The sequence below is a fragment of the Rhinichthys klamathensis genome, unplaced genomic scaffold, assembly GCF_029890125.1.
Source record: "Rhinichthys klamathensis goyatoka isolate OS25496 unplaced genomic scaffold, OSU_Roscu_1.1 h1tg000192l_1, whole genome shotgun sequence".
NCBI lineage: Eukaryota > Metazoa > Chordata > Actinopteri > Cypriniformes > Leuciscidae > Rhinichthys > Rhinichthys klamathensis.
The window spans coordinates 4833909-4978087 of record NW_026606718.1 but is presented as its reverse complement, the minus strand read 5'-3'; the positions used below and the strand labels follow the sequence as shown (position 1 = coordinate 4978087).

The following is a 144179-nucleotide window of genomic DNA, read 5'->3' as shown; positions in this document are numbered from 1 at the left end:
TCACTGTCTTAGTGCCTTCTCCCCATTGTTTATCATACTCGTTTACTGTAATTCCAATGAATGCATGTGTGTGTAATAGGTAATAAACATGAGTGGACACATGACAGAGAGGTAAGACAAAGTACAAGCTACTAGTTGCACATGCTCACCCAGATCATCCTTATCCAGCGGGATCTCCTGCATTACAGAGGGCATCACGAAGGAAAATGTCTTCCGGTTAAAGTAATACAGGGTGTAGCCCACAAACATGGCCAGGAATATAGTAGCGCGGTAGTAGCCATATCCACTCTTCGCCATGGTTGGCACAACTTTAAAAAATGATAAGGAAGGAAACGTAAGGGTCTTCTTCTTCAGCTCGACACAGTTACCAGGAGCATCTGAGGGCTATGAACTCACGAGTGTGGATCTGTGGAACATGAAGAGCTGGTGAGGTCCGGGGAAAGAGCTGTAATCAATGGCAGGGTTAATGGTCAACCTGGCAGAGATCTTTGGAGTGTTCTCCGGCAAACAACTGTGTCATGGGACGAACTGTTACGTACTCTACTGAACTAAAACGTTTCCTTTGCAGCAGGTCTACTGTAGCCAATATTTTTTCTATTATTTCTGCTTTGTTGTTGTCTTAAACTTGTTGTGAAGAGGGCGTTTTTGAAGATCCCCTAATCTGAGGAGTTTAATGATTGACGCGGGGGTCTGTATGTGACAGTTTATAGGTTTGACTCTTGGCGGCGTGTGTTGTGTAAGATTGCACTATGGTTGTGAATGCTCTTTAGGGGTCAAGCACCAAATGTGCACCACCAACAGCACAGCGTTGTCTAATTAGTCTAGAAATATGTTTTTCTTGCTGAATTAAATGTATTCCTTGCTTTGAATCTGAGTAGATTTTAAAACACTTCCCTGCTGAGAAAAAAAAAAAAAAAAGGTAAAACCAGCCAAACCCAGACAACAACATAGTGCGTGTACCGAACTATGTTGCAGTCTGAGAAGTTGCCTGGTCAAAGCTGGTTTAGCAGACTGGTTTTAGCCTCTTCTTTAGATGATCAGGAAGGTCTTAGCTTGTCAGGCTAATCCAGCTAAAACCAGGTCAGACCGCTAAAGACCTTATGCGCCAGAGAAACAAGCGCGCAGCCATCTTTAGAATATTGTCTTTGAACTTCTGTTTTTGCGGTCGCTCTGTATATTTCTATGGCATCGCTGTCGAGGAGTAATTAGGTGGTGAAGTGAATTTACTTATTGTAGATTTAACGAAAGTTATCACGAGCATTGTAATGTTTAAAGCAGATGTCATAACAAATGTCAGTAGACCGGAAAGATTTTAAAATGGGCAGTTCATTCATAAATATGTTAGATCGCTGTGGAAATACAAACAGGAAGACAGCAGGGCTACATACGGTCTATAGGTGTGGTCACATTAGCAACATTTCGGTTAAATTTCGCAGCATATGTAGCGATGCACAGGTCACAGAAGTCGCTTTCAAACGAAGCAGCTTTCTGTTGGTCAATGCAGCGAATTTGCATTATTGACTGCATTTTAAAAGCTTACGCCACACCATTCGCATCATAGGCCAACCGTTTGCATCACTCAGTTTTGCACGTAACGCGTTAAAGTTCCCGTGAAATTAAAATTGAAGTTTTTTGGCTTTTAGTGTGAATATGTTAGCCTTAGGCTACTGTTATTTATAAGCTAGTGAGCTCCAAAACAATGACAGAATTTGCATTTACGCATTCAATACTTAGTCTCTCACTTCCGCCAATATGGATCAATGGTTTTGATGACATCACTCTGCACTTCAGCTTCTCATCAGATTTTCTGTCCAATCAAATGCTCTCTAGAATCTAAAGCGTCCCGCCCCCTACATTATAAATAGACACTGAAACTAAAATCAGTCACTTGTTCACATATTTAAAATGTTCTACTTGGTGAATGGCACATAGTGCATTATATTGTGATATTTCAGCTGCATCCTAATTCGCTACAGTAGCAACTACATTTGGTTTGAAACTTGATTTGTGACTGTTGTCACTGTCATGTGACCTATGGGATCAGTTGCATCACTTCACTGCCTTTCACAACTCCTCTCCCGTGGTCTCATGGGATAGTAAAGTGTCCATCAAATGCACACTTCAATATATCACGGAAGTATAGTAGGTCATCCGGTTACTTTTCACCTACTGTTTTATGAATTTGAAATATAGTATCTCACTAAGCATATTCAGATGCAGGGAATGTGAATGCACCAACATTGCCTGTCCGACATTTTGAATTTTGCCATATTTTACCATATCAACACATAACCTAGCAACATGTGCTGAGGCTAAACGTATAACCAAATTGCAATACGTTTTGATTATTTTTGCTTAACACTCTCTGTCTGCATTTATAATAATTTAAAAGTAAAAAATTATAGCCTACCAATTTTTCCAAATTTGTATTTTAATGAAAACCTAGGGTTTTTTCTTTCTTTTTTTTTTTTCTTTTTTTTGGAACTCCTGATATAACATCCTGACACTATCTCTTTTTTTCTTTCTTTTTTTTTGCAACAGCGCCACGTATCGGTCAAACGTTATAAGCAATGTAAAATCATAGGGACTGTATGTTCAATCAAATGTAGCATATATCCTATTTATGGCCACATTGCTGCTTGCAGAAATGCTTTGTGTTTAACATATGCAGACCTGACTGTAATACTACATACGGGTATTTTTCTTCCTACTAATAGTTAAAAGTTGGGAGATGCTGCTGCTCAGTGCGTCGTGAGCTGGTGTGAGACTGCAGCTCGCAAACGTGACAACACGACCAATACAACAATCATCCACTAGCTAACCTGCAATAAACAACAATGTCGTTTCTGTGAGTTAAGAGGTTAGTAGAAGGGTAATGTTGAAAAAAATCTGATAACTGATAGTCATGAAAACAATAACATGCCTACTTCCGTGAACAAGAGGTTGCCTTTCGGATGTCTGTTCCAGCAAGCAAACACTTTTCATTAACCCTTTATCCACGACCAAACCATGTCGATCCGACACACGGTCCTTAAATGTTCATGTTTTTTCTTATAGTCAGACATTAGTGGATTTCGTCTAAATGCTGTAAATGTAAATTCCTGAAATACCGGTCAAACTAGCCTAATTCAGTCCATTGCTTCCACCTATCGGACGAGTTAGAGTAACAACTCAAATGAAGGCTTATAAAATCATATTGTTCAAATGTTCTTCAGTGTTTTTATTACACGAAAATGTGGATTTACACAAACTGTTTACTGCTGGGCAAGGAGGGATAAATGCAAATATTGAAATTACAATTACAGAATTATGCATTTGTTTTTACAAGCTACATAGTGTCATTCAAAATGATACATTAAATGATCAGTGATATGAAATTGTAAACAAAACGTGATGTACACTACCAAAAGAATGAAGTGAAAGAAAGAAATACTTTTAACAGCAAGAATGCGTTCAATTAATCAAAAGTGACAGTACTAGAAGACATTTATAATGTTACAAAAGATTTTGGTAACACTTCGTTTTGATGGTCCACTTTAAAAATTACAAGTAACTTTGCAACTACATGTCAACTTACTCTCATTAGAGTATTAGTAGACCGTCTGCTTAATATCTGCTCACACTTTATTTTGATGCTCCTCAACAGAAATTCTATGAATAAGTAACTTTGCAACTACATGTCAACTTATTCTACTAACCCTAACAGTCTACTACACTAAGTTAATGATGAGAGCTAGTTGACATGTAGTTGCAAAGTTACTTTTAGAACTTTCCATTTATCAAAGAATTCTGAAAATAAAAATTCCACAAAAATAGTAAGTAGCACAACTGTTTACAACATTAATATAAGAAATGCATGACTTGTCATAGTCCCAGCCTGTGTTCGCCTTGTGTGGACTTTTATGTTATTTCCGGTTCTGCACCATGTTTTGTAGTCCTCTGTAGTTTTTCTTGTTGATTAGTTCTTTGATTGTTCCCAGATGTGTCTTGTTTGCCAATCACCCCTCGTATTAAACCCCAGTGTTTCTTGTACTCCTTGTCAAGGCTTGTCCTGTTGGATGTTATGTTTGGTGCACTCATTCGTTTCCCTGTGTTGGATTTGTTATTATGTTTATTTTATTATTACGCTCACTGCATTTGGATCCAACTCTCCTTTGTTTTTGACCTCACACTATGTAACAGCACTTAATCAACACATTAGAATGATTATTTTCGAAGGAGCATGTGACACTGAAGACTGGAGTAATGATGCTTAAAATTCAGCTTTTCCATCACAGAAATACAGTACATTTTAATATATATTTAAATAAAAAAGGTTATTTAAAATTGTAATAATATTTGACTGTTTTACTATACTTGTTGCTTGGTATGTAAAGAGACAATCCCTCTGAATCCCCCAAAATCTTGGCACAATGGTGAAGATTCATATGTAACCTCTTGCAAAGTATGAGACCTCAAACCTCTTGCCCAGATCTTTATCCATAGACACTACCATGTGTGGTAGTAATAAAGGCAGGGCAATAAAGCACAATATATGAAGTGTACATAAGCGGGAAGATGGCAAGGATGGTCATGTTTACCGTTTGCTACTCAGCACAGCATTTTCTGCAGCAGCTTCTGAATCTAAATCTGGTTTTGGATCAATAGCTTTTAAGAATGGTATGCTAAATATTCTGATATAGGTAATAAACATTAAATTTGAAGTTTGGATTGTTCTCTGGAGGTATAATGCAATTGAAGACCTGCTGGTTTTGTCATCTTTTTACATTTTATTTCTCGATATTAATGGCTCAGTCAGATCATTCTGGTAGGAGCAGGACAGACTGTGGCTGCATTTGGTCTCATATCAACATAGACTTCGTCCGAATATTTCTGTTATGGTTTGTGATTGTTTTCTACACCTTGTTTGGGGCTGCTGTCTTCTCGGCCCTCGAGAGACCTTCAGAACTGGAGGCACATTGCAAATGGAACAGACAGCTGGCTGAATTTGTTCGGGATCACCGGGTTCCTCTGGAGGACTTGCGCGAGCTCCTGGGACACTATGAGGGGGCCATTGCCGCCGGGATTCAAATGGAACCACGAACACCCCGGTGGGATTTCTCAGGAGCTTTTTACTTTGTGGCAACTGTAGTCAGCACTATTGGTATGTGTGCTCGAGTGAACCATGACACCATATCTATCTATCTATCTATCTATCTATCTATCTATCTATCTATCTATCTATCTATCTATCTATCTATCTATCTATCTATCTATCTATCTATCTATCTGTCTATCTGTCTATCTGTCTGTCTGTCTGTCTATCTGTCGTCCGTCTGTCTATCTGTCTATCTATCTATCTATCTATCTATCTATCTATCTATCTATCTATCTATCTATCTATCTATCTATCTATCTATCTATCTATCTATCTATCTATCTATCTGTAGACTGTCTGTCTTTCTTTTTCTTTCTATCTATCTGTCTGTAGACTGTCTGTCTTTCTTTTTCTATCTGTCTATCTATCTGTCTGTCTGTAGACTGTCTTTCTTTGCTATCTATATATGTATTTGTCTGTAGACTGTTTGTCTTTCTTTTTCTATCTATCTATATCTATCTGTCTATATGTCTCTGTCTGTCTGTCTGTAGACTGTATATCTATCTGACTGTCTGTCTGTCTGTCTATATCTATCTGTCTGTCTTTCTTTTTCTATCTATCTATCTGTCTGTCTGTAGTAGACTCTGTCTTTCTTTTTCTTTCTATCTATCTATCTATCTGTCTGTCTGTCTGTAGTAGACTCTGTCTTTCTTTTTCTTTCTATCTATATCTGTCTGTAGACTGTCTGTTTTTCTTTTTCTATCTGTCTCTATCTGTCTGTCTGTAGACTGTCTTTCTTCTGCTATCTATATATGTATTTGTCTGTAGACTGTCTCTTTCTTTTTCTATCTATCTATCTATCTATCTATCTATCTATCTGTCTGTCTGTCTGTCTATTTGTCTGTAGACTGTATATCTATCTATCTATCTATCTATCTAATTGTCTGTAGACTGTATATCTATCTATCTATCTATCTATCTATCTATCTATCTATCTATCTATCTATCTATCTATCTATCATCTATCCATCTATCTATCTATCTATCTATCTATCTATCTATCTATCTATCTATCTATCTATCTATCTATCTATCTATCTATCTATCTATCTATCTATCTATCTATCTATCTATCTATCTATCTATCTATCTATCTATCTATCTAATAAAAATTGTAATTAAAACATCTGTGTGAATTTGGTATTTAGCCACTAACATAATTATCTTTATTGACATAAAGTCTATTTATAACCTGAATAACCTTTTTACTCCATACATCTGTCCCTATATTTGAAGAAGCTTACTAATATTTCTCCCACTTTACAGACTCCATGTAGTAATTAGCTTCGGAAGAAACAGCATGTTCACACACTTCAAGGTAGAATGGCTGTTTACACGTGATAACCATCTTCAACATCTAGTTTTATCAGCCTCTGAGCTTATCTTTCAGAAGTAAAATAGCAAGAAAGTCAATTTCCTGATTCAAATCCCCAGGGCTCAGATTATAATAGCTTTGTAATCATGGATACACGCAAGCATATCTTAAAATGTCCAATGTAAAGTGTAGTCTGTCAATATACAAAATGAAATGCGTACATACACGTCATTTTGCTTGCATAACGCAACAAAAGATTACCTCAAGATTATGGAACGATACTCAAGGCTGATGGAAATCTTGTTTTTGTTGTGGTAGAACTATAATTTCACTTTCTTGTAATTCCACTATGTCAAAATTAATTGTTTATAGGCTATCATTCTGCTTTTTAGATTGAATTCAGGAACAGCATATATCCATTCTACTCTCAGCATTTCTACTCATAGTATGGCAGAAATAAAAGTATGTATTCACTTGTGTGTCCATATCAGGTTTTGGGATGGCAGCACCCGCTACCCTCAATGGAAAAATCTTCCTGATCTTCTATGGGCTGATAGGCTGCGCAACCACCATCCTATTCTTCAACCTCTTTCTGGAACGCATGATAACGCTGATTACATTCCTCACACGCAGATGTCGAAAGCAAAAACAAAGGACAAAGCTGAGTAAAAAACACATTGTCCCACATTTAAACACACAACCAGAAAAAGGAGACGGCCAAGAGGACTGTAAACCTTCGGTTTACTATGTAACCCTCATTTTGGCAACAGTTACACTTCTGGTGAACTGCGGAGCATCGGGCCTGTACTCGACTATGGAGGATTGGAGCTACCCAGAGTCTATGTACTTCTGCTTTGTGGCTTTTAGCACAATGGGTTTCGGGGACATGGTGAGCGGACAGAAGGCCCATTATGAAGCACGTTGGGTCTACCAGATAGCCAACTCTTTAATGATCATCCTTGGTGTGAGCTGCACCTACTCTCTTTTCAGCGTGACCGCCATCATCATCAAGCAGATGTTGAACTGGGTTTTGTCTAAGCTGTTCAGTCTGCATTACTGTGGGTCTCAGGGCTGCTGCTCCGTCGCCGGTCTGAAAGTCAAAGAACTGGCCGATCAGCAGATCCAGAACACAAGCAACCATCCTGGCATCTGCCATGTGGTCAAGGCCTCTCACCCTTCCAAGAGCAAGTGTAAGTGTGCCAGCACTGCAGTAGAAACTGTGTGCCAGAGCCTGGACACAGCGAACAGCAGCCCAACCTTTGAACACCAAATCAGAGATCTGGAAAAACTGCCAAAGTATGATGGAGAGAAGGAAGTTTTCAGTCCTGTCAGCAAGAACTGTCACGGTTAGGATATGAGAACACTGTCAAATCATCAGCAGCAAGAGAAAATGCAACAAAAAAAACCCTGGTAATTAAAGTAAAAAGAATGGAGAAATACGGTAAAAACCTGTAAATGTTTTTTCATTACTATGTGAAAATGTGATTTTCATTTAACAGGGTAATGCATTTAATTTGTAAGTATGTGAATTACCTTTTAACTTAGGGTAAACCTCTATATTGTATATTTAATATGTGTACTTTTACAGTAAAAATATTATTCCACAGTACATGAAAAGACATTCTGAAAATAAAAAATTGAATAAAATCTCCAAAATTGTGACGGGAATCGTCACATGATTAGTTGTTGTAAAAATAGCAATACTTAGGGCGCGTTTACACGGCAACGATGTACTAAAACGGAAAAGTTTTTCCTTTGCGTACAAGCGACAACGTTGTCAAACCAATCCCGGGTCACTCGGATCCGCGAAAACGATTAAAACCACTGTATTCTGCTGCCAGACCAGTAGGTGGCGATGTCACTTTGTAAAGAAACACTATGTTCTTGTAGACCGCGTTAGTTGTGTTCTTCTGTCTTCCGGTTTGTATTTCCACAGCATGAAGGTAAGATCTTACTTATTTATGAATTAACCACTCGTTTTAAAAACTTCCCAGTCTACTTCAAACATTACAATGCTCATGATAAGTAAATCCACTTCACAAGCTAATTACTCTTCGACGGCAATGCCATAGAAATATATACGAAACTACCGCAAAAACAGAAATTCTAACACAAATTCTAAAGATGGCTGCACAATTGAACACGTAATATGCATCCTCGTGTCGTGATGTCACCGTTTTCTCGAATTTGCAGTCTTGTAGTTTACACAGAGATGATAACCGTATCATTTGTAAAAGTTTGCATTTTCATGCCCCCAAAATGCCGTTGTTGTGTAAATGAACGGCCAAAATGCATAAAAAGTTTTCTGTTTTTAGTTGAAAACGTTGTCTTGTAAACGGCCCCTAGAACTTTACAGTAAGGTTCTGTTAGTTAACATGAAACGACAATGAACTTGTAAAGCATTTATGAGTCTCAGTTAATGTTAATTTGAACTTTTACTAATAGCTACATTATTAAAATAAAAAGTTAATATTTTTTAAAGCTGCAGTAAATCATTGGAGTAAATCGCGCTGATTAAATCTAACAATCACTTACCATATCACGCCAAACCGTGCAAATTATTCTTTGTTCTCAAATTGTTAATGTTCAACATCAGCATTGCGTGACTACATTTAATGGCCTTCCGATATTTATCCTTGTTTTCGCATGGTCCGGTTGCAGTCTCTTTTTTTCTGTAGCCACTCCGAAGTCTTTTGCATTTTACAGCGGGTGAATCTCTAGTTGTCACTGGTGACTGTCGTTTAAACCTTTCTGGATTCGCCATCAAATTGATAAGTTTAATTATATCAAGTGCTGTGAGAAAAGGCTATAAATCTCCACCTCCAGCATCCTCACACGCAATATAGTCTACTAGCCGAGACTCCTTCTTTATGTGTACAGATGTGACGTAATGACTCAATATAGCCCACTAGCCGAGACTCCTTCTTTATGTTTACAGATGTGACGTAATGACTCAATATAGCCTACTAGCCGAGACTCCTTCTTTATGTGTACAGATGTGACGTAATGACTCAATATAGCCTACTAGCCGAGACTCCTTCTTTATGTTTACAGATGTGACGTAATGACTCAATATAGCCTACTAGCCGAGACTCCTTCTTTATGTGTACAGATGTGACGTAATGACTCAATATAGCCTACTAGCCGAGACTCTTCTTTATGTGTACAGATGTGACGTAATGACTCAATATAGCCTACTAGCCGAGACTCTTCTTTATGTGTACAGATGTGACGTAATGACTCAATATAGCCTACTAGCCGAGACTCCTTCTTTATGTGTACAGATGTGACGTAATGACTCAATATAGCCTACTAGCCGAGACTCTTCTTTATGTGTACAGATGTGAAGTAATGACTCAATATAGCCTACTAGCCGAGACTCTTCTTTATGTGTACAGATGTGACGTAATGACTCAATATAGCCCACTAGCCGAGACTCTTCTTTATGTGTACAGATGTGACGTAATGACTCAATATAGCCTACTAGCCGAGACTCCTTCTTTATGTGTACAGATGTGACGTAATGACTCAATATAGCCTAGCCGAGACTCTTCTTTATGTGTACAGATGTGACGTAATGACTCAATATAGCCTAGCCGAGACTCTTCTTTATGTGTACAGATGTGACGTAATGACTCAATATAGCCTAGCCGAGACTCTTCTTTATGTGTACAGATGTGACGTAATGACTCAATATAGCCTACTAGCCGAGACTCTTCTTTATGTGTACAGATGTGACGTAATGACTCAATATAGCCTAGCCGAGACTCTTCTTTATGTGTACAGATGTGACGTAATGACTCAATATAGCCTACTAGCCGAGACTCCTTCTTTATGTGTACAGATGTGACGTAATGACTCAATATAGCCTACTAGCCGAGACTCTTCTTTATGTGTACAGATGTGACGTAATGACTCAATATAGCCCACTAGCCGAGACTCTTCTTTATGTGTACAGATGTGACGTAATGACTCAATATAGCCTACTAGCCGAGACTCTTCTTTATGTGTACAGATGTGACGTAATGACTCAATATAGCCTACTAGCCGAGACTCTTCTTTATGTGTACAGATGTGACGTAATGACTCAATATAGCCTACTAGCCGAGACTCCTTCTTTATGTGTACAGATGTGACGTAATGACGCAATATAGCCTACTAGCCGAGACTCTTCTTTATGTGTACAGATGTGACGTAATGACTCAATATAGCCTACTAGCCGAGACTCCTTCTTTATGTGTACAGATGTGACGTAATGACTCAATATAGCCTACTAGCCGAGACTCTTCTTTATGTGTACAGATGTGACGTAATGACTCAATATAGCCTACTAGCCGAGACTCTTCTTTATGTGTACAGATGTGACGTAATGACTCAATATAGCCTACTAGCCGAGACTCTTCTTTATGTGTACAGATGTGACGTAATGACTCAATATAGCCTACTAGCCGAGACTCTTCTTTATGTGTACAGATGTGACGTAATGACTCAATATAGCCTACTAGCCGAGACTCTTCTTTATGTGTACAGATGTGACGTAATGACTCAATATAGCCTACTAGCCGAGACTCCTTCTTTATGTGTACAGATGTGACGTAATGACGCAATATAGCCTACTAGCCGAGACTCTTCTTTATGTGTACAGATGTGACGTAATGACTCAATATAGCCTACTAGCCGAGACTCCTTCTTTATGTGTACAGATGTGACGTAATGACTCAATATAGCCTACTAGCCGAGACTCTTCTTTATGTGTACAGATGTGACGTAATGACTCAATATAGCCTACTAGCCGAGACTCTTCTTTATGTGTACAGATGTGACGTAATGACTCAATATAGCCTACTAGCCGAGACTCCTTCTTTATGTGTACAGATGTGACGTAATGACTCAATATAGCTTATACTAGCCGAGACTCCTTCTTTATGTGTACAGATGTGACGTAATGACGCAATATAGCCTACTAGCCGAGACTCCTTCTTTATGTGTACAGATGTGACGTAATGACTCAATATAGCCTACTAGCCGAGACTCCTTCTTTATGTGTACAGATGTGACGTAATGACTCAATATAGCTTATACTAGCCGAGACTCCTTCTTTATGTGTACAGATGTGACGTAATGACGCAATATAGCCTACTAGCCGAGACTCCTTCTTTATGTGTACAGATGTGACGTAATGACTCAATATAGCCTAGCCGAGACTCTTCTTTATGTGTACAGATGTGACGTAATGACTCAATATAGCTTATACTAGCCGAGACTCCTTCTTTATGTGTACAGATGTGACGTAATGACGCAATATAGCCTACTAGCCGAGACTCCTTCTTTATGTGTACAGATGTGACGTAATGACTCAATATAGCCTACTAGCCGAGACTCCTTCTTTATGTGTACAGATGTGACGTAATGACTCAATATAGCCTACTAGCCGAGACTCTTCTTTATGTGTACAGATGTGACGTAATGACGCAATATAGCCTACTAGCCGAGACTCTTCTTTATGTGTACAGATGTGACGTAATGACTCAATATAGCCTACTAGCCGAGACTCCTTCTTTATGTGTACAGATGTGACGTAATGACGCAATATAGCCTACTAGCCGAGACTCTTCTTTATGTGTACAGATGTGACGTAATGACTCAATATAGCCTACTAGCCGAGACTCCTTCTTTATGTGTACAGATGTGACGTAATGACTCAATATAGCCTACTAGCCGAGACTCTTCTTTATGTGTACAGATGTGACGTAATGACTCAATATAGCCTACTAGCCGAGACTCCTTCTTTATGTGTACAGATGTGACGTAATGATGCAAAGACATGCTCGAATTTCCAGTGGAAATCCACCAGTACCACTGGAATTAAAAACATTATTACAAGCTTACCGCTTTGAATCGAGCTAAGGCAAGCAGATAGTTTTGAACACTGGCTGGTTATGTATTTGCTCAAAAATCTATTTTGTATATTTTTTAACCCAAAAAAGCTATGGACTGCAGCTTTAATGAACCTGAGTTAACCTGAACTTATTTGTGGATTGAATATAATTATGTACAGTTATTGGATTGCAAATAATAAGATTGCATGTATTTCAGTTCTGTCATGACAACTCCCTGAGTGTTCGGCATGGTAATGGATATAACAATGTTGATATGTTTGGTCTAGGCAGAATAGATGCTACACTGCTGCTGCCAGTAGTTATTTCTGCTGCTGCTTCAGAGCAAATACGAGACTTGCTACTGCTAATAAACACACGACACACTGCTGTGAGCAAGTAAGATGCTGCCGCTGTACAATAAAGCATACATGAATTACCAGTAGCAGATCTATACAGGTGGAGCTGGGGAAGGTGGAGGGTTTCTGAAAGCTCGCTGCAAACTGCTACAGCAAACGCTAACCAAGTATTTGAAGGTTGAGCAGCGAGCTCATTGGCTACTGATATAGCAGGAACCAATCAGCTGTGCCCTACAGAGAATGATGTGATGTGATTGCAAGCAGATAGTGATAAGGACTTATCAGACTGTGTCATAGTTTCATGACACAATTTTGTATTTTAGAAAAAGTAAATCGATTACAAGTCCACAACCAAACTCCCAGTGTTAAATTAACACTGCCAGTGTTTATATAATTCGTGTGAAATAAAATGTCAAAATTATGATCTAATAAATGAAATTGACATTTTAAGTCATGATTATGAGATTAAATGAAAAATTATGAGATAAAGTCGAAATTATGACTGTCATAATTTCGATTTAGTAGCCTATGTCATGATTTTAATGGCTATTTGTAATAATTATGGCTTTTTAAGTAATAACTTTTAGACATTCATCTCACTACAATTCTTCAACTGCAATCAGATACAATGACAATGTATGTCTGTGGGTGGCATCGATTCATCCTCACACTCATAGCCTGTGACGTGTGGCAAGCCGTTTTTACTTTTATTCATTCTCAAGATATGAGTTATTGATATCAACAATTTTCACTAGTTAAAGGGCACCTATTATGCCCCTTTTCACAAGATATAAAATTCTCTGATGTCCTCAGGGTGTGTATGTGAAGTTTTAGCTCAAATTACCCAACATATTTTTTACAGCATGTTTAAATTGTCACTTTTTGGGGCTCAGAAAAACATGCCGGTTTAGTGTGTATCCCTTTAAATGCAAATTAGCTGCTGCTGCTGGCCAAGAGCAAAGAGTATAGAAGTAATTCTATACTCTTTGAGTAAATTAAGACTGCTATGTTCATTCTTACATCCAACAACAAAACACCTCAATCGCTTAGCAGACATTCTTGTCTACAGCTGCTCTGGCGTTGAAACAATGGCGGACTGTGTTTAGCTCACTCAGGGCGGGGCTATGCTAATACAGCAGTGTCACTCAACAGTCGTGGGAGGGGCTTGTGCAAAAAAAAAAGTATGTCACACTGCCCCGAATCTGAGAACGGCTTGTTCTGAGACAATGCTTATGATTTATGGGGATTTTTAAAAAAGCACTGGGTGGATTTTTAGCATTATAGGGTGGTTGTGTACACACACTGCCAACACATTTATGTTCAAACACCATGTAAAAGTGAATTTTGCATAATAGGTGCCCTTTAAAATGGCAATTTTTGAAATCAGGAATTCCATTTCCATTTGTTATTTCGGTAACACTTTACAATAAGGTTTCATTAGTTAACATTAGTTAATGTGTTAACTAACATAAACTAACCATGAATAATACATTTGTTACTGTATTTGTTCATCTTTGTTAATGTTAGTTAATAAAAATAAAGCTGCTCATTGTTTGTTCATGTTAGTTCACACAGCATTAACTAATGTTAACAAGATTTTAATAAAATATTAGTAAATGTTGAAATTAACATGCACAAAGATTAATAAATGCTGTATAAGTGCATTTCATTATTAGTTCATGTTAACTAATGTAGTTTACTAATGTTAACTGAACCTTATTGTACAGTGTTACCGTTATTTATGATATCTGAAATGTATTTTTACTAGTAGCAATTCATTTGTTTATATCAAGAGCAAACAGACATTTGCCCAAGTAACCACGTAATTATTGATATAAAAAATTATGGGTTTTTTTATTTTATTTTTTTACTAGAATTGAATTTCTGATAGCCTATGTGAAATTGGAATTTCAACTGGTAAGAAAATTTCAATTGAAGAAATTCAATTGTTGATATCGAGAATTGATTTCTTACTAGTTGAAATTCCAATCAAGAATTCGTATTTCTGCAAGTGATGATGTCATTGTTGATATCAAGAGTAAACATTTTTACTAGTGGAAAGTAATTCCTGATATGAAAAATTGCCATTGTTACTAATAGAAATCTAATTCCTGATATCAAGAAATAACATTTTAACTAGTGAAAATGTAATGGTTGATATCATATCACATTCATATCCTGGGAATGGAAAAAAAAAAAAGTCTAAACGGCTTGCCATAGTGATGTGTGCAGAAATAAGATGAGCTGGCGCGGAAGGATACAGTATGAATGAGGCCAGAGCGCAGCGGCAGCGCATTACTACACCTCTATCCGGCGGTGGGTCAGTCACTCGCTCACTCACAGGAACAGGTCCTGCGTTAATACGGCAACATATCAAACACAACCAGCTCTCTGCAGTTGATTTTACACACATTTACCGGACGGACATTGCTTAACGATGGTGAGTTCAGCCTGACGTTTATGTCGTTTCTTTTTTCCTGCTAACGGTTTAGCCACTTTAGCATCCTGTCAGAGTTTGACAGCTAATTATGGTTTTACTAATAATTTCGCGTTGTCTTTACCAATATAAAACGTATTAAGAGTGTTTTAGCTTTACCGAATGTGTAGCTATGATATTTTTTATTTAAACAAACTGCTAATTAGCCAGTTAGTGCTATCCAACAGATGAACATGTGATCTATATTATACGAAAAACATATACCAATCAATATGAATTAGGCCAAAAGAGATTTTGGAAAGGGATAAATGAATAAATTAGTTCCGTTGCGTTTTAGCGCGTTCCCGCTGCTGCTCTCGCGCCAGCTGAAGTCTGTCAATCACATGCGCACCAGTTTCTGTATTATGTGTCTTGCATATTCTTTAACACAAACTTGCTGTTTTTGTCACATTGGACTCTAGTTGTTGCGAATGCATATGTGAAATGCAATGCACAGCATGCACGGTGTCTGTCCACAGCATTGACAGTTTAGTGTGTGTTAGATGCATTACTATTGCGGGTTTAGTATGTAAAGCATCATGCGTGATGAATAAACGCAGTGCTTCTGCTCATCTCGGTGTGTGTGAACAGTGACTGGCTGCTAATTTTACATGGGCTGAGCTCATTGCCTTTAACAGAAGGATAAGTGTGGGCGTGGTGGTGTAAAAATAACCATAAGCAAAAGCATATGCGCTCAAGTTCCTCATTTCTGGAATAATCTGAATCGGTCTTAGCTTGTTTTGCCTCCATATATTTGCATTGCATGCACGTTCACGAAGTTTGCAAACGTCCTGCGGATATGAGGCTGTTGCATTTGCATGGGCCAAAGTTGCAACATGTAGGGTAGCTGTTGCACACTGGTTGGTCAAAACAACAACAACCAAAAAAACTGCAGTTTAGCATCTTGCAGCCCCAAATGATCATAGCTGTGTAAGGCATAAATATGAATGGAGTGGGCAGTGAGGTTGCATATTGCAGCAGGCTGAACTGCAGTGAAGGATCCTGGTTGTCCCCCTCCCCCTTTCCCCCTGCATTGAACCAAATCATAGCTGGTGCAGCAACACGCTGACACTAAATCTGCAGTGCAGACCAATGGCGGACTTAACCAATAACCGAGGTAAGCAGCCGCTTGGGGCCCCAGGGAATCAGGGGGCCCAAACAAATACTCTGAAGCCTATAAATAATATATCATTATTTTTATATATATATATTATTGTATATTCAAGATGTCATCATTAAAGTTTTAACTTTAGTATTAGGCCTACATCTTCGTGAACAAGGGGATTAGTAGACCGTTCCAGTGGTACTGCATATGCGCGAATTTCCCTGGGAATTTTTAAAATTGTTGCCCATGCCCCATTGACGTACAAATTTGCTGCTCTGACCCCGCCACCCCCATCCAAAATTCGGCGATCTAACCCACTCCCTCACCGGAGAAAATGGCTTTGGGCTAGTTAGCATAAGGAGTTTTAAAGTCGTCATCTGATTTAATTCTACAGGATTTCCGGGAGACGTGTGTGTGTGTGTAGCGTTCTTTAACGAACCGCCTGGGAAAGAAAGCCGTAATGACGCCAAATCTCCTAATGTAAGATGAATGCCGTTGTATAATTTACAGCTGTGACAATAACGCTTATCAGGACAGGACGAACGAACAAACTGTTATTGGTTGCTTTATATGTCGGTCAGACATATAAGACTTGGGTGGTCTTTGTCCAACGAAATCTGCTACGGAGTTCAGACCTTTTCCCCGTCAATCTGAAGGTCTGGCTACGCGAGACTAGCTCTGTGTCTGTCCGGTGTTTTGATTAGAAAGCAGGATTGTCATTCATTAACACTTGCCTGTGTGCTGTTTTTTGTGTTGTGTTTGTCCCACGGAAATCCTGTATAATTAAACCAATCAGATGACGACTTTGAAACTCTTAAAGAGTTTCTAATTTTCTGTCCCTTATGCATCAGATGCTCAGGCCATCCTTAAAAATATTTTGGTTTGCAGTAACAGCAAAAAAAAAAAAAAAAAGGGTCGGTAGGTAGGTCTATATTTTTTTTTTTCAAAATTCAATGAAAAAAAAAAGGAAAATTTTGGTCATGGTGATTACATCGGGATGAATTTAAACAAATTTGCATATCGTGACGCCACTGACAGTGTCTTCAACCCATGCCTTTGGGCGCACCATTGCGAATCTCATTCTGATACAGGTTATAGACAACAAACAATTTGAAATCTTTGTCAAAAAACATGTTTATTGCATTAATTCCAGCTGCATTCATTTGGGGAAAAAGAGTGGATTTTCAGAGGGAAACAAATAAATTAAAATGACTAATCTCACCAGCGCCGCGCCAACCAATAAAACAGCGCATTTGGCACTATTCGTTTAAATTGGACCCATAAACATCTGCTATTATTAACGGAAATCAGTGAGGTCAAATGGCTAGGCGCATTGTAGAAACTATATTAAGTAGTCCTGACATATTATGGAATGGTCGATTTTCTTTAGTGTAATTTAGTACATTTCGGTATGGGATGTGCTGTTTTATTGGTCAGCGCGGCGCTGGTGAGATTAGGTCGCGCAAGCAAACAGTTCCTCCCTGCGCTGTCGAGTCTGTCGCGCTCGCGCGTCTCGGCCCATTGAGCCGCACAGATTACATGTCAGCGCTGCGCGAACTCTGTAACACCGCGCCGTTTCGTCCCACTTTCGGTGTGTTTGGCTTCCCATACTTATGTGTGTTTGTCAGAGCCTGCCGTTGCTGTGTGACGCGCGTTCGCGGCGGCCATATCGTGACTAGCTGGACGCGCTCCGAGAAAAGGCCGTTAACATCTATTCCCTATTTGACCATTAAAAATTTCGAATAATGAGCGCCTAAATGTAGGCTCATGCAGACGTATTTCACAAGCAGCCGCGCCGCAGCCATTACCGAGCGCGAACCATTGACCGTGAATGAAATGAAGCGAACGCACAGACCATAGTGTGACATGCGTAAACCAATGGTGTAAACCTAATCATCATATAGATGACGCCACGGGTTTTTATTTAAAAGAAAGAACGTAGCCTATGCTTGCTATAATATAATTGATATTTTATTGCATTTGTATTAGTTGTTTGAAGAGTAAAAAAAAATCAAGTTTGCAATAAACTTAATGCAAGTTTACAACCGGCAAGTCGGTCGGACTAAAAGGGAAAAAAAATAAAAAATTGGGTCGGTCCTAAATTGACAGGGTCGGTCGGGTTACGGCAAACAAGAATATTTTTAAGGATGGCCTCAGTCAACAGTCCGTGGACGTGACTTCTAAGGCTGAGAAAACTAGGAAAGGGACCTTTTAATTAGTTGGTCAGGGCTCAACGATAAGGACTGCCCCAGGACAATTGACGGACATCACTGACCCAATCAAGCCAGTGCTGCATTGCCACGAAAGTTTATCATTTGCATGTGTTTTTAAGCCTTGCCAGTTTAAAAATTCAAGCGCAAGAAGATGCGAAAAAGTTCAATTTGGTACTTGTGCACTGTGTGAGCATTTTTGTGCATGCACACATCCTGAACACGTGCCACTTCTCAGACAGCGCCTGAATACTTAATCGAATTCTCTTTCACGTCGTCTTGCGCTTGAATGGACAAATTCACATTAAATTATGTGAAAATGCCCGTCTTGCCGAGTATCCTAGTAAACAGTCAGTTATGGCTTAAGTGAGCGTAAACCGTCGAGAAAGAAAACTCATCCGTAACACAATATTCGATCTGGACATTAGCTCTTAAAGTGACAGCAGCGTAAAAATCCTGCTGCTGTCTATGTTTTTAATGTTTTTAACAACAAAGGACAGAGAAAAAAAATCACTCGCTTCTCTTGACTGAATTACTGCTAAATATAATATCTAGATTTAATTTATACAGTGAAGACTATGCAGTTTTATTTTACATTTAATTACTTTATTCAATTTCTATAGGCTACCTGAAAACTACTGTTAGATGGTCGCCGTGATTTTGCCAAGAAAGACATGTTCCTGGATCAACATTCCTGTTGAAAAACATAATCCTAACCCTATCCCACCACTAAACCTAACCCTACCTATAACCTATCCCTAAAATCAGAGGGAAATGATAGGTGAAAAAGAATTGTGTAGAAGCACCTAAGCCTTGTTATAAGCTTAAACTTGATACTAACTGTAAACCCGTCGTTCAAATCTGATTGGTTGATTGGAATGTTGTTCCAGGATCAACAAGGATGTTGATCTAGGCACATATTCTACTTGGTGAAATCACATTCACTGCTGTTACTGTTAGACCTAACTGAAAATCCTGAAAAGTACTGATTATTTAATTTGTTCTTTTGTATTTATTAATGCTATTGCTATTATTTGTTCTTATTTTATTAATGCCTGTTTACTTATCTCTAATAATATTTGAGATTTATATTAGTTAAGGCCAGTTGTTTTTGCTTTTGGAATCAAAATTGGAATGTAGAATTGAGAAATGTCACTGGTATCTAAAATTTGGTTTCATAACCTTTAATTTACATAATTATTATTTACATATTTATTACTTTTTTGTGGGGGGCCAGTGGAAATTTTGCCAGGGCAAGCAAAAATAAAAAAAATATTTGGCGTTAAGCATTGTGTTAATGATTACAGATTACATTACATTAAGATTTTGGCATATGGTTAATTTACAGTTGTAGAAAAATGGTTGAGTGTTGTGAGAAAGAGAGAGCAAAATAAGGGTTACAAAGGTAAAATAACTTGTGCGGAGTTGGTGTGTTGGGGACCCATGCCTGGAATTGCTTAGGGCCCCAAAATCACTAAGTCCACCCATTGCACACGCGCGCACACACACACGCTCTTGCTCATCAAATTGGAAAGCAACTCGGAGAGGACTCTTGTTGCATGACAAACATTTGTCCCATCATGCTCCACTTAATTTGCTGCAGTCATTGAAATGCAGTAACGGGCCTGAGAAGCGTTGCGCAGAATATGTTAGCCGGCAGCAACAGAGACGGCAGCCCACCTGCATCCAAACTAGGCATTTAACCATTCGTGTAGCTGGTCCTGGAGGACATGTCCACCCGAGGTCTGATACGGGCTGCGTCAGAAAGCTGAGGTTTGAGATTTAACAGGTCTCGTTGTGAGAACTAACCTATGCCACTCCCTCACCATACACGCGTCAAAGTAGCCGGAGAAACTTTTCTCTCATCATTTCATTATTTACTCGCCCACCCATAGTGTCGTTCTAATGCAGTATTCCCTTCGTTCCTTTTTGGACCACAAAAGGAGAAATTTAAAAATATCATTCATATAGTGACCAGCATCAAGCTTTTAAAAAAGATGCAGAAGTATCACAGAATGATCCCATGCAAGACATTTGATGAATTGATAGATGAATAAACACAGAAATTAAAACATGCTCATGATTGAAGAGGTGTGTTCAAATCATTGCATATGAATTGTTTAAATTTTTTTATACTTAATAGATCCAGGACAAAAAAGTTATCATCGTGTCAGTAACCCCTATGGCTATTTGAGAACTATAAAGCACCATTTCCACTAACAATTTGACAACGGCACGTTGAGCTTTGCATAGGAAGCTCATACGCATCATGTTCAGAAAAGTCTAGTTCCTCTTCTGCTTTTACAGTACAAAATTTGATTAGAGCTTGTGTGCTCTTGTTATTGGGGTAACCATTTTTATCAGCTGTTTTCTCATCTCACAAATGGTAAGCCAAATGTATTCAAGCTAAAGTCAATGCCTCATATGTGGATGAGTCAGACCCGTGTCCGCTGTATTCTCATAGATCATTTTACACCCTGTCCATTTTAAGCTCCAAGCTTTATGAATCACCCGTCTTTGAATACAAGGCATGGCACTTCTCACAAAAGTCACAGCTGAATCACGGCGAGTGAAGCACGTGCCCAGATGAATCCTCTCGTCTTTAATAATTGAATAATGAACTCTGTGTCAGAGAGAAGCGCAATCATTTTAAGTGTGTCGCATTCATGACCCCCTAAGTGGCACTGTCTAATTATAACTTCCGTGGATATTTTTAAAAGAGTATTATTATGCACGTCCTTCATTATACTCATTTAGTCAGAGGTGTGTGTGTGCACTGCAAAACTGGAGCTTGTCTTGTAGTGATGTGACACTGAGCTGATTGACTTTCTCTTTCTCTTCCTCTCTTTTCTAATGCAGGCAGATCAGCTGACCGAGGAACAGATTGCTGGTGAGTGAACTCTGACAGTCATCTTCAAAATGGTCACTAAGGCCACTGATGCCCCTCAAGTCAAAATTTGAATGCGATGGGCTCGTAAACACGACTAAAGAAGTGGGAATGTCTTATTACACAACATCATCGGTACGCACCGATAGCAGAAGACAATCACGTGCCTATAGAAGCTTATATTGCAAAAGATTGTGCTGATAAATGGGATTATAAATATAACTCTGACCTGAAGAACATGTTAAGACGGTGTCCCACTAGCCTACTCCAAGCAACTTGATTAAGAATGGAAGAGGGATGACAGACTAATTCACTGCCCTTGATTTTTCTTGAGATTCATTTTCAAGTAATATCAGCTGAACAAACATTTAGTGCAGTTATTTTCGACTAGGGGGTCGCAAGATGGCTTAAAATTAGTTTAAAAAGACAAAGCAAATAATAAATGAGCAAAATTATATAAATTGGCTAAACCGACATGCTGTTTGTTATTTCAATTAATTCCCTTTGCAACGTAATTTTTATTTCAAACCAGGGTTTCCACGGACTTCCACTGGATATGTGAGGGGAATTTTAAAAGCACTATTTCTAGACCTGAAAAAAAGTCATGGAAATGACTAAGATGTTAAGTCATGAGAATTTCTGTAATTAATATGTATAATTTTCATAAGTTGTCGAGCTCTGAAATATGTTAGGTATAAATTGCCAAGAAGTTGCTATTTGCGAGTAAAAAATAAAAACGTCTCCCGAAACAACTGGGAAAATCATGTAAATTTACTAGTCATAAAAAGTAAGACAAGAACCACGAAGAACATGGAGTTCTTGAAACTTATGGAATTATTTTATTTAATAATTTGAATATATTGGTTTATGTAGTTTTTGTTAATAATAAAAAAGGTTGTCAATACATTAGAAATATCCTGTCCTTCGAAACCACTGGTCTAGTGGGATGCTGACCTTACAGTGGGTGCACAGAATAGACTCTGCACTCCTCTAATGTTCATATGTCTAATAGTGTGTAATTTGCGCGGCTTTAAAGTAGGGCTGCAACAAACGATTATTTTGATAATCGATTAATCTAACGATTATTAGAACGATTAATCGACTAATCATCGATTATTTCGCAAACTAATCAGTAAGTTTGGAACGATTATTCAGCTTTTCCAAGTAGTTAAAACATTGAGTTATACATATTCTAACTATAATATAAAAAAAGAAAATCACTTCAGCTTTTGAAATAGTTGTTTTAATGAACTTTGAGCCAACTAAACAGGTCATTCTCTTTAAGTTTTCAGATTTCGGTCCAACTCAAATCACTCACAAATGCTCTCTAAGCATTGTTTAATAGGCCCACTGCTTTTCTTAGAACTGAAACAGAAAAAGGGACATTTACTTCAGGACACAAAGAATGGTAAAATATGAATCTGCAAACAATTATTATAATTATAAAATTACAATCTTTTTTTACATGACAATTGAGCTGACAGAGACGTTCTCATTCACCTTTTAATTTATAGTATGATAAAGTAACTGTCATGATATTCTTCCTATGTCATAGGAAGGATATAACATCTCGTTTTGTAAGTCTTCATGATTATTGAACAAAATACAGGCAAATGATAAGACTATAATAATACCTAATGTATACTAATAGTGTTACAATAATAAAAACAGCCCTGACTCCTAAGCTCGATCAAGCTTTATTCTATACAAAATAAGTCATCACATTACTGTAATTATATTACTATTGATAATATTATTACTATTATTAGTAGTATTGCATTCTCTAATAAAGAGAGATTTACCGCTGGTTAGTAGGCTAAGCTCCAGCTGGAGAACACTCACTTCTCACCGGCTCCTCTTTTGCCGGGATGTTTCCTCTTGTACTCCAACATGCATTGTGCTCCCGTGAAAATTGCACACGACAGCATTCTTGATTTGAAGTTTTGTGAAACTTTCCCAAACCTAAACCTTGCTAGTTCGGATTCGTTTGCACTGTCATAATTCGCGCTGTTTTCTCTTCTACCGCAATAGCATTTGTAAGGGCTGCACTACACTCTAGCGCTACAGCGCCGTAGCGGTCAAATCGCGGGATTGCAGGCCCTTACATTAGGTCACGTGAGATCAAACGACTACTCGACAACAAAGATATTTGTCGACAAATTTTTATTGTCGACATTGTCGACAACGTCGACTAATCGTTGCAGCCCTACTTTAAAGCTGTAACTGTGCAAAAGTTGTAAGCTGTAACTATGAGGATAAGTGGTAAATGATGTTCTGATTGACACTTGACCATGCTACTTTCACTCTTTGCAGTATACTGTTGGTAGAATGCAAATTTTCTTTATGCAAGGAGTGCCAAGATGACCTACTTGCCAAAGTGTGCAAAGAGGGTTAGACTTCAAAAATAAAGCTCCTTTGTCATTGCAGTGTACATGTACTGTACTTACCATGTATGTAATTCAAAACAGAGTTCAAGGAGGCGTTCTCACTCTTCGACAAAGATGGCGATGGCACCATTACCACCAAAGAGTTGGGCACAGTCATGCGCTCATTGGGTCAGAACCCCACTGAGGCTGAGCTCCAGGATATGATCAACGAGGTCGACGCTGATGGTGAGACCAGGAACACGTTTGTAACGTTCCACTGTCCCGCTGTTCTTTCTGTTTGATACGATAAGTGCCTTATGTTAGTCCATTAAAGTTATGTGGCTTCTTATGTAGCAGATGCTTTTCATCTACATAAAGTTACAATACAATACCCTCCCAGATCAAGGGTGTCCAATCCGGCTCCTGGAGGGGCCACAATCCTGCAGAGTTCACCTCCAATCCTAATCAAACTCACCTGAACCAGGGATTATTAGAAACTTCCAGGCCAGTGTGTTGGAGATACACTCTGCAAGGATGTTGGACCTCCAGGAGCAGGATTGAACACCCCTGTCCTAGATCAAGCAGGTGTTAGGTGTTTTTCTCATGAGGGAAGAGTAGCATTGACAAGGATCGTCATGTGAGTACAAGGCTGCGTTTAATGTCAGTTTTAGGCTTACACTCGCAAACTTCCCCAAGTGCTTCCCCTTTGAGGACTTTACAATGCCATTTTGAAGTTCCGAATCGATCGAGGTAGACTCAACGATTATGTCATCTTGCCATTCTAGCCCTAGTTTAGAAGATGTCAGGCTTCTAGAACAGGCACTTCTTTGGAAGATCTCAACATAAGCTTGCCAAAGTTTGCAAAGTTCATGGCATCGAAACTTTGAAAAGATATTGAAGAGTATAGGGCTTGGGCGCCGCGTTGCATTCTGGGACGTGGCGGCCATGTTGACAGCTTCGCGAATGTAAACATACAGCAAGTCGAACGAGGAGAAGCAGCAGAGTTGGGAGAAAGAAAAGAAAAAAAGATGTTAAAATCCCTAAAAGGATGTGGAATTTACCGGGATACGTTAAATAGGGAAGCCAGGGACCGGTATGTGCGGCACTTTTAACGGTTTGGATCCATGTGAAATTTCCAACAAACAGTGGGAGCACAGTAACTTAATCCGGACAAAGGTAAACTGCGGTCCACCTAGCTGCTAGTTTAGTAACAGTTAGTGCTAACAACCATTCACACATGTAACATACTTTTAACTATGTGTTTCAAAGTGTAGTTAGTAGTTGTTTTAAGCAAAACTTAAGTTAGTAAGCAAAACGATGCTTAGGGCAAAGGGGTAGCAACAGGACAACAGTACAGAGACTGACAGGTCCGATGGAAGGGCTAACGTTAATGTTACATAAGAGTATTATAATACGGGATATTTTACAGGAAAATACTCAAACGGGAAGACAGCGGGAAAACAGCTCAAATAAGTGAGAAACCCGGAAAAAACGGGAGGGTTGACAGCTAACGTATCTAACTACAGTTTTGAAACGCATAGTTAAAAGTACATGTGTGAATGGTTGTTAGCAGTAACGGTTACTAAACTAGCAGCTAGGTGGAGCGCATCTTAAAGTTACCTTTGTCCGGATTACTGTGTTCCCACTGTTTGACGACTTTTTGTTGGAAATTTCATAAAAGTGACTTCCGTTAAAAGTGCCGATTTTGTTGGCTTCCCTGGTTTCCCTATTTAACGTATCCCGGTAAATTCCACATCCTTTTAGGGATTTTAACATCTTTTTTTCTTTAATTTCTCCCAACTCTGCTGCTTCTCCTTGTTCACTTGCTGTATGTTTGCATTCACGAAGCTGTCGGCATGGCGGCCACGCCAAGTAATGACGTCACGACGCCCAAGCCCTATTGCCTGAAGCAGATGCACTGGTGCAAGGATATGAAGATAATTGTTTGTTTTTCTTTTCGTTTAATCTTGTGGTAAATGGCAACAACATGGTACTGTCTGTCCACAGGCAACGGAACTATAGACTTCCCAGAGTTCCTAACCATGATGGCGAGGAAAATGAAGGACACGGACAGTGAAGAGGAAATCCGAGAAGCTTTCAGAGTCTTTGACAAGGTATGGAAATGTCACCATTAACAGCGGCTGCCATGAAGTTGAAACCAGATTAAAGCACTGAACCGATTCATGAATAGTAATCATCAAGAATCTTAATGAATGTACAAGGTGGATACTTTCGAGCACAAGAACGTGCCATTGTTATGCAGCATCAGGTTTAAGCATACAAGGCTTTCCTAAAAACGACAAGTCGACCAATCATCCAGGAAAACTGTGTAAGCTGCTAGTGTATGAAGTGTTACGCAAGGACTGTGCAGGTGTGTTTCCAGACAGTGGGTTAGATTATTCACCATGTGGGCTCAGGCTGCTTCAGGCCATGCTTCAAACGGCTTCAGTTGCATTTGGGGTCTCTTGATTGCTTCACCTCTTGCTTTGAACTAGGGATGGACATTTTGTAGTCGGATACTTAAACACAAAATCAAATAAAGTCAATTAAAAAACCCTAAATGAAATCACATTTTTATCATTTTAATGTGTCCTTATTCAGAAAAACAAGTGATGAAAGTTGACTTCTTAAGACTCAGATATACTTAGAGCAAAATTAAAGAACAAATGGGTGTGATGTATTTTCGAACAAGATTTCAGCAAATAAATGTTTGTTTCGGTGGTTGGAAAACTGTTCGTTTGCACAATTCCTGCAAAAATTTGCACCGGCTGTAAACCACCTTTGAACTGCCTTTGGTCCGTGACCATTGCAGAATAGGTGGGTGTGGTCTGAGGCTTCGCTCCACCTTCTTTGACATGGAAATCTTTTCAGGTTCATTTGTTCACTCAGTCCAGAGGTGTCCAATCCTGCTTCTGGAGGGCCACTGTCCTGCAGAGTTCAGCACAAACCATAACTAAACACCTGACCCAGCTAATCAAGGTCTTACTAAGCATACTAGAAACTTCGAGGCAGGTGTGTTGAGGCTGCTTGGGAGCTGAGCTCTACAGGTCAGTGGCCCTCCAGGAACGAGTTTGGACACCCCTGGGCCGCTCTGAGGCCTTGTCCTCACTAATACGTTTTTGTTTGAAAACGCATCTTTCACTCTCCGCTTTGGTCTTCCGTCCACACTGAGATGGCGTTTTATGAACGAAAACGAAGCTTTTTGAAAACGCTTTCCAAAGTGGATAAATTTGAAAACGGCGTTTTAGCGTTGCAGTGTGGACCATGAAAACAGAGGTACTTGAAAACGATGAGGCACGTTTAGTCATGTGACGCATAATGTGCCGATAGACATTCATGTTTATACCAGTATTGTGCCCGTTATGTGCTATTCACTTTCACACAGTTTGGTAAAATGTTAATTTGCACATTCTTTACATCACAGTCCTGCAAAGATGAACGAAAATGTATTCGCATTTGCTATCCTGCGACAAAATATGAGAGCAGTGACTGAGTGCGGCCTGGACGCGTATCAGTGAATGGGGAGATATTTCGCTAAATAAAATGATCCTGGCAGAAGAATTGCGTGACAACTTTATTATGTCTTCTTCCGCATATCATCTCAGTGAGCTTTTATGAGGGTTTAGGCATGCGCAGTAAGGTGAATTTAGCGTTTTCCGACATTTTTGTGTGGACGAGAAACTTTTGGAAAACTCTTTTACTCAACTCAAATGTATCTGGATTAATGTAGACGTAGCCGGTAACCTACACGCATGTAAATAATTAAAGCGCATAATAAATATATATGTGCTTTATATGCTATAGTATGGTTTTTAAATGGTTTTAATATATCGTGCAGCCTTAGAAAACGTGTGATAATGCGGTTCATGGATTCTCGTCCGTGGAATGCTCCGCTTACGGTATTTTGCCGGTTACTCTACATGGGTAAATTGCAATTGAGGATTTGTTTTAAATCGGGTACTTGAATTTAATTGAGGAATCGTGACAGCCCTAATTTATAGTACACCACAAAAGGACCTGATGTGTGATGAGGCATAATATTCTCTTCTCAGGATGGAAACGGCTACATCAGTGCAGCCGAGCTCCGTCACGTCATGACCAATCTGGGCGAGAAGTTGACCGACGAGGAAGTGGACGAGATGATACGAGAGGCGGATATCGATGGAGACGGTCAAGTCAACTATGAAGGTGAGCAGCTGTGCCCCAATCAATCAGGAACATTTTATTGCGTAACCAGGATGACATTTATACAAACTTTATTTATTTAGATGGAGGTCGTTCATGTTCACTGTTGTGCGAATTCATTTTTTAATTAGTTTTCCAGGGAAAGTGTTTTGTCTTGCATTCATTCTTTACACCTGCATTGAACGTTCAACACATAACTTCTAGAATGTGATGGTGTAATGTAATTCAGTGACAGTACATGGGTGATATATCTAACAATAGGAAGGACTTGTACCTGATAAAGTCTTGCATTCCAATTAATATTGCTATTTTGAATGCTTAACCTTCAAGTGCATTTTACATTTATATATCCACTTTCATTTAAAGGTTTAGGGTCAGTTAATTTGTTTGAAAGAAATTAATCATTTTATTCAGCAAGGACTGAAAGACACAAATCATTTGTTTATGTCTTCACTTTTTTTTACAAATTCATCAAAGAATCCTGAAAAATGTTTCAGGTATTTACTAAAATATTAAGCAGGACATCTGCTTTTAACATTGATCATAAATGTGTTTGAGGAGCAAATCAGCATATTATGATTTCTGAAGGATCATGTGACACTGAAGACTGGAATAATGATGCTAAAAATTCAGCTTTGCATCACAGGAATAAATTACATTTTAAAATATGTTCACATTATAAAACGGCTATTTTAAATTATAATAATATTTCACAATATTATTGTTTTTATTGTATTTTTGACCAAATAAATGCAGCCTTGGTGAGCAGAAGAAACTTCTATCAAAAACATTTAAAACATCTTACTGACCCTGAAACTTTTGTTGTGTGTGTATATATTTATTTAAAAAGGTTATATATATATATATATATACTTTTATTTTTTAATCGTGTATATATTTTTCTTCACCAAGTGATTACAGAAACTTGAAAATGAACTTTCAAATAAAAAAGCAACATAGAAAATGTTTGGCCAAAATGTTTTGCTAAAACCATGTACCAGCACATATTATTTCATAATAGAAAGAAAAATCCTGTCAGTGTCAGGAATCATTAGATTCCTATTATCTGTTTTTCTGTCTCTTTTCACAGAGTTTGTCCAGATGATGACTGCAAAGTGAAGGATTGTCTTATCCTGTATCTCTCTTTCTCTCTTACATTGCTTGTCCTACTAAGATCACTCTGTCTTTAAAAAGAAAAAAAATCTAAAGTTTACTTCAGAGAGTATTAGAATGTCAAATTCTGTGATCTCTTACCAAAAAAAAAAAAAAAAACTAAATTCAGAAGCAATTTGAATTGTCCCAGCAGAAGTGAATGGACCAAGCATAACTGCATGAGCCCTTTTGGAGCAAACGTCTCCAGACCTGACAAAAATTTCGAGGACAGAACGTCTCTTTAGTCGCACACGAGTTGAAGTCCATGCCTAGTACGGCAGCATTTAAAATGCAGAGAACATCTCCTTTCATGAGTGTTCTTTCATCGCTCCAAAATAGAGTAAATAAATATATAACAAAAAACTATAATAATAATGCTAAAACATTGTGGTAATTAGTCCAGGGTCACAGTGCTGCCTTCAATACAAACTGAGCGGAAACTTTTGCGTGTGACCCCTGTGGTGAAGTCATGCTGCTTACGTGTATTGCCTTCTCCTTTTAAAGACTCGGAACGGAACGAAAACTGGATGTTTATGAAGACGTCCACATTGTAAAAACCCGACGTCATACTCATACTCTGCGGTTTAATGGCGCCGTACGACTTGAAGAGTGTCTTTATGGGCTGTAAGGCATGTACTTGGTTGACAGTGGTTATCGTCAGCTGGTTTAAACCTTTTTTAATGTGGGTTTTGTCTCTGAAGACTTCAAACTTTGTGGGAGCGTGGACATGTAAAGTATGTACAACAGAACGACGCAAATAGCATAACTGTAAAAATATAGTTCCATAGATAATCATAATGCTATCAGTGCTATTATGCTTTATAAATGTACCGTTCTGCGATATTAACGTCTGGTAAACTTTGCATTGCATATTGTTATTCTAGTTAGGTCTGTGACTTTTGTTTGATTCATGGTCTTGAAATGTGCCATATTACTCGTAAGCCTCAACTTTCTTGCAAGAGATCTTGTAGTCAACTATGTATGTTATCAATCTGTGAATATACACACACAAATATCTATATATATTTGCACTTTGGTGTAGATTATACATTCAACCACAGAAGAAGAACCTGCTGCTGCTTTCTCCTGCTCTCGTGGGTTTCACACCTCTTGTTGTCAAGTGCTCCAAATTTCATTTGCGCTCTGCTTGCGAGACGACGGATAAAGGTGGAACTGTCGAACGGGAGTTATTTTGAGGGGTGGATAGACGATGTATTGAGTTATGTTGCTTGTAAGACTATGATTACTATGAAGGGCTTGCTATTGGTCTCATAATTGTGTTTTTGTTTTTTTTTCTTGCCAAAACATATTACTCCTGTGGAAGAGCTTTACATAGCATATCTTACTCTATTCTGGACTTGAGTTTCATGTTGGCTGGGTTAGAAAATGAGCGACAGGACGGGGAATACTCAACATGTGAAATCTGTATGGATAATATGTGAAATATGTATCTGTGTTTTACAATAAAAAAATAAAATGTATATGTTTATGCATACACTTCTGTGTTCGATGTTCTTGTTGTCATATGCAACTGTGACTTGTTAGGTTTTGTCATTAGCTCCAAGCTAATCCGCTCACTCACCCGAGAGGTCTCCTCCAGTCAAATCTGGCCTATATTTGGGTTAACTCTGAGGATTGTGCTGGATGGAGCTGTAAATAATCTGGGGTTAAATTGGGACACATCTCCTTTTCCCGTTTGCATAAGATGTGCGACGCTAAATGACTTGCCCTTTTAATGATGTGCTTGTTCTGCTGCCATGTTCACTCAGGGCATCTCAGAAGGACCTCATTTGCACTTAGGCTAAATTAAAATATTTCATTGTTAAATCTATGAGTTTTTGACAGCTTGCTTCATAAAGTGTGGAACAAGTCTTGCATATCATATCAAAAGCAGTTGAATCTTTAATATGACATGAGGCCTTGTGGATATTGGTGTGAATCACTAGATTAGTGGGATTTTTATTTGTATTTAATGAAATTCTATTTATTTATTTAGAAGAATAACCAAGATTCCCACGGCCATGGAAAACCTTGATAGTACTGAGGTAGCCTAAAAGTGGGATTTCTAGCCCTGAAAAAATCATGTACGTCAGTAAAATCGTATAACTCAATCCATGGGTATTTTTATAACGAATACTATTTAAGCCAAGCTATAAATATAGAGTAGATTTTGTGAGCAATAAATATATGTTTATAAAAACTTTATCAACTGGAAGAGTCATGATGTAAATTCATTGGTTACAATGAGCGGGAGCTCTGAACATTCAACTGCTAAATGTTCTGGAATACTCGAATTTGATTTTTAAATAATAATCTTGATTTACATTTTTAGTTTAGTGCGTGTAATGGACTGTTGGGAGTCAAAAAACCACTCGCTGCACTAGATGTGATTGGGAGTGAAATACACAAGCTGGACAGAGGATGGCGCCGTTGTTTCGCATTTCTCTCCGTGAACAAACATTTACTTGATAATTTATAAGAGATAATAACATTGAACTAATCTCCCAGAATGAAAAAGAAATATTTTTATATTATATCTTTTTTTTTCTTTCATCTTAACTCTTAATTAAAAATTCAGAACTTCAGAAGGGTAAAGAATGAAAGAAACCTATCAGATCTGCATTTTTCCTGCCTTTTGTCCTCCTGAGTCCTGATTGCTAAACTTAGTCACGAGTCACGACATCACTATAATGGCTTATACTTGGGGTTTAATGCTTGTTCAAATCTTTACCATAAGTATTAAACTTTAGGAGTGTGAAAATAATTAATTATTAGCCTACTCGGCCTTTTCACGAGTCATATATGTTTAAAGGGTTAGTTCACCCCAAAATGAAAATTCTGTCAGTAATGACTGACCCTCGTGTTGTTCCAACCCCGTAAGACTTTCGTTCATCTTCGGGACACAAATGAAGATATTTTTTATTAAATCTGAGAGCTGGATCACTCCTCCATAGGCCTCTTAAGGGATAGAAACTGGCCGGCCCAAAAGTTATGAAAGACATCGTTAAAATAGTCCGAGTGATTACAGTGGCTCAATCAAGTTTATCAAGCGACGAATACTTTTTGTGCGCAAAAAAATAACGACTTTATTCAACTATTCATTTCCTTCTCTGTGGGCCGTAAACTAAGCAAAGCTTCTGTGTTGCACGTCACACGTATAGGCTCACTATTGGCCGACGCTGGTCATGACTCATGTGTGTGATGCGTGTGACGTACAATAGAAGCTTTGCATAGTTTCACTACGTGAAATCTCGAGGCCCACAGAGAAGGAAATGAATAGTTGAATAAAGTCGTTATTTTTGTTTGTTTTTTTTGCGCACAAAAAGTATTCTCGTCGCTTGATAAACTTAAGATTGAGCCACTGTAGTCACTCGGACTATTTTAACGATGTCTTTAATAACTTTTCTGGGCCGGCCAGTTTCGATCCCTTAAGAAGCCTATGAGTGATCCAGCTCTCAGATTTAATCAAAAATATCTTAATTTGTGTTCCGAAGATGAACGAAAGTCTTACAGGGTTGGAACAACATGAAAACATTTTTATTTTGGGGTGAACTAACCTAGATTACCTCAAGTATAACAGTTAGATATTTGTATAGGCCTATTTCCAGATATGACGCAGCACGGTGTAGGTATGGTATATAACTGTTATCTTTAGTATACACATGGTTTTAATGTATCCTGTTATACAGTTGTGAAATCGCATAGCTATGTCTGGCAGATAATACATTACTTGAGCAACATTAGCTAGAAAATTGCAGTTAATGAGAAATGCTTGTTCATCATTCCCGGGTGTAATGGAAAAATAGCGGCGACGACTGTGATGTTAATCTAAAGCACTCCCACTCTGACCTGTGGAAAAAGTTTATGTGATCCACACAGTGTTGAAGCTGACGTGTATTTATTGATCCATTGGCAAATGGAGGTGAAAACCGTCTGGTTTCTTTCATCCTCCCTGTACAGTTCCCCTCCCCTGATATCACACTGTGTGTAATATTGATTGTAAACTGAGGAGTGGTTTTGGTGGCCATATGATGCTCATATTTACTCGCTCGTATACGTCCAGAGACAGTGTCCAACCTCAACCCTTTTCTCACATTTATACTGCTATACACTTACCTAAAGGATTATTAGGAACACCATACTAATACTGTGTTTGACCCCCTTTCGCCGTCAGAACTGCCTTAATTCTACGTGGCATTGATTCAACAAGGTGCTGAAAGCATTCTTTAGAAATGTTGGCCCATATTGATAGGATAGCATCTTGCAGTTGATGGAGATTTGTGGGATGCACATCCAGGGCACGAAGCTCCCGTTCCACCACATCCCAAAGATGCTCTATTGGGCTGAGATCTGGTGACTGTGGGGGCCATTTTAGTACAGTGAACTCATTGTCATGTTCAAGAAACCATTTTGAAATGATTCGAGCTTTGTGACATGGTGCATTATCCTGCTGGAAGTAGCCATCAGAGGATGGGTACATGGTGGCCATAAAGGGGTGGCCATAAAGGGATGGACATGGTCAGAAACAATGCTCAGGTCGGCCGTGGCATTTAAACGATGCCCAATTGACCGTTCGCAAAAGCCACGCCCCCTAGTTATTGTTGCTACGCCCGTCAAACAAATGGTCAAACACGACCAGCGCCACAGATTGCCATGACGGGAAGATGTGGGTCAGTGACCTTTTTTGGAGCAATACCTCCGCGATATCCTCCAGATCGAGGCAAAAGGGGTTACAGTATGCAGTGGAGGGATGTATTCAAAATATAAAAATACGCAATGAAGGAGACACGATTACTATCGAGGCTAATAATGCTCTCAAGCTCTCAAACCGGTCTCAAGCGAAATCTGAGAAACCCCATGACCTGTAGCAGCTACCTCAAATGCAACCAGCACAGCCTTGAAGAAGACTCTATAAGCTGTTTCAGTGGCTAATTGTTTGGAGTAAGAAATATATAACTCGCGCTGCATATTTAGTAATTTTGCCTCAGATACAGGATTATTCATTCGCTTTAACAAGCTGGTTGGTCATTACCACGGCAACCGCTTGCGTGTCATGCTGAATGCGATTTTCGTGTTTAAAAAGTAACTATACATGATAGACGGAAAGATGCAGATAACCATACATTATTTCTATTCGTTACGATATTGATATGAACTGATGTTGTCAAGTAAGCTTCATGCATTCCCCGTTGCGAACGTGCACTCCTCTAACGTTAGTCTAAACTGTAACGTTAGTCTACAGGTGCTGCCTGCACTGCTAGTGACTGCTGCTCATTTCCCCCCGAAAATATCATGTTAACAACAACACTTTAGAAAACGTACTTTGTGGATCCTCTTGATCTGCTTTCTCCATGTTTCTTTGACTAATCTCATTGTCTCAGTCTCACGCACGCTGCACGCGAGTTAACCATGTTCGACACATTTAACTGGGAGTGGGGCCGTCCACACTGTTTTATCCATTGTAGGCACCGCTCACGTTGTGTTTTCGGCTTTGGAAACGGAAAGAACACAACTCCTCCAGACAATCTCTCGGGGTATCTAGTGTCCGATTTACAAACGCCGTGGGCGCACCGCTTCACCATCTTGCTTGGAGTCAATGTTTGACGGACCTGCTCACATAGTAACGGTTGCTATGATGTGTGATTGGACAATAGCCGTTTTGCGGGAGGGGCTTGCGAACAGTCAATTGGCACTAAGGGGTCTAAAGTGTGCCAAGAAAACATCCCCCACACCATTACACCACCACCACCACCAGCCTGCACAGTGGTAACAAGGCATGATGGATCCATGTTCTCATTCTGTTTACGCCAAATTCTGACTCTACCATCTGAATGTCTCAACAGAAATCAAGACTCATCAGACCAGGCAACATTTTTCCAGTCTTCAACTGTCCACTTTTGGTGAGCTCTTGCAAATTGTAGCCTCTTTTTCCTATTAGTAGTGGAGATAAGTGGTACCCGGTGGGGTCTTCTGTAGCCCATCCGCCTCAAGGTTGTGCGTGTTGTGGCTTCACAAATGCTTTGCTGCATACCTCGGTTGTAACGAGTGGTTATTTCAGTCAAAGTTGCTCTTCTATCAGCTTGAATCAGTCGGCCCATTCTCCTCTGACCTCTAGCATCAACAAGGCATTTTCGCCCACAGGACTGCCGTGAAAATCCCAGTAACTGAGCGGATTGTGAAATACTCAGACCGGCCCGTCTGGCACCAACAACCATGCCACGCTCAAAATTGCTTAAAACACCCTACTTTCCCATTCTGACATTCAGTTTGGAGTTCAGGAGATTGTCTTGACCAGGACCACACCCCTAAATGCATTGAAGCAACTGCCATGTGATTGGTTGATTAGATAATTGCATTGATGAGAAATTGAACAGGTGTTCCTAATAATCCTTTAGGTGAGTGTAAGGCTGTGGTATTGTTCTTAAAAATGTAGACACTTGACAAATTAGCTTTGAGCATGGCTCATCCAATCAGGATTTGGAGTAGAAATAATTTGTTTTATATTATAGTATAAATGAACGCTAACCTCACTGATGCTCCCATTCAACACTTCTCTTTTCAGAATAGGTTAACAAAACCAACCAAGACATGTCATCTGACCTGGACCAATCGTTTACTATTGGAAATAATTAGTTGACCTTTCATAGATTTCAAATACTGTACACAGATGCGCTTGTAAATACCAGCTGCTGTCATTGGTGTTGAAATGTTAACAGAGTTTGATTCATGACTCTATAAAGGCCAAACATCTGGTGTGTGGCTGACGTGTCTCACTTCCAATCAAACGGTTATCATAAATCCCCATTTGACGTTGGACTCATCTTTCCTTTCTTCTGTGGAACAGTGAAAAAAGCGTTGTGAAACACAATCAAAAGAAGACAAACAAGAAAGATGCAATTTTGAAAATAAAATCTGGTATGAATAAAATGATTAAGAATATGAAACCGATTCTCAAGAACATTTGGCTCATTTTCATACATTTCAGCATCGGGATCAGTGGTTTTCACATCTTTATTCAGAAAAACTGCTATACTTGTGCTGAATAAATGAAATGAAAATAATAATGTAATATAACAATAATACAAAATCATTACATTAAACTATTATTACAATCTAAAGGCTTTGGCAATGTGGGAAATGTGGGCATTTAGGAGCAGGACACATGACATAAAGAATTCGGGTCAACAAGGAGTCAAAATGATTCTATAATACAAATTCCTGGTCTTTTTGTTAATGATTCGCTTGAATTGTGCAATTTTCCCTTCCTCTTTATTCCCACACTAATCTGACATGATTTTTTATACTTTGAAGGATGGTTGCAGTTGTATTCGCATTACACTCCTGGGCTGCAATTCCCAGAATCATCATGAACAGGGCCGTCACTAGCGAACAGTGGTGACGTTTCTAGGGACCCCCGACCTTAGAGGGGCCCTGCGATTTCAACCGAGGGTTACCCACAACAAACACACACACACACACCGGGATTTTACCCAAGGGGGAACCCATCTCGCATATATCCTGCCTTGATGGCAGATGCTCTTTACACTAATTCCGCCCACCATTATCTGATTGAAATAAATTACAAACGAAATCCTGCTGACAACAAATGAAGTGGCGTGGGTAGTAAGGCGGGGTGGCGTCAGCTTTTTGACACGACCGACCCGAGATCGAAAACACCTTTTTACCAAACTTCTCCTTTCCCAAACTTCTTTTCCCATCACATATCAGATCAAGTGTATGTGTAAGTGCTCTGTGAAGTACGTCAAAGGTTTCTATTTACAGCATGTTTTCGCAGCATTTAGCTTTGTTTCCAATCACAGACATATCTGTTGAGTGTGTGCCAATCAGATGTTCCATTTAGTCAGAATCCACTCAAAACGCCGGAACTTTAGTTTGGCATGAGTGCTACACAGCTTTACTGATTATAACAGGAGTTAGTTGGCTAGAGTTTTAGAATTGTGTATAATTTTGTTCTTGAGGTTGTAAGGGGTTACTAAGTGACTATAATGCCAAATGCAGTGTGATTTAATACGACAGCTTTCAAGCCAGCTGTAAATGTGAACGCATCTTTCACAAAGATCAATAAATCACTGATCCATAATAAAACTGCAATCATCACATGCTTTGATTAGTATTCCAAAAGCACACTTCCTATAATGTGTCTCTCATTAAGTGTAATCGGATGTGTTTTCTGCTGCCAAGAGTCACTTGTCTGAATCTTTCAGGTGTAAGGACATGAACATTACTGCATTTAAAATGTGTAGCATTGTCAGGTTTGCCCTGAAACTTCAGTTCTTGATTACATAGTGTTATATTTCTTAACTTAATTTCCATTAACTAATTCATTGCTTGTTTAATTGCTAGCACTTAATGACACCCGAGCTGCTTCTTCAAACTAATGAGCCTTAACGACAGGCCGTCGTAGCCTGTCCATTCATTACTTTATTACAGAGAGGGACTGTAAATGCAGGACAGGAGCCCATATCTGTCTCACTTTATACACCCACTGAAGCATTGCAGCATTTCAATAGCCAAGACCAATAGCACAGAGCAAACATACATTAGCTCTCATAAACACACAATGATGCTCGTTCCACCATTATATATGTGTATATATATACTATTATCTTCTCAATGCATGTTACTGGTGTTATTGTGAACAATCCTTCTGTGCATATACTTAATTACTTAATCTGTTCATATACAATACCTAATCACTATGGGATAATAGGCTTTATGCACAGCTTCACTACTTCCTGAACTTCAGCCAGCCCTTTGTTTCCTGTCTGTCATTATTGGACAAACTGATTAATCCAGGTGTGCCTGATTATTGTTACTGAGGCCAGGCACACCTGAATTAATCAGTTTGTCCAATAATGACAGACAGGAAACAAAGGGCTGGCTGAAGTTCAGGAAGTAGTGAAGCTGTGGCATAAAGCCAATTTGGTCTTCCTGTGATATGACTCACTTAAAGGGATACTCCACTTTTTTTTGGAAATAGGCTCATTTTACAACTCCCCCAGAGTTAAACTGTTGAGTTTTACCGTTTTTGAATCCATTCAGCCGATCTCCGGTTCTGGCGGTACCACTTTTAGCATAGCTTAGCATACACCATTAAAGTGGACAAGACCATTAGCATTTCTCAAAAAAAATGGCCAAAGAGTTTCGATATTATTCCTATTTAAAACTTGAATCTTCTGTAGTTACATCGTGCACTAAGACCGACGGAAAATGTAAAGTTGCGATTTTTTCTAGGCTGACATGGCTAGGAACTATACTCTCATTCCTGCGTAATAATCAAGAAACTTTACTGCCGTACCATGAGAGCAGCAGGCGTAATGATATGACGCAGCACCTAAAAATAGTTCCGTTGTGTTGACGGAAGGTAGCCTATTTACAGGCGCTGCGTCATATCATTACTACTCTTTTTTTATTTATTTTGAGAAATGCTAATGGTCTTGTCCACTTCAATGATGTATGCTAAGCTATGCTAAAAGTGGTACCACCAGAACCGGAGATCGGCTGAATGGATTCAAAAACGGTAAAACTCAGCAGTTTAACTGGGGGAGTTGTAAAATGAGCCTATGGTCCAGTCATAGATCATTGTCTATTGTCAATAACGAAGCACTGGTCCCACAGAAGTCACTTTCTAACCAAACAGCTTTCAACATGGCGAATCTGTGCGACCAAATTAAACCTGGTGTGGAAATCTTTTGCCCTCACACCTTATGGCGTTTGTGAAGCCATGCCACAGTTAAGCCAATTCTGGTATTCCCATTTTCCACAGTCCAATCAAAAACGATGGATAAAATCAAGGCAACATAAGTTTTTTATTGTTCGATACGCCATTTCACTTAATATGTCAGTTTCATGTCAACTTTAAATTACCTTAAATATGTATTGCACAAAGTAGTTTGAACAACTGGATGAAAGTAAATGAATGGAAGTAGTTTGAACTGTATGATAACATTATGCTTTTGTCCTATATCCATTTTGTTCTCATCTATTACATTTTTTTTTTCATAAAAAATCATATCTTCAATATCTTTGCCTTGCTATTTGAAAAATTTTAGGCCAATAATGTAAGATCAGGTTTGGTTTTATTTTGACATTTCAATATTTTTCAGCATTATTCTTGTGATATGAAAACAAAAAAGTGCTTGTATTAGAGGTCATGTATCATTTCTTTATAAACCTCAAAAATGTGCACCAATCTATGTATTTTTTTATTTTTTTATATAAAATGTTATAATGATTATCCCAATAACAGCCTGAAGAAACCGACAAAGACAAATGTTTGTTTGGACAGGGTGTTGTGTTCTTTACTAAGTGTCCATTGTTTCTAGCTTGAGTCAACACTGCATGAACAAACCCAATGTGCACGAAGCAGAATCGACTGTACAACACTGTGCAAAGAAACATAAATACACAAAACATCACATCATTACAGAGCATCAGATTCACATCATGCATGCCAGACACTGCACGCTTTTAGCGAACGTTAGACGTGAATTTACACAGCCACTATACACAGTGGCGGTTCTAGCCCATTTCAACTGGGGGGGCCAAGCTGGGGCCAGTTGTACTGTTAGAGGGGCCAGTTACATTTAGACCTTATTGTTGTCATATCATTTTCTGCACTGCTGCAGGCATTAACAGGCATAATACCGTGTTTATAATCATTCAACAATGTATTTGCATTTCCATTATATTTTTACATTTGCATTACATATTCAGTATTAGTCACAGTAACTGTAATAGACATGATGTCCTTCTTTCTCTTCATTTTGAGAACTATAGAGCAAAAGCAATGGGGACCAAGAAGCTAATTCATTTACTGAAAATAACTGACTTGATATGTCTAACCGTTTACAGGGTTCCTGCACACTTTTTAAAGTCAAATTTAAGGCTTTTTAAGACCTAAAGAAATCAAAATTAATACCGTACATTAGGGGTGTGCAATATTGACAAAAATATATTTCAATATTTTCAACATTTTGTTAATAATTAGATAATATTTTACTGATTGTGTTTTTGTGCTGGTGCCATGGCTGGTTTAGGCCTGTTGTTGACAGCTGACTCACGAAGATATTAATATTTTTCATATTCTATGCAGTGGTCCGTTCACAGCAGTGACAGCAATACATTTTTTAATTAAGGGGCAATATTTGCCACCTTAAATTGATTTCCAGGGGCATTTTCACCTATGGACATTTTTTCTAAACTTATTTAGAGTTATGCATCACCTTTTATGTCAAATACTAACATTCAAATTATACAGTAATTATACTTATTTATACAATAATACTTAATTATGCAATAATTATACAGTACCACTGTTACCAGTCAAATTAATTAATTCAATCAAAATCCATCTTTGCAGTGCAGAGGTGACACAGAAGTGGCATTAATATATTTACACTCCATTTACAATTGCATAAATAAAGCTATGAGATTTTTTTAAAATCAATATTTAAAAATGCAATTATTTCTAATTTTAACGTTTTAATTAAAGGATACTTTAAATATGAAACTAAAACCGCCAGTAGGCGGCGGCAAGTCCCTGTAAGAGGGATTCATTCATTCAAACGATTTGTTCAAACGGCTGATTTATTCGGGAAAGAAGCAAGTGATTCGTTCAAAACGCGGATTTCAGTCAATAAATCATTGCTGTGTTGCATTGAGACTCACTACGGTTTCATTATGAAATTCTAGTCGGCGAAATAAAGGGAAAACAAACAATATTGACAATATTGTGTCTAAAAAGTAACTCCCAATGTTAACTTATTGTTAATTTAACTGTTGTATAACATAAATATCACAGTTGCAATTGTGCACGGGAAAACGGCACTCTTGCTGATGCGATATTCTAATATAAGAACATAATATGATATAAATATAAGACAAAAATAATTTGGGGACATATAGCCTACCTATGAACTGCACATAGCAGTGAAAGGACGATAGACAAATGCTATGTCAGCTCACAGTGCCTCGTACATAGTTAAAGCAATGATTACAATATCATAATAGACAATACACATCGCACACCCCATACGCACATAAAGAATTAACTTACAACTGAACTGACATTTACCAACTTTCTTCTCTCCTCTCTCGCGTGCAGGAGACAGACGTTATTCTGCCGCGATTCCCGCGAATGTGATGCGAATTGTCACGTGAAAATGCAAATCCACAAAGATAGAAAAATAAAAAATAATACGCATACGATAGCAAAAAAACAGTTTTGTAAAAATTATTTCAAACTCCACATTTAGGGGGGCCACAAGGGGGGCCAAGCTTTTTGTCACAGGGGCACGGGCCCCCCTGGCCCCCCCTCTAGAACCGCCACTGACTATACAGATTATACAAAGAGGTATAGTTGATTGAGCTTCCTATATCCTCCAGAACATTACACACACTGTTAGAGGGTCACTCTCAGGAAAAATGTGATCCTTTGACAAGATACTCCATTTATTCACATTATTTATTAGGTTTAGTCTGTAATTCAAACATGTTTATAATGAAACAATTCTATTTTGAAGTGATTTGAATTCAGACAATTTGAACGTTCCCGTTCAACACCATTCGTTTTTTATAGAAAAACAAAACAAAACAAAATGTCACTTTTTTAAAATGTCATGCTTTCACTACATACTGTAGTTTTGCTCAATTATTTGTATTTTCTGAGAATAATTTCTGATTTGTCTTTCTTCCTGCACATGTTCAACCCTGTTACGCTGCAATATATCCCTTAAAAAAAAAAAAAAAAGAACAAGTGATTAGAATAGTTCAACTGTTCCTGGATAAAAATATTACTCTTGGCATAAAGCATTGCAAATAATGTGGTGTTGTTCAGTGATATTTGCTTAAGGCTATTATTACACATTTTAACTCTGTAACAGGGCTAAAACAAAATAATAATCATGGGTTATTATTATTTTTCCTCAGTGTAATACAAATCATGCAATTTATTTAAAGCCACAACAAAACTGAGGTATATTACCAGAATATGGAAGAGTAATTTTTTTGAAATGATAAAAAAATGACACTTTTTAAAAAAAAAGGCTGTAACAGGGTTGAAATAAAGTAGCACTTTAGGGTAAGGCTAAGGGCTAGTAATTATAAATAATATAAGTTATCCCACTTAAATTGGCCCCAAATGTCTACTGGGGTTAACCCGAAGGCCTTGAGGTGGGACAGTTCCGCAGTAACCTCTTCAGATTAAATATTTCCTGAACAGTGGCCCTGTAAAGCATATAATGAGACTGCTGTCTAGACCAATATCAAGTCTTTATCTGCAGATAACTTCAAACACAGTTTATAAATGCTTCTTTACAATGACCAATATGGTAAAAGCAAATGTATTTTAAAGAATGAAACATGTTTTTGAATGAAACATTTAAGGTGATATCAGTAGCTTCGAGAGTGGGTATGAAAGCAGACATGCATTGTGTAATGATTGTTTGAACTTTCTACATCAGCTGAATTGTAAACATACTATATGTTCAAATGTATTTTTACACTACACAGAAGCCTTTCCTCTAACACCTTGTACTAACCAGATGATGTGCTAAAGCGAAGAAATCAAATCTCTTCCGTAAAGTAGGTTTTACCCAACCCTGATCGCTTGGTTTCAGTTTTGGCAGCTGGGTATAGCCCCGTACACGGTGCAATCTTATTGGTCCAAACTCCTGTACCACACAGCTTTTCATTAAACCTCAGATATCTTCTGATTGTTGCTGGAAACTGTCATATCTCGCCTGGACAGAACGCAGCTCAAATGCCTTTTATTTGTTTTTATTATTTACATTAAGTTATTACAGTTAAATTAAACTATCCATTCTTATGTACCGCCATGGAAGTGAAATGTAATTTTTCATTTTTCACAAAAATGCACATTTCTACAACACATCAATCCCTAAAAAGCTATTTAGGTATTATGACTAGTATGAGTTCGTACCAAATGGTCTTTTCACAACTGAAAGAGTTAACCTGTTATGTTACCGTTCCTTGTTAGGGTTCTGACATTTTTTAAACTGTACATTTCTAAACCATGGGCTAATGAGCTCATCTGAATAAAAAAATTAATTAATAATAATGAATAAAGTGTTTATTTAACTTCTGTGGAAATAGGTTTATGACTTTAGTTAATGTGATTGCTTTAACTGCTCTCCTCAGATTCTGAATTCAGACCAAGCGAATGAAACTGTACAAACTGTATACATGTGACTGTACAAAGCAAAGGGCATTCATATTTAAAGAGACAAACTCTTTTTAGTTTATGACTGGTTATCTGCTGCTAAACAACTTCCTGTAACATTCTAGTCACACTGTACATCTTTAAAGCAGCACTAAGTAGGAATTCCGCTTTTGTCAAACAGCGACCCCTAGAGTCGCTGTGGAGTACTTGTACTGTCGTGAATAGCACTCACGCAGAGATGGCTCGCACTCACGGCCGGATCCCCTCCCCCTGTACACCGGTACCTGTTCAGTAGGATGGACGCTGTAACGAGTGGAAATAAGGCATGGCCCCTTTAAGAGCTGCGCGCACCCTGTTTAACTGTCGGCAGTCTGTATTGTATGTGCGCCTCGAACACCACATGTATACGGCGCCGGGTTATTTCTGTTTGATGCTCATTTTATCAGAATTTTATCAGATCTGTTTTTTGCCGTAAAGCAATTCGTTACCTCGCGAGACCTGATATCACACGATACTTCCTAACACTGAGGCCCAAAGTTGCAAGGGTGGTTTTGCGGCTCACAGGCACCAGGGGGGTGCGAGACGACCACCATTCAACACGAAATCAGTAATATAAACATTACAATGACTCCAAAGCTGTTCGGTTAAGGTAAAAAAGTTACTTAGTTCACCTTTAACACTGCAATTTCCGTGTGTCGATTTTAAAAGGTTCAAATGTCCCATGGTTGGTGATAATTGGTAAACGAAAGCATAAGTGGACAGTCTGTTTTCTACATGTGTGTGGTTTGTGGTAAGTGCCAGTTCCCCAAATGAACATTGGTTATTTGTGCATTCACATCTTTGTCACCCAAATTCTGCGGTCCACATGCACGGAAGGGCCTGTTTAGCAATGGCCATTAGTTCACATATTTACAAAATATTTCCTCTCCATCATGAAACGTCATCAATTTTGACAGGTCCTCTACTGTCAATGCTCATATATGCTTCTAGTACCGGTCAGACTTTCCAGGCTTTCCAAGTCTCATGGTCATGATATATCTCAGTGCACAGTCATATATACGCAGTGTCGTTCATCATCAAGACCTCACTGAGGGAGGCTGCGGTAGATCTGGCTCTTGATGCTGGAGCTTTGTTTGACGTTTCCAGCCTCCAGGGGGAAGGACAGAGAGCTTTGAGCTGTGGTCTTCACCGCATCTCTGGGGAAGCAGCAGTGCAATAATTCCCGTAAGTGGTTAAAGACCGCCTTACGGAAGATGATGAAGATCCAGGGATCCAAGATGGGGTTAAATGCAGAGAAGCGGAAAGCCATTAGATTCTGCTGATCATTCCCAACCGGACTAATAGCGTTCACGAAGCCACAGATCTGAGTAGGGGAGAGAGAGAGAGAGAGAGATTAGAACAGTAGGGGATAAACAAAACACTCGCAAGACCTCCTTTCTAGGGTTGCCAACAGTCACATATTATACAGGAACATAATTGCATCCAGTATTATATCCAATCGTGCCTTGCACCCAAACAGCTGAGAACACTTTAGCATTTAATTGAAACCCCAATGTCAAAGATTAAAATGACAGATCAGAATGGAAAACAAATTGTGATTGTTGGACTTGTAAAATGAGTGCCAAGTCTAATTTTTTAGATATAATGAAGTGTCAAATCTGTTAGGAATCAAATAGCTTTTAAATGTGCCATAGAAATAAGTCATGTCACAGGACAATTCATTACAATATATGTATATATTGACTTGATTTACAGTCACAATTCTCTAGTATTATAATTTGCCTATAGAGTTTTTGCCTATGAAAGCCAAATTGATGTGTGCATAATGGTGTCTGACACTTAAGTTTTAAAATTTACCAAATGAAGTTTTTTTGTGAAAAATGAAAGATTTTTGCATTTCATCTTTATAGCCTGCAGACACACACTGTGACTGTACCATGTTATTTTTGTGTGGTCACTCGTCACCTGTCGCCAGTAATTTCTTTCCATTTCAAATGGTATATGTGATATGGGGAAATGGAGTGTCCCTTATTTTCCCATGCTGAAGTTGGCAAAAGTCTCAGACTATTGTAGTCTACAAATTATTTCGTATTAAAAAAACAAACACACAATAACAGCACTGTGTATAATAATAACCATATGATTTCAGGGAGTAGATGCTGAAAACAAGACAAAGCAAAGATTTTTTGTAGCATAGTGTCTGGAACTGTCAAAAGGACATGATTTCAAGACAAAACAAGTTTTCACTGAAACCGCGAGGAGAAGCACAACATCCCTTCTCTGAACGACTGTGTTATTCTCAGTTCCACATTTCCTGCAATAAATATTTAAGAGTTTTGTGATTAAGGCTGTGTTCTGGAAATACACGACTGCTGGCATATTTGTTCCTGTAAATCTTCCTCTCAATCTGACACTATGGCTGTAGATGAGAGGAAATGGGGGAGCGTCCCATTCCACTGTTCCCAAGAGAGCTCCGATTCCCACAATCTTACCAGATATTAATTTAATTGCTGCGTAGGATGTAAAAAAAGAAAAACGTCAGTCAGATGCTAAATGGTAGCCGTTCACCTTTTGGCACAGAACTTGTTTTTTTACATCCAAAGCTTGTGAAAGTGATCCATTTCCTGTTTTTCATTTTAAAAAAAGGAAGATCACGTCATGTTTCGGATTCTGACATCTCGTTCTTTAATTAAATTTACATATAAATTTCAAACTCTTCTAATAAATACACCTTCTCTGAGAGCACAACATTCATGATGCTGGAAATAGAAAAGAGTTACTGTTAATTCAGATTACCCCAAACTAAATGTTAACCCCTCACATACACATTCATTATGAAAATATCAAGATTTGAATTCTGAATAAACTCTTATCTCCTGAAACCAATACTGAAAGTTTTATTGTTATCTTTATTTTTTTTTAAACAGTATTGATTACACTGTTAACTGAAATGTATTATTATATATTAAAATATTAGGTAACACTTTACAATAAGGTTTCACACTTTAGTTAACATGAACTAAGAGTGAACAATATTTCTACAGCATTTATTAATCTTAGTTTGTTAATTTCAGCATTTACTAATACATTATTAAAATCAAAAGTTGTATTTCTCAACCTTAGCTAATGCACTGTGAATTAACATGAACAAACTATGAATGACTATTTTTATTAACAAAGATTAATCAATACTGTAACAAATTGCTCATTGTTAGTCAGTCAATACATTAATGTTAACAAATGAGACCTTATTGTAACTCAATTAGCCTACTTCAATATTAAATTAAAGATCAATTGATTTATGGAAAGTAAAAGTGCTTATTAGTCTAGTATTGGTGCTTTATTCACTTTCTGTGTATAATTTATTCCGAATTTAAATCATAAAGTTTTTCAACTCTGCCGTATAGGAGTTTATCACTGAATGACTGTCTGACACCTCTTTCTGCCCCCTTACGATTGACATTTGTCCAGTGAATGTCGTTCATTAGAACTAGACCTAGACATCACATTTTCATCAGCTTAAAGATTATGAAGATTAGTGAAGCTATGTGGCCGGTCGTTTTTGTCTGTTTTTTTTTTTCTTTTCTTTTTTTCTGTCATTCGGCCAAAATCTCACATTATAATGAAGCGCTATACGCACAGGCTATTTTTGCTGTTAGGACGCAAGACGCTCTTCACCGCTACTCAAATACATAAAAGATGACCTTTTATATAGCCTATATTAAGTAAAGAAAACGCTGTACTTATTCAAATAAACCTTTCTTTATTTACCCCGGTATCGTAAATAAGCAGAGATGCTCCTAACGGCTTGTGACACTTCTTGAGATGGGGCGGAGGTATGAGGTTTGACGGACAGTTTGAGGAGCCAATGGAGTTACGAGATTTGGTCACAAGCTCTTTCTAATACTTCTCATTGGTTAAAGGGTTAGTTCACCCCAAAATGAACATTCTGTCAGTAATGACTCACCTCATGTTGTTCCAACCCCGTAAGACTTTCGTTCATCTTCGGAACACAAATGAAGATATTTTTGATTAAATCTGAGAGATGGATCACTCCTCCATAGGCCTCTAATCACAAAAAGTATTCTTGTCGCTTGATAAACTTAAGATTGAGTCACTGTAGTCACTCGGACTATTTTAACGATGTCTTTAAAAACTTTTCTGGGCCGGCCAGTTTCAATCCCTTAAGAAGCCTATGGAGGAGTGATCCAGCTCTCAGATTTAATCACAAATATCTTAATTTGTGTTCCGAAGATGAACGAAAGTCTTACGGGGTTGGAACAACATGAGGGTGAGTAAATACTGACAGAATTTTCATTTTGGGGTGAACTATGCTATCCCTTTAAATATGAGCAAAACCCACAGACAGACGTAAAGGGTGACCATTTATGTTAAAATTACGATTTTTAAATTGTATTAATTTATAAAGTAATTGTGTTACATAGTTTTAGCATTAGAGTGAAATAATAAGACTATTTATTTCTCCTCATTGTAACATGGGCCCTCCATGGACGTGCCTATATGCCTATGCATAAACAGTAAGCATAGGTCAGTCCATAGACAGTAAAAGAAGGATGAGTCCCAGTTTAGGACCCAAGCAATTTGAACCGATTGGTTCAAAGCACGTTTTATGGGTAATCGCTTTAGTGCCTGGTTACAAATCAGATATCACTTTATTATATAAGTCGTTTGAACTACGTTATAATGACCATTAATGTATTTTAACTTATGTTCCATATAGCCTAGTATATAACCGAAGCCATATATTGTGAAATTAAACATTTCTCGTTCTTAGTGTATTTTAGTTAGCTTAGTAGCAGAGCATACAGCAATCCGAAATGATTAGAAGTAACGTTTTTTTCACCATCTATAAAAACTTCGATAACAAATATGATACAAGCATAATTCTGTTTAAGAATTAATTATGACATGCTTCTTGTAATTAAAAAAACAATTATATTATGCCTTAGTGCTTAATAACAATTAACAATGTCGCAAAACATACCTAAAAATTCAATTTCTTTCACTTTAACTATATAAATAATCAGGATAAAAATAAAACATTATTACATGAGTTAAAGTTTGATTACATTAAGAATCGCGAGAACAGCTTTAGATCAGGCATTCTGGCGTCCTAAGCTGGGACTCATCAGTTCGCTGAGACTCAGCACTTCACCACACCGGCCCTAACCATCAATGTCAGGAAAATCACGTTTAGACAATCTAAATGATAGTGGCCTTCTGAACACATGTGCAAACGTTGACTTTTTCTTTTCTTGCCAAAGAAGAGGAGATTGTTTTTAAGATGATAAAATCTTGCCAATTAACTTGATTTCCCCATATGTGGCTTTGGTGCTGATGAAAAAAAACAAGATTAGAGACACTAAAGTATCAGTCCTTCCTCTTAGCGCGACAACATCTTGCTTCAAGGCTTCATTATATTCAGCCAGATCTCCTAAAGGTGCCAGCATTTGTCTGTGTGAATGACTACTGGATGCATTTTGTCAGGACAAATTTGCACTTATCAGATAAGCGCTTCAGGCAACACCTGTGACTACTCATACATGCTTAACCCTGAGTTAAAACCTTTAATTGACCCTGAGTTAAGGCCCCTTTTAACTCAAGGCTATGCAAAGCTTCACACTTATAAACTTTAAAAGGGGATGACATTTAACTAGAAATGCACTAATATATATATATATATATATACACACACACAGTATATATAGTGCGTTTCTAACAATATAAATCTTTACTATCACTTTTTATTAATTTAACACATGACTAATAAAAGTATTAATTTCTTAAAAAAAAAAAAAAAATTACTGACCCTAAACTTTTGAATGGTAGTGTATTTATATTTTAAATAAATGCTGTTCTTTTTTTTTTTTTTAAGGTGCTCTATGTATTTTTTAGCGGCCTCTAGTGGTGATGTTTCAGATTGAAACAAGAGCGCTCGTGCTTATGTGCGTGTGCGATCTCAGGAGCGAGCATTCACTACCGGCCACACGGAGACTTTCAACGCAACGGCGAAAGCATCACACAACATGCTGGAAACTCATGTAAACTCCCACTGCAACGTTACAATAATAAGCTACTTTTATCAGCTTGACGTTGAACTAATGCTCCATGCTCGTACCATGATAACGTTACATTGACTGCATTTAGCCGACATGTGATGCTATCTAGCATAAGGCATTTCACTAACTATTCGTGTATCTTTCACAATCAGCAATGTCAACATAGGTGAATGTATAATATGATAATGAAAACGGTGAACTAGACTGAACAATGTCAGTGTAACAGTAAGACAGTAGGAAGTAACATTACTGTACTGAACGTGTCTGGAAATGTTTTTTTATAAATAATATGATAGTAGTGGGATGAATAACGTTAGACAGTAGATCTAGTACATAAAACAAGTATACATCCTAAAGCACCTACTTTTTCTTATCCTGGAACAGTCTTTTGTATTCATTTCATGTCTCATTTAGTATTTCATTAGAGTTTACTAATAATTCAAAAGCTCTGCCGATGTTGATCCGTGTTTTCGTCCTGAGTCGATCAGAATCAGAAGCATGCACGTCACATCCGTTAGATTTCGCGGTAAATTCGACCCGGAGACTTCACATATTAACATGAATATTGGCCTTCAGAGGTAATAGCAAAACCCGACAAGTGGATCATTGTAATGTGTGATTACAACCCCTTCACACACAGGCAATAAAAAAAAGATTCATTTTAGAAGAAAAGCTACATAGAGCACCTTTTTTTAACCTTTTATTCATCAAAAAAATCCCGAAAGAATTATCACAGGTTATGAAAAATTATTAAGCAGGAAAACGGTTTCCAACATTGATAATAAATCTGATCCCAGATACAGTGCACGAAACCAGTAGATCTGAGAACGAGACATGCATAGTTTCTATTACTGGCAAGAACTGCTACTGTTCTGTGTTTACGGGAAATCTTCGTCATGTTCCACAGCTGCAGCGCTGTGTGATGATGTCATCGTTTATATTCCATCATCACAGACAGGTTGAGACTCAACAACACTGACACCTGATACGCTGAAGTACAAAGTGTCCTGGATGCTGAAGGAGCCAAAAATCAACTGCAAAAAGCGATTTGTGCCATGATAGATCAGCACATTCATTGGCGGCTGTCTGTGGCCTTTCATCCACCGATTATGGTATAAAACATTAGTAAGCCATGAGTGATGCTAATGACCCTGTCACTGATGTGTCAAACAATTCACGGTAGGTTTTCACGTCTTCGAGCACATAAATTACCACCCAGTACCGCCAGCTCTGGATGTCATCACTCGTCAGCGATCACTCGTTGTCAAAACACCTCTGCAAACACACCCCATCGCATTCCCCTACATGTCCCTGAGACCTCATATGGTCCTCCAGCACTGTGGGCCACAAATCAAGCAATGACTGATGTCTGAGAGAAGAAGCCAGTTGGACTGTGATGTTGAAGTGTCTTTTGGATTAACCACCCAAACCTTTCAAACACAAAGCGACATTTGTGTTTGTGCGAATGTGAGCTGCTCTCCAAAGACCGTTTATTTGGAGGCGAGTGCGGCCGGAAACATGTAAAAATGCAAATTATATGTAATCAGTAGTGGTTAATTTGTAGTGGTTCAGTAGTGGTTCAAAAAATTAACAACAAAACAAACTACTGTAAGGTTGGTTTCCCTACAGTGCAGTTCCTTCGACTGCAGGATTGCCGAATGACGAAAGAAATGTTATCAGTATGATGGTGTAAAACTGCATTTTTTTGTCTTTTACTACCCACTGCTACTAAAAACCAATGACGGAACAAGTAGCACAATTAGAATAGCAAAATATGGGGGAGAGATTTGCTATAGTGTGACTATATTGTATTGCAATAGGTAGCACTTCAAAGTCAATACCGATTTAAAACTAGTTAGCACATCATTTATAACAGTATTTGGTTACACTCGAAATAGTTACAAAATAGATGTATGATATGATGAAATCATATACTATAAATTGTACCCAGCATGTATGTAAAATGTTACCTGAGAGAGATAGATAGAAAGAGAGAGAGAGTGAGCAAGAGAGAGGGAGAGAAAGAGTAGACAGAAAGAGAGATGGAAGCCATAGAGCAAAGCAAAGCCCCCAAGAAGAAAGAGAAGAAAAGAAAAGCCCAGAGAAAAGAAGAGCCAAAGAAAAAGAGCAACAGTTACAATCTTCTTTTATTTCTTCCTTGACCATGTGACTGAAACCCAATGTGAGACATTCAAACTGACCAATCATAAAATGACAAATTCCCTCACCGTACTCAAGGTGTGAAAATTAGCTTTGAAAATTCTTTGAAAATTAGCTTTGAAAATTCTTTGATGGAAAGTTAAATAAATACAAAATTTTGTCATGAAACTCTAGATGGCTCAGGCTGATAGGTCCTTACCTCAAAATCACATAATTCTCTATAGGCCCCAGCTGATTGGTTCCTGCTGTATCAGTAGCCAATGAGCTCACTGCTCAACTTTCAAATACCAAATACTTGGTCAGCGTTTGCTGTAGCAGTTTGCAGCGCGCTTTCAGAAACCCTCCACCTTCCCCAGCTCCACTTGTATAGATCTTCTACGGGTAATTCATGTATGCTATATTGTACAGCAGCAGCACCTTACTTGCTCACAGCAGTGTGTCGTGTGTGTATTAGCAGTAGCAAGTCCCGTATTTGCTCTGCAGCAGCAGCAAAAATAACCAACAACAACAGCAGTGTAGCAGATCTATTCCACCAAGACCAAACATATTAACATTGCCATATCCATTACCATGCTGAACACTCAGAGTTTTCATGACAGAATTATTTTAAATAGAAATGTTTTGTATTGTAACATTATAATCTGCTAAATAACTTGTGCTCTATGGAAGAAAGAAAGTCATACATAACATTGGAGTGATAGAATTTCCATATTTTGTTGAATTATTAATATAAAAACCTGAGCACAAAGATCACTTACATGAGAGAATCAAATAAGAAGAAATAAAGCCCTCTCTCAGACCCATGAGGTTAACAGCTGCAACGTTTTACTCCTCTACAGCGTTTTGTTACTTTATTTATTTATTTATTTATTTATTTATCCGCTACTTGAGTTTCAGGTATTTGGTGTGCAAATTTAGAAAGGGCAGAATGTGGCGACATCAGATCTGTTCATCAGTGTGTGAAACAATAGTGAAGTGCACAGACTGTAAAGGAAATCACTTCACATAAGCAGTGTACTGAAAAGAGTTGCCACTAGTAAAACTGTTTTTGTGAGTACCACATTCATATATTTAAATATATACAAATTAATCATCGTTTTTCACTGAGACAACCCACAAAAAACGTTATTTATGTATGACCTACTTTAAACATCTACTCTCTCTTCTTTTGAGGTTTCAGCATTTTCACAAGAGGAAATGAGCTGCTCTGAAAGTGTGGGCATTGTTAGACATATCTTGACTAATTAACTATGAAAACTGGATATGAACATGCATATTTCATGAGAAAACCACACAATGAATGATCTCCAAAAAACAGATTACCTGGAGCCAATAAACAAACCTCAACCATGAAAGTGGTCGTCATTACTCAAGTCATTAGCATGTACCTGAACACAAATTTCCAGTTTGTTTCTTTGTTCTTGAGTCTTGAGAGGACTTTAAATGAAGACCATGCAAGCAATGAAGTCATGTAACTGAGTAGACAGCTGCAAGAGTTCACAGATCTTTAAAAGACATCAGTGGTTTTGACAGGACAACAACTACAAAGATAAGAAGAAACTAGAAAAAAGCAGGTCATTATGGGAGCTCATTTTTACCACAGAGAGAGTAAAAAATAATTTAAAAAGGTGACGTTTAAAATACAGTCACACTGTGAAATATAAACTCGCATTTCTGAAAAAAATAATTCATCATAACTACAGGAAATAAAGCCAAAATTACAAGAAAAAAAGGGAGCTCATTTTAACCACAGAGTAAAATAAAGTCAAATAAAGTTTAAAATACAGCCACACTGTGAGATAAAAAGGTTTAGCTGTGAGATATAAACTCTTTAATGTAAACAATTCTGAATTTCTTTTTTAATAACTACAGGAAATAAAGTCGCAATTACAAGAAATATGTCCTATTGCAAGATATTGTCACACTGCAATATTTAAAGAAAAACTAAGACATATAGGCCCGGTTTCACAGACAGGGTTTAGATTAAGCCAGGATTAGGCCTTAATTCAATTCGAATATTTAAGTAGCTTTTATAAACATGCCTTAGAAAAAAACATAGGTGTGCATCTTGAGGCAAAATAATAGCACTGATATATTTGAATATGTTAGTGGAAGTTGCTTTCAGTTAAAACAGCTCAAACACGCATTTTAATCTGGAATCAAAAACTGGAAATTTGCACGTTAGCATGCTTATTGGCATTACTATAGATAACCCCAAAATGCCTGAATTCCTCTTCACATACTGTATAAACACAGCACTCTCCATCACCCCTTCCATAGTCATCCATCATCGCACCCACCTCTGTTTTTCCATCACTCGCTTCAGATATCATAATTTTCCATCATTGTCTTCTGCAACTGCCTGCTGGCATTTGTGTACTTCCCCTGTACTCTCAAGACTCTTACAAACGTGTCAGTAGCTGACCTCACCACAGAATGAAAAATGCTAGTATGCTTTCAGAAAATATAGAGTGATGGACATGCAATATATACACTTTCATCCTGAGGCACTTAGAGTGCTTGTTTAGGCCCTATCAATATTGAACATACAGGGTGAGAGATTTGAATTATGTCATAAACAGTTTTTATATTGGGATCCATATAATAAAGATTATAATATCCCAAGGGGATCATCACAAATTGGGGGGTGCTGGGCATTTAAAAATATTCAGAAAAAAATTAAAATGTACTTTTAAATTAAATCATTTAATAATTATTGTTAATCCCAACAATATAGGTGATCCATTACAGTCTATCCAGGGACTGCACATGTTTTGCTTCAGTATTACTATTCTATTCTGGGAAAGCCTACGACATAATGAAAGAGCTTGCGCCAGTGCCTGCCTGGTAAAAGTCAATACTACTTAAACCACATGTTTCTGTCTAAGTGTCAAAACCTTTACATACTGCCTGGAAGTGCACCATGCACACACACACATAACTTCTCATAGCTCATTAGACTTTTCACGGGTTCGATATAAGATGACATCTAACCCACTGTGTGCATCTCACAGTTCCCTAAATAGCAGCAGGTCAGTAACACATCAAGCTTTTCTGTCAGATAATTAGATTGTGTTTGACTATAAAAGGAATTAAATGAGTCGAAAGACGTTTACTGCAGAGCTGAGTGAGGATTCAGATACCATCACAAGAAGGTGGATGAATGGTCACGTCCAAACCAAACTCAACAACTGCCATCAACACAAAAGGAACTCGTATCCTCCCAGGCCTGTTTGACCACTTAAAACTAAAGAAAAAAATAGAAGAAAGAGATAACCAATCAATTTCACAACCCTCCCTGACTGTGACTCCTTGCGCAATTTTTCTTCCTTCTCTTTTGTTTCTTCTCTATTTTTCTACCTAGCCTTTCCTGGCACTATTACAAAATTGGAATATATTTCTATTTTTGTGTGCATTCAGTTAATTCACTAGCTGAACAGCCAATCAGAGTTCTCTCTCTCACCGACGGTCTACAGTATATGCTGAATAAGCCCAAAAAAAACCTGACGGCGTCCGACTGGAGCCAACGGTGCGGAACACCGGAAAAACTACATCGGCCTACGCTCAAAAATGGCCAGATATTGCCCGATGGCCGATCGTCGGTTTGGTGTGTCAATTAGACAAATACACAATTAGACAAAGTGACAGTCGACAAATATTTTCAACAGAAAAAAAATGGAGAATTGAAATCAGGAAGGAAACCCAGCACTTCTGATTTACTGCTGCAAGCAGATCAAACTGTATGTGCTCATTTGTAAATCTCTTTTTCTTCATCAGTCAGTCTTCATGAGATCGGTGTGAAATATTAGAAAAAGAGACTGGATATGAATATGCATCCTTCACAAGAAAACCACACAATGAATGATCTCCAAAAAACAGATTACCTGGAGCCAATAAACAAACCTCAACCATGAAAGTGGCCGTCATTACTCAAGTCATTAGCATGTACCTGAACACAAATTTCCAGTTTGTTTCTTTGTTCTTGAGTCTTGAGAGGACTTTAAATGAAGACCGTGCAAGCAATGAAGTCATGTAACTCAGTAGACAGCTGCAAGAGTTCACAGATCTTTAAAAGACATCAGTGGTTTTGACAGGACAACAACTACAAAGATAAGAAGAAACCAGAAAAAAGCAGGTCATTATGGGAGCTCATTTTTACCACAGAGTAAAATAAAGTAAAATAAAGTTTAAAATACAGCCACACTGTGAGATATAAAGGTTTAGCTGTGAGATATAAACTCTTTAATGTAAACAATTCTGAATTTCTTTTTTAATAACTACAGGAAATAAAGTCGCAATTACAAGAAATATGTCCTATTGCAAGATATTGTCACACTGCAATATTTAAAGAAACACTAAGACATATAGGCCCGGTTTCACAGATAGGGTTTAGATTAATCCCGTTTAAATATTTTCCCGTATTTCTCCCGTATTTATAATCTTTCTATATATAAAAAAATAAATAAAATCCCACTGGGCGCAAACCAGTTAAGCGGAAATCCCGCCCTGCAGCTTTCATGGGTTTTTCAAACCATTTCATTGGTTAAGGTTACGGGTAGGTTTAGGGATCAGTGTTTGGTGAAGGCAATGATTCACATGACCAATCAAATCTTTAGAATCGGCTGCAGGGTGGGATTTCCGCTGAAGTAGTTTGGGGAGGGGGAGGGGGGGGGGGGGGGATCGCGTGAAGAAGAACAGCAGCATCCCGAGGATGGACGAACATGAGAGAGATGGCATTGGAGACTATGTATGTAATGTAGGCTATTATGTAATACAGAGATTATGAATTTATTTTTATTCAGCCTGCCTCTGCCTCTCGATATATACAGGCGGAAACAGGCTTCCGTAGTTTGTGACCTTCTGACATGTTTTAAGTGATGTAAAAATAGAACAACTTCTTATCTTGATGCAAAACAAATTGTACAGTATGCTATATGACTCTTATTATCACTGTAATATCTGACATATGTGGGCAAGAGTAGATGTTGATTTTCTGACAAGCTACACAAAGTTCAGGCAGGAAATGACTAAAGCAGTTTTACCCACATGATCCATTTTCAGTAAAGGAAAGAAGGCAAGCGCTGAGGTTTAATGCGACCTAAATTCTCAGCCGACATATTTGAGAGAAGTCAGCTTTCTCACCACACAGGCTCCAACGTCTGCAGGAGGAACCTTACCCTGTGTGATAGAATCAAAACGTATCAGCATATCAAGACAGGATGACTCGCCAGCTGCAAAAGTCACAAACTTGAGAAAAACAACACGATCATTATCCTAAACATGTTCTAAATTGAAGATTCAACAGAAACAGTCAAGAAAAAGTTCCAGAAAAAGGCCTCAACTTAACAATTGATATTCTTTACAATAGAACTGAATCAACACTGAACTGACTTCAGCTGAACAACAGTCGAAATGCATCATTTTCCTGTTATCACTGCGCGGCTTTGAAACAATCTGTAGTGTATAAAGCGCTATGTAAATGAAGGTGACTTGACTCACATGTGTCTCTTCTAGACATTCAGAAGAGATCTCAACAATGTCTCAGACTGTGCTCAGATTTGCCAAAATGTCTGGACTCAAAAGTGTCAAAAATCTCAATATGAACTCAAACATTTCTTATTTAGGAGAAACTTTTCAAGAAATGTTTTTTTGACAGTACTAAAGCATAAAAATACCATAATACATTTGCAGATGTTTAGGAAACATGCTAAGTTCACATACTTGTTTCTCCGAAAAACAATGCTATACAGCCAGTTGTTCAACTTTGAAATGCGCATTCTGTGTCTGAATGTCTATTTTTGTTTTGGTCTGTGTGATCCAGCCCACTGCCACTTCACCCAATAGTATTTCGACACCCGGGTTGCCATTTGGCGGGAAACACAGTGTATTGTAGCCATAGAAGCCAGCAAACGAACTGGGTAACTGTAAGAGATCGCAGATTCTACCAGACCTAAAAAACCTCAGCATCCATTTAAAATGCTTTATGACCAGAGATATATTAAAACACGGATAAATCAACACATCAACAGTGTAAGGCTAGTCGCTTTCCATTGTCAATTGCGCTTGTTCCAGTTGCGTGTCCTCAAACTGGCAACCAACGTGAGCATCAAGTTTGAAGAGGAGGGGGAATCAATTCTCTCCAATATTTGAATTTGAACTACAGTACCCATTTCAACCACTATCTGTAAATTTAAACAAAGTTGATTCTTAAATGAGACGTACATCAATGATTCATTTTTCAAGTCAAAAAGTTGAATTCACTACAAACCCTGAAAGCATGGGAATATTCATGCAGCCGACTGACCTTTCTGGAGGACTTCAAATGGTATTCTGTTGTCTCATCAAAAACATATTTTAAAACCCACTTCCACTGAAAAAAAGTCCCAAAGGTTTTAGGTGAAATGGTGTATTTTGGAAAATTCAGAATTCCCAAGTATCTTTCGTCACTTACAAGGAAACAAAGGCAGTACTATCTTATAATATGCTTGGAGGATGAACTTTTCCTCTCAGATGTACAGTAAATACAAGTTTTTCAAACTTCCACAAAAAGAATACCACAGGCCCCAAATGTCTAGGGATGCACTGAGGCACACTGTGCTCTTTATACAGTTGAAACAATTCAACAGATTTTTTTTTATCAGTAAAGTTGTTTTACATACTGACCACATGCCAAAATAAATCAAAAAACATTATTTTATTATTATGTTATATACCCTCAATATCTCAAAAAAGAAAAGGTTCCCATAAGAAATGAAAATAAAAACATCTCTCAACTGTTTCTCCTTGATAGCAATGCACTTGTGTCTAGAGAGTTACAGAAGAGATCTCAATAGATCTTGGAATATTGCATAAATCATTTGCAAATAAAGCACTGTTTCCATGTGTTCAAGAGAACAAGCATTCCAGAATGACCCAAGCAACATTTGAGATGCTGTGCAATGCAGTCGGTTCACTGGTTAGTCTAGTTATCCAATCACATCCTCCGTTGAGCCAAAGTCACATGAGTGTTTTTGTTGCGTATAAAGGGATTTATTCGGTAAATGTGTTTCCATCGTTGAATATGCGCATGTCGTTTTATTTACCTCAATTGAGCGCATACTTTTTTTAATGCGCATTTTCCGAATGTATGTGCACCTTGGTGTTTCCATTCAGCTTTATTTATGCAATAACCCCAAATTTGCATGAAAAAATAGCCAATGGAAACATAGCTAATGTCTCAAACTGTGCTCAAGAAGTCAAACAAGGAGATTTCAATATAAACATTTCTCATCAAACATGTGCTTCTAAGACCAAATAAACTAAGATAGGTAACACTTTACAATACGGTTCCTTCGTTAATGAATAACTACACAAGAACCAATGAGTAACACAATATTAACAATCTAGTAACTATTATTAACTAACAAGAAACCCCGATTAACGAACTAGTAAGTAATAGTGCACAGATGAAAGTGGTAGTTCACTATTAACTAATCAATAACTACTATTTTTTAATGCTTCCCAGAGAACTACTGAAAAAGTTTATTAACAATCTAACTACTATTAACTAAAAAGAAACTCTGATTAACGGATTAGTAAGTAATAGCGCACAGATGAAAGTGCTACTTCATACTTCTATGGGAATTACTAATTATTTGGATCCGTATTCTAAAGTGAAGATCATGGGAACTAACTAGTAATGACTCAAGTGTTACTACGTGATCTAGTCATGATTTGTGCAACCAAACACAAAAGTCATTTCAAGCGTTTGAGATATTTGGTGAACTTTTAAATAAACTTTTGGAAAAATTTCTTTAGAAGTATGTAACAATTGAGTCTACACATGAAGTGTAGAATCTTCTAATCACTCACAAGATATGCACACAGACACACACACAGACACACACACATATATATATATATACACTCACCGGCCACTTTATTAGGTACCCCATGCTAGTAACGGGTTGGACCCCCTTTTGCCTTCAGAACTGCCTCAATTCTTCGTGGCATAGATTCAACAAGGTGCTGGAAGCATTCCTCAGGGAGTTTGGTCCATATTGACATGATGGCATCACACAGTTGCCGCAGATTTGTCGGCTGCACATCCATGATGCGAATCTCCCGTTCCACCACATCCCAAAGATGCTCTATTGGGTTGAGATCTGGTGACTGTGGAGGCCATTTTAGTACAGTGAACTCATTGTCATGTTCAAGAAACCAATTTGAAATGATTAGAGCTTTGTGACATGGTGGAAGTAGCCATCAGAGGATGGGTACATGGTGGCCATAAAGGGATGGACATGGTCAGAAACAATGCTCAGGTAGGCCGTGGCATTTAAACGATGCCCAATTGGCACTAAGGGGCCTAAAGTGTGCCAGGAAAACACCCCCCACACCATTACACCACCACCACCAGCCTGCACAGTGGTAACAAGGCATGATGGTTCCATGTTCTCATTCTGTTTACGCCAAATTCTGACTCTAACATCTGAATGTCTCAACAGAAATCGAGACTCATCAGACCAGGCAACATTTTTCCAGTCTTCAACTGTTCAATTTTGGTGAGCTCTTGCAAATTGTAGCCTCTTTTTCCTATTTGTAGTGGAGATGAGTGGTACCCGGTGGAGTCTTCTGCTGTTGTAGCCCATCCGCCTCAAGGTTGTGCGTGTTGTGGCTTCACAAATGCTTTGCTGCATACCTCGGTTGTAACGAGTGGTTATTTCAGTCACTGTTGCCCTTCTATCAGCTCGAACCAGTCTGGCCATTCTCCTCTGACCTCTGGCATCAACAAGGCATTTCCGCCCACAGAACTGCCGCTCACTGGATGTTTTTTCTTTTTCGGACCATTCTCTGTAAACCCTAGAGATGGTTGTGCGTGAAAATCCCAGTAGATTAGCAGTTTCTGAAATACTCAGACCAGCCCTTCTGGCACCAACAATCATGCCACGTTCAAAGTCACTCAAATCAACTTTCTTCCCCATACTGATGCTCGGTTTGAACTGCAGGAGATTGTCTTGACCATGTCTACATGCCTAAATGCACTGAGTTGCCGCCATGTGATTGGCTGCTTAGAAATTAAGTGTTAACGAGCAGTTGGACAGGTGTACCTAATAAACTGGCCGGTGAGTGTATATATATATATGAGCTAGGAGATTTTTTGGGAGGTAGGCTAAATGTTAATGTAGTGCTAGTCATTTGTCCTGCATTGGTTATTGATTAGTTTTGCATGAATTATGAAACTTTTTCAGTAGTTCTCTGGGAAGCATTAAAAAAATAGTAGTTATTGATAAGTTAATAGTGAAGTACCACTTTCATCTGTGCGCTATTACTTACTAATTCGTTAATCAGAGTTTATTTTCAGTTAATAGTTACTAGATTGTTAATACACTGTTTCAGTAGTTCTCTGGGAAGCATTAAAAAATAGTAGTTATTGATTAGTTAATAGTGAACTACCACTTTCATCTGTGCGCTATTACTTACTAGTTCGTTAATCAGAGTTTCTTGTTAGTTAATAATAGTTACTAGATTGTTAATATTGTGTTACTCATTGGTTCTTGTGTAGTTATTCATTAACGAAGGAACCGTATTCTAAAGTGTTACCCTAAGATATACTGCATCACACATACAAACCTTTAATGCTTTTCTAAACATTCAGGCAAGCCAACATTTAAAGTTTGTTTAAATGATCTTTCCTTTTTATTTATTGTTTTCATTGTTCCTGAAGTATGAAGGTCTTGGTGAACACTAAAGACGGTTTAGGACAGCAAAAACATCAGATCAAAGCAAGTACGCAGCCACAGTTACAGGATTTATGTGTTTGTTGCTGTTGACCTGAAACTAGCTCTCAATTCCATGCGTTCTCGTGTTCTGAAATGTGTCAGAATGTGATTTATAATGCAAAGCAAGAATGCTTTGAGTTCCCAGTGTTGCCACAGGGGGGGCTATAGTAGACATTGCCATTTTAATTTATGGTCAATTTCTAAGGTCACATTCTCTGTGAGGCAGTTATAGTAATGGTCAAAACAGATGGAAGCTCTGCCAACAGAAACTGTTTTTTGAAAGACATGCTGCAATGCAAAGTGAAACCACGTGTGAGGGAGTTAAATGTTAAAAATATAAGTTTTATAAGAAAAATTGACTTTCATTTTAAAGTAAAAAAAAATAAGTTTAACGAACATTTGCACACAAGTGCACGTATAAACATTTAAAGGAATCTATTGTAGGGCTTATAAAAGTCTTGGTATAAAATAGTAAAAACTTCAAATCTCGTTACCAAAGAGAATTCCCCAAATGTTTTCAACTAAGTCAGGTGATGCAACATGAAAAACAAATGTTATCTATAAAATGTGGAAACTGATGTTATCACCTAAGGTTATCACATGAAACGGAAATATTCAGGTGTTCAAAAAGTTCACAGCCTCTTTCGATATTATTTCTCATGTCTATTTTTGTGAGAATGTCATTCTGAGAAAAGAAAAAAGAAAATAACATCCTGATAAAGATCAGGGAGTATTGAGTATTTTGAGCTTTGGGTAATATTTCGGTCAGATGGGGCTGAACGTCACAAACCTTTAAAATATATCATTAAAATAGGTCTCCATTGTTTATGTTTTAAATCATAAAAGATCATTCGTGAAAACAGGAAAAGCAAAACAAATGTTTGAAACTCCCAGGAGGAGGCAAAAACCCATTTGTTAACTGTATAAACAGTCAATGCCCTTGTAGTTTCATGAGATATTTTCATGATCTTATAGGGTCAAGCATACCACACAAAAACAAAAATGTTCACATTGATTTTAAAAATAAATGAATTAATCCTCCGTACAGAATCCAAGACAAATATCAAACATTTGAGATTCATCAAAATTCATGAACAACATGTTAGACAGCAAGCACACATTACTCTCTTTTATTTGTTGTGGTCTGTAACAACAGCTGGTGCAGTTCAACAAAAGACCACATATTTTTGAAAAGTTTGTTGTTTAGATGTACAAGGCTGCTGGCTATAGACTTTTTTTAATTCGGTAAGTCAGGTTTTTAATTCGGTAAGTCAGCTCACGATCTTTGTCCAAGACAAGGCCCACAGACCTGCACTTTGAACTCTGAGAACTTCAGAGAATCTACCCTGCGTCAGTTACGTCACTTCACTACCATTCATAAATCCTCTCCCGTGGCCTCATGGAATAGTAAAGTGTCCATCATATGCACACTTCAGAGTAGGTCATCCGGGTACTTTTTGCCTACTCTGTTATGAGTACTGTGAATTCGGACATATTCTTTAATCACATACTGTTTTATGCCTACCTTATACCTGGGAAGTATGTGATTTTGGATGCAGCCAATGACTTTACATTTTCACAAAACATGATGCTGAACAAAACGAACTGTGATTGGATGCCTCTGGACAGTCCTTGGCCAATGAAAGCAGCTATAGTGTCCATGTCTTCTGCCGTCAGTCTGAAGGTACGGTTACGATAATCTAGGGTTAGTAGTATAAATTGACATGTAGTTGCAAAGTTACTTATAGTCAGGAGAATCTCTGTTGGGGACCATAAAAATAAAGTGTTAGCATATATTAAGCAGACAGTCTACTAATACTCTATGACTGCTAGTTGACATGTAGTTTTATAGTTACTTATAGTCAGGAGAATGTATGTTGGGGACCATAAAAATAAAGTGTTAGCAGATATTAAGCAGACAGTCTACTAATACTCTAATGACTGCTAGTTGACATGTAGTTACTTATAGTCAGGAGAATGTCTGTTGGAGAGCATCAAAATAAAGTGTTGGCAGATATTAATCAGACAGTCTTATAATACTATGACAGTAAAAAAATAGATTGGAAAATGTAATTTGTTTATATTGCTAACTTCATACTCGCAGCTCTCTGGAGTTTTGAAGAAGTTCAGCTCAATAAACACAATGTACCTCGTCAAAATATATGTACACAGACTCAAGTGACATGGAGTTGGTCATTTGTTTGGTTGGCTCTGGGTTTGGCAATAATTTTATGAATCCTTTGAGATTCATTAACAAAAGCCACAACACCACAAGCCACCATTTGAAAATCTCATTCAATCAGAATACAATACAATAATGTTCACTTTGTGATTCTTTCAGCTTGGTAGTACAGGTCACAGGAAACATCTGTATACAGACAATATGACCATTAATCACAGTTAAGTCATTCGGCATGAGATTGTGTTGTAAAAAAAAAAAAAAAAAATTTTTTTTTTGGAACTGACATCTGTCGTACTGTGAGGATACTTTCCATTAAATAAATGCACAAAAAAAGACAAAGATTTGATTCTTTTTTGTTTTATTTCCTTACAGGACGTTCCAACCACTCACAAAGTTCAGGAACACAGCAGGTGAGCTGCTTTTGTTTGAGTTCAAACAAGCCAACATTGAAAAATAGTTTTGTGTCTTTCAGTCCCACTTCCCCTCTTCCCAGCATGCAATGGGGAATGAATGAATTATGGTTGCAGTGTTCGGATATTTGCCAGTTTCCTCTCAGACATGTACAGTATATTTCTTATAGGACACATGGGATAAAGTTGTACATACACCTCACTTTTTATATTGTGATCTGAATATCCTGTTGTTTTTTAATTATGCAAGACTGTAATTACAGTTTATCGCTCGTGAAAAAGACCAGAAGGAGCCATATGAGCTCATGCTAACTAATACCTGTGGCATTTTAATGATTGATTATTAAGAAAATGGCTGGTTTGAAGGCCTGAAGAGATAAACAGGAAAGCCCAGACCAATTCAGCCATGCAGCATCATTAATTTCTCAATGGCTATCTGCATATTATGGCTTGTGTGCAAGCAATGAAAAGCAGTGATGCATGAATCCGTGGTAACAGCATCATTGGCCTGAGCAGGACGGCTGTTTATCAAAATCTCTCCATTAGTTAGCTTCCTGTGGAAAATGGGCACTCCTAAATAACACTTTATGTTGAAGGGGGCTGCTTACAAAGTAATCCAAGTTGGTTTGGCTATTAAATCTCGACCTTTTCCCAAAGGAGATCTGAGCATTTTCTTTGGGTCACTTTTCCCACAAAGGTTTCGATCAATTTCGTTTCGGTGTGTGTAATACTGTATGTCGCTGGGCCTGCGTTCAATGGTTCCATCTCAGACCTGGTTGAATATCTATGATAACGTGGGTTTCATATGACACTCTTTGGTGTGCTTGAGCATGCTGATATTATTTGATTTCGATTTCTCAATTAGTTTGAAAGGTCACTGCAGCAAGTCTCAGGTATCATCGTGTTCTTTACTGACTCCAGGCCAGCCTCTCTGGAGACTCGGTAATGTATAGCTTACCTCACTATTGATCTCAGTATTGATCAGTGCTTTCACGGTGGCCATTGCTTTCCTTTAGCTCAGATAATCAAGAGACAAAGAGGCTTCAAAGATAGTAAGTTCAGTAATTAGCAAAAGTGGGACATCCAGTGATTAATTCAATCACTTGAAATGCTTCAACAACATGTGCAAGAACAACAAACAGCCCAGGAATGCAAACCACAGCAAAATGAATATTCCAGGGATATGCTCAATCGTCAGCATTTGTGGCATAATGTTGATTACCACTAATAAATATATATATACACACACACACAGTATATATTTTGGCTCATCCCTCATTTCCCTTTTTCTTATAGCAAAACTTCTAGGTTACAATGGAAGTGAATAGGGGCAATTTTTGGAGGCAGGATTGTGAAGCATATAATTTTAATAAATATACTTAATATTCAGTGGTATATGTTCTCATCATTTTTTTACACTCACCATAGGGTTTTAGGCAACAACACCTAAACCCTTTAAAAATATTGGGAATACACAAGTAATATTTTGTTAAGGTCAACATGACATTTTGATGTTATGTTGACCTTAAAGGAGTATTCCTGGTTCAATACAAGTTCAGCTTAATCGACAGCACTTGAGGCATAATGTTGACTAATCACAAAAAAAAAATATGAAAAATTCCACTTGTCCCGAAAAAAAACTCTGGATGGAAACACCAAAATGTGCATAAAAAGAAAGTGCTCAATTGAGACACATTTACTGGATAAATTCCTCGATGTGCAACAAAACAACTCACATGACTCAACAGAGGATGAAGACTAACAACAGAGGATAACTACTAACCAGTGGTGCTCGGACGTTTGACCAAAAATCTGTATCACGTTTTTTTTTTTCTAGATTCTAGCGCTTTCACGGTATATCACTTTTTTTTTTCTCTGGACCTTTATCATGGCTTATTTTACTGTTAGGAGTAACAGGGAATATAAAAAAACGTTGTAGGACAAATACAAATTCATTGAAAAAAATGTAATCAAATCAGTTAAATCAGCTAACAATTTAGTTTAAATTGTAATCAAATTTAATTTAAATTTAATTATTACTTTAATAATCAGAAACCATTTTAGCATTTAGTAATTTTGAAGAATACGTGAGTCTAGCTATGATATTAGCCTTAACAAATAGAACCATTTTCCAAAATAAAAAAATAATAAAAAAAGAAAGTTTTAATGTTTAAACTTTCCACACCCATTTCCAAAAATTTAGACATAAACTCATGTATAAATGGACGGACAGTGTAAGTGGATAAATTAAACTGAGGGTGTGAAGAGTGTGTTTTCAGAGAGTTTAAAAGTGCACAGGGCCAAAAGATCCTATAGTAGAAGAAACACCCAGTGTGCCTGTAATAAGAGCTTTAAGAATAACCTAGTCATGGCACTGCATTTGCCAAAGCCGGTGATATCTACCACACCACCACAGAGCAGGAAATGACACGTTGCCTTTGATCACTCTGTCATCTGAATTTAATTTATTGTACGACTGCTGTCAGACGTAAGTGTTTGCTCAATAACATTAACCTTGAATTGCATTTGCTGGCTATATTTCAACACTATTAATTCAGTGTAACTGTAATCTGTCACCGGTTTATAAGGTTTAGGCTAATACATGTTTTTTCCCCAAAACTTTTGGCGTTTACATCTATTGCAGACAGTCATCAGTCTTATTGCGTGTCTCAGTCTTATTGTGTGTAGAAATGTCACACAGTTAAACAGACTGTGTTTGTTTGAGTTCACTGTTTGACCTTCATCCAATAAGTTTTAAACCCCCCCCCCGGCAGAGGCCTGAAACTGGCTGAAATAAGTGTACATTTTACAGAGTTATTTTAATTTCCCTTCCTTTTATGAGAAAATAATAAACTTTGATTTGATTAAATAAGGCCATGTGCTTAATCTGTCTTTCTTAAACTGTGTACTGATCAAGAATGTGTCTGCAAAGCATACTGTTTTTGGGTATGACACAAGTTGGCTTGTCAATAAACTTACATGTCTGATATCTTAAAAAAAGCAAGAAAAATAAGGCAATTCAGGGTATCAAATGTTTTTTTCTTCTTTGAAATTACATGAACCAGCAAGACTAGAAACAAGTGTTAAGGGATCGTTTACCCCAAAATGAAAATGTACTCACCTTCAAGTTGTATCCAAACCTGTATGAATTTCTTTCTTCTGCTGAACACAAAAGATGATATTTTGTCCTGATTTCCTGAGCCTGTTTGGTTACTGACATTCTTCAAAATATCTTCTTTTGTGTTCAGCAGAAGAAAGAAATTCATACAGGTTTGGAACAACTTGAGGGTGAGTAAATGATGACAAAATTTATATTTTTAAACTATCCCTTTAAGAAAGTAAATCAAATCAATTTTGATGTCATGTTGACCTTAAAGGAATATTCCTGGTCCAATGCCGGCTAAGCTCAATCGACAGCACTTGAGGCATAATGTTGATCACCACAAAAATTAATTTCCACAGATCTCTCTTCTGGGTTACAGTGACACACTTATAATGACCATATTCCCTTCCATTGTAAGTGCCTCACTAGCTATGTTTCTATAAAAAAAAAAAAAAAAAAAATTTGAGAATAAAGCACAGTCTCTATCCCATGTCAAGAGAACAAAATTGTCACTTCCTGGGAAACTGGCACAAAGTATTAATAATAAAAATGGAAGTTGCTGCATCGAAAGCAGGAAAGCCACCGTGGCTCTTTTTTCCCGACAATGCATTTACAAACGCTGTCATGTTATCTTGCGATGTAAGCTTGGTGTTTGGGAACGCAATTATGTGAGACACTTATGAGAGGTCATTAAACACAATCATTTTTAATGACATACTTTGGCTCAGGGATTTCAGCCATATAGGTGCGTAGCTGAAACAGCTGCTGTATCTATTCAATGACCATGAAGAACGCTTTGTAGAGTCTATTGAGAGCGGACCTCTATTAACTGCATATACCATTCTTAAACTAATGCTAACAACTTTATACCACAATACATACTCACAAAACTAACTTTCTTTAATACTGCAAATACCTTGAACAGCCATTTGATTTCGGCAATGCAGAAAACACGGATGGAATCACGGAAAGTTCACAAATGGAACTTGTTTAAAGCGGAACGTCACAGAATTTGCCAATTTTTGGTTGAATAAATCAAAAGTAGGGCTGTACAATGAATCAGATATCGATATGGACAAGTGTCTGTGAATATTAAAGCTCAAAAAGACTGCTATTGAAATCTGAAGTCTGCCGTGTAATAATAATAATTATTAAAATAATAATGCTGTTTGATAAAACACACCCAAACTCAAAGGTCTTCATTACAACCCAGCAAAATAAAAGTTTGGTCTACCTTGTAATTATTACATTACCATACTTTTAGAATTTTGCAATAATTTGAAATATTTTCACATTTCTAAAAAGAAAACATGAACCAGGTCTTTTCCAATATTGTGACATAGTTCCTTCCTCCTTTACCTCCTTCTGCATACAGCCTCTCTAAAAGTCCAGCTGTACCCTGTGCCTGTTCTGAATGGAGACGTTCCTTACCGTTTAATATTACAAAGGTAAAATATGACATTTGGGTGGGTGCAAATGCACATGATTCTGAGTCTGTGTATGGAAAGAATATCACAATGGTTTGGTTATGTAAACTATTTGCTTTGGATAAAGTATCTAGTGTTTATTTCCAGGCGACAAACAGAGCATTTCATGAGACAAAGGGAATACCATTAGTGTCATCTGTCATCTTTCAATATATTGCAGAGACTGCATGCTGAAGTGTACAAAACGGCTGAGAGGTCATGGTAAAAAACGGGAGGGAAAAAAAGCAAGAGCGAGAGACAAGAGAGAAAAATCGAGAGAGCTTGATGCATTAGTGTGATTAATTATCAAAACACAATAAAAACACATTTAGTCATATATATCCTATCTTCCATTGATTGATAGCCTTTGTTATAACTTTTGTTACTAACAAAACCTTTTTCAAAACTTTAACCAAAGTTTGAGCAATATAGTAATTTGTTTTAAGGTTCTACACTTATAGAATCTTTTCAAATGATTTTAGTATGTTCAAAAACAGAAAAAAATAACTGATCTCCGAACTGAACTGATCTACTTAGAAACCAAACTATTTTAAACTGGTAGAGGAAAAACAGGGCTCATCTAATCCAGTCTTCCAGGGTTTTCAAGTTTGTAACGTGCTTCTAAATTAAAAGCTAACTCAGACAACGTGGTAAAATAACACATCAACTGGGATTTGGGATTACAATGCAAAAATAATAGCCTTTGTTATGTAATACATGTCACATCTCCCCCGCAGCACATACACACCCAGTGAACTCAAAGGACTACACCTCAACCTCACCTACAGCTCACTGAATGGGTTGAAGAAGGTAAATATGTGCTGCTTTTCACCAAGGCTGGTTGACTTGTAAAATGTAGACTTGATGTTTAGTCAATCACTTAAATAAACCCGTAAGTATGTTAGCAGGAGGCAATTTAAAGGCAAAAGATTTTGTTTTGAACTGATCTTAGACTAAACAACTGTGAATAATTTGCCACCAAATTGTAAAGACAACCTCCATGCCCTTTTAAAGCAGAATCATTTGTTTTAAGAGCAATTACAGTTCAAGCAGGGCTATTTCCAGTATATCGCATCTGTTTAAAGGACGACAAGGGTTGGGAAAGAGCCCTTGCTGAAATATACAGCATAAACCAGCAGGAATTACATGTTGGTCTAGGCTGGGTTATGCTGTTTACAGCTGTTTTTCTGGATTTTTCATCAAGGGAAACAAAGACACCAGACATATTTTTTAATGAGTGTCTGATTTTCAGCGTGACATAGACTGTGGGTGATGCAACAAAGTTGAGCAAAGCTCAATTTTATGTACATTTTATGCAAATTAGCAGCAACATAATACACTGACTACCAATGCGATCCCCCGTCTGGTCAAGTTAAATACAGCGGCAGGATAGCAACGCCAACAGCAAAGTGACTCACTGAAAGGTCACTGAAAATGTTTTTTGAAAATAAAAGCTAACAAAAAAACAATTGCATTTGAAAATGCATTACATTTTCCGTGATACGTATTAGAATAGGGTTACATCATGAACAAGGTTTGTGGATGGTAACAGCTAACAGTTGTTCATAGATGGTTATTCTCCATCAAATGGGTTCAACTATTCCTCGCAATCTGTCAACATAAATGAGTATGCACCTCTGTTTTGTAGTGAAGCGCGCTCGTGCTTCATGAAGCTTTGAGACATTTACAAATCTTGTTTTTAATCAGTGATTTGGAGTTTGTTTCAAAATCACCAAGTCACATGATTTCAGCAAACAAGGCTTTAAACTGGTTGATTTTGAACCATTTCAAAATTCCTGGTCCTGGAGGGCCATGTCCTGGAGAATTTAGTCAAACACACCTGCCTGTAATTTTCAAGCAATCATGAAGACTTTAGGTTAGAAATTTCAGGTGTGTTTGATTAGGGATGGAGCTTTCCAGTGGATCCCCAGGAGCGAAGTTGATATCCCTGGTTAAAAGTTTTTAAAAGCTCTGTTTCTCCCATGTTTTGTTTCACCATTCTATTGTTTGACATCAGGAAAAAATGAACTTCGATAAGCAAGCCCAAAATGTTCTTCCGTAGTTTTTGAAATAAAAGCTTTATGGCACAATACCACCAACTACTGTTCTGGCATGCCTATATGAGAGCGGTAAAGCCTCACAGAACAGAGAGGTTTCCCAAAACGCTGACCACTCACAAACTCTTGTCTGGATAGTTATACAAAAGATCAGGGCTCTTGGAAAGCACTTGACCACGGGACCAGAACTAACTGTTGTAAAATCTCATCAAGATCCTCATCTTAAGTAAACAAGCTGGAAAACATTGTACTAGAACACTTCGGAGTGACATAAAACAATAGAAAATGTATGCTACTCACAGTCAGGGGCAAGGAGCAAATGACAAAGATGAAGGTCATGCAGGCCAGCAGCAGTAAATGGTCCATTTCCTCCTCTCCCTGTCCAAACCAGGTGCTCAGCCTCTTCTTGCGCCCAGCCGACACCACCGAACCCCGACGTGTCAGCTGGCTCCGGTGCATGCGGCAGAGGCTGACGATGACCGAACCGTTGCACAAGAACACTATAGCGATGAGCAGCGCCATGAGCACGGCGTAGGACAGCGAGAAGGTCAGTGTTCTCCTCTCCTCATCCTCACTCTCTCCTTCTGCCTCCATCTTGATGAAACACCACGTGCCTGGGCAATACTGCTTGTGCCGCCCGTATCCAAAGAAAGGCAGCAAGCAGAAAACGAAGGTAAAGAGATAGATGAGGAAGAGGACGATCTTAGCGAAGCTGCGGCGTACATGTTTGGAGTAGAAATACGGGTGACTGATGGCGAGACACCGCTCCACTGCCATAGCACAGAGTATGAGCATAGAGGCCAGGCCGAAGAACGTCATGGCGAAGGCGAAGAGTCCGCACAGCCACCGATCTCCTGTCAGACCCACCAGAGATTTGCTCTGGGAATAGCAAATGAAAACGGGTGGACTGAGTAAACACGTTCCCAGCAGATCTGTCAGAGCCAGGCCTGTCACGAGAATGCAGAAAACTGAGGACTTGGTTCGACGCTCTTTCTGGTGGAAACCCAGGATAGCTAGAGCCATGAGGTTGCCAACCACCCCGGCGATAAACATCACAGTGCTCATCACCGGATTCCCATTCACATCGATTCTGGTGATGTTCTCGCATGACTTGTTTGAAACCATGTTCAGACGGACCTGCCCTTAAACCCTGAGCCCAGACACAGGGATCGGGCAATGGCAATTTTGTCTATCGTGAAATACTTGCAGTTCCTCCTCTTGGATGATCTGTTAAAAATAGAAAGTATTTCTTCAGAATCAATATGTCTCATGCTAGATCCCACCCATAGTTCTTAACAACCCCATGAAGTAGGCTGATGAGCACTGTTTTCAACTTCCTGTTGGAACAGGCCATTGTGGCAGGATACTGTATGTCTAATGGTTTGTTGTTTTTAAATAGCCAGTAGGCTTTTGTTTATATCCCACAACCATGAATCATAGTTATCTGTTTGCTATCAATTGTTAGTGGTAAGTGGATTTACACAGAGTGGTTTTCACATTTTAGAGAGCGTGTTATTAGACAAAAATTAGCATATTTAAATATATTTTCATATGACTGAATAAACCTTATTATTTTAACAAACATCTCAGGTAGAACTAGATCCTTTTAACTGCACAATTTTAGAAGCCCTATTGTATGCAGTGATTAGATTATGTTTTTGTTGTATGTAAAGTATGGAGAGGTGCAAATGTCTACGGAAAAAAAGTGGATTTTAAAGATTTAAATTATATGGATTTAGTACTATTTCTAAGTTATTAATAAAAATGGGTAAATCTGTGATATTCTCAAAGACGGTATTTGTTTCAACTGAAGCATTAGATGCTGTTTGGATCAGTCTCAAATCATGCTGGAGAACACGATCATCAGGTTTTGTGCAAACATGTCAAGTTGAAGAAAGAGGGACAAAACAGATTCTGAAATCATGTCAATTTTTCAATGCAACTTTTCACTCAAACCGCTCTGCCTTTTCACATGTGATTTCAATGCCCAATGCACAACCGTGTCTTACAGACTCAAATGAGAGCATTTGTATGATTTTAATTTTATTTTATTTCAAAAAGCGTTTGTCATGTTTTATGTAACACAGTTCATAACAGATGTTCCTTTGCTGGACAACTGTTTCTCACTCCAATAATTTCACAACAACGAAGTAGTCATGGCAAAGCGTACATTTTAAATCATCAGTCAGTACGCACCTGTCCGCGGCGTGTCCATCACTGCTGCGCGCGGCCATTCCTCCCAACCACACCACTCACTGAACAACATATATGTATTTCTGACTCTCCAAACATAATATTTCAAAGCGACGTCGATATGGTATATCTTCGAGCTTCCGTTTCTTCAGTCGTTTGCTCTCTTTTAATTCATAATAAACTGTTTTTAGTTTAGTTAGTCTATCCAGTTCTGGCCAACCACAGAATTTAACGCACAAACTAATTCCACACTAGTTCGTTACTCCTGAAACCAAACAAAACAGTAATAAAAAGCGTTGCCTTTCTTCATTCCTCACGCTCGTTGTTGTGAAGGTGGACTAGTAAGAGTAAGACTTCTTATACGACTTCCCTAATGCGGTTGACAAAGTAGCCGTGAGAAAAAAATAGGAGGAGCATCTGACAGCTTCCACTGCTTCTCACTTATTCAGCGTGAGTGGTCTGGGTGACACGTCCGCTGTTGACTGACTTACAGACCAAACGCTTAGATGTGTAATACAGTTAATTTACTAAAATAGTATCTATCTATCTATCTATCTATCTATCTATCTATCTATCTATCTATCTATCTATCTATCTATCTATCTATCTATCTATCTATCTATCTATCTATCTATCGAACAGAGATTGTTTTATAATAAGACAAGAAAATAAAAAGCTCTTTGTGGTGATTTTGTTTGGTTGTTATATCAGGCTGTGAAACCATTATGGTTCTGAATGGAACTGTTATTTTTAAGAAAGTAGAAGGAAAAGAATCATAGTGTTTTCCTCAACTTTACCAAGATTTGCTCGTAAGCTGCTTCAATGGGCCTGTGGTATAGCTCTGTTACAAATGGAGATCCACTGAAATAACCGGCCTGATTGAGGTCTGAAATAAAATGAAGTAGCTTACATCAAACTCATATGCTTTCCATAATCGTCTGCATGTTCTATATGCAGAATGCCGACTGTATTATTGTCCATTAATCCAAATGAAAACCACTCTGAAGTCTGAAATTAGATCATGTTTCGGTGCTTCTAACTTGTGGCTTAGCAGTGTGTGTGTGTGTGTGTGTGCGTGCGTGCTTGCATGCGTGCGTGCGTGTGTGTGTGTGTGTGTGTGAGTGTGTGTGCGTGCGTGCGTGCGTGCGTGTGTGTGTGTGTGTGTGTGTGTGTGTGTGTGTGTGTGTGTGCGTGCATACACTGTATTTGCTTTGCCTGGGATGTTGATTGTTGATATCCATCAGCATGTATTATGAATATTTGAAAAGTACCCAGAAGCCATGAAAAAAATAACCACACAGCACTTTTGAACAGGAATCATGATAGAAATCTTTCCCTTTAGACTTAATGGCCTGCGTTATCAATCCATCCCAAACACACTTACATGTGTCTCTGTTTACAGTTTCCCTGATCATATTGGTATCGTATTCTCTTGTCCTCAAGACTGACCATGTTGATGTCGCCTTCAGATGCAAAGTAGGATATTATCTCAGACATAAATCCGGGAAAAAAATCTTTGTGTGCTAAAGTATTCCTGTATTATCAGAAAATTAAGTATTATGTTCAAAATCCCAAGTGAAAAAGAAGTGTGCTTACAGGAGCTGTATGTAAGAAATTTATTTCAATTAATCATAAAATGGCCCTGATAAGTATGAAGGTAAAAGAGTAGCAATACTCGAGAGCACATAGATGTGAATTTGAGAACTTGTACAATAAATATTCGTACTTGTATGTGAACATTTACAGTTACACTCACAGCTCCAATGTGAAAACCTGTAAAATAAAAATCTGAAGTTGAATGTTGAAATTTGCACTCGCAGACAATAGTCACAAACCTGTATTCTGAATCTGAAGCTGCAGACAAGCAATCACAAATGTGTAAAATGCCATTCACAGAAATACAATGACAGTCACAAACATTTAAAATATATTTGCACTTCTTCTAACATTCAAATTCGCAGTACAACCTCAAATTAGCACTTGCCACTTCTCAAATCTGTCACTGCAAATTCAAATTTCGCGCCTTCACTTTCGCTACTCTTTTCGCGATATGAGGTGCAAAACTGATTTGTGCACAAATCAGTTTTGCACCTCATATATCGCGAATATTTATTGTACAAGTTCTCAAATTCACATCTACGTGCTCTCGAGTATTGCTACCCTAGGCGTCATGAAACTGACGCCTTGGGAATCATTTTGCCCATGCTTCAATATTCGACGCTTTAGGCACCCTTTAGCGTCAGTTACATGACGCGATCCTAGGGCGTCATCTTACTGACGCTTTACCTTTAACGTCAGTTAGTTGACGCTATCTAATCCTAACCCTACCCCAGACCTAAACCTACCCGCGTCATCTAACTGACGCTAAAGGTAAATCGTCAGTAAGATGACGCCCTAGGATCGCGTCATGTAACTGACGCTAAAGGGTGCCTAAAGCGTTGAATATTAAAGCATGGTCAAAATTGTCATTTTAGTGACGCCTTGGGATGAGAATGCGTTGCAGCCACTCTTTTACCTTCATATTTCCACAGTTAACAACATCTGTTCCAACACACCTGTTGAGATCAAGCATGTGTCTAACAGTCTGAGTCACTTTCAGGTCCTGATTCACATTGCTTTTGCTGCATGCATCTCTCTTTTGTCTGTTTAAACCCGACAGACATGTGGCTGGAATTACGTCTCGTCATACTCAAAAAACACTGCAGTTCAGATGACTAGTGTTGCCAGACTGCTCTTAGCAAAGTATATACATTTGGAGTGGTTATGATTGATCCCTGAGGAATTTGCAGTGAGTAGGCCTACACAGTATATTAATCAGACACATTTTATTGGGAAAGCATTTTCAGGTGGAAAAAAGAATGATGATTAATTCAGACTGCAGACTGCATCATTGTCTTCTTCCTTTTTCTTTTTTTTAAAGGTGCATTCAGAATCCACTTAGGTCACTTTACCAGAACACGCTTCACAGACTAAAACAGAAGAGCAGCAGTCAGCACTCTGACAGCTCTGATAGGATCATGGGTAACATTAAATATTACAGTATATAACCCATTCATTCTTAAGTGTATGTTGCGCAATAAGCCGGGTTAACCCTTTAAGTGTCACCCCCCTTTTTTGAATATACATGAAAATGCACATTTCAAACTTAAATGGTTGTAATTCAAGAATGCTTTGGAATATGGACGTAAGATTGGTCTTTTTTTAAAGAAGACATTTGGCAGATTTTTGTAGAAGTGAAATAAATTAAGAAAGTGAAACAGAAAAAAAGTTATAGAAGTTTGAGTTTATGAAAATGTACAATGTAAAAAAATGTATTATTCATATTTTATAGAAAATATATATTTTCAAAACCTGGGCGACTCTAAAACTGCAACAAAAAAAAATCAAAGTCAAAAATCTGAACAAGTTGTGCTTCAAATTTTAGGTTGATATTTCAAAAAATGAGCTTTCAGTAAGATTTTGTTTGGGCGCAGTACCAAACTTTTTCACTAGGGGACAACCAGACTCCATTACTGCCCATATAAGGGCGCCTCCATTTCCAAATGTGTTTTGAGTGATATGAACTATTATTTCCACAATTTTCATACAATTTATGAAGTAGACATCCTATTCAGAAGTAATATGAGACGTTTGGCAGATTTTGATATGAATTCGACCTCTAAGAAACACAAAAAGAATAAGTATGTGCGTTATAGCTTCCTGCCACCTCACAAATGGTGAATCTATAATTTTTTCTTTATATTTAAAAAAAATTCAGACCTTTTTTTCTAAAATAATTGAATGGATGCTATCTTTTGAACACTTGGCATGAAAACAAACTGAGGTTTCTACCCTTCTTTCATGATTTTTCATGTTCATTGCTATTTCAAAATAAAGGTCTAAACACGCCTTAGGAGTATGAAAATATTCTTGTTGCAAATTGATAAATTATGGCTCCTCTGTAATTCATTTTGAAAATCATTGTAAGCATTGTAAGAGATTGTAAGCTTTCAAATGATATATAGTTTGTCAAGATTAGTTTAGGTTTAGTATAGGATATTACTGTTTTAAAAATGTAATGGATTTGGGCCCACCGGTGGGCCGGTGACACTTAAGTTAAGAGAATGCATTTTAACATATATATAATTATTTTATTTTTTTACATATTTCAACTTTAAGGAAATGCCAAGGAAAAGATCAGAAGTCGAATACAAAAATACAATGGCGTTATGAGTCAATGAATCATTCATTCAACCAAAATTGGAATACAGATCCTTTTAAAAACTAAACACCACTAAGTGTTGCTCGGAAACAAATATACCGGTATATTACGCAGTGACTTATTATTTTCATTGGTGGAGCAAAAACAGACGAAATGACAGCTTCTGAATATTTTGTGAACATGGAAGGCATGGTTCACGGCTGGTTATTACAGACCAATATCTGTGCACTACACAATTTTAGCTCTGACTCAGTCTCACCGTCAGTTAATATATCGTTGACAAAAGCCATAAATCAGAGGCAAATCAGTGCTTGATGCTGAGTGACTGAAAATGAGAGTTGTGTGGAAAAGAACAGCAATCGGATGACATTGAAACTAGTGTGTGGGCACTTTCCGTCATGACATTTGAGGTAGCCAAGCATATTTTATTTATTAAATGCATATGTTATCATATATTTTTTGTCACCTCTTCTCTCAAATGATTGAATAAGAGTCTGACTGCACTGCAAAAATGAAAGGTAAATATTTTTGAGGTGACAGTTCCTTGGCTCTATATATCCCATTTCACAATAATCCAAACAATCTCTAACTAAAGTTTAATTTCTTTAAACAGTGTTGGAATGTTTGGAGTAAATTGTGCATACGAGATTCCATTGTATCTCATTATTTTTATTGGAATGCTTAACTTTTAAAAACCTCGCTTCCCTCAACGGCTCCTCATCCTTGAGCCGACCTTCTGCTTAAGGACAAACCAGATTCCAGTTTGCTTGGTAACCATACCAGCACAAAACAGCTAAGAACAGAATATCTGGAAACTTGCAATTAACCCTAATGCACAAGCATATGACTTGATCTTAGGACTTTTATCTGAGCAGTCCTAAAAATCTAGGATTAGGCTGTCAGTCTCTTCATGGCTTCACCTTAAAGCCTCTATGGAAATGCCTTTCTGTGGGCAGAATAGTAAGCTCAAAATTGATTTGGCAAAGCGGATATGAATGAGAAAGTCTCAGTGTGGAAAATTCATGACTCTGTATTAGTAACACACTGAAGGCAAAAATCACCCAGAGTGTCATACAAACTCTTGGCTTTGTTCAGACAGGCCTCATCTGCTTCTGTGTTTCGTTTAGGTCATGAGGTGCAGATTAATGGAAGATTTCTTCAGCATGCAAATATTTACTTATTTTCTTTGGTACTGAGTGAGTATTACATTTGCTGAGCCAGATGTTGTTGTTCTTTCCCTAAAAAAGGGATTTCGAATATATTGTCATTTGAATAAAAGAAAAGAAAAATGCTAATAGAAATTCCAATGTGATTTATTGCTCTGTTTCGGCTGAAATGAACTTTCCTGAACATGTGCATTATCTCATTCACTAAGCTGTTAACTCTCTTCAAATCAGTAATTGAAAACAGTTTTAGCATGTGAATCATAGATCATTCTCATTGTTTGGAAACATGTAGAGAGCCAACAATAATCATCACTGTCAATGACAAAACAATCCAGATTGCTCATTTTCTCATTCTTTTGTATGCGTCCAACTTTAACGGAAAGAATATAACAGGCATGAAAGTGTAAGTCATTACTCTTCCTTCCCAATAGCTTGTCAAGCTGTTTGGCTCCATCTCGAAAGCTGAATGTGTTTAGATAAAAAAAAACCTGGAAACAAAATGTTTAGATGAAAATGTTCAACTTTGTCCATAGTCCAATGTCCATAGCTAATGATTTTTTAAGCAAAACTGGGCTATTTAAAGGGTACCTATTATGTCCGTTTTATAGTCTTGATTTTGTTTTGCAGGTCGACTAGGTTTCTATCCTTAATTATTCGAAAAATATTATTTGTTTACATTGTTCCAAGCACATAAGTTTGTGACGCGGTTTGCGAATATTCGTTGGAACTATGGTTTCTGAAATTTTGGTTTCAGAATTTATATTTTGAAAATTAGCTTTTCAACTCCCTAAACCAGGCCTCGCCACTTTTTTTGTGTATACGCCTTTGACGGGAATTATTAAATGAGGAATATTGTGACGTTTTTCGTTCCCAGAAGAAAACTCAAAACTACAATGGGAGTTCAGAAACAGTGCTTACTGATATAGAGAATAACTGCTTTTGGAGTGACTTTGTGTTTTGGAATTTTGTAGAGATTTTTCATGCTCAAACTGGAACATTACACAATAAAGGACCACTCTGAATATTAAAAAAAGAGATGAAATTTATAATTAATAACATTTTAAAAAGGTTTGTGTAGGTACAGTGCAAAAATGTTACATATATCCAATAGGGCCAATTGTAATGCAAAATATATTGTAATAATGAGAGGATTGACTTGTCAATGTTTCATATCTAATATTTTATAAGAATGTTTTACATAGGAATATTCTTCCAACCATTTAGCAAGCATTTGATGTCCTCTTTAACATTCACTTATAGCTTGCATGCATCTTCTCAGAGAAATTTAGAGGACAAACCCCCATCCCCGATCATCTGGGTCATAGGAGGATAACTAACAGACCAAATATGCTTCAGAATATTTGAAATATTGCAAACAAATTGCCATTTGAAAGAAAAATAAATGAGTCAGTAAAATCTGAGAATCTGTGAATGATGGACTGTCTCTCTGTCATGTATGTTTGTGGAAACTTTTCAAAACAAATAAACGTTTCATTTCAAAGGAATATTGATTTACAAGAAAAATCTGGATTGATGTTTGGTCTGGATTGGCAGAGTGCAGGAATAATTGCAAACGGATCTCACTGAGCACTTAATACAACATGTCAGAACGTGTGTCTTCAGTGACTGTTTTTAAAGCTGAGCAATTCACATTATGGGTTCCCAAACTTTTTCTGCCAGAAAAATGTTTTCACCCCCTACATACATGCACCCACATAAAGACACTCAGGCTGACCTTGCTTGCAAATATAGGATTTATTTGAAACGTTGTGTAATTAATACAGTACTACAACTTCAGCTGGCTTTTCTTTGTGTTCATCATGTAAGTCTCCAAGTGGCAAAGTTGTACTTGTGAATCCGAGGGGACGAGATATGCCTCGTCATAGTTTCTTGTCTTGAGGGTCTACACTCAACGCGACAAAGCAAACATTGCAAATCCATTTTTCCTTTGTGTCAGAAATGCTTGTCATGCCGTGCTTCATCCAGTGTAGACAGCATCACTGATGCTAAGAGTGACTTTTACACTAAGTGCAAATAGCCCGCCTTGTTGGCAGAGGCTATTTACACTAACTGACGATATGTTGGGCCAGACAAAACTATGGAAGACGCTGACTTGTCAACAGCATCAATAGAGTAGAGTAGGACGCGTGGCAGAAAGTTTTTACGCAAATTGACCCGAGTTCAAATCCGCCTTTTGCCGAACTCGCACTACTCCCTTTTCCCATCACATATCAGTTTGGAAAGGCATTTATTTTCAATAAAAAATAAGAAAATATTTTTAAAAAGTGTAAATAAAATGTGTGTTTAATAATTTAGTGGTTAGGGGTAGGTGTAAGGAGGGCTTTATTGTCCCAATAAGGTGGCATTCATTTAATAATTTTAATAAATATAATAATTTACACACTGTTATTATTGCATACCGTTTACTGAACAACAACACTGAGGTGCAAATAGTATCTGACACTATTTATAAATATCATCTAACTACTATTTCCACTTATTGCAAAGAAAACACTGCTATTTCCACTTAGTGTAAATATGATCTAGTTGCCGCTGCCTTATAATTGATTCCATTTGCTTTTGTTGCGTCGCTAGCTTGTGTAAACACATTGTTTTGGTAGCTGTGACATTTGAAGTAGATTCATCGTCTGCTTTATGTTTACATGACACTGGCAGTCCTTTCACAAACTTGTTCATGCTTAGTGCAGAAATCATGCATCATTCATTAATATGTTTGCACGGCTCCCTGCAATACGCAATTCTGATTCTTCAATCGTGCCATCTAGCGGTCTGTTATTCCACAATTACAACTGATAACAGACCGCTCAAGGGGGTACTGCGAATCAACATTAGGTGATACATTTGTCAAATTAATACTTTGTGTTCAATTATTTACTTTTTTGGCAAGATGATAACAATCAGAGATGAATGTACACTGTTTCTTAGCCTTGGAATCTGTCTGTAATCATCTGCTGATGATTGTTTCACAGCGGAATTGCTTCCCGCCACAATATTTGATTTATGAACATTTGATTTGATTATTTCCGAGCATGAACAACCTGTCAAGGGGAACAGTTACTGAGAAACCCCAAATAAAAGCCCTGCCCTCTGTCTTGGCTTAATTAAAAAAGCTTTTAAATGAAAGCAGAACGTTCTGTTCCATTCTGAAAGCTCAGATCATTCAAATCTGCATTACGGCATGTAATGTATAGAGGTAAGAGGGTTTGTTTGATCCCTGAAAGGTTATTGAACCAAGATGGTTATAATTCGCTCTCTAAGAGTCTGTCTTTGTCCTAAAGGGGGTCATCTGGGAATGAGTGGTCCTCTATAATACTACCGCCTATTGAGCCTATCCTTTAAAATGCCCCAGTGAATGTTAGTGAATTGTATCTCTTCTCCATAAGCAATTAACCACCATTATAGTTAGATAATGCACAGTAGACGTGCATTGCAGTGCATTTTCAGATGCCAAGAAATACGCAAGACAATTTTTTTTTGTTACGCAACCAATTTTAATCTCATATTACCAATATTACCGTAAAAATGAACATAGTTGGCTGTTTGCACATAAATAATATGTGAGGCCATGAAAACACGTCTAGAGTTACAAAATGTCTAGGGACGGACCAGTTGATAGAAAAAAGATGTTGATGTAAGAGCAACGGAGAACCAGGGGCCGAGGTTTTATTTTGATTTTAGATAACAAACCTGTGATTTCTCTCCTGCAAATCAACTGTTTCTTGTTTTTCACTGACATACCTCGTAGGTAAACATTTCACACAATAAATATTGAAGCGGTGTATTGCTATTTCACTCTTTGTTTAGTTTTACACATGTATTCATATTGTAATAATCTGTTTTTACACATGAAAGGAACAATATTGAAAGTTTAAAAAAAAAATTTCGAAACATAAAAGGCATTTTAGAAAGTAGCAAAAATTAGGTAAGACGTTTCCCATTTCATACATACTGTATAAAAATAAACAAATCTGTTTTTAAAAAGAATCCATCCCTAGGAGATAAAAGTGCCCATTATTTGGGGAAAAAAAAAACCTAATTTTAAATCTGCAATGGTTTCTCTTTATTAGATTATTTGCAACCAAACAAAGTGCACTCCAGTCCCACTGCAAATATGTATTAATTATTATTATTTTTAATTTAGTTTTAGTAAATACTTGCTTTCAGTTACAACTGACCAATATTTAACATATTTAGATCTTAGTTGCAACAATAAGCTAACACAAGCCTTTAATCTTAGGAAGATTTGTCAGATTCAAACAGTTTTATGACAATGGCCTCATGTGGCTGCATTTTTATTGACCGTAGAGACACGGGGCCGAATCGGTCAAGACGTGTGCTGATAACAAACAGCCCACCTTCAGGTAGGCTGGGAGCCCAGTCTGGGTCCAGAGTGTGAGGTTCAGATCCCAAATTAAACAAGACCAGGAAGTGAACGCAGCCCCATGAGCGCAGGAAAGCCAAAGGAGGCGTGACTGTAGAGTTGAGGCCAGAGGATGACATGCTGTCATTGAAGGGAAGGAAGGTGAATCCGCCAAAGTGGAGAGCCTCTTCACGAGCACGCGACTGAATCAGAGACTGGAAGAGGGCTGGCGGTTGATTCAGCTGTTCCTTTTGAACAGATTAATAGAAATGTCACGTCACAAAAAACCCATAACAATCATACTGTTTTCAATTTCACACTGTGACCACAGCAATGGTATGTTGAGGATGGTTTTGTCATTTCACCTGAATCGGATTGACCTCATCTCCATATTTGATGACGGGTGTCCCAGGTAAAGTCATGATCAGGACTAGAATGGCTCTCTGTAGCTCCCACTGGACCCGTCCACCCACCTGTGAATGGTGCAAACACTTGTGACATTGCATACATAGCATACAGGATTCTCAGAAACTTAAATTCAACCCAGACTGCCTTATTTTGACTTTCAATGTCAAAATGAGCTTTCAATAAAACTTGGCTGCCTATGAAGTAGAAAGGCGATTTTTTTGTTTTTAAATTGGTGCTACTTGATTAGAGAAAACTGAGGGGAAAAAGGCTATTGTCTTCCCTTTTGCCAAATATGTAGAAACACTTCAACACCCATAATGCACTGGGCATGTTGCTTTTCCAAGACCAGTCACACCAGTCTGCTATGGATACGCTTGACCAGAGTAAAATACTACTTATCAAACTTTAGTTACAATTAGGGGTGTAACGATACCCTCATGTCACGATTCGATACATATCACGATACTGAACTCACAATATTATAGCGATACTCCAAGACATACAGTTTGGTAAAAGGTTAACAAAAAAATGTACTGTTGATTAAAACGCTAATTTGGTATTACATTGGGGGTGTAAATAAATAGGTTTTGACTTGGTGCTGATAACCCAGTGCACAGGACAATGGTGACACCAAAATAAAAATATGAATGATTCTGAAGCTGAAAACAGAATTATTTTAGACGAATATGCTTGCACTCTGTCACTGTCTAAATATATTTAAAATAATGCAGGCCACTAAAATTCTGTAAACTTGATTTTATTCTCACACAGTCATTTTTTATTTTTTGGGTGGACTACACAATACAGATTGTCACTATCCGCGATTCATGTGTATTGCGATATTTTGTTACACCACTAGTTACAAAGGTGACTTGTATTGATCCCGGGTGCAAGAATTCAAAGAGTAAACGTTTAGCGGTTATTAATTACTTTCCATAACTTTTTCATGGCTTCTCCTCTTGTTTGTAATTACTGGATGAGCATATCAAGTAAAACAGATTTTTTTTTAATGTCCATGACATTTTCAGACCTGGAAATCTCAATCACAATTGAAATCTCCCCTTGCCATCACTTTAAAACCTTGGGTTTAATGGGTTTTTTTTTTTTTACTTTGTTAATGACCATGTAGAAATACAACATTTCTCTCTGTGTAAAAATATTATCATAGTTCACTAAACCATAAATCAAACTCCAGTGGCTGTCAACAACAGTTGTTTTTTCTCTAGATAATGAATGATGCTGATGTCATGTTTCGCCTTGGTGGTATTTCCTGTAAAATAAAGTTTTCCAGTTTGAGGAGTCACAAAAGAGACCCTGATCATGTTTTTGTCAGATACATTTTCCTATATTCCTATATTTCGATTCCTATATGTCACCACCTCACAGTTTTATTTCCTAATAAAGTGTGTCTATTGTTTATTTGAACATTCTCTTGTAATCAAGTGATTTGCAAACCACTGCTAAACAAATAGCTAAAACTAGCCAAGCTGGTATTAAGCTGGTTCAAGCCCAAAACCCCTCTAAAACCAGCAAACCTGAGTCAACATTGTTTCCTGAATAAAACCTAACTCCCTGCTTAAAGCTCCTGTAGGTAACTTTTGAAAACATGTATTTGCTAAAACTGTCATTATGTCTTGACAGTAGAATATGAGACAGATAATCTGTGTAAAAACCAAGCTCCTCTGGCTCCTTTCAGTGGTCCTATTGCCATTTGCAAGAAATACACGCTCCCGGTCAGAAACAACCAATCAGAGCCAGGAGGAATGTCTTAGCACTGTCAATCACGCTCGTGTACGCGCTGATCACACCCCTCTCTTGCACAGCGCGTTGCGCGAGCCGTCGTTCAAACTCAAGATTGCCGGCGTGCTGCAGCTGTGCTTATGACGGAGAAACAACCTAAACTGCCAATTCTCAAGTGACACCTGCTCATAAAACAAAGAGGTAAAAGGAAAAAGACTGATGACGATAACCAAGCGAAAAAGAAAGAATTACACAGAGCCCATTGACTCGGTGTCAAAACTCTAGCCGCATAACATGTAGATAAAATGTCACGCACTCTGCTAAGCAACAATTGAAACCTGCTAATTCACTGGCTTGTCATGTTGCTGAAATAATGTACTAGCACACCTTATCTAGCATTATATATCGCTAGAATAATTACTTACATACTGTAACGTTAGTTACCGTTATATTAACGTTATCTTACTAGCTATTTATAACTTATAGAAAGAGTGCAACGTTATAAAGTTACATGTAGGCTATTGCAAAATACATAATGATTTGAGGACCAAGTTTGTAGTCAAAGTATGGGCAGGCCATAGTCAATGTAAAGCATATTATTGAAGTTTAGTCCCTATTAGTGAATGTGCCATATAACTTTTTATCCGCCGTTATGGGTGGCCCTGTTTACTAGCCTGCGCGTTCATGACAGCCTCCGCTGTGGAGGACGAGCTGTGGAGGGAGGGCTGTAGCGCAGCAGAGAGCAAGGGGGTGGGACCTGTAAGTTGTGCTTGTTCAAATTTTCAGGCTAAGTCAACGTTTTCTCAAAACTCCCTACTGCAGCTTTAACCACAGTGCAACATTGGAAAAATTAACTAGCTAGTCATGACTGTTTACCATAATAAAAATAATAATAATAAAACAGCTAGGGCCAGCAATCCGGCGTATGTTTTGGGAATCATTAAAGTCGGAAAGTAACAGAAGTTAGTCTTCTCTTCCCTAACGTTATATATATCCGAATTAAAACGGCTTCTTGAACAAGAAATATATATAGCATGGGACTTGATGTTGTCCATGGGGAATTGATTGGATGGTTGTGGTTTGCTATTGGTCGATCTCATGTGAGTGACAGGTTGCCCCGCCCTCATGACACATCATTAGAGACGAGATGTCCCTGAAAGGAGGGGAAATTATTTTGATTAAAGATTATGAGGCACATTAATAAAAAAAAAATAAAAAAAATATGTGCACGGATAAATACTTTCCATAAAAAATAAGATTTTTCCATTTTGATTTCATGGTGACGTCAAAAGAATCACCGTGCAAGATCCAGTCCCCTGCATAATCTAATCCTCCTTCAATGCCATATGATTCCATGAAGTAACTTGCGCTGGGTATGATAGCTTACCAGACTAGCATGCTAACTATAGAGTAATATGATGGGATGTTAGCTTACTAGTCAAACAGGTTTGCATGCTAACTCAAAGTCAAAACACTAAAGAGAGAAATGTGTTACTTTGATCATATTGGAAGTCGTTTGTGGATTTTGCCATTGATAAACTGTTAAAGTCAGTTCAGTGTAATGTCCACTCACGGTCCAGCTCGGCCAGTGTTCCTGTGGCATCTGCAGCCGCGCCTCCATGGCCTCGGCCACCTCAGCAGGAGACAACGGATGGTGTGATGGGGGGATCACTGACTTAGTAACCAGCTCCACCAGTGAACCATTAACAGTAATGTTGGACACCTTTAGCGCTGGAAGACTGTTGCTTGTTTGCCTCACCATCAATATTCTACAAGAATGAGATTACAAGACCTGATTTATGTCACCATGACTTAGCAAATTAATAAACTTGTTAATGGTCACTGTCCCAGTACTGGGACACTTGGCACACTGTTTTCATTGCCTTTTTTCCCCCATATCACATATTTTAGTAATCATCATAAATTAGGTGTAATTCAAAAGCTTAAAAATTCATTCTGTGAATACCCTTTGAAATTGGACGTTGCTTTACGATAAAAACGCTCCTCCTCCTTGTGGGCAATGTTTCAAATTTTACAGTACCAAATTTACAGCTCTATTTTATAATCAAATCTTTTTGTAATTTTGACTAAACATATCATTGGAAAAGGATTCAAGGTTCCGTATGTGGTTGCTCTTTTGTGATAGAAGTGATATTGTGACAGAAATGTATTAATTTGTGACTGGAGAGCACATTAAAAATAATTAATGGAATGTGTCACCCATATATTTTTGGTATATAGCTACCTTAATTTTGTGATATCAACTTCAAATTTGGAACTCAACTTGGTTTGACATTTGGCTTCGATTTTCTAGCAGTTTTAGGCTGCAAATTATTTTCTAAAATATATATTTTATATAAAATAAGATGTTCAGTACAGTACAAACTTGAACTTTCCAAAGTTCATTTCATTTACCATGTGTATGTTCAAGGCAGGGGGAGGGGATAGTGGCAGTTAACAGGTTAATAGACATTTGTCAAGTTCAATGCACAGGCTCACATTGAAAATAGAGTTAGGCCCTGTCCCAAATGGCACACTTTATATGCACTTTCGGTCTTGTGGACTTATAATGGCTGCTGCGTGCGCGTGTCAGTTAAGTTCATGAAACCGTAGGGTGTCCCGTTTGTGATTTTAGGAGCACCGCCTTTGCGGTCGATATCACTTTTGCCTAAATACTACTAAAATACTACTTATCAAACTTTAGTTACAATTAGGGGTGTAACGATACCCTCATGTCACGATTCGATACATATCACGATACTGAACTCACAATATTATAGCGATACTCCAAGACATACAGTTTGGTAAAAGGTTAACAAAAAAATGTACTGTTGATTAAAACGCTAATTTGGTATTACATTGGGGGTGTAAATAAATAGGTTTTGACTTGGTGCTGATAACCCAGTGCACAGGACAATGGTGACACCAAAATAAAAATATGAATGATTCTGAAGCTGAAAACAGAATTATTTTAGACGAATATGCTTGCACTCTGTCACTGGCTAAATATATTTAAAATAATGCAGGCCACTAAAATTCTGTAAACTTGATTTTATTCTTAACGTGTCAGTTAAGTTCATGAAACCGTAGGGTGTCCCGTTTGTGATTTTAGGAGCACCGCCTTTGCGGTCGATATCACTTTTGCCAAGGCCGCACTGAAGCGAGCTCCGCAGCAGACTTCATCTTGACAGTCAAAGTGGCATTACGTCACGAAAGTGCTGACTCAGAGAAAGACTGTGAGTGTTTAGGGTGCCATTTGGTACAGGGCCTTAAAGTCAACATGAAAGGGTGTTCACAACCCATTTTACTTCTTTGTTTTTTTTTTACCAAGACTTGAGTTTGTCCTTCAGGAATTGACTTTGAAAAACTTGATACCTTTCGTCATCTTGTGAACTGAACTCGTGCATCAGCACGTTCCACTCCATTAGGGTCTGTGAATTATAAATGCACATTGATTTTTATTCAGGCACTGTGTATGGCCTCTAACCACCTGCACCGCATCATCAAAAACCCACACACTTTTTCCACAAAACAAGACAGTTTTACTTTTGCTGAGAAGGCTGCGTCTGTATCACAGATCCCAAACCCTGACACACCGTACTCCAGCCAATACCTTAATGAGTCCTGGAGAGGGAAATAATATCACATGAGCAATGATAAACAAGAGGTAGACAGAAATATTGACATAAAACAAAAATTCTCACCACCATAGTGACAGTTAGACTTGCCACAATATCATAATTTTCCACACCGGTATGGTAAGCAAGTTCAAAATATACTGGTATTGGCGCTGGCTAATTTTCGCTCCGCAATTGCTTACACAATAACGTTTAAATTATAAATAACGAAAATAATTAATTTACACAGTTCAACCTAAATGAAGGACACATGAGCAGTGGAGTCAGAGTCAGACTGTGATGACAGTGATAATCAATCTCGATCATTTTTTCCATATTTTGGAAAGTCGTGAAAACACTATCATGGATTTTTTCTTTTGATATTGGAGCAAATGGGAATACAAAAATTACATTTGCATCACTGGGTGGGTAGTAACTGATTATATGTAATCTAGATTACGTAATCAGATTCCAAATATTATAGGCCTATACTTACAATTAGATTATATTATGTTTTATAATACTCATAACCAGACCACAGTTACATTTTTATTGATTACATGATTAAAAATGATTCATAATTTATTTTATTCTCACTAATTCTTCTTTTCTTATCTTTTAAACAGCCTAGTGCTTATGTATGTTCAGAAAGTCTATCAGTTTTGTGTAAGTACACAAAAGTGAATGGCAGTTCCTTCACAAACCCTGGCTTAATGTAATGTTTAGTGCACTTCATTTCATATTTCATTTAATATATTTTTTCCCCTCTTTGTATTTTTATATCATTATAGTACAATATTATCCTTTTCTAATCTATGTGATAAAACAAGTTAAGGCTAAAAGTAAGGTCAAAAGTAACCTAAAAGTAATCAAGTGTGATGTAATAGATTACGTTACCAACTACAGTTTTCATCATGCATCTATATTAGGTAATGGACTACAATTTCTAAGTAATCTACCCAGCATTGTATATTTGCTGTGGAATGATTAAGGAGCCGCGCATGTGTCATTTAGCCTACTTGATTCCTTCAGAGAAATGAATGAGTATGCGTGATCTAAAGTAATATATAGGCTAGAAGAAAAAAAATCAACCCAACTTCATGGCAAAAACATTTCTGTGGCGACATTTCTGTTATGCTTCTTGCACTGTTTTGAGACACGTTTAAAGCGAAATCATGTTCAGTTTTAACCAAAACAAATGACCATGAATCGGGCACTATTTTATTTGAATTGGTTGTTGAACAAATCACAGCAGTTCAGAAATAAAATATCCTAAAAGGTTAATGCTCCAGCGCGGTTGAAAACAACGTGCCTTGCTAACCCTACCCTAAACCGAACAGATCGTGTTAACGAAGCCAAACGTCCCAGACAGCAACAGAGTGTCGGCCCAGATCCGGCCCACATCTGGTACATGTGGATTCCATTTTGGAAAGTGTTATGAGATCATAACAGTAATTGTGCAAGGAACTGCATGAAAATATGTTAATCAATAATCTGCTCCTGTAATCATAATTTGTGTGAAAAGGAATAAAAGTCATTGGGGATTTACTGCCTCTGTTCATTTCAGCTGCCGTGAATCATATGTGCTGGTGCATTTGGAGTTTTGCAAAAATGTAGGTGGAGGCACGCTTTTCCAATGATGAAAATAAATAAATAAATACACGCTGTTGCTGATATCGTCCCCCATACTGAGAATAAGATTCATTACCTGAATGTTCTCTGATGCACCAGACCAAACTTTAGTGTCATTACCCGACTCCTGCTCAAACAGGTCCAGCTCACAAAGGTCCAGCATCACTCTCACACCTGAACCATATGGAAAATCCTTTGGATCAGTTACTATTGCTTACAATTTTTGCACACAAAAATTCGACTTCAATTTGTTTTCACACTACCGCTGTTTCACAAGCACATGTGCATTTGCAGTATTTGGACACGGCTAAAAAAAAAAATGCATGACTGTCGTTGCATTAGATAGCAAAATGGTAAACCAAGCTGACATTTCAAGTACAAAAACTTCTCACAAAAGACATTGAATAGGTTTTAAATTATAAAACAAAATAAATACTGTTCAACATCAAGACAAAAAGCATGTGGAGATGTTGTGCTTGTCAAACATGGAACATGTCCATAGTTTATGTGATGAATATCTTTGATATATTTAAATGCAATGATTTTCAGACATGGCTTAAAGGAATAGTTTACTTCAAAATGAATATTCTGTTGTCATTTACTTACCCTCAAGTTGTTTCAAACCTGTATGAATTTCTTTTTTTATGCTAAACACAAAAGAAGATATTTTGAAGAATGTCAGTAACCAGACAGTTGATGTACCCCATTGACTTCCATAGTAGGAAAAAAATAATAATACAATGGAAGTCAATGGGGCCAGTTAACTCTTTGGTTACTGACATTCTTCAAAATATCTTCCTTTGTGTTCAGCATAAGAAAGAAATTCATACAGGTTTGAAACAACTCGAGGGTGAGTAAATGACCATTTTCATTTTGAAGTGAACTAATCATTTAAGTGAGTCCAGTGTGTGAGTCCAATGTAAATATGGTTAAACAGCACCATCTATTGAATACCAAGGTTAGCACAGTCCTGATACAACTGCATGCAGAGACAATATTTAATGAAAACTTTTCAATTTTTATAATAGGGTGAATGCCTACGGAAGCGTATTGCATTCACTTGAAGAAAAAAATCTACTCTGTCTTTCTGAATTAATGAGTTAATTATCTCAGAATTACGAGATAATTTTTCATGGAAAAAAAGTTTTTGCTCTGTTTTTCTGAATTAACGAGTTAATTATCTCAGAATTACAAGATCATTTTTCATGGAATTTTTTTTTTTGCTCTGTTTTTCTGATTTAACGAGTTAATTATCTCAGAATTACGAAATAATTTTTCATGGAAAAAAAGTTTTTGCTCTGTTTTTCTGAATTTCTGAGTTTTTGAGATAATCAAGTCATTAATTCAGAAAAACAGAGTAAAAAAAAAATTCCATGACAAATTATCTTGTAAATTCTGAGATAATTAACTCGTTAATTCAGAAAAACAGAGCAAAAACTTTTTTTCCATGAAAAATTATCTCGTAATTCTGAGATAATTAACTCATTAATTCAGAAAAACAGAATAGATTTTTTTCTTCAAGTGAATGCAATACGCTTCCGTAGTACGCCAATAAAACTACCAAAATAAAATCAAGCACACTTGTTTAATAATAAAAATGCACCTGCCTGCTTTCCGGCTTTCTATGATAAGCTGTGTGAATTGTGGAAGCGTGCCCAGACTTTGGTCAATCTCTGTCAGGTTGGCTGGGGAGCTGTCATTCCGGAAAAATCCCTCCAGGATCACTGTCCCAACCCCCAGTGACCTCAGATACGGCAGCCGCTCGGACACCCCTGAATGTGAGACATACACCATCATGATGGCCTTCACTACTGGAATTTCAATGCTGTGTACATGTATGTTCATTCTGTGCTGCTGACACAAAGATTGGCTATAATTTATCATCATACTTTTAACATTATTGAAAGAATATTTTCCCACCTCACTCTGCCACTCTACTTTCCCCCCAATATTTAGATAAGCGATCAACAAATGTGTATTTCAATGGCTGATTATTAAACTAGCCATTCATTTGTGGTCAGAGCCTTACAAAGTACCAGTTATGTATTGTTCCTAAGCCTAAAAATAAAAAGCACATAATATGCCACACAAATTGTAAATTTTCCTGTGAATGACCCTTGTATTTATTGTCTGATTTACTGTCTACTAGACATTGCCACAACATGTGGTAAATGTCCTGTGATGTGGTTTGTGGAGATACTTCATTAACACAACACTGACTTAGACTTTGACATGTGGTTGTATCTTAGGCTCATGGATGGATGGTGGATAAGCGGGTTGAATGTTCTGAGATGCAATCTACCATTATTGTTACTGCTGTAAATTATGTTTTTATTAACTTACTGCCGATAGGGCTGACCTCGTCACTGTCTGCAACCATGAAGAGTGCTGGTTGCAGACGGTAAAACACATCCTTCTGCCACCAGTATAGTGAAGGAGACACCGTCCGTGGGCTCTGAATGATTATTGCGATAGCAGTGCCAAGCATTATCAGCCAAACAATCCAGAAGCAAAGTACCAGACGAGAACGAAACTTCTTCCATTCCGGTCCTCCTGCGCACTTCTCCAGTTCCTCTTTGCTCAGGGGTTTCCAGATGTACTGCTGGGGCGGATCTTCTGGGATAAGGAGAGGTACAGTCTCTGACCCATCCAGATCTGTGAATGGAGCTCTAGCAGATGCGCTGCCATAGCCTGGATCACCTTCGACCTTCAGTGTCATCTGGTCTCACTGGGTAACGTTAGGAGCCTTTGAAATGAAAAACAATTTGAACAAAACTAAGTTATGCATGTGATGTGTGTTAGACATATCAACAGAAACAACCACAGCACCATATCTTATCTAATTTCATCAAATTTAAAATATTTCAGATTTTTGTAGCTGATGAGAATCCCTGAAACTATCACACATGTGTCTCCATCAGTGTACAATAGTTATGATGTATAGAGGAGACCAGGATTGGTATACTTTTCATTCTTTGTTGAATATCCCTGGTGTAATAAATGCTAAGTGCAAACAAAAACGTAATTACAGGGTAAATCATACAAAACCAACATCATAAAATATTTCTTAACTAGGTATAAAGCTATTTTTTGGTTCAAAATTAACAACATCATTAGTCCTTCTTCAAAAAGTGTTTTATCTTACCCCCGTTCACAATGGAAATCCTGTTATAAGTGTTTATATTTTAGACTGGGCAGGATTGTTTTCGCGGGAAATTGCATACGTCACTCGTCCGTGCGTGTCTCGTCATTTCCGTAAATAGAGAAAAGGTGCTCCGGCTACTTTGACGCGTGTATGGTGTGTGAGTGAGGGTCAGAGGTTAGTTGTCACAACGATCGAGAAAGGTTGACATTGAGCAGTTAAATCTTAAGTCACCCGTTTAGGAAAGTCTCCTGGCATAAAGAGAGTCGACAGTGCTCGTAATAAGACAAGATCGAATCAGCACTGGCTTCAGTGGCTTGGCGCTTCGGAGATGGACAGAACTTATGGATTTGAAATATTGTAAAAACGATGCGGAAATGGCGTCTTTATTACTCAACAGGTAAGTAGGTATTTTACCGAACAGATACATTGTCATATGTAGCTCTCTGACAGATTGTAAAGGGTTGTTGTAGTTGTGCTACAATTTTATTTTCAATGAAGTAGCCTACCTTGTCTATTAATAGGTAGCTGCTAAAGCTTCATGTCTTCAGCTTGTCAGCTTGAGATCCTTTCCATCTGGTTATACCTCAAGCATAGGAGTGAATGTTTTATGAGCAGTAGGATGTGATTCATCCGCACAGTCACTCGGAGCCGAAGCACAACCAAAACAACGGTCTTCTCTCAAAAATCAATGCAGTTTTGTTTTCTGCAAGAGGTGTTCCACATTAGTTAAATAATTACTAAATTTGTTTTTGATATGCATGGTTGGTACAGACATCAAGAGTAAATAAATAAACGTTAATTTTACACTGACAAATATAATTATAAACACATTTATGTAATATGAATACCGGTATTGTAAGTATGTGGAATATGTATTAATAATGACTACATTCATACATTTTCATAATAGTACGAATATAATATTGATCGACTGGTTTCCATAACTATAAGTTATTATCATTAACTGAAACTAAAAGGGGAAAAAAAATGTCATTACTTGTATAACTGCTAGTTACCAACACATTTTTCATTTTGTGATTAGATTAAGTTAAAGAACAAAAAAACAAAACAAATATTAAATAAACTAAAATGAAAAACTAAAACTTAATAAAAACTATATCGACATTTTAAAAATGACAGAAATGCAACAAAAATGGCTAAACCTTGGCTAGCTTATATCAAAATGAATATAGAAAACAAAAAAATTAATAGCATTCAAATATTTTCAATACCTATTTCCAAATTATTTTAATAAAATTTTAAACTGGGAATGTTATTTTTTTACTTTGACAGAAACTTTGAGATGGTTAAAGTTTGCAACAGATTCATGACACATTAGCACAAATGTAATAGTTATTAATGCATGTTATTTATCTTAGTCCACATGTCAGTAAATTTAAAAAACTTTCCAGCGTTAAAAAAGTTACATATATTTCACACGGTTCTTTATTAGCATTTCTTGTTAATGACACTGTAAGATGAACACTGTACAATCTGTAAACTATGAACTCTAGTCACACAGGCAAAATATTTGGCTGTTGAACTTACCTGTTGGGAACGTCGGGCAGAGTGCAAGTTCTCTCAGACTCTGGTGGTTCTTTTTGTTTCAGTTTTCAGTTTATTGTTATGGTAAACACACCGTTAGCATTGCCCAGGTTGTTGCATTGAAAAACAGGTTAAACCTCAGTGCGCTTGAGCTTGACCTTCTTGTTTTTAACTCTCTTTGAACATTAAACTATGACAGTAACACCAAAGATGAGGTTTACGTAATTAGTATAGAGGTGTCATGGTCCATGACACTTCAGTGACACATTCTGCAGCATGGATTTTCAAAGTTCCCTTCGGACACAAAGTACATGATGGCCACCCCCTCCTCCACACCCCCCGCACACACACACACACACACACACACAAACAAGATCTAATTTACACTTCAGTGTTCTTTCCCAGCTGTTTACGTTCACTTAAAGGTGCAGTATGCTATTTCCGAGAATCATGGTTGAACACTGTTTTTTGAAATCAACACAATCAAACACACCCCTCCCTTCATTGCTCCGCCCCCAAAATGCACAAACACGCAATGCAAGTGTGGTCGTCTCTTTATCATAGCTGAAGCGAAGCAAAATAATGCTTTGCGAATAATAAAGCAAAGATGACAAGGAAGCACAAATGTACAGCACACAAGAGTACAAGCAAGAGTTGGTTTTTAGTCGCCAGCAGCTCCAGACAAACAATGACACGCAAAACTGTCCTGTTAGTACAGATAACATTACAACAACAGCATTTCTTGGTTCTGTGTAACAGCAAAACCAATGTTACTCACATATGGAGAAGAAACAACTCAACCTCTGTGTCCATTTTCAGGCCTTAGCCTACTGCTTCGTCCTTTATTTTCATAAATTAACGCGTGTCCTAAAGCTCTTGCCTGATCATAACTATTCTTTTTCCACTGATTTTCCTCTGAGCTTTTTTCTTTTGTAATGTCTTTCAGCCATCTCTCTTTCTACAGTCTTTCTTCAAATCTCCCTCTCTCTCCTCCCCCATCATGAGTGGACACGCCCCCTACTGCTGATTGGCTACAAGTGTGTCTTGCTGCTCGGTCCGATCCACTTTCAACAGCGTTTCTCAGAAATCGCTTACTGCACCTTTAACTATCAATGAGCAATACAGTATTTACTGATCTTTGTCAACATTAATTCAAATGCAACTGTTCATTGTTAGTTCATGTTACTTTAGGTACATAACATCATATTATCAGATACAGCTTTTGATTTTCATAATGTATTAGTAAATCTTGAGTGGATACGCACCCCTACTGCTGATTGGCTACAAAAGTGTTTTAAAGGTGCAGTAAGCGATTTTTGAAAAACGTTGTTGAAAGTGGATCGGACCGAGCACCGATTTCAGTTCTGGCAAAATGTTATCAAATTCTTTTTGATGCATTAAATTGTACAGCAGATACCCTTTAATCTGGCATGTTTGGTCCTGCCCATTATGACTAATATAAATTGTGTGCTCAAAGTCCAGACTTCTCAAACCTAGACATAGCATATAGAAATCCAGACATTTTGAAGAAACATTCTCATAACAATAATTATTTTATAACAATATATACTCAAAATGACAGAGGTGTACTTTAATAAAAAATAAAATGAGACGATTGAATTTAAAGTTCAAGTACCCTTTATAAAGTTTTACAGATGTTAGTTTTACTGCTGTGTACAAGTTCGGTTATGTAAGTCTATGTTCTCTGTAAGTACAGAGCTTAAAATCCATAAACAAATACAAGAAAAAATATTTATAATACAATTATACATTGAAGTATCTTACATATGTTTGTAAATAATGTCAATTGTGAAGTTAATCGTGAAACAACCTACAACTACAATGTTACATAAAATGGTTTATATGTAGATTTAAAAAAGTAACATAGTATATTTATTAAAAGGTGATTTGTGTATTTTTTAATGGTAATGCTTTCTCTTATCCCAGCTACAAGTGGATAGACAATTATTTTATTGTGGCATTTTAAAGCCACATTATGGAATGCTTAAGTGTTTATTGTTAATGATTCATCTGTGCACATTATTCTTAAGTCATGTGCTCTTGCAATATCAAACGATAATGATCTAACGATCCAATCAATTCCCAATGGACAACATCAAGGCCCGACCTACATTGTTTTTCGTATACGAGAAGCCGCTTTAGTCGTTTTAAGCCTGGATATACGTCACAATAGGGAAGAAAAGATGGTTGCAACTTCCGTTTCATGCTGACTTGTTCAATAGTCTTATACGCGACAACAGTGGTTCAACCAATGGCGTAATTTTAGGGTGGGGAAATCTATTTGCTTGACCAATGGCTATGAGGGAAGTGTTTAATTACCTTGTTTAAAAATCATCATTATCTTTGGTGGTGCGAGAGGCATAGAAATTACACTTCACCTTTAAAAAAAGTGAATTCTTTATATTTTTCACTAGAACCTTTCCATGGTGTCAATGTTAAGTGCTTTTCCTTTATGGGCTTTTGCACTGGGTAGTTTTGACTCCAATATAGAAACTAGCCACCAGGGTCCCTCAATAACAAAATTTTTGCCCTAGGGTAATTTTCCGGCAATAGTTATGAAAACGTCCCTCTGGTAAGAAAGCCCCTTTTATGAAAGCATTTGATAAATGCACCTCTTCTGGTTCAGTGTGTACAATATACAACATTGATTTAAAAAAAGGAACAGTTTGGCTAAACAATTTGACCTCTGTAAAGCAGGTGGCACACAAATATAGTCCTCACATGAATTATTACATCTACAGAGATTGAAGGCTTGATTCCATCTTCAGGGTAACGGCCACTAGGTGGAGTCATCAGAACCGCCAATATCCTTAAATGATGAAAGAGTATTTGAGAATATCAGCATTTTTATTGATGTTCGTAAAATGAACATTAACCTTTTATATGTAGACACCTAAAATCATATCAAATCAAATGTTGGAGAATTAATAGTTTATTTAGTACGGCTAAAACATATATTTACACATTTCAAACACGTACCATTGGGTCAAGAGGTCTAAAGGCTGCTGCATATTTCTGATATGCGGCAATTATGCAATCTCTCCTGCAATATAGAAAAAAAAGCAGAGATTGAGAAACACACACACACACACAAATACATGTATCTCTCCTGCATTGCAAAAAAAGATTTTCTTGCTTAGAATTTTTGACTTGTTTTCTATTAAAATATCTAAACATTCTTTAATCAAACATTTACCTAAGAAGCAAAATGACTTAAACAGCCCTATTTTAACGATCTAAGCACATGGTCTAAAGCTCACGGCGAAAGTGCACGTAGGGCGTGTCTGAATCCACTTTTGCTAGTTTAACGACTGGAAAAATTGTTTAAAAGGGTTGTCCCTGTTCTCTTAAAGGGATACTCCACTTTTTTTGGAAATAGGCTCATTTTACAACTCCCCCAGAGTTAAACTGTTGAGTTTTACCGTTTTTGACGCAGCGCCTGAAAATAGGCTACCTTCCGTCAACACAACGGAACTATTTTCAGGCGCTGCGTCATATCATTACGCCTGCTGCTCTCATGGTACGGCAGTAAAGTTTCTTGATTATTACGCAGGAATGAGAGTATAGTTCCTAGCCATATCAGCCTTGAAAATCGCAACTTTACATTTTCCGTCGGTCTTAGTGCACGATGTAACTACAGAAGAGTCAAGTTTTAAATAGGAAAAATATCGAAACTCTTTGGTCATTTTTTTTTAAGAAATGCTAATGGTCTTGTCCACTTCAATGATGTATGCTAAGCTATGCTAAAAGTGGTACCGCCAGAACCGGAGATCGGCTGAATGGATTCAAAAACGGTAAAACTCAACAGTTTAACTCTGGGGGAGTTGTAAAATGAGCCTATTTCCAAAAAAAAGTGGAGTATCCCTTTAATGAGTAATGGGTGTGTTTTGAGCATAACGTGCAATAAACCAATCAGAGTCTCATCTCCCATTCCCTTTAAAAGCCAGTTGCGCTCGTGCCATGGCGGAATTTGCAGAACGCTGCTCCAGAGCGGAAACGGGTCTGATCGTGCGCGAGGTTAAAGATGATTCCACCATATCTTTATGTACAGAATAATAATCTTTTACATTGTAATCCTTTTATTTTTAATATTTGACATGTTTGTGTGCTGCTGGACTTATCTGTGTGTGTAATAAACAGTGTACGCGCGTTGTGGACCCACCTATTGGCGCACATTCCTAACGCGCTCTTTAAATAATAAAAAATAGCGTTGCCTCAAAATAGCAACGCGCCAACAATGCGCCTGAACACACCTCGTTTTCAGACCAGCACGCCCATGGGCGCACAAATAGGCGCAAAAGCATTTGCTATTTAAACAACGTGACGCAGGACGTGAAAATGATAACTGTGTCAGGCTGAAACTAGCAAAAAAACACTTGCCGGGTGTATGACCCAAAGGGTTAAAATGACTTAAAATGAAAATTCTGTCATTAATTACCCACCCTCATGTCGTTTCAAACCCGTAGGACTTTCATTCATCTTCGAAACACAAATGGCTAATTTTGATGAAATCTGAGAGATTTCTGTCACTCCATTGACAGCTACACAACTACCATTTTGACACTTTAAAAAGCAAACATAAACCGATTCAACCGAACCTGCTGAACACTGGAGAACAAACCTCATTGGTTCTTGCTGGAGCTCAAACGTGCCGCATAAAAAGAGAATGAACCTCATTGGTTTTCACACGTCACGTGAATATGCTTGAGCTTCCAGTTACCACAACTGAAATGTTCTCTTTACGATCTCTTTATGAACTTTTTGAAACGTCAAAGTGGTAGTTGCGTAGCTGTCAACGGAGGGACAGAAATCTCTCAGATTTCATTAAAAAGATCTTCATTTGTGTTCAAAAGATGAAAGTCTTACAGGTTTGGAACAACATGAGGATGAGTAATTAATTAAGTCTTGTTTTCGGAAAAAGAAAATGTTGTGCTTAAACAAGAACAAATATCTGCCAGTGGGCTCAGAAAAATAAACTTAATTAAAAGGGAAAACAAGATTGTTTTTCTGACCCCATTGGTAGATTATCCCCCGGTTTCACAGACGAGGCTCAAGCCTAGTCCCGGACTAAAAAGCATGGTTGAGCTGTTTTAACTGAAAGTAACTTGCACTAACATATCTTAAAATATATATGTTTTGTCTCAAGATGCACACCAGTAATGTTTTTTTCTAAGGCATGTTTATAAAAGCCTTAAATGTCCTAATTGAACTAAGGCCTAATCCTGGCTTAATCTATACCCTGTCTGTGAAACCAGGCCAATTTGTCATGTTTTAAGCAAAAACTCACTTCAATTTTTGAAGTGTATAGTAGGCCTAATATCATATATTACTGTCCAGTAATACTCACTTGCATGAGATTCCTCCACCTGGTGGGAGGCCGGGAATACCTTCAGATGCCAGGAATTTCATCACATATAGCAGGTCAGGTTCCCCATCTTTAGATCTGATCACATTAATGATCTCTAGGTAATGTGAGAGAAAATACACTTTTATATAAAAAGGTTAGACTTTTATTAAGATGGCTATTTCATCTAATCTAATATGTATAATTGCCTCTTATTTATATAGTGTAAAACCTTTTACATCGAATGAATTGGTCAAATTACCCGCCACTTTTTGCTCGATGAGCTGCTCTAACTCTGCCTCCTGTTGCAGTGCCTCTGGTGTCACCTTGGGGGCGCCATCGAAGCAGATGATGATAATGCTCATGTTGTCTAAACTTCCCTGCAAGATGCGAAGACATTTCAGAATTTAAAACCCTTATATATAATATAATATAAAAATGCTATTAGAGTAGATCAATAAAACACACTAATACACATAAATGCACATAATGCAATGCATATAAATGTTCACAAACAGCTAATGTTAGTTCTAAACCAAAGGACCTCTTGGCCTGATCGAGCGGCTGGTTTGTACCCATGAATATCCATTAACCTGAAGTCTGAGTCGCTCGTAATCCTCTCTCGCTCTCTTCTTGTCTTCCTTGTAATCATTCTATTTAAAGAACAGTATCTTCATAGAACAGGTCAAGCTGAATCTGTGTGTAAGCTTCCCCGCCTCAACATGCGGCATCTCATTATATAATATTACATAACCCAAGTGCCTGTAATCATTTTAAATAACAAAGCTGTCCTAAACGAGTTAAACGTTTTAGAAGGTGACAGTATTTCTGGCAATTCGACATTGACCTGACATCAGACTTATTGACGTAGGCTACTCGTCAGAGTTATTGACGTCATGGGCTAATGACTAGCATAAAATAAAAGCATATTGATGCAGTGATTCTCATAATGTGAGATATATTTTGGTTGAGTGCTTAGTTTTATGTTCCATCTGACCAGACTTTTGACTATTGACATAAAGTCCAGTTTACTTTAAAGTTAACCAGTGTACATTATTCTCACCCAGGATCACCCACTCGAGAAACATTTAAAGCGACCAACTACAGTCTGTGTTGTTTTTAGGGTACATTTAGGGGCAGGTAAATCTGAAATCAATGATCACTGATTAAAAAAATTACAGTTTTTATTTGCGAGATAAAACTGAACATTACTCTTTAAAAAAAAAGTTTCAAAAATACGTTTTGATTTGCCAAAGAACCTTTCAGTGAACAGTTCTTAAAAGGAACAATTGTTTCTTCATGTGAAGAACATTTAAAGGGATAGTTCACCCAAAAATTCAGTCATCATTTACTCACCCTCAAGTTGTTCCAAACCTGTATGAATTTCTTTCTTCCGATGAAAACAAAAGAAGATATTACGAAATTTTGAAGAAAATGGGTAACCAAACAGTTGACATTGACTTTGAAAACCATTGAAAAATACTATGGAAGTCAATGGGGCTCATCAACTGTTTGGTTACCAATATTTTTCAAAAAATCTTTTGTGTTCAGCAGAAGAAAGAAATTCATACCAACTTGGAACAACTTCATTTTGGGCGAACCATCCCTTTAAAAACACTAAAGAACCTTTATATTCACTTTAAAGAACCTTTTGTGTAATGGAAAGTTCTTCATGGAACATCAACAAACTTTGTTTTTAAGGCCGTGAGACCACCAAAGCGTTTTTAGGCAGCTGAAAACGCTAGACGCTCTGCTGAAAACGCCTAGCTGTGGGCGCTTGAGAGCGTTTTGGCAGCACAGCGTTTTTTCCGTCGAGACGTTTCGTTGCTATGATACAGAATATCCGCAGCACTGTTTACTTGTAACTGATTTCGCAGATAATTTGTTTCATACTGAAAATTTATTTTTCATCAATTTTGTTTGGTTAGCTCTGCTGGTTGATGTCGTTGTACAGAAAGAATGTTGTGACAGTTGGTCGGTGTGGTATTAGTCCCGCCCCTCCTCCACTGTGATTGGACGGCTGGGTAAAAGTGACAGTGATGAGCGCTGCGTTTTATCCAAAGTTGAACATTTTTCAACTCTCGGCGACCAGTAAAAACGCCGAGCTCTCAGCGCTTCAGCGTTCTAAAATCGTCCAGCGCCTCGTTGCGCTCATGGCGTTCTAAAAACGCGGCGCTCCCATTGAAAACAATTGAAAACATAGCGTGGAAAAACGCTTTGGTGGACACACGGCCTAAGAGTGTATTTTCAATGCAGTCTAATTTGGTCAACAATGAAGCATACTATTATTTAGAAAAGTTTTTCCTATCCAATTGCGAACTTCCTCCGAACATCCATCAGTATGGTGGTACCTTGCTAAAAATAAAAACCTGTGCACCCTGGACATCAGGGAACTCGAAATCAGGCCATTAGGCAACCCAATGGGATCCTGTCACTGCTGATACCAACCTTATAGAGGCAGAGGTCAATGACCTGAGAGCAGATCTCCCTCAGATCATCGCAGACCTGCAGGCGGTTGCGCACAAACGCACACAGCTCCTCATTACTGATGGCGTCCCAGACACCATCACATGCCACTACCAGGAACTCATCTTCTGGCATTCGCTCCAGCTCGTACACCTCTGGTTCAGGCGACACCAGCTGTTCGGTCTGAGTCCTCCATTCCACCTCCTTAAAGTCAAAGTCTCCAAGTGCGCGGGACACGGCCAGTGAACCGTTGATGCGCTGCAGGGTGACGGAGCCCCCGGCGTTCTGGATGCGCTCTTTCTCGCGCGGGTTGAAGGGTTTGTGGTCCTCCGTGTAGAAGACCACCTGGCTGTTACGGCAAAGGAAGGTCCGGGAATCGCCGCAGTTGATGAAGTAGATGTTTCGTGGAGACATCATGACAGCGGTTGCTGTAGATCCGCTGTTGTCCCAGTTCTCATTGCGGATCTGGGCGTGCATGTGGCGGTCGATGCAGAGGAAGGCATTTCTGATGCCATCTTTGACATGTTCTACATCCTCATCCACCGTCACACAGCCTGATTATACAATCATAGAACAGGGTCAAGCAAAGGAATATCTAAACAAGGTCTTTCTATTTGCCTAGTGCCTTTCACCCTACTTGAGCAAAGCTTGTGACAATCGGAAAAAAATTCATTTCCTTCACTTCCAGTTAATAAAAATATTTTAAAAAAATATTTTTTGGACCGTTTTCCAAAAATATAATAGCTAATATATATATATATATATACACATAGGCCTAAATATGTGTAAAACTTTGTCTGAAAACTATCTAAGTTGACTATTTTTATCATTCAAAATAGTCAAATTATTTGTTATGTAAACACATAATGCTTAGAAAGCTGAATGAAACAGTATATAAATATAATAAGAAGTTATTTTTTACAATTTCACAATCTTTCTTTGAACTTTTCTCTCCGAGCTCTGCTAGTAAAACCTTACATTAGTTTGTGTGATCCAATATATATTGGATTGGCCTATTAATTGGCCCAAATTTTCCATGTTAAGATGAAATGCACTGTTTTAACACCTTTTAATCGATATTAAAAAAATCTTTAGATCCTTTAATGTTTTTTAAAAAAACAAATATTTTGTATTTTTGTATTTCTCGATCAGAAAAAATTATATTCACCCAGTATTAACAAACTGCAAATTTTAGTTTGTTTGTTTAAATAGGTTTTATTACTATCATAATAACATTTATCATGCTGAAAATACAAAAATGGCTATTCCATTAGCTAAGCATCACTGTTAAGATTGCTCAACATCTTAACACTGCGTAAGATATTAAGGCTTGTTTTCAGAGAAAGTATCTGTGTATTTGGTCTTACTGCACTGGCAGATTTTTCATGTTTTACGTATAATAAAAAGTAATATTGGTTACACTTTTAGTCTTTGTTAAATATACAAATAAGTAATGAATATTAATGAACAACATGCACTTTACTTTAGAGTAAACCCTCTAGAGGACCGTAGATATGGCTAAGCAAATAAACGTCAACAGCTGGAAAGTCATCAGGCAAATTCCTATATTGTGGTGGCAGTTGCATTTTCGTCTATAAATAAAAGCACATCAGCACTAACTCTTTGCATGTACAAATTTCATCCCTTATCTTCCAGACAGTAATACTTAAATCGTTGAGTACCTGTGTCGAGAATAAAATCCAGCAGGTGTTTGGAGCAGTACTGAGCCACCATTCTCCCCGCATGTCCATCGAACACGGCAAAATAGCTCCAGTCTGGCAAGGCCTCGGTCATCTCTGGCATGCAGGTGTGGGAGTCCTCCATCTGGGCACGCCAGCCCTGCATACTGGCCATGGCGTAGTTAATGCCCCATTTCGAACCCCCTTCTTCCATATCTTTCGCCAAAATGGGCCTTTCTAGGTAGGGTCTCCCTATGTCCTCTTCATTTTCAAAGTAGTCATCATCAGCTCCCGACTCCCGTCGCCCACCCTTGAAGAAGAAGGTTACCATCTTCTCGGTTTCCTTCACTAGCTGTCGCAGGAATGAGGGCACCTCCATGGCGCTGGCCCGCCTGGCAGTTCTCATGGTGGCCCGAATTCTCCGCTTTAGTCTCCTACTGTTCCTCAAACTACTCTTCCTGGTCTTCCGAAGCCGACCCGGTGCCTCTCGTTGAGTTGGAGCCAAAAGAGGATAACCAGTGTGTTAGTTTGGTGTCCTAAATATGTTATCATTTGTGTAACAGCTCTTTATTATCAGTTGTTCCCAATGTAAAACATCCAATCCGTTGGCCTGCACTAATGACATAAGGTCTGATGAATTCTGGGTGTGTTTATCACTTTTGCCAAGCTGTGTTCCTTCTCTAGCCCAGTTTTGATTGGCTAATCTATTTGTGTTCACTCATCCTCAGACACCACACAGTGTTCTATCTTTCCCTTCATCTGTCGTCTGTATGCTGTCATGTAATCCTTACTGCGTAATGTGCCCGGATTAGTTTACGTCCATAGATGAACTGCAGTGTTTCATAATGAGCTTCCAAACAGGATGAGTTTGATTTTCACATACAATATTGGAAATTAGCATTACTGGCTCATGCTCAGTTTATTGAATGTTTGTTTTTAAATAGTTTGTATGTGGAATATGTTGCAAAATGCATATACTGGACAACCTGTTCATATAAAGTATGACGGTGTTGCCCTCTTACATAATGTAATCACTTAGTCATTCAACTTTTCGCACCTCTTTGTAAACCATGAGGTTATCCCGGTGTAAAATATTTTTGATGTGCTAATTGCCTAACTGCCAATGACAAGCACATGTTGTCACAAACACTCCGAATCCACTGTAAGTAAACACTGCTATAAATTGTTTGAAATAATAAAATGGCAGTCTGAATGATTATATAGATGGTTAGTAAGGTAATTCTCTGTAGGAACTGGCCTCCTTTGGAAAGCCTATTCTTAGAAGGCTTACAGATTACCTGAATTTAAGGAGCGTAGGTGTGTGACATTTGGACTTGAGCCATTCATTCACAATGAGGGATTAAAGTGAGCAAGGGCATTGCACGACCCTGACATTAAAACCTGCATAACTACAATTAGATAACAGGCACGTCCGCTTCTTCAGAAATCCCCCATGCAACATCACACGAGTAAGAGTGTGATATGGCTCTATATGGTTGTGATTCGGTCATAGGCACGAAAGCTTCATTGAAGCTTATTGTATGATGTAGAGTATTATGAGTAGATATCGGCTAAGCAAGTGTATTACCTGCATCTGATATTCTTCAGGTCAATCTTATATTCATAATAAAATAAAAAAAACACTTTAAATATCTGCAGAGGGAAGTGATATAGAGAGCCTAAGTCCCTCCCCTCCGCTTCCGGCTCATGGGACCTTATTTCGGAAAAAATATTGCGAGAGACAACTTATCTTTTTATTCCGTCTGAACTGTGCCCTGAATTACACATGTGATGTTTGTCAATTTAAAAGATAATTATGAAAGTCAAGAAAGTCGCAGTTTGTCATAAAACAGAAGAGTAACATTTAGTTTTATGTGAAAATCGCTCAATGAACTACATCTCCCGGGAAGCGAAACAACGAGCGAGATCAGTTGCTTGTATGTGTGCAGTCTGGTACAAAACACTCAGGCATGACGGCGTAACGTTACGATTATAACGTAAGACTATAGAAAAAATGACAGACGTTAGCTTCAGTAAAGTTAGCTTCATTCATTGAGAGAAAATGTGCGCCTTCTGGGTTTGTAATTACGTATTTTCAGTCTTATACCTCAACAGTTTTACATCAAACTGCGACTTACTTGACTTTCAAATTTATCTTTTAAATTGACAAACATCATATGTGTAATTCAGGGCACAATTCAAACGAGATCAAAATATTTGTTGTCTCTCGCCATTGACTACCATACAGTATTTTTCCGATATAAGGTCCCATGGTGGTCGACCGGAAGGGGAGGGACTTAAGGCCTGTTCACACCGGGACGAATTTCGCGCGCGATATTCGCCGACGTTTAACGCCTCGTGACTAAACAAAGGGCGCCAATGTGAGTGTGCACACCGACACGAAAAAAAGCGTCATTTTTTAAAAAACGCCTCGGGTTCGTTTTTTTGGTTTGACGCGCCGCGTCAAAAACTATCCGACCAATGAGATTGGCACTTTTGCTCACGTGTCTGGAGCTTCTGAAGTTACAGTAAAACACAACTTGGGGGCGCTCAAACACAAAACGGTCTTGCCGAGCACACAGACGTAACGGCGAAGAAGATGCGCCAAGTAGCGTCAGAGAATGTCTAATTGAAGAGAATTGGCACTGTCTGGTTACTTCCGGTTACTGGACTGGCTGCAGTAACACGTCTCTTTCAATGCGGGGGCGCTCGCAGGCGAGTGCAGAATGAATGGGAGTCTATGGGGTTTCACCCCCAGAAATCCACTTTTCTCAGGATGTAATTTTTTGTCAAGTAATTTGAAAGTTGCATTCAAAAGGGAGGGCTAAGATAATACACTCAGCTGAAAATTGCATTTTTAAGTTCACTTATCTGTTCTAAAAACCCGTTCAAAAATGTGATGACGTCACATAATAGCAGAATGCTAGCATGTTCCGGCCAACAACGGCCTAACCTGTAAGAAATCGAAAGGACATAAGTACTCGTTCATTCGACTTTTGGCCTATAATCTATATTGAACTTGCAGAATCAACAATAAAATATGTTGATTCAACGACAAGCAGGAGAAAGAGATACATCTAGCCGTTTAGCTCCATAGACTCCCATTCATTCTGCACTCGCCCGCGATCACCTCCAGTGGAATTCTAATGGAACTGCAACCAAGATGATACACAATGGGGCTAATAGGAAGTGCCAAGGCTCTCCGTTAGACGGGCTCTGGTAGCGTCTACTACACCATAGACATCCATAATAAAGGCTAGATGTCTCGTCCGCGCTGCTGGCCAATGGCCTTTATTATGGATATCTATGGTCTACACTGCCGGGAAGAAATAAGACGAGGAAGATGCAAGGCAAGATGAATGTATAGAGCTGCTGGTCTCGTTGGTGTCGTAACATAAATAACTATATGACAAACGCGACAGCGACTACAAAATAGGACTATTTCTGTTTTATATTAAGCGCCATCTAATGTCAGGGAATGAATTTGCATGTTCACTCGGCTCAACGTCAGTGAAAATCGCTTGGGTGTGAAGTGAACACAAAAAACGTGTTGAAAAACGCTGACGAATAACGCGCGCCGATATTCGTCCCGGTGTGTACGAGCCTTTAGGCTCTCTATCTTTGAACAGTTAACGGGATTTCCCATGACAGCGGTAGTCAATGCATTTGTTGGTTGCGTCTCATAAGGGGTTGTTTAAAGTCTTAGCTGCTGCCTCCGAAAGCTTAAAAATGCTGCGTTCAGAGGATGCATTCCAAGGTAGGAAGGCATCAAGGCACTTCTGAATCCAATATCAGCTTTACTTCCTGTCTTCTGAGATGCCTTCATCTGATCGACTTTTTGAAGGCAGCATAGATGTGTCCTTCGTTGCCTTTTGATATCCCGCAATATTACGTCTGAAAGTTGCGGTTGGTGGTCAGTTTGGTTGTAAGTGTGTGTTTGTGTTTTTGACCAACTTTACATTTTCCACTTCTGTCACACTCTCACCAGTCCACCATTACCCAGAAGCACCTCTCTGGACTTGTAAACACACCCGTTTCCCATTCATTATCACCAGTGTTCTTTGCATATAGCTAACCCTCAGTTTTGTCACTTCCTTGTCAAGTCTTATTTTTGCCACCTTAAAAGCTCAAATTCACAAAAATATTCCAATTTAAGCTTTGATGTTTGAAACAAACATATAAAGCCACTGCTAAAGAAAACACATATTTAATTGGACTTTTGATTCCCCTTTTGATTGACAACGAACCCTTATCTCCACAGATAAATATTATATATATATATGTATTTTAAAATAATTAACATAATAAATAATTATTAAAAGATTAAAAAAATGAACGTTTTGTTTACAGTTATATTAAATATTTAAATTATATACAACTAATATACTTTTAAAAAAACAGTAGATCATAAAAAGCCTTTCGTTTTAGTTGGATTTGCATTGCTTTGCCTTTTAAAAAGGCATCTGAAATAATAAACTAAGTTCAATGTAGTGTTGTCAAAAATATTGATTTTTCGATACATATCGATACTGACATATCTGAAAATTGTCTCAAAACTGATTAGATTCACGATACCAGCTGCGCTTTCTCGCTCTCTCATGATCTCTCCAACAGCGAGTTACACACAAACCCGCCTCCCTTCACTCACTCGTTTCATTTGCTCCGGGTGAATATTGTTGGTGTTACAGGGCTTGAATTGCGTCGTGGAATTGCTCGTATTGCGCATAATTTTACTCATTCCCTCAGATTTTGTGCTCACACCCAAAGTGTGCGCACATAAAGCCACCTCTCAGTACTAAATTGAGTTATTTTTCGCTATTTATTGTGCTTAAACAGTCAAATACTCAATGTCAAAATGCCGGTCTTGGAGAGTATTCAAGTTAACACTCTCAGTTATGTTTTAAGTGAATGTAAATAGTTCATAAAAGCATCTGTAACAGTATAATGGGTCAGTGCGTCAGGTCTTAAAGTGACAGCAGCCTAATATACCTGCTGCCAAATTATGAGATAATATTAAAAATATCTATATGGCAGTTTTTCCCTCATTGCATTATATTTGTAAATCAATTTCATATTTGTAAAGTTGATTTCTGGTCCATTGCACCAACCTGCAAACGTTGTGAGAAGGGTGTTTATTTATTACTAATAGTAGCTGATTTATTTTAAATTATTTTAAATTGAATTTTTTTTATTTATTTTTTATTCAAATGTATTATTTATTTAATATAATTTAACGAATTAATGTTATTTATTTCAAATGTATTCATTTTATTTATTGTTAAATCTCTTAAGTAATTCATCTTAAAAGGTGCTAAATAAAAAAAATCATGGGGTTATTTTAAGTGTGCAACATGTTCATCCTTGTTAAATTCAAGCAGATGGAGATAAAGATGATGTTGATCTGAGATGGCAGTGATGAGCTATACACACATGGATGCACTTATACTGACAACACACACTCACACACACACACACTCTCATAGTGGCAGTCTGAGTCCGGTCTCTTCATCTACCCTCTATTGGCTGCAGCAGAGAATGAGAGAGCGAGTGAACCTGGGAGGGGCCGTGTGATGAAGAGAAGGGAGGGTGAGAGAAAGGAAACAGCAGTGTATTAAGGCAGGGAGGGGTGCATGAGGAACACAGAGCAAGAGGGAGCTGAAAAGAGAGGGAGCGATTCAGCCGAGGAGAGAGGGGACTCCAGACTGGATGGGCCCAGCGGTGCCTTGATGGAGCATGGGTCAGGTTTTAGGGTTCTCCCACTGCAGTGAGTCCTTCTTTTATTCCCTTTGTCTGTGTATTTCTCTCCGTACGGTGTGTAGCTGTTCATATTCTCTTTGCTTTGTGACTGATGCATCATCTTGGTTGTGTGTTGGCTTTAGCACTCATTCACCTGTGTGTTTTGCTGGATTCTGCTGATGTTGCAGTGTGCACTAGCTCTGTGCATGTGTACGCAGCATCTGCATGAGACTTGTGCTGTTTACAAATGCTTTTGAGGGATGAACTAGGGGGGGGGGGGGGGGGGAATGGAATATTGTTGTTGTTAGTAATAATCTGGCACAATTTGGTGTAACAATTGTTACAATTGGGTTGTTTTTGTCTAATTTGTATTACAGTATGTGCGTGTAAACAACAAATACTGGTGATTACTAGGGATGGGAATCGAGAACCGGTTCTTCTTCAGAACCGGTTCCCAGTGAACCAATTCCTTGGAACCGTTAGTATGCCTGCTTAACGATTCCGCTTATCGGTTCCGCACGTTTCAAATGTGTCATGACGTCACACACGCGCTGCGTTATTTTAATTCAGAACGCAACAAACATGGCATCGAGGCAGAAGCGCTCGTTTGGTTATATTTCACGCGAAAAGACGACAATATGTGAGGTGCCGTCTAGGGCTTAAATCAAACTTCATTCACGCACACAAGCACACATATGAAAAACTAGCATAAACGTATACCAAGTAGTCAAACATACATGTATACTGCTGAATGCTCAAACAAATACATATTAAATGCACAAGGACACACCTAAAGTCGCTCACGCATACACGCAAACTCTACACACACGAGATGCGCAAAACTCTCCAGGCACATACTCATATGAGACGCGCGCGCACACAAACTCACCACGCACATACTCATATGAGATGCGCGCACACACAAACTCTCCACGCACAGACTCATATGAGACGCGCGCGCGCACACACACATAAACTCTCCACGCACATACTCATATGAGACGCGAGCACACACAAACTCAAACTCGCGCACATACTCAATGAGAGTATGACGGCGCCTCATAACAATATGGTCACTTGTTTCAACACCTGCAAAAAATTTCCATTTCGTCAAAGGGGGGGACCTCCAATATGCAGAAACATTTGGCCACACATCATGAACAGACTTTAGTCCCATGAAACTTAAACTGGAATGTCACTGTTTCTGTCACTGCGACTTCACGAACAGGTGAACACGCGCACGCACACATCACTTTTGAAGTAAAATTGAGGATGCAGTGCATGTAGTGCATTGAGATATCGAATTGAACTGAATCGATGACATGATAATCGTAATCGAACCGAACTGTGAGACCAGTGTAGGTTCACACCCCTAATACTCTGTGCTGTGTCAGGGAGTTAATAATAATTAACAAACAAATAAGTTATAGGTTCAATAAGTTAATACGAACAAACAAATTTGTACTTATTCCCTCACCCAATGAGAATCGATAAGGAATCGAATCGATAAGCAATATCGATAATGGAATCGGAATCATTAAATTCTTATCAATTCCCATCCCTAGTGATTACAGCTAATTATATTGTAGTTACACTGAATTTTTTTTGTATTTTTTATCTAGATTGTCATATATATTCCTTTTGATGGGGATATGTGAAGGGAATTGGTGAATTTTCTCAAATTTGTGAAACAAAAATACAATATTATGGTTAACTATAACCAAAGCTAAGAAGATAAATGTAAACTAATCACAAATTGACATTTTTCAAATATACTTTGACTCAATAATGATTTTTTTAATGGCTCTGCAATATAAGCATCATAACAAAGTATGTACATATATTTAATATGACACTAAGCATATGTTTTTTATAGACCAGGCATCAAATGCAACACTTACTTTTGTTAAGAAGGGAGCTGACAAAGGAAACCTCTCACTTCAAGATCTGAACAAAGCTCTGTTGCTTGGTTTGTTTCATTCATCCCAATATGAAATGGAAGCTCAGAGGCTTTTATCACAGGTCTCTTTTATGGATGTCCATAATATTTAAATAGACATGAGCTGACTAAGACTAAGACTAACCTGACTGGTTCACTTTGCAGTATATTCTCTGCAAGAACTGCCCAATTAAAGGAAAGGTCTGTCTGACCAACATGAAAAGCGAACATAATTTACTTTGGCCTTACAATAAATCTATTTAACAGTACAATTCAAGTAAGAAACAATACAGAAACTGAATAATGTAAAAAAAATAACTAGCAAATATTAAGCAAAATACATAATATATAGTTTACGGACTATAGGTTGAGCACGGTTCAGCATTGTAAGAACAAACCGTTCCCGGCTCATATTAGTGAGGTGGATGTATAGTGATGTGATGATGGTTTTCTATCAATACTATGGGACAGTATTTTTCTACACTCCTTTGTTCTCTGCGAAGTACTTTACGTTAGCTAATTAAAACTAGTTAGTCTGGGAACTTTCACCTTTCTATTTGATGTAATCATCTTCTATTCACCTTGTTTTTCACCGTGGTAGTAAGCTATTTCCTGAATGTGCGAGACTTCCAATTAATTAGCCGCTATCGGTGAATAACTAGAAGAATATGGTAAAGTTATTTGCACTAACAAATACGCTAACAAATTCCAGTTAGCAATATCAAGCAGCATAACAAGCTGTTTTTGTACAGATGAAATAAATGGCTCCAGAAGCCTTGCATAAGGTAAAAACTGTTATATCTGTAATGTAATTAAAATAGTTTTTTAAAGTTTCAGATATCAGAGAATAGCATATCACATGGTGGGATACATCAAGGTATAAGCTATTTTAATACACAGTCATTCACAACAATACTTATATATAACAACAATTCAACATAAATAAGTAGCTTTAATTGTGTGCTATTGAATTAGCAGTTCCACGTGGACTTTACAAATTTAATTAATAGTATGGGGTGAAACTTTTTCATATTTTCATGGCACCATGATCAGCCATGTTTTTAAGTCTTTTTTTATTGTGTCTGTATTTAGCGGTCCATGATGCTTACTTCAAAATGCTACAAACTTTGCCGTGTTCTTTGCTGTCCAGCCAAATTATAAATATATATACCGGTGTATATATATATTATCTTTTTATAGGACAAAAAATGACAAGTGATTGCCTTTATGTAGAATACAGAAACCCTTATTATTAGCGACACCGGTGGCCGTTAAGTGAACTGCAGCCAACAACTTATTACTCGCCCAGAGCAGACAGCTCGTTCTTTTTCGTTCTTTGTTTAGAAGTAAAAAGACTTTGGCAATACCTTTGCAGCAATATCCAGACGCAGTCCACGCTGCTGAGAGCGACGTTTAGATGTAAAAATGTGCTGCACGCTGCACTTCCATGTCAATAACAAAAATAAACACACAACAAAAATGACAGCGGTGAGATAATATCAGATAATAAAGCAATTAATCATAGCGATGTTGATATGTTTGCATCAGCTCTGTAGTTCATCGGCATCATGTTGATTGATGAGGTAACTAAAATAACACTGTTATTATAGTTTGATTATTATAGGCCTATATTTGAGACTATATAGACTATAGATCTGGCTATGTGAGACTATATTTCAAATTAATCCCTTTTCTTTGCATAACACATTGAAATTACAGCACAGAATACCTCGTTTGGCATTATCCTGGACATTGTAAGCATTCATTTCATAGAACGGAAGAGAAACTCTCGAGAGCGTGCGTAAACTTAACATTTTGATTTTCCCAGCAAAAACGTCTCGAATCCTTCACAAAAATGTGTCTACTGGCTTTCATAGACAACCTAGGTCTCTGATTTTAAGTTTTGTTACAAGTTGTTCACACATTGGCAATAAAAAAGTGATTAATACATGAAAAATCTTACATATAGCCCATTTAAATTGAGCATCATATATTGCTCTCTCGTTTCAGAGGAATTTGGAACAGTGAACTCAACACCTGACTCCACTCCTTCCTGCTCAGATGGTAATATTTTCATATACAGTATATATTTAAATATATGAGTGCTTTAGTTATCTTTGCATGTTTTCCTGATATCCACATCTGTTATATAGCCCCTGATAACCCTTGAGACTATTGTATGTGCAGTCATAAACACAGTCACAACCATTTTTGCTCAGGTGGAAATGAGGAGTCTGACTTCCCAGAACTGCAGACAGCCAGGGAATGGTCAGATGACGAAGAAGGCCTCGAGGATGATGACGCATGTCTCAGCAGCTCATCCGTATGGGGAACGCCGCGTCAGAACTCCTTTGAGCTCACCTTCTCCTACATTGCCTTCTCCGAGAGCGATGGCTCATCGCGGAGAGACTCGGGGCGCCGCAGGACTGGGGGGAGGGGCAGCCGTGGTTCACTGCACCGCACGGATACTCTGGAGACCCAGGTACTTCCAGACTCCCCTGCTGTGGAGTGGGACCCTCATGACTTCTTGACTGGGGAGGGAGACGTGGAGGAGGAGAGCCTGACGTGGACACTAGAGCCACGGAGTCACAGGGTGGAGGAGTTTCAGGATAAAGACACAGGGACATGGGAAACAACGGAGGAGATCTCAGGCATCCAAACACACAATGAAACATGCAGTCATCAAAATGAGCAAATAACAGGTGCTCATAAAAATTACCATTGTGTGCAAATAACAACAAACGTGTGTTTGCATGTGTATGTAACGGACGTAGGCCAGTAAGAGCTGTGCGTGTAAACCTCACTCCCCTGGCCTCAAGAGGCGCGCTAGCGGCGGACGCTAATAGCTGCGGTCTTTAGCGTTTTTGTTAGCATGCCCACCTACCATGCTGGAGACTACAGTTCGAATCCTGCTCGGAGCGGGTCGAGTAGAGCCGGTTATATTTGGTGCCGTGACCCGGATGGGAGTGAGGTTAGGGGGTTGAGTGTAACGTAGACCAGAATGAGCTGTGCATGTAAACCTCACTCCCCTGACCTCAAAAGGGTGCGAGCGACTGACCCTAGCAGATGCAGTCTTTAGCGTCCTTGTTTGCGCGCCTGCCTGCCACGCCGGTTCGTGTCCCACTCGGAGCGGGTCGAGTAGGACCGGTTACAGATAGACATGATAGTCAAAGTAGACACTGAAGGAGCCTTAAAGGGAGGGACCTGACACTTAAAGGGACCTGATCCATAATGGCCAGAATATCATAGAGACCAGGAGGTGGGCTCTTTTGTCTTTGGCCAGTAAGAAAACACTCAGTAATCATATAGCAATATGCTAAACCCCCCTCAAAATACTTTAGGAACAGCATAGCAATGACCTAGCAACTACTGTCAACATCCTAGAATCATGGTGGTGAGTTTTGCATGGTCATATGCCACTAAAAAAAACAATTAATGTAAAGTAGACTTTATGTCTGTCAGCTGATTTTTGGCACATACATAATTGTTATATATATATATATATATATATATATTTACACCAGATTTTATTAATATGTTAGATTATACATATAAAATAGACTAATAACCAGTATAAAAATATAAATATAAAAAATAAATAAAACTATTTAATTAAATAAAAACAATATATATGTTGTCAAATAATAATAATAAAAAAAATATATATATATACACTCACCGGCCACTTTATTAGGTACCCCATGCTAGTAACGGGTTGGACCCCCTTTTGCCTTCAGAACTGCCTCAATTCTTCGTGGCATAGATTCAACAAGGTGCTGGAAGCATTCCTCAGGGAGTTTGGTCCATATTGACATGATGGCATCACACAGTTGCCGCAGATTTGTCGGCTGCACATCCATGATGCGAATCTCCCGTTCCACCACATCCCAAAGATGCTCTATTGGGTTGAGATCTGGTGACTGTGGAGGCCATTTTAGTACAGTGAACTCATTGTCATGTTCAAGAAACCAATTTGAAATGATTAGAGCTTTGTGACATGGTGGAAGTAGCCATCAGAGGATGGGTACATGGTGGCCATAAAGGGATGGACATGGTCAGAAACAATGCTCAGGTAGGCCGTGGCATTTAAACGATGCCCAATTGGCACTAAGGGGCCTAAAGTGTGCCAGGAAAACATCCCCCACACCATTACACCACCACCACCAGCCTGCACAGTGGTAACAAGGCATGATGGTTCCATGTTCTCATTCTGTTAAACGCCAAATTCTGACTCTAACATCTGAATGTCTCAACAGAAATCGAGACTCATCAGACCAGGCAACATTTTTCCAGTCTTCAACTGTTCAATTTTGGTGAGCTCTTGCAAATTGTAGCCTCTTTTTCCTATTTGTAGTGGAGATGAGTGGTACCCGGTGGAGTCTTCTGCTGTTGTAGCCCATCCGCCTCAAGGTTGTGCGTGTTGTGGCTTCACAAATGCTTTGCTGCATACCTCGGTTGTAACAAGTGGTTATTTCAGTCACTGTTGCCCTTCTATCAGCTCGAACCAGTCTGGCCATTCTCCTCTGACCTCTGGCATCAACAAGGCATTTCCGCCCACAGAACTGCCGCTCACTGGATGTTTTTTCTTTTTCGGACCATTCTCTGTAAACCCTAGAGATGGTTGTGCGTGAAAATCCCAGTAGATTAGCAGTTTCTGAAATACTCAGACCAGCCCTTCTGGCACCAACAATCATGCCACGTTCAAAGTCACTCAAATCAACTTTCTTCCCCATACTGATGCTCGGTTTGAACTGCAGGAGATTGTCTTGACCATGTCTACATGCCTAAATGCACTGAGTTGCCGCCATGTGATTGGCTGCTTAGAAATTAAGTGTTAACGAGCAGTTGGACAGGTGTACCTAATAAAGTGGCCGGTGAGTGTATATATATATATTACAAATTATTCACAATGGTATAAGCATAAAACAATATATAGAAAAAAAAAAACATTTTTATTGACCTTTTGCAATGAATCAGTGTGTCACACATCTCATGGTGATTAATTGTGGATTATTTCGGCAGTACCACAACTTCATGGGTCAGACCCTTCTGTTGCCACGGAAACCACAGCCACCCTACAGATGGTGGACCCATCACATACAACGCCTCCTGCCATTGGACATAACACTCAGGAAGAACAGATCTGTAAGCAGTGGTGCTCTGCTCTCAACTTATCGGAGGGGCCAACAATACGCATCCAGATAGCAGGTTAGACATCACTTCCCATCTCTATAATCAAATATCTGCTATCCAAGACTGCTTTAACTGTCGTATTCTTTAGAGCCTGGTAGTTTTCTGACTGCACTTCATTTAGTCAATATGTCAATATGTAAAACAGATCATAGGGATATGGTTTCTCTTGTTCACAAGAAGGACATCCTTCATCCTTTTTATTGGAGAATACCGTTTCCATTTCCATGGTTACACACTCCAGGGGCTGCTACTATAATGGGCTGATGCTACTGAGTGGATTCCTGGCCAGTCCATCTTCATTATTCCACACAGACCAGAAAAAGCAGAGTCATGCTGTCTGTATGTGCTATACCGCTCAGAACCATTATGGTTGGCATGTGCTTTCCGCATGGCGGTTAGAAGGGTGGTGGCAAAATGGATTCTCATGTGCTGTTGTGTAATGAAGTATATTGACTATAAGGAGCCATTTGTGTCCAAAACGGATATTACAGACAGTATTCATGAAATTGACATCATGCAGAAGTTCACAACAGATCTTCATGTTCACAATGTCAATAGCATGTTACAGTATAAATGCATAAGCAGAGCTGAGCTCTAAGAAGAGTAGATGCACATTAAAAACATATAAACTGCACAATAGATATATTTATCAAAACAATGAATCTCAAATTAACTACATACGTGTACACTGAAAAACAAAACAAAAAAAACATACTGTACAACAGAGAGAATAGGCCAGGCATGGTGAAAATTCATGGTTCTCCGAAGAAAGCATATACAAAGAAAATACTAATAAAAAATGAATCCTAAAAAGAAAATGGAAGCTAATAAAAGCGTATAGCTTATAAAACAGCATATACTTATTTACGTATTTTAGTTTCTGCATTGGAACACAGACTTTCTAACTTCTTTAAGTTTAAAGAAAGTAAACACAAGCAGCAAAGACACAAAAACACTTTTATATTCAGGATACAGTATATGAAAAAAAATATTAATATCTAATTGCAGAATTTTTTTTCTCTCAAGTAAATGTATCAAAGATTTGAGGATTTTTTACTGGGGGGAAAAATGGGATAGTTCTGCCATGAAAACTCTCTGAGTGGGATAGTAATGGATATGACAATGTTAATATGTTTGGTCTTGGTGGAATAGATCTGCTACACTGCTGTTGTTGTTGGTTATTTCTGCTGCTGCTTCAGAGCAAGTACGGGACTTGCTACTTCCAATATACGCACGACACACTGCTGTGAGCAAGTAAGAGGTGCTGCTGCTCTACAATATAGCATACATGAATTACCAGTAGCAGATCTATACAGGTGGAGCTGGGGAAGGTGGAGGGTTTCTGAAAGCCCGCTGCAATCTGCTTAAGGCAAATACTGACCAAGTATTTGAAGGTTGAGCAGCGAGCTCATTGGCTACTGATACAGCAGGAACCAATCAGCTGTGCCCTACAGAGGAAGATATTATTGCAAGTAGAGTTAAGGACCAGATTGTGCCATCTAGAGAAACTTTGTATTTCAATAAAAAAAAAAAAAATTCTCACCCTCTTTCCAAAAACCTTTCAAAAAATTTGTGTATTTTTCTCGCATAGTTTTTTTGTCCGTATAAACATATTTGTATGTAAAAACAAGTGTGTAAAACCTTTTGTGCTTAAATCAGTAAGTTCACACTTCCAAACTTAGAATACATTTTTTAACCGGGGCGGCAGTGGCTCATTGGTTCATGTTGGTTGTCTACAAACCGGAAGGTTGGTGGTTCAATCCTCGGTTCCACTTGACCAAGTGTCGACGTGCCTATGAGCAAGACACCTAACCCCAGCTGCTCCCGACGAGCTGGATGGCGCCTTGCATGGCTGCCGTCGCCCGTCGGTGTATGAATGAGTGAGTGAATGGGTGAATGTGAGGCAAATTGTAAAGCACTTTGGTGGCCATTGGGTCTGTGAAAGCGCTATATAAATGCAGTCCATTTACCATTTACCATTTAACCACTTTAAGAAGACTTATAGATGTTGTAGAGTTGTAGATGTTGCTTAACCAATAAGCCAATGAAAATGTGGAAAGGGGGAAGGAAAATGAGGATAGAACAAATAATCATATTACATATTATATATAGACGGGGTCTAATATCCATAATTGTCTATTTTAATAGAAAAAAATATTTGTACATTGCTTTATTATGATTTGTCTTTTTCATAAAAGTGGTTGTAGGATGCATAAAGTCGAGTAATGTTACTTGTTGAGTGTATGTTATAGATTTACAGTGGTATTACTGTACATCGTTAATTAGTCTAAACTCATCTCAGGTAGATGTACAGTATGTACAATGTATTTGTGAGTTCGTGTATTTGTATCCTCCCACTATGTCAGTCTAACTGCCTCTGTCTTCTTTAATGGGGCGGGCACATTTGTGCAGGTTTATTTTTGGGCCGTTGGGCCAGTGGGGCTGCTGACAGCGCAGGCCCATCCAAAAACAGCTTGAGGGGGTTTCAGAGAAGATCAGGGACATAGACACAGGCCAGAGAGGGATCGGCCCATGAAGACTCCAAAATGACCAGTAAAGGTGAGGGACCAGGAAATATACACACAACTGGCGCTTTCAGAATATGACTGTCAACATAGAGAATCGTTTAAGCTGAGTGCACAGAGACAGGGATGAACTTTTATTCCCGTCTGAACCACATAGCAAAGAGTTAGAAGTTTAATCATGTGCTGTGATTTCAGTCGAGTTTGTTTTTAGGGTTTTTGATTATGTGACCGAGAGATATGTGTGGTATTTCATGATATTAAAAGTTGTGTGTTTGTGAACAAGATGGAGAATGAATGAAAATGGAGTACTTTTGAATTCATTCAAGTTTAACAACCTAGGTTGTGTGTGGATGTGTGCTTTATGTATGCACAGTATGTATTTGATGGGCATGATGGTATTAATCTATGATAGGTGGGTGTTATCAGTTTTTATTTACTAACCCTATCCCTATACTTGATTCTGATTAGCCAATTGCAGCTTTCGCCTGTCAAATATTTTGTATAATGACTGCTAAACCTTAACCGTTGAAAGCAAATGATTTTACTACATAACTGCTGCTTTCTTCAACTAAAATCAATACATTTATACCACATCATATGAAGTAGCTGTGTAATAAGTGGGTTAATGTAGTCAGATAGTCATTACCAAAAAAAAAAAAACCTTGTCTGGGTTGTGATTTAGCAATAATGAGTATGACCAGCGTTTATAAACAGGCTTTTGTTGCTAACGTTACTGAGATTTTTAAAAATATATATTTAATTCAGTCTGGAAGTATGCTCCTTTTTAGAAAGTAGTATAAAATGTCATTAGTTTTGCGTTTGTTTACAGCCAGCCAGCCTGAGCTGACAAACTTGCTAAAGCTAACCACGTCAAATAAGTCAGTTAGGCCACCTGGCATAACAATAGACAGTTGTGTCTAAAGCTAGGGGCTTCTTACACATTACGTTGATGTTATAAATAGTCCATCCACCTGCTGCTAGGTCCACCATTCAGAGTCGCACGACAGACATGAATGGTATTAGCACTGATGTAATTCTGAATGGGTTAGCCACATTATTAGCCTGTGAGCTATTGCTTAGCTTATACGAGTCTCTTAAGACAGTGTATAGAGAGTTTTCCCAGTGTATAAAACTGACTTTATAACACTGAGAAGCGATTGATTAAAAAGTAAAACTTTTACTTTGTGCGGTTCTTGAAGCCCTGAGACTATTGCAAATGGGATACAAGTTGAGTGTTGTCAGCAGGTGTTTTAAGAGACCACTTTAAATTCTTACTTTCTCTTCCTTCCTACACTGACTAAAAATAGCCAAGGTCAGCCCAAAAGACTCCTTGCAGTTTGTCTCCCTGTCATCAATAACTTAAACCCACCCACTCATTTAGCCTTGGCATTTCTATCCTTTCTTACATTAAGTTTTGATTCACATTTATCTACATTGCATCCTTACAGTGCTTGCAAAGCATAACTATTGATATTCATCTTTGTAACATTCTGTTTCGGCATTTGTTTAAAAAGTAGAGTTCTAAACAAAGGTTTGGGAGGAGCTACTGTAGTTAATCTAATCTAGCAAATCATTACGCAAGAATTTAGCCTATAAAAACCTCACTACTGTGTCACTCCATGTCCTGCCTTATGTCAATTAGTTACTAACTTTATTTATTAAGTTATTTTAAAAAAAATCTTTGGACTTTATACTTGAAAATATAAGATTCTGTTATGCAAAGGTTTGTCTCCATCCATATCTCTTATAGAGTGCAACAATCGGGTTCAGGAAGTAAAAATCCCATTCATTTTCTCCATTTATTTTTTGATAACTTATAAAACATTAAAGACAGACCTACTGTGAGCCACAATGTTAATCAGTGGTATACTATATACTTTTGTTATAGCAACCAACCCACATTATTTCAATGCTTTTTTTAAAATAATCATGTATAATCAACATTGTAATTCCTGGTGAAAAACTACATTATCCATAGTTTTGCAAAGTTATTGCCTAATCCCGCCAAAACAACACTTTAACACTCCACTCCCATAAGCACTCCATATGCATACATTTTTTAAATCAATAGTTTTATATTTATCCATTGTTTTTAATTTGGTTGTCATTCACGATGCTTCATGGGATTGTAGTTCGTTCCCTCATTAAAGCTGTTTATTACACAGTCATTGTCTTTTTGTCCAATTTCCACCTAATTTCTTTCTACAAACCAATGTTTGTAATTTTGCGATGCACATTGTAGCTGGTAGATTTGGTTCATGGATTATGACACTTTAAGGAACACTTGAACCATGCTTGCTGAAAAAGTGGATGAGCCGAGCACATAATTTGAAAATAACTAAGACGTGCTTCTGGGGCAACATCCTTTGGTCTCTATCATCCACTCAAGGCCCTTTCCCTAAACTAGTCCTAAATGACAGGTTGATAAGAGTGTTAAGCATTAAGCCTAACCTTAAGATCTAATCAGTTGCTCCGAATGTTTCAGGGCCAACAAGGATGTTAATCCAAAAACATGTTCTACGTGGGTAAATCACATTAAGCTTCTCATGCATTTTATTAGAGGTGCTCACAAAACCCCAATCCTTAGTATTAATCTTTGACACGTCCCACATTGTTTGTGATCCAGACGTGAATGTTACCTCTAATCATGTGGCTTATTGAGAAGAGGCATGCTATTATGTTTCTAAGTGACATTGAAGGCGTACATTGGAGTATTTTGAGATCACTGGAGGAGTAAAATGTCATAGAGACGTACAATGTTTAAAGAAACCGCCCACAGCACCCTAGCATCCACTCAAATCTAGTTTAATCTGCTTTTGTTTGTCAACCACAGACTTTAGGAAACCATTTGTAGTCTAAAGACTTGTAGTTTTAAACCCCAAACCTTTTTCTACCTCCATGTAGTAATGGACCTGATCTACTGGAAGGATATGGAGCGGACAGGGATGATGTTCACAGGGCTGGTGGTGGGACTGCTGGCTCTGTTCCAGCTGAGCATCATCACTGTGGTGTCCACTCTCTCCCTGGCCATCATCTGCTTCACCATCTCAGTCAGAATCTACTACAAACTGCTGCATGTGCTCCAGCTGGGAGATGGAGCACACCCCTTCCAGTGAGTCTCTTCCCTCTCCTCTTCAGTCTTCTCCAGTTTTTAATTGACTTGATTCCAGATATTTTTGGAACATGTCCTCACCTTAGTGCAAATGGACCATGAACAGCGCATTTGGTTGAAGTGCAGTATTATGTGGGGGGTCATCTATACCAGTGATGATTTTCTTTATTTAAACATTATATCAAGCAAGGACCATCTTCAAGTAATGTGCATTCTCAAGCTAAAACTATATTGTGTAATATGATGGGGTTTAACGGTGCCTTTTGGAAAGTTACAGGGTTGACAGTCTAGTTTAATTTGACATTACAAGCCTTTAGTGTTGGGGGGTAAACGCATTACAAGTAACGCGAGTTACGTAATCAGATTACTTTTTTCAAATAACTAGTAAAGTAATGCCATACTTTTAAATTTACAACAAAATATCTGAGGTTATTTTTCAAATAAGTAATGCAAGCTACTTTGCTTTCCCATGTATTGACTAACATCTCTCCAACCGGGTTGAAATTTTAAGATTGTTCCCTACTGATATAATAAAGTAAAAAGAAGAGACATTTACTTGTGCTTGCAGTGTTCACTTGATTTATATAAATTTTTACACGCATAACAATTGACCCTCAGTTGCGTAATTTCCATTGTCCAAAAGATTTGCCCCTAATGTTCTTCAAAAGTCATTGAAGAGCTTGTGAATTTTTTTCATTTAGAATTTTTTTGATTGCATGTGACTTGTGATCAAGTTGTAATTTTGATCAAAATATTATCTAATTGTATATATTTAGGATATATAAAATGCTAGCTATGAGATTAGCCTTAGAATGGAAAAAAAGAGATTCTATTACAAAATGTATAAAAGGTCATTTCTACCACAGAATACTATATTAAACACAGTATATGAAATGTGATGGAAATTGCACTGTGGTGGAAATATTTCTGAGTTTCAGAAAAAAATTACAGTATTCTTCTGTGATGCGTGTGTTCATTATTAGACATTAGAAGACAAAATGGTTTCACTTTATTTTGATGGTCCCTTTAACACATTCTGTTGATTATAAGTAACTGCAACTGCATGTCAACTTACTCTCATTAGAGGATTAGTAGACTGTCACTGTCTGCTTAATATCTGCTAACACTTTATTTTGATGGTCCTCCAACAGACATTCTCCTGACTATGAGTAACTTTACAACAACATGTCAATTTATTCTAAGCCTACCAGTCTACTAATACTCTATTAATACTCTACTGTCTAGTAGTTAGTTAGTAGACATGAAGGTGCAACGTTACTTCAACAGAATGTGTTAAAGAGACCATCAAAATAAAGTGAAACCATTTTGTCTTCTAATGATGTCTAATAATGAACACACGCATCACAGAAGAATCCTGTAATTTTTTTCTGAAATTCAAAAATATGTCCACCACAGTGCAATTTCCATCACCTTTCATATACATATTACCGATAAATTAAATGAATGAACTAATGAGAGTGTGAAATTATTATTTCCATTGGGACAAAAGAGCAACTGAGCAACTTTTGATTTTGAAGAAGAAACTATGGGCTCTACTTTGGATAAATGCATCATTTAATAACTACATTTAATATCTGTGTTTTCAATGTGTGTGTACGGCTATGTCTCTGAATGCATTGATGTGCTGCAGGTCATATCTAGACTTGGACATCAGTTTAAGTGGGGAAGAGGCTCAACACTACGTGCAGAGGGCCATTGTGCTGTCCTGCTCGGCCGTGGACACACTGAGGAACCTCATCTTTGTGGGAAACCTGTTCAACTCACTCAAGGTACGGCCTGGGAATTGATGGTCTTGTATAAAAGTCATTTGTCTATATCCTGAATCTTTGTGATACAGCAATGATATTCCACATTCATGACAAAGTCATCGCTCAGTATTTTAATGTTTTTTCCCCCCTTCTCTCTCTGTGACAGAACATCTCTCTTTCAGAAAGATTCACATTTCTAGTTTTGTGCTCTGTAGTGCCTGTCATGAGAGATTCTTTTCATATCTTCTTCTCTTGTCCGCTTCTATTTATTAAATTTTCATTTAATCTTTTTTGGTCTCATCTTATATTCAGTGCCTGAAGGTGACTTACTTTTTTTTTCATCCTCCTGAGAAAACCCTTAGAAACACATTTTAATGAGAAACGCCATTGAATTTTTTTATTGTATCATATTTCATAGGAGTGTTTTTTTTTTTTTTTACACTATTGACCTGTAGTGTCTCCTATGGAAGCTTGTTTCCGCCACAGAATGAAAATAAAAAAGGTAATTGCGACTTTTTATCTCACAATTCTGACTTTTTTTCTCACAATTGCGAGTTTACATCTCGCAATTCTGACTTTATAACACGCAATTGCGATTTTATATCACGCAATTCTGACTTTATATCTCGCAATTCTGAGAAATAAAGTCAGAATTGCGAGATATAAAGTCAGAATTTATTGATATAAAGTCGCAATTGCAGGTTATAAAGTCAGAATTGCGTGATATAAAGTCGCAATTGCGTGTTATAAAGTCAGAATTGCGTGAAATAAAGTCGCAATTGCGTGTTATAAAGTCAGAATTGCGAGATATAAAGTCAGAATTTATTGATATAAAGTCGCAATTGCGTGTTATAAAGTCAGAATTGCGAGATATAAAGTCAGAATTGATTGATATAAAGTCGCAATTGCGTGTTATAAAGTCAGAATTGCGTGATATAAAGTCGAAATTGCGTGTTGTAAAGTCAGAATTGTGAGATATAAACTATTCTGAGGGGAAAAAAGTTAGTCTTTTTTTCCCTTAGTATTGGACTGATAACTCGCAATTGCGAGTTTATATCTCACAATTCTGAGAAAAGATGTCAGAATTTCGAGACATAAACTCGCAATTTTGTGTTATAAAGTCAGAATTGCGAGATGAAAAAGTCGCAATTCTGTCTTTTTTTTCTCGCAATTGCGACTTTATTTCTCATAATTGCGACTTTATATCTCGCAATTGCGACTATTTCTCACAATTCTGACTTCATATCTCGCAATTGTGAGATAAAAAGTCGCAATTATTATTATTATTATTTTTTTATTCAGTGGCGGAAACAAGCTTCCATAGTCTCCCCAACAGGAAGAAATCAAAAAATAAAATTTCTTATATTACTATAAGACTACTACTTCAAATACTAATTATAATTACAAAATAACATACCTAATTGTTTCTCTTTCCATGAAATTCATAAATTTAAAGATGTTGTCATGACAACTGTCGCAATTAAAAAAGGTCGTCTACAGAGGACAGAAATGAATGTTCATTATTTCAGGCCTCTCAGCTGTGCACTTAACGCCTGTCACTCTAAATACACTCAACACTTACCACATGAAAATCTTCTGACAGTGTTTGGGGGTGTATTTCCAGGCACGTGTGGCCTATATCTTGACATGAAGTGTCTCCCGGACATTATGGCACAGAATTACAGAATACATGATAATATTCTGCATTTTGAGAGAAAATTATGGATTATAAATTGCTATTGTGTTTTTTGAGTTTTACGCCTGAAGACTATTTTGCTACAGTAAAGCAAAGCAGTAATGAAACATTAAATAAAGTAAATCTATTGTATGGTTCCCTTATTGCCGGTCCCATCCAATTAAAGCACTTTTTTTGCTCTTTTTAACATTTAAATACCGGCACTCACCTCGTCATCTTCGACTCTAGCACAGATAGTACAACATTCACCCTCCTCCTCCCTAGCTCCGCCTGTCTATTTCTGCTTTATATTCTGCTTTTATGTTCCTACTTTCACTATTAACACAATCCGAATAAGTCTGGTTTTCATGTTATTTTCTATTTTCTATTACAATTTAATCATAAATCGTTGATGATTTAGTATATATTGGAGGACCAGTCCTATAAAAGTGACCTAACTTTGTCTTATAGACACGTCTAAACTGATAAACTAGACCGCTTAGGACTGCAGAGTCTTCAGCTGAAACTCTTTAACAGTCCTCAAGTTTCTGGGTGTCACAGAGTCACAGGATGACCTGTTTGGTATGTGACATGGGACACATGTGGTCTTATGTAGTGTGAGACGAGAGGATGCAAGAGGGTCTTGTCCTGAGTGCGGTTTCCAGTTTCAGACTTGGTGACTAGAGACTCCTGACTGAGAGATATAAGAGGAAACATTTTCTCTACGGGCCAGAAGCACAGTGTTAGATAACAGTTTCACAATCATCACATCTTGCAGTGGATGCGTGTTTTGATAGAATGCTGAGGTGGCTTGTAGAATCAGATTTGCATACACAAACATTTAGGAATTGAGTAATAAAATGTTTGTTGTTATCCCCAGTTCTTGTTGCTGATGTATCTGGTCACGTTCCTGGGAAACCTCTGCAATGGCCTTACCTTGCTCATCATCGGTATGATGTCCATGTTTTTTTTTTACTTGTTTCCAACTTTACTTGACAACTTTTATAATAGTTACGCTGTGTAACTTGCAGTCAGCAGTTATTCTATGACTTACGCAGTGGCCTCAAAAACATTTGAACACTTTTGTATTACATTACATAAACTATGAACCTTCCACTAAAGTGGAAAAAATTACTGTTCATGCCTTTTCATCGCTAATTTTTCACTGTCTTTAGTAAGGCCAAAAGAGGGTTTGTGCTGATACAGGCTGTTAGTAGTAAATCTGGCCATATATCTTTTTTTTTGTAAAACATGTGCAAAGTGATATTTCACACAGTGAAATATTCAACTGTGGGTTAAGCTGTGCTGTTGTTCACACAGTGAAATATTAGCGCTGAAAAGGCGTGGACACAGTCATTTTTGTGGCTGACCCTTTCAGATGCAAAATTTATGGAAGGAGAGTATTTAAATGAATCATGCGAGGTGATTAACTAAGCTTTGCGCTAGGCAATGGTATTTGTGCCATTATTTACCACCCAAAAAAGCATGTTTTAAACCAGACATTAATTTCTTGGTAGATTGTGTTGGTCATTCACGCACAGAACTTTCCACACCCATCTGCGCTTTTTTGGATTGCGCTCTCACGCTAATTTGCCATGTTTAGTAAATCTGGACCTAAATATGTTCTGAGGTCACTGTAATTTGGAATGTGATACCCGGAAAGTTGGGCATATACAGTTTTAGTGGTGCTTTTTGAGAAGTAAATGCTTTTCTAACTAGTTCTCTTGTCATCATGTGGTGTCCAGGTGTGATTGCTGTCTTCTCTGTCCCTCTGTTTTACACAAGGCACCAGGTAACACAATCTCTGTGGGCTACAACAACAGTGGCATCTCATGCATATTCATGTGTTCTCTGTATACTTTAGTTCATATTCTAATATGCCCGTATATAATTCTGCATATCCACCTTTTACCTGAGCAAGAAACTACAAAAAATTCAAATGGGCGGAGGGTTAAGCTGTGCTGTTGTTGACTGCCACAACAACAGCAATAAACTGAAGAATGATAAGGAATGATGGCTTATGTGCAATGATATGGAAATAAAACAATATATTGACTTCTAAAGACACTTTTTGTAATGTTTATTATTATAGTGGATAGGCCTGTCACAATCATGAATTTTGTGTTGGTGATTACCAGTAATTGTCATACAAATAATTGTGAATAATAATTTCATTCTGGTTTGTTCATGTCACCTAATGTTTTTTTTATTTACTTTAATGCTGTGAAAATGTATATAATATAATTTATGTTTTTTTAATTGATTTCATTCTGGTTTGTTCATGTCACCTAATTGTATATAATATAATAATAAAATAATATAATAAAATAGGCCCACATAATTTACTTTAATGCTGTGAAAATGTATATAATTAAATGATCTTTTTTTAATTGATTGACAGTCCTAGTGTTAACAAATTTATTGCAGCTCATGTCACTTTCTTCTTTTTCAGGACAAAGTGGACAGCTGCTTTGTAGCAGTACTAGCCCGTATTGACAACATAAAGGACTTGTGAGTATAGCGCCATCTACTGTGAACAGTAACATATTACTTTAAAATCAGTGCTTCAATGAGTCTCATGATATTTGTGTAGTTTCTTGGCTAATCTGATTTCCATCAACCATTGAAGAAACAAACACTGGTTCTCTAAAATCTATGATAGAGCACAAATGAGACTATACTTCAGTTGTATTTTTGTCCGTTGAACAGCCTTCATCGCCTGGCCCAGGGTGGCGGACCACCCCTGGATCCCACCCCTGGTGGAGCTAAACCCAAAGCCCATTGAGACATCTCACAGAGGAGGAGGAACTGCACGCAGTCACTCAAAAATGTCTTAATTAGCAGTTTGTGCTCAGAGTCCCGCCTCTGCAGCAGTGGGGGAGGGGCTAATGACACAGGGCCTTAAGTACGGTTTAAGGAGGGAGGACCATGCAAAGAACAATCTTGGATGAAAATGGAATCAAAGGCTTTGGAATTTTAAGAAGTTAAAGACATGTTTTCATTTCCACATTTCAGTTTGAGTGTGAGTGTATGAATGAAAGAAACACAGATCACTAAGATACTTGAGCCACCCATACAATAACGGAGAGTTATCTGAACAAACATGGATGACTTCAGTGAAGTAACTGCAGTGAAAATGTCAATCAGAGCTTTTTGAATGCAGATTGACTGCAGTTCGCCTAGCAGGAACATAACGCAGGACCAGTTTCCAGATGGGGTTTTTACTTCTTACAGTCTCAAAATCGCTTTGTGTGTGTGTGTATGTGTTTGTGTGGGCAGCTTAAGCCTGTTAAAGTACCTAAGAGCTATTAAAACCACAATGTTCTTTTCTTTTCCAATGTTTTGTTTGCTTGGTGTTATTTGAGTGTAAGTTTGATTCCATGTCAAATCCCTCTTTCCACTGTCACAGGGTTTGCTGTATTAAAGATACAAAGATGATGCAACGATATTTAATAAACACAAAGTGCAAAATTACACAATCCACATAACGTTATCACAAGATAAAGGACTGAGGTATGCCCGGTACACATATGAATTTGGGTTGTGCCAGACGAAAGACGACCAATCGTGTATCAAAATACACGCTGTTGCTGATTTCGTTCCCCATACTGAGAATAAGATTCATTACCTGAATGTTCTCTGATGCACCAGACCAAACTTTAGTGTCATTACCCGAGCAATAGAATGATCTGGTAAGCCAGCTTGTATGAGGGGCGCAACCGCGGACCCCCCCTGATGTAAGAGACCAACTATGTGTTGTCGGATCGAACAAGCACATGATTGCCTCTCCGGTCTGGGAGGAAGTGTTTCAGGGCCTTAAACACGGCCAGCATTTTCAAGCAATTTATGTGCCACGAGAGATGATGGTTCTACCACTCATGATCGCCCCCCAACCCCTGAGGCAGTGTTTCCCAACCCTGTTCCTGGAGACTTATCAACACTACACATTTTCCAACTCTTCCTAATCGATCACACCTGAATCATCTCATCAGCTCGTTAGTAGAGACTCCAAGACCAGTAATATATGGGGCAGAAAAGGGAGACATCCAAAATGTGCACTGTTGGTGTGCCTCAAGGAGCAGGGTTGGGAAACACTGCCCTGAGGGATGCATCCGTTGTTAGCATGACTCGACGCCAGCACAGGTCCTTGGGAAAGGAACCAAGGTTTTTCCACAAGACTAAGGCACGAAGGCATCGCCGCGTGACCTTGATCATAAGAAGCAGATTTCCCCTCTGAGAGAATCCCTTGGTTTTGAGCAACCTCTGTAGCGGGGGCCCACTGTAATTTGAAATGTAATATCGAAAAACACAATACATTTAAAATTATAATCAAGCAGCCTTCTTTACATGTGCTTTTGTTTGTTTGTCAACACATCAGAATTAGTATATTTCTTTAAAGCATGCTAAAAAAATATTTAAACAATGATTTAAAAAGTACATTGACATTAATTCGACACTTAACACACAAGTGTGTTAAGAAACAGTCATGAAAGTGTCTCTTTAAGACCAAACTTTAGTGTCATTACCCGACCAATAGAATGATCTGGTAAGCCAGCTTGTATGAGGGGCGCAACCGCGGACCCCCCCCCTGATGTAAGAGACCAACATTGACATTAATTCGACACTTAACACACAAGTGTGTTAAGAAACAGTCATGAAAGTGTCTCTTTAAGTACTCTTAAGTGGCCTTAATAATATTAAATTATCAGCAAATACCATTTTTTAAAAATATATAGGCCTACTTTTAAGATTTGAGGCTACAATCAGTACAATTAAGCACACTTCTTTTTCACAAGGGTATATCATGGAAGTTTGGGTCACCGCATTCTCATCCCAAAGCGTCATATACTGACGCTTTTGCCAAAGCGTCTACATCCGACGCACATGGCACCCTTTAGCGTCAATATAACACGCTTCGGTTATGGGTAGGTTTAGGTCTGTGGTAGTTTTAGGGTTAGACCACTAGGAGGCGCCATATATCTGCGTCTCATATTGACGCTAAAGGGTGCCATGTGCGTTGGATATAGACGCTTTGCGTCAGTATGACGCCTTGGGATGAGAACGGGCTGGGTCACCGTGATTTTGCCAAGTAAGACATACCCCTGGATCAACATTTTGTTGATCTTGGAACAACATTCTTGTCCTAAAATGTAGTCCTAACCGTCCGTAACCCAATAAGTTATCCCTAAAATCAGAGGTAAATGATAGGTGACACTGATAATAACACTGATGTAGAATTAAGCACATAACCCTGGTTGTAAACTTGACATAAACTGTAAACTTGTCCCTCAAATCTGATTGGTTGATTGGAATGTTGTTTCAGGATCAACAAAGATGTTAATCTTTGGACAGAGCATCAACTGAATAGCAACATGCTAACTTGTTAAAAACAGACTTTGCACAGACTAACCTCTAATAGCTGGAAGAGTGGATGCCTTGAATTTTAATATTGTCGGATGAAGTCATAATAAAAGAATAAAAGGGGGAAACTGCTAATGGCCTTCTAGTACAATGGAACATTTTACAATGGTGGTCAGCAAGACTATCTACACAATGCCCTCCATTCCCTGCATTCTAAATAACATCAGGAAGCCTTTAAAGGTCAGTCACAGGCCTGGGTGGATGCTGATAGTAGGTCCTACTTCGTTTTTATGTGTTGTAGTTTCACTTTCCACCTTTTTTTTTTGTTGCAATATTTTGCAATGCAAGAACTTTCTTAAAGGCCAAAAAATTGAAAGTGAAACACACAAAGCGGGATTAAGATTCTTCATGCAGTTACAGTGAAATGGCAACTGAGGCTTTCATTCTTAAAATAAATAAAAAAAACGCCATAAAAGTATGACTTACCATATGACTTATGTGCAATATTAGCTTGTTGCAAGAACACATGTGGTCATAAAATGACATTTCATTGTAATGTAATGTTTTTTTTGTTATCAGACATTAAGTTATAAGGTGTGATTTCAGGCACATATGATTCATTTAGCATTGATTTACAGGCAGAATCTTTTTTTTTTCATATACAAAAAATATTCCTCTGAATAAATGTTGCTCTGATTTGATAACAGTTTCTCTTCATCGCTTAACCCAAACAAGTTATAATAGAATCAGAGTAGAACATTATAATCACTTATGGAGTTTGTTCAGATGTGAAGGACACTGCTGACTGTGCTTTCCTAAGACCCCTGCCTTTCATATGGCCATAAAAGCCTTTTCAAAGCTTTAATAATAGGCTATACCCTTAAAGTGTAATGAGACCATTTATACAGTAGATATATGATGCAAAAAATCTATTTCCATCTCCAAATTCAATGATGTAATTACAATGTTATTTAGTTTTATTTTAGTAGCTTAGGCTATAAATTAAATAGCATAAACATAATGTCATGAAACTGGATGTGCTAAAAGAAATAATAATAAAAATGACTTAATGATATTGTTTGTCAGTTATTTGGCATCATGCTAAATGCATTTCTCAAAGTAAAATAGTTAATGTTGACCACTAGCTGGCAGAAAAGATCCGTTTAAACCCATTCACCAAAAGGAGAGTAATGGGATCAGTCAAATACAGGCATATTATTATTTAACTCTGCTACTAAATTTTAATACTAATTATCATTCAATTGTGCTGTAAATGTTAATTGCACATTTTACATTTACAAAGTATACATTGTTATATTTGATGTTTTTAGGATTTGTTTTATTGCGTTAGCCATTTATACAAAGTCAGAATCATAAATGGGTTTACGGACCCCCCTTCATTGCACATTTTCCTCTGAATTTATATTAAGAAGAAAATTCATTAAACAAATATTCAATATTACATTCTACCAAAAATATAAGGCTACGAAACTAACTTTGAGTTAAATGTGTATGGTTGCTTGCTTGCTTAAGCCGATACGAAATGCACTGGCATTGTAGCAAAATTGAGAAAGTGAGTGTCATATAGGCTAAAGCAGTGGCAAAACTGGGGTAACGCATGTAGTTACTATAGTAATTATGGTACTATAAATTATGCTTACTTACATGGAACTAACCCTAAACCTAATCCTAACCCTGTAGTAAGTACATGTTGTTAAATATTATTACTCAGTATTTAAATGTATAATTACACTGTAACACTGACACCTTAAAATAAAGGGTAACACTTTGTTACGTGAAGTTACTATAGTAATAACTATATGATAACTATAGTAAGTGTGTAGTAAAAACTATGCATAATTACATGCAACTAAACCAAACTTAACCCTAGTAAGTACATGTAGTTACCTAGTATTACTCAGTACTTAAATAATGTATCATTACAGTGTAACAAAGACACCTTAAAATAAAGTGTTACCAAATAAAGTGTAACCAAAACTGGAAATGTTCTCATAAAATCAAGAACCAATAGCCTATTTATGTCTTTTTAACGCACACTTGCCATTGTTTCTAGTGAGACAAGCGTCATGAATAGCCTGTGCTCAAGCAGCCATGTGAAGAGGGAGGAGCTAGTCAAACGAAATCTGACTATAAAAGCTGCCTCTCTCACTCCTTACTCAGCTGTTGAAGTGTGTGAGACGTCCGTATGTTTTTCGTGGAGATACTGAGTTATTTGGACTTATGAAACTGACTGTTTATGTGCGAAGCAGCGGATCAAGCGCATTTACGCAGTGCTCATAGCGCCCGCTTGTTGATAAAGTGTCCTTATTGATGTGTTTTTCTCGGGTCACTCCATCAGGAGTGTGCGATCCACCTGCGGTCCGGTCGAGCAGCGCGTCTGAACGCACATGGATTACAGTCACCTGATGGCGCCTCCGGTGCCCCCACACAAACCCAGATCCCCCCGGCCCGCGCACTGCCAGGGGCGGCTGTTGAAGTGCGTGTTTCTCGGGGACGGAGCTGTGGGGAAAACCAGCCTGATTGTCAGCTACACAACCAATGGATATCCAACGAAATACGTCCCGACAGCGTTTGACGATTTCTCAGGTGAGTCTTTGAATGCGCAATTGGGCCATTGCGATTTTTAGTGACGTTCTGTGGATCTATGAAGTCAGTTCTCAAGTTCAAACAGGTGTTTTTGCTTAGTAACCACAAATGCAGTTCATCACATTTACTGTGAATGAACATGGTTCACGTGACTTGAAAATAAAAATTACCTTTTTACCTTAATTGTGTATATTATGTTTGCTGTCAAATCGATGAATCGCATCTAACAAAAGTTTTTGTTTGTATATACATAGCATATGTGTGTGTGTGTGTGTGTGTGTGTGTGTGTGTGTGTGTGTGTGTGGACATACTACATATATAATATAATAATATATATACACACATATACTGTATAAACAAAAACTTTAATGCTAGATGCGATTAATCGATTTGACAGCACTACATTTATTCACAACACGCTTTTTGTAGTTTTGTGAAACGTTTTACTTGACAAGTAAATTGTATAATTCAATTAAATTAAAATATCCTATTAAAATATGACCCCATATGGGTCAACACAGCCAGATTAAAAATTCAAATATTTATAAAAATCGACAAATCAATGAATGAATTGAGACTTTTTAGGATTGTTTAAAACTGATTCTATCCACAGTCTGAAAATCAGTGATAACTTAAAATTCGCCAGAGCATGTGTGATGTTGAACACATATAATATGGAAACAAGAAATATATGACCATTTGAACACCAAATTCAAGAAGGACATTGCTGACTCATTTCATTATTTTTAATAAATATCTGATGGTGTTGACAAAGTAGGGGGTGTGGGGGGTGTGGGGGGTGGGGTGCTTTTCAGTGCTACACAAACTTGAGTTTATTTCCTTGTGACCAAAATGAGTCAAGTGCAGTCCCTTAAATTTCAGACCATTTTTAATGGAAATTATATGCAGTGCTTTAAAGACTGTGTTTTATAACAAATTTCAGTCAAAGAGTAGGCTACTTTACATATGTTTCATAATTTTTCTATGGGCCTGAAACAACAGCATGTCACTGTTCAGTACCCACAAGCATGTCTTTGTAATTATAAAGCCCTTGCGCAATAATAATGACCGGAAAATCTGGCCCCTAAAATCCATGGGGTCCGGTCCACTAGTTTCAATCTCTGAGCAGATATTGTGTTGCTGCCCCAGTGGTGATGTCACCCTCAAACTCCTGGAGCCAGATCAGAAATCTGTGCACTGATTTGAGAACAGTTACGCAATTCAACAGGTGATACTCTGAGGGGGAAGGGGCTGAATTAAAGGCAGATCATATGACGGGGATTTGGAGACAATTACACAATGGGTGCTTGAGGCAGAACACTTTGAAGTGACAAATCATCACCGGGACCCTCAGTGTTACTGTGTTTCATGAGATCACTTTACCGTGGCATGATGGAATCAACATTATTATAGATTTGAACAGCATGTACTGTCCTACAAACAAGTAAAGGTGACAGGTGAAATGATGAGCGCTTTATGAGCTGCAGGAACCCAAATTATGTCTGGGCTGTTGATCTATGCCATGTTCATGAGGGTGTATAATAATAAATAACAATAATTACAATTTATTATTATTATTATAAGAGACCTTGATATATTAGAATTTTTTACAGACTGACATTTGAAAACAGTAAGATTATTTTGTTACAGACCAACTGAAAATAATAATAGCTATTATTATTATTATTATTTTATAGAGCCTCTGTTATATTAAGATAATTTTATTACAGATTTGAAAATAATAATAATAATACATGTTTAATAACATTAAAGAGACTTAATTAATTGATCAATTGAATTAATTAATTGCTATTTATTATAGAGTTGAATAAAGGGATTGTTTAAAGAGTTTATATATATATATATATATATATATATATATATTAGGGCTGTCAAATGATTAATCACGATTAATCACATCCAAAATAAAAGTTTTTTTTACATAATATATGTCGGTGCACTATGTATAATTATTTTGTATATATATAAATACACACACATGCATGTATATTTAAGAAAAAAATATTATTTATATATAAAATATTTATATTTATATATAATATAAATTATATATAAATATATATACAGTATATACATGAAAATATTTCTTAAATATATACAAGCATGTGTGTGTATTTATATATAAATAATTATACAAAGTGCACCCACATATATTATGTAAAAAAAACTTTTATTTTGGATGTGATTAATCACGATTAATCATTTGACAGCCCTAATATATATATATATATGCGCACAAATAAAAATATATATATATTTAAAAATATTTTGAATATGAATATTTTTATTTGTGCGTGTGTGTGTATACATATATATATATATATATATATATATATATATACACACACACACACATACAATATATATATATATATACACACACACACACACACACACATACAATATATATATACACATACACACACACACACATATAATATATGTATGAGTGTATCTTAGCTCTGTAATTAAATTAAAATAACACCTTAAATTGTAACTTAAGTCCATAAAGTCCATTGACGTGTTTGTTTACAGTGTCGGATGAGTCAGGTGCGTGTGTGTCGGTAGTAAAATGACTAATTTTTCCCCCTTTTTTCCTCCAGCGGTCGTACAGGTGGATGGTCAACCAGTGAGACTGCAGCTTTGTGACACTGCTGGACAGGTAAGACCTTCAGTGCACCACCTGTGTCCCAGTCTCACAGCATGACTGTCCGATGCTCATTACATCATGTTGCTTTCCATTCATTTCGAAGCCAACCCAAAGACAAAAATCAACTAACTTGATCTTTTTGTTTGGGGTGGATGAGAGCATTTCTGTCACTCTCTGAAAGCAGGATTTAGAAATTGGATGAGAAAGCAATTGCGCAACAAAATCTTAGCAATTAGAAAAGATTGGCAGGGTTGCCATACTGTGAGGAAATCATAAAGGGAGTGAAAAAAACAATCCGCAAGCTGTCGGCACTTTAGTTATTGGATCTCCCTCTCGGTTTCTGAGCCACACAGGCTTGGACGGGGCACCGTGTGTCCAGCGGGTTTGCCTCCAAGTGATGTTTTAGATGCCAAACCTTTTTTCAGTGTTGATTGTTGTGTAACTACCGTCACATATCACTAATTTGAAAAGGCCGCTGGCTCTACGTTCATTCTGATTTCCACATTGCAATATTAGATTGCTTCGTTGAAAGGTTTTTTCCTTAAGGCTTTGAACCTCAGAAACTGACACTCCTTTGTCATGCATTACATGGGTTAACAAATAAAATGACTCTGCCCTCTTAGTACACACAACATATAAATCCCTTTACACAACCATGCAGAGGCAAGCTCAGGCAAACACGAGAAGATCAGAATTCACTTCTCCAGTTATAGAACGGCTGGCTTTCATATAGTTTTTAAAGAGAAAGAACAAATGCACTTTGCCCAAAGTACAGAAACAAAGGCTAGTATCACAAAAGTCTATTGCTTTCTATTGCTCAGTCTGTTTAGATGTACTTCCATTATGTTGTACAGCAGGTGTCCATGTCAACAAAAGAAAACAGTGAGTGATTGTAATTGTCGGGCTTGGTGATATGACTGTATATACTGTACAAAATTACATTAGAGATTGATGTGTATATCTCTGTACTGTACATCTTTTTTTAAATCTATAAATCCAACACCAAGAATAAATTATTATTAGTGTTATTATTATACTGTTGCCAGCTAGTAGAGAAATCTACTGCAATGGCTATTTACAGTTATTTATAGATTACTATAATTGGTGGCTGCTGGAATATATTACAGTAAAAAAATATGAAATTGTACAGTACCAATCCTAGACAGTAAATTGATTACTGTAATTACCATATTACTATAACTATGGCATTTTTTATTAATTAATTCAATTTAATTAAAATGAAGAATATTTTGAATATGAATATTGTGTGTGTGTGTGTGTGTGTGTGTGTGTGTGTGTGTGTGTGTGTGTGTGTGTGTGTACACATATACACACACATCCATAATATATTTCATATAACTTTCATATAAAGTTCTATCAATGTATAAGGAAAAGTGTGTATCTTAGCTCTGTAATTAAATTAAAATAACGCCTTAAATGTTAAAATTGTAACTTAAGTCCATAAAGTCTATTGAAGTTGTTTGTTTTGTGTCAGAGGACTAAATGGAAACAGGTGTGTGTGTGTGTATTTCATCTAAATCTTTTGATTTCGTAAACAAAAAGTAGATGCAGCAAAGGCATTGAAAAGGTTTGGCACTCTAATCTGTCAAGCTTAATTGCTGTTGTCAATGATTTTAGAGGCCCTGCTCTCCAAACGCTCTACAGATTTATACTTTCAATTTATTTGTACTGCATAAACAGGACAGGGTGTGCCAGAGTTGAAAACTTTGGCCAAGTTTAAAAGATTAAAGTGCGCACTGCGTGTTCCACATCCAATGTTCTTTGCGAACGCCAACCTATAATTTCACTTAATTGCTTCAGGGAATTATAAAACACCCCGAGAGCTAGTTAAAGGACTTTATTATTTGAAAACAATTTGGAATCCCGCAAATGATTTTTGAGAAGGTTTTCGAGGCCTTGTGTTACTAAACATCAGTAATGATACACTGTTATATAAAGTGATAGGCTTCCTGTCTGGGCAGGGCATTTACCTTTCTCTTTCTCTCTGCCACAGGACGAATTCGACAAGTTGCGTCACTTCTGCTACACGCGGACTGACGTACTCCTGTTGTGCTTCAGCGTCGTCAGCCCCTCTTCCTTCCAGAACATTGGTGAAAAATGGGTCCCGGAGATCCGACGGCGTTGTCCTCTCACACCTGTGCTGCTGGTGGGCACCCAGTGTGACCTGCGGCAAGATGTCAAGGTCCTCATCGATCTGGCACGGCGCCGAGAGCGACCTGTCCTGGAAGAGGACGCCCGCGCCCTGGCGGACAAAGTAGGAGCGGTAGCCTACGTCGAATGCTCCTCGCTCACACAGAAAAACCTGAAGGACGTGTTTGACGCCGCCATCTCCGTGGGGCTCCGAAACTCCGACAGAAGAGCCAGACGAGAACGGAAGGTCCACAGCACTGCTGATAAAATGAAAATGCTCTCAAAGTCGTGGTGGAAGAAATATATCTGCATACAGTAGCAAAGGTCAAGCCAATCTTCTGAGGCATGAACAATGTGATAGACTCTGGTTTAGCTTCACGCTCCTCAAGTGGATGATGTTCAGTTGGTAACGAATCAACCAAGAACAGTGTTGCTGCTGTAAGGACGGTGAATGGCGAAAAAAAGTGCGGCTTGTTCGACAGCTACAGCACGAAGGAAGTTCTGTATGCAGGGCCGTCACTAAACATCACGGGGCCCGGGATAAAGACCGCTCCGGGGCCATTGTGTAGGTGTAGAGGACCTTATTAGCCATGTTTCTTTCCATATACTTGTATGCAAGTTTTGGGGTATCGCATTAAAAACGCTCGATGGAAACGCCAAGATTGCCTGTAAAAAATGTATGTGCTCAATTAAGATGGATACTTTTTTTTATTTGGTAAGAAACACATTTACTGAATGACTTCGTCTGAACGGATCATGTGATTGTTTGCTTGTTAGTCAAGTTGCATACCCTCTCGAATATTGTTTTTGTCATTCTGAAATGCCTGAGCCAAAGCTTGTCATCAAAATTATTCCCAGAACTGTCTCGCATGATTGCATTCCCAAACATCAGGCATTCGAACGCAAGATAACATGACAGCGTTTGTAATTGCATTTCATCTGCGCACTCTGATGTGAAAATAATTGGTTATGTAAGAAAAATGAGTCACAGGCTTCCTCGGTTGCAGAAACTTTTCATCTTTTTAGTACTGATACTTTGCGCCAGGTTCCCAGCAAGTTTTTGTTCTCTTGAACACATGGGATGGAAGCGGTGCTTTATTGGCAAATATTTCATGTGATATTCCATTTTTTGCACAAGTTTAATACACATTTTTGAATGGAAACATGGCTAGTGAGACCTTTCATCACAGTTCCTAGTCATGCTTCGGCGACAACAACCCTCAATGTATGAACAAATGGCTCAACTGGATAGTGAAGAACACTGTTGACCTCTTCCACAGCCAAAACTGTTTGATTATGGTTTTAAAAATCATCTACTGCTTTTGTTTTATAACCAAATACGGTGCCACAGTTCACCCATGTCTTCAACCTGATAAATGCATATCCGAACGTTGTGTGACCACATGTTAATGATACTAGCATGCTAACACTGATGATCAAGCTCCTTTTTGTTTGTTTAACCTCCATGTCTGAGGTCACAAAGAGAGTTTTATAGCAGTCTTGTGGCCTCTCGGCCGTTTACGCCCAATCTAAATGGTCCTTATATCCCATCAGTCTGTAACTGAACCTACTTGTAACTGTAGGCCTCGTTTTCATCTTTTTGATTGTCCAAGATTAAGTGTAACTGCAACTCTTCTGTCCTTGTTAACACAACTGCCAATGCAATGTGAAAGGGATGTGTACTTGTGTACTGTTAATCACAGAAAGTTGGACCTATCATGCATAACACATTACCTTTTATATGCCATACAATGCATTGCACTTGTGATCTCTTGTTAATCCCTATTGCAGTCTTTCCATTTGACTTGATCTACGCTGTCGTGCCATGTTGTAAAAAGTCTAGTACAAAGTTCTTTGGCTATGTGTCCTCCTGATCAGCCAATGAGATGTTGAATTTGCTTCTCATTATTCAGAAGCCCAGTCGTTCATAGATCCGCCACAAACGACAGAGCACAACAGTAGGGTTCAGGAAGTAAAGATCCTCCCTGATTATCAATTATATATTGTCAAAGCAGCAACAAGTTTGTAGTGTGTAGGTTATTCCATTAATTTCATTACATTTTATTAATTTACTTTTTTTTTTAATTTGTACTGAAATGTTTGGTTCATTTAAACTCTAATTGAGAAAATGAGTGGGGAAGATACTTCCAGAATCAAAGTCGCCTACAAAGTGGTCGGCCACTGTTGCGCTCCTTACAGCCACACATCAGAAAGTGACCTCTGTTTTTATGTACTTTATTGCCAACGCAATAATATTATCAGGGTAATCTAAGATCTGTACATTTTATCATTGCATTTAAATCTCTTACTCTATGAACACTCCTGTTTATGATTCAGTGTGTATCTATGTGTGTTACGGTTGCTGACTGCTATCCATGATTTTCATGGAAAATAAATGTGACATAAACTAAAACTTGAATGAGTTTTTCACTATGTGTGCCTGTCGTCACCTGACCTACAACAGCAGGAGCATGTATTGAAGTACATATTGGGTCAATTTTGCTTTCATGTTGACTTTAGCATGCAATAGCCTACCTCAGTGATAGCTTTGTTAGCAAACACTATTTGCAGTAAGTGCATATGTCACTGAGAGACCATTAGAAATCATTTGAGATCTAGTTTTTGTCCAAACATCTTTAAAAGAGTGGATAAAGTGTAGAAAGCTATCAATGCAGAAATGAATCTACAGCGGTGAAGTGGTACAACTAGAGCTCTGTAAGTTGTTTACGTTCATTATTATTTTAAAGTTATGTGCTTTGAGACTATGAGGTCATTTGACGCGTCTCTCGTCTCGTGATGCTAGACGCTGCTGTGTGCGTTCATGTGTTTTGAAGGAAGCGTGCTTTGGAGACTCTGAAGGGAGGGTGGGATCTTGTGCTTTTTAGCAAGAACAATTTAGTGATTAGCAGGTTAGCTCCCCTAAAGAAATGTGAAACATTGCTAACACTGAATACACATCCTCGCAACATGTTATCAGAGTTGTAACTTGGAGTAGGAGACAGGGTTGCCAAATGTCACGCATTTGGAGTGAGTATATCATGCTCTCTCTGTCTCACGTATTCATGCTAACATCCTGCAGAAACATGAAAATCCTGCAGGATTCCTATAGGGTATTTTGGTAAGGTTACAGCTGTCAGTCACAACCTAAAACTAATGATTCAGTTTAGATCCCTCTGTCTTTATGCTAATGCTAATGATTGTAGCTAAGGCTTGTTCCAATGTCTATTACTGGTACTATGAAAGTTACTAAGTTATTTTTAATATTAAAGTTAGTATCTTTAGTTTTTGCTGTTGGTTTAAAATGTATTCATAACAGAACTATTTGACCCGGAGATGTAGTTTTTATAACTTTACCAGTGCAGGTCACGGGGTCACAGGAGAATAAAATGCTAAAAGAGTACTTGCACAGTACAGATATTTCTGATTATAATTATGTCTGCAACGGTCTCACTGTAACCCATCATTAAGAGGCTTTGTTTTGTCTCAAAGGAAAGCCAACTGCACAGACAGTCTCAGTGAATACAGTCTGTGCCTAGCTTAGCATACGTAGCATTTCACTCAAGAATAAACAACAGTTACTCTCAAACCATAATGTGCACTTTTACAATACATAACAGCCAGTTTGATATGGTAGTGCTCAGATGGTCTTGTGGTTGAAAGAAGATCACAGTTAGTCCACACAAGAAGATGGCAGATTTTCAATAAACGTCCCTTAAGGATTGTCTTAAGAAATACACAATCAGTGTGGTCAGAAAGAAACATTTCATAACCATCACAGTGTAAAAAAAGGACATGATGTGGTTAAAATCATCCAGAGACAGAGATTTCTGTCGACAACTTTTGCAAGACACCTAAAATGAACAATAGCAGACCTGAACACATCATGTGACCTTGGTGTGACCAATCTTAGTCAATCATCTTTGGGTTTTAAACCCCTTCTGATGTAATTTCTGGGTACATTTAGGTAACTGAATGCCTGAACCTTGACATCCCGAAATGGACTTTGGTAATGAGTTATGACGACTTGACGTCACAGTTGGGTTCTGTAACTGTGGTCACAATGACAGTAATATATGGTCCCAGAGATGACAGGAGTTTAACAGCACATTGGCACAAGTCCTTTCTGCCTGTCGATGTGATTTGTTCTGGAACTTTTCACAATGTGTGTGTGATGCAATGTTTCGGGGCCCCTTTAGCGGGAAGGCTGATAGGATTAAAACCCATGGCAGTGTGGTCTCATTTGGAGCACTGTTACTGACACAAATCTGCTTTTAATGTACGTCTGAAGGCTTGAGGGCACATTGCTTAAGATTAATTAAAGCTTATTACACACATACTGATGGTTTCTAAATACCACAATGTTGTTTTCTGAAGGTCATATTATTTCCTGCCATAATTAGTGGTTTTTGCTTAGGCAAACATCATTATTAGAATCAGTAATATGTTTAGAACAAAAAATATTGAAGCTCACCCAAAATGGAAAAAGAAAACAATTATGTCGTCAACCTTACAAAAAAAAAAAGTTTATTCAAGTGTGCTATTAGTATGCGTTTTTTAAACTAAAATAAATAAGTATACTTTTAGTCGACTTTTTATTTCTCAGAAACATAGTTAAAATTACACGTATGTATATTTGACTTATACAAGTCTTAGAATATTTAGCCTATGCTTGCACTCAATCATTTGATCGAGATATAGCTACTTGACTTGTGTTAACTCTTTTGATTGAGTTGCCTATTAACAACTTTTTCACATAGTTTTACACGCTGTCTTATAAACGTTCTTTGTATATATTGATTTATAAAGAAAACAGATGTGTTCCTCATTCTGAGTTTGTGAATTTTTTTGTGTAGTCCACTGGTAGCGTATAGTGCAATGGTAAAAAAACGTCAATCTAGCCTGTTTACTTAGAAAAAGCACAGTGGAATGCAAAGACTCGAGTCGCAGGGTATTGGATTGAAAATAGACGAGACATGAGCACAATGGTCAAACACTTCTCTTAAGACTAGTAGTGAATGTTTCATGAGCAGTAGGATAACCATATTCTTCTGCACAGTCACACAGAGCCAAAGCACAACCAAAAGCACAATGTTCTTTGGCAAAATGCATGCAGTTTTGTTTTTTAACTGCTAAAATGACATAGTGTACCAATGTTAACCAATGAATAACAAAATCACAACAAAACGTATTGTTCATAATTTTTTTTTTATTCTGCAATCATTTACTCCCCTGTCATTGCATGTCTTTAATCGTTGTTGTTGTTTTATTTGTGGAGCACAAAATAAGATAATATGAAGAACATCAACATCCAAAAAACTTTGGACCCCATTAACATTCACTGTGTGGATGTCATATTCACTCACATTTTCTTCAGAAAAAGCAAAAATCTAGTTTTGCTTTAACCCTTGTGTT

At 37.8% G+C, this 144179-nt stretch overlaps 8 protein-coding genes across 12 annotated transcripts in view; 4 read left to right on the top strand and 4 right to left on the bottom strand.

Annotated features, from left to right (window-relative positions):
• slc37a4a (solute carrier family 37 member 4a) overlaps positions 1 to 3062 on the bottom strand; it is an 11893-nt gene extending 8831 nt beyond the window's left edge. Inside the window, exons 1-3 of one of the 3 annotated variants that reach the window (XM_056262524.1) lie at positions 2928 to 3062; positions 397 to 445; positions 150 to 308 (exon numbers count right to left, since the gene is read on the bottom strand). In XM_056262524.1, the coding sequence (XP_056118499.1) occupies positions 150 to 297 (148 nt within the window). In that variant the 5' untranslated portion in view covers positions 298 to 308; positions 397 to 445; positions 2928 to 3062. Of the gene's footprint in view, positions 1 to 149; positions 566 to 2927 lie in introns of those variants that run through there. The other 2 variants (XM_056262522.1, XM_056262523.1) reach the window with 2 other exon arrangements.
• Positions 3063 to 4558: 1496 nt separating this feature from the next.
• On the top strand, positions 4559 to 7941 carry si:ch211-261a10.5 (potassium channel subfamily K member 13). Its single transcript, XM_056262540.1, has 2 exons — positions 4559 to 5143; positions 6944 to 7941. Exons 1-2 carry the CDS (start codon positions 4729 to 4731, stop codon positions 7801 to 7803), a joined length of 1275 nt encoding a protein of 424 aa, XP_056118515.1. The 5' UTR covers positions 4559 to 4728; the 3' UTR covers positions 7804 to 7941.
• Positions 7942 to 14968: 7027 nt separating this feature from the next.
• Positions 14969 to 29204, top strand: calm3a (calmodulin 3a (phosphorylase kinase, delta)). 2 transcript variants are annotated; one of them, XM_056262521.1, is made up of 6 exons: positions 14969 to 15127; positions 21338 to 21368; positions 23834 to 23977; positions 25739 to 25845; positions 27784 to 27919; positions 29007 to 29204. In XM_056262521.1, exons 1-6 carry the CDS (start codon positions 15125 to 15127, stop codon positions 29033 to 29035), a joined length of 450 nt encoding a protein of 149 aa, XP_056118496.1. In that variant the 5' UTR covers positions 14969 to 15124; the 3' UTR covers positions 29036 to 29204. The 2 variants fall into 2 exon arrangements, with proteins under 2 accessions (XP_056118496.1, XP_056118495.1); XM_056262520.1 differs by lacking the exon at positions 14969 to 15127 and having other exon boundaries at positions 21332 to 21368.
• A 15134-nt stretch (positions 29205 to 44338) lies between these two features.
• ptgir (prostaglandin I2 receptor) lies at positions 44339 to 73022 on the bottom strand. The gene is made up of 3 exons (XM_056262519.1): positions 72687 to 73022; positions 70791 to 71717; positions 44339 to 44634 (listed from the first exon to the last, which is right to left on the bottom strand). Exons 2-3 carry the CDS (start codon positions 71613 to 71615, stop codon positions 44356 to 44358), a joined length of 1104 nt encoding a protein of 367 aa, XP_056118494.1. The 5' UTR covers positions 71616 to 71717; positions 72687 to 73022; the 3' UTR covers positions 44339 to 44355.
• Positions 73023 to 82205: 9183 nt separating this feature from the next.
• Positions 82206 to 94600, bottom strand: si:dkey-202g17.3 (4F2 cell-surface antigen heavy chain). Its single transcript, XM_056262518.1, has 9 exons — positions 94522 to 94600; positions 92172 to 92556; positions 91436 to 91600; positions 89905 to 90002; positions 88126 to 88203; positions 87955 to 88010; positions 86153 to 86348; positions 82797 to 82904; positions 82206 to 82679 (listed from the first exon to the last, which is right to left on the bottom strand). The coding sequence occupies exons 2-9, from the start codon at positions 92545 to 92547 to the stop codon at positions 82305 to 82307; spliced, it is 1452 nt and encodes a 483-aa protein (XP_056118493.1). The 5' UTR covers positions 92548 to 92556; positions 94522 to 94600; the 3' UTR covers positions 82206 to 82304.
• A 2560-nt stretch (positions 94601 to 97160) lies between these two features.
• ppm1na (protein phosphatase, Mg2+/Mn2+ dependent, 1Na (putative)) lies at positions 97161 to 104540 on the bottom strand. Its single transcript, XM_056262517.1, has 6 exons — positions 104032 to 104540; positions 102332 to 102903; positions 100146 to 100263; positions 99887 to 100001; positions 97519 to 97582; positions 97161 to 97348 (listed from the first exon to the last, which is right to left on the bottom strand). The coding sequence occupies exons 1-6, from the start codon at positions 104432 to 104434 to the stop codon at positions 97319 to 97321; spliced, it is 1302 nt and encodes a 433-aa protein (XP_056118492.1). The 5' UTR covers positions 104435 to 104540; the 3' UTR covers positions 97161 to 97318.
• A 5152-nt stretch (positions 104541 to 109692) lies between these two features.
• On the top strand, positions 109693 to 129425 carry rtn2a (reticulon 2a). 2 transcript variants are annotated; one of them, XM_056262515.1, is made up of 10 exons: positions 109693 to 109792; positions 113714 to 113767; positions 113923 to 114405; positions 116726 to 116911; positions 122326 to 122533; positions 124185 to 124323; positions 126858 to 126927; positions 127723 to 127769; positions 128430 to 128488; positions 128687 to 129425. In XM_056262515.1, the coding sequence occupies exons 1-10, from the start codon at positions 109762 to 109764 to the stop codon at positions 128760 to 128762; spliced, it is 1353 nt and encodes a 450-aa protein (XP_056118490.1). In that variant the 5' UTR covers positions 109693 to 109761; the 3' UTR covers positions 128763 to 129425. The 2 variants fall into 2 exon arrangements, with proteins under 2 accessions (XP_056118490.1, XP_056118491.1); XM_056262516.1 differs by lacking the exons at positions 109693 to 109792; positions 113714 to 113767; positions 113923 to 114405; positions 116726 to 116911 and adding an exon at positions 119301 to 119455.
• Positions 129426 to 133497: 4072 nt separating this feature from the next.
• rhoub (ras homolog family member Ub) lies at positions 133498 to 139481 on the top strand. The gene is made up of 3 exons (XM_056262514.1): positions 133498 to 133945; positions 136570 to 136628; positions 138631 to 139481. The coding sequence occupies exons 1-3, from the start codon at positions 133747 to 133749 to the stop codon at positions 139084 to 139086; spliced, it is 714 nt and encodes a 237-aa protein (XP_056118489.1). The 5' UTR covers positions 133498 to 133746; the 3' UTR covers positions 139087 to 139481.
• Positions 139482 to 144179: the final 4698 nt, after the last annotated feature.

Coding starts and splice junctions, on each gene's coding strand:
- si:ch211-261a10.5 (XM_056262540.1), top strand. CDS start 4,729: ATGCAATTGAAGACCTGCTGGTTTTGTCATCTTTTTACATTTTATTTC. Junction 5,144..6,943: donor AACTGTAGTCAGCACTATTG/GTATGTGTGCTC, acceptor TGTCCATATCAG/GTTTTGGGATGGCAGCACCC.
- rhoub (XM_056262514.1), top strand. CDS start 133,747: ATGGATTACAGTCACCTGATGGCGCCTCCGGTGCCCCCACACAAACCC. Junction 133,946..136,569: donor AGCGTTTGACGATTTCTCAG/GTGAGTCTTTGA, acceptor TTTTTCCTCCAG/CGGTCGTACAGGTGGATGGT. Junction 136,629..138,630: donor TTTGTGACACTGCTGGACAG/GTAAGACCTTCA, acceptor TCTCTGCCACAG/GACGAATTCGACAAGTTGCG.
- si:dkey-202g17.3 (XM_056262518.1), bottom strand. CDS start 92,547: ATGACACTGAAGGTCGAAGGTGATCCAGGCTATGGCAGCGCATCTGCT. Junction 86,349..87,954: donor AGTTCACAAGATGACGAAAG/GTATCAAGTTTT, acceptor TCATTCTTGTAG/AATATTGATGGTGAGGCAAA. Junction 82,905..86,152: donor AACACTGGCCGAGCTGGACC/GTGAGTGGACAT, acceptor CACCATTCACAG/GTGGGTGGACGGGTCCAGTG.
- ppm1na (XM_056262517.1), bottom strand. CDS start 104,434: ATGAGAACTGCCAGGCGGGCCAGCGCCATGGAGGTGCCCTCATTCCTG. Junction 102,904..104,031: donor GGATTTTATTCTCGACACAG/GTACTCAACGAT, acceptor TTGTATAATCAG/GCTGTGTGACGGTGGATGAG. Junction 97,349..97,518: donor TTAGACCTCTTGACCCAATG/GTACGTGTTTGA, acceptor TCATCATTTAAG/GATATTGGCGGTTCTGATGA.
- ptgir (XM_056262519.1), bottom strand. CDS start 71,615: ATGGTTTCAAACAAGTCATGCGAGAACATCACCAGAATCGATGTGAAT. Junction 44,635..70,790: donor TTTGCTCCTTGCCCCTGACT/GTGAGTAGCATA, acceptor TCCCCTACTCAG/ATCTGTGGCTTCGTGAACGC.
- rtn2a (XM_056262515.1), top strand. CDS start 109,762: ATGGGTCAGGTTTTAGGGTTCTCCCACTGCA. Junction 109,793..113,713: donor TTTAGGGTTCTCCCACTGCA/GTGAGTCCTTCT, acceptor CTCTCGTTTCAG/AGGAATTTGGAACAGTGAAC. Junction 113,768..113,922: donor CACTCCTTCCTGCTCAGATG/GTAATATTTTCA, acceptor ATTTTTGCTCAG/GTGGAAATGAGGAGTCTGAC.
- calm3a (XM_056262520.1), top strand. CDS start 21,332: ATGCAGGCAGATCAGCTGACCGAGGAACAGATTGCTG. Junction 21,369..23,833: donor GACCGAGGAACAGATTGCTG/GTGAGTGAACTC, acceptor AATTCAAAACAG/AGTTCAAGGAGGCGTTCTCA. Junction 25,846..27,783: donor CTTTCAGAGTCTTTGACAAG/GTATGGAAATGT, acceptor TTCTCTTCTCAG/GATGGAAACGGCTACATCAG.